This window comes from Palaemon carinicauda, chromosome 7 (assembly GCF_036898095.1).
Source record: "Palaemon carinicauda isolate YSFRI2023 chromosome 7, ASM3689809v2, whole genome shotgun sequence".
Lineage (NCBI taxonomy): Eukaryota > Metazoa > Arthropoda > Malacostraca > Decapoda > Palaemonidae > Palaemon > Palaemon carinicauda.
Genome location: NC_090731.1, coordinates 37,266,924 through 37,411,102, shown reverse-complemented (window position 1 = coordinate 37,411,102; position 144,179 = coordinate 37,266,924). Strand labels below are relative to the sequence as shown.

The following is a 144,179-nucleotide window of genomic DNA, read 5'->3' as shown; positions in this document are numbered from 1 at the left end:
TTCATTTTATTAAAAGTGTTAGGATTAGACTTTCTCATATATTCTTACTTCTTTCTTGGTAAATCCATAACAGTATGTTTCCTGAATACATCTTGTTCATAGCATATTATATGAATACATATTCGCAGTATATATTTTTGTTTGTTCATGCTAACACAAAGGAGTAAGATTTAGAATTTCAACAGCCATACAACGATATTTGCTATTGATGATTCCCTTTGTGTTCAGGAGGATTATTCATTATAGGTTGTAACATCTATAAATATCAAAGTTGTCATATTGAAGTTATAGAATATTAAAGGATCTACATTTAAAAGTAAATTTACTCATAAGATCAAAATTGTCGCATTGAAGTTATAGAATATTCAAGGACCTACATTTCGAAGTAAATTTAGACTCTTGACTGAGGGTGTCAAAGGTTCTGTTCACAATTAGTATTGCTGGAAAAGGTTTTTACGAATATGTGAAAGTCATAGTTTACTATGGAAAATCTACGCTTAATCTTATCTAGTTGCCGTACCTGGACTAATTTAGCCTATGTGGGCATTTAAAGGGGAAACTTGGTTACTGCTTATTTTGGCTATAGTTTAATTTAAACTCATTGTATCATGGCGTTTTTCTTATATATAAGAACAGAGAATTTGCTAGTTTTTTTTTTTTTTTTTTTTTTGGTATCGCCAGGATAAGTGATTTTAGACTCACTTTACTCATTTACAGATAATCTAAATAATACCAATATCACCATGAGAAGTAGCGTCTCGTTATTCTCTTAAAAACAGTTATTTCTATTCATCCTTATAAATGTCATCTCTATTTACTACCTAGATAAGTACATCTGAGTTTTAACCATAGATTTTATTTTACTGAGAATTTAATTTATTTCTTGAACTATATAGATATATTCAACATCAGCCTAGTTTAAACAGCAACCTAGTTGTTGTTTCATATGTATTACCCAGTACGCTGGATATCAGTAGATTTTTTTCTATATTTACCTTTTTGCGCTCAGGCCATGTCGTCCTGATGGAAGTTCCTTCATAGTAGCTTCCTAGGTTACATTTAACTACAGTGATATATCCCAGAGAATTTTACTTATGGTATCCAGAATTCTAACTCCTGGCGCGAATATCCCTGGCTTTCACCTTTAGGGATATCGCCTAATATCAGAGGAGGTATTCTTGACACGCCACATGGCTATCTACACCCCTAATAGCGTTTACGCTTCAAGAGGGGAAAGTGGCAAGAATTGGAGGAGAGCCATTATTAAGGTACGCTTTACTCCTACTGTTGAGTATCTGTATGACGTCACATCTGGGTGCCATCTTGTTATTCCTTCTTTCTTAGCGAACCTTACTCGGTGTTTGACAGTGCTCTCACGCTATTTTTGGGATTATTTTATGCTATGATGCTTTCTCCAGCCTCATCTGCCTTTGGAAAATTGAGTATTATCTTTTATTTTGTATAAATGTAAGCTCTTACCAGTTTTTTTCCTCGATTCAAGGTTTAATTAACGTAACAAGAGCTGTTACCTATATGGAGGCATCATGGACGCTAGCGTTCGCTATGCATGTGTCATTTAGTCAGCCAGAACGACCTTCCCGGTATATTTCGCCTTAATAATTTTAGCTATTTAGCCTTCATTGCTAGGAAATTTTATATCATGCCGATAATATCGTGGTTTCAGCGATTTAGGTAACCGATCCTCACTTACGCTAGGCTTCCTAGCCTGTGGAGAATTTTTATCTAAATGGTTGAGTGGGAACTTAGTCCGGGAAAGTCTCCTTATAACAGTTACATAAAGTTCAACAGGGGAGGATATGAGCACTTACTCTCGGGGCACAAACACCCTGCTAATACTTTACTGTCACAATTCACTAACCAAAAGGGAGAAATTTTACTGTCCAGAGGCCGGAGAACTCCATACGTTAAATTAGAAATAATTTATGGCCTACTCTAGCTTTGTCAGGGCTAGAGTCATCTCACTCTAAGGCTCTGTTTTGACTCCGTCCCAGTGACCCCAGTGAGATGCAGTACAGGTATCTTACGTTAATGCAATTAGAGACAATAAAAAAAAGGGTGAACAGTGGAGTATAAAAGTATAAAGTAAAGTTAAATGGGGATCTTCACCTTCAAAGCACTAAGTTAAAGAGCGTACACTCGCTGATACCAACTTACCTCTGTCTAGTGTAGGTTACTCTCAACACCTTGGGTACTTCTGACCTGTCCCATAGTATAAATTGGTAAACTTCATATAATGCGGTTAAAGATACCAAAATATGTAATCTATTCCAAATGATTTATTACAGTAGAAAGGGATGGAAATAACTTGATGATTTTAACACAACAAAATTAAAAATTGGAAAAAAGATCAGTAACTCAATTATAAGTTTTACATATGATAAAATGAATAAGTGAATTTACAACACAAAAAAATTTGAAAACGCTAAACGGAATTAACTTGTGGATTAACCCTCAAACAGAATAAATAAGAGTCAAAAAATTCTGATCAACAATTTGTGCGGTAGGCTGCTGTGAGGTCCCAACATGTGGTCGTAACCTGAAGCAATTACCAAGATCGAAAAAGTATGAGTACATTAATTTCCATGCACGCAGCCTGAAAGATGTAATGCCAAAATAATACCTAAGCTGAGCTTATGAGAAATAGAAACTTATCTAAAGGGGGAATGGCCATTAGTTGAACTCACAAGATTTTATATATTGTGGGCACCCGTGTTCTAAATGTGGCGGTCTTCAGTTTTCTCACTAGGCCTACAGCACTTAATTTGCAGAGTCAACGGTCCCCTCCAACTAGCCCCCAAGACTGGAACCGACTTGCAGTAGAATTAGCAGGTTTGCACTGACACTGGTTATCTGCTTGACCTCCTCTACGTTATCTTGATTAGTTATGGTGTAAGGGGACAGGCTAGTGATGGAGAGTGGGAGCACGAGGTTGATATTGGAGCCTGACTTGGCAGCTCCGTTCAGTACCGTGGCCTGTATGTTTGTGAGGTCGAGTTCAGGTCAGCTCCGTCCTCCTTCCTTCCCAAAAAAAAGCGTATCTTGGTGCGTAGACCTACGGTCTTGAGGTGCCAACTCTTATTTAGGACAGGCTTGAAATACTTGAGGTGAGTTTTAAGCAATACACTTATTTAGAATACAAGGAGAAATCTTGCAACTCCAGGGGACAAAGATAATCCTAACTCTAAACATCTGGCATACAGAATAAAAAATGAAACTAAAAGGTAATTTAGCAAGTCGGGCTTACATGTGTGGACAACCATACCTCCTAGACTAGCAGACTTGAGTTGTAGTTAAGAGATTTAAAATAGTGTACCTAAATACTTACGGTAGAATAATGTATACAACAACACGAAAGTATTAATCTTGGGACACTCGCTTAAGAAAGACACATTACTGTACTCACATTTTTCCCTGTCGTGACGTCACGAACAATAACAAAGTCTACGTATAAACTATGAAGAAGAAGAGTAGTGAAGAAAATTCTTCACATAGCCTAGGCGTCTAGCCCTTGCTTTCATGCATGATATAGTTTTCCTAGTGTGGTAATTTATTGAAGCTTTAGGCAATATTTTATACATATAAGATATTACTGCAAAAATTTTCCTCTTCCAAAGATAGTGTACGAGAGAGTTTCGATGTTTTAGGTGATCGATTCTTACCACTTCTAGGCTACCAGGCTTTAGTATACTTTCACATATGTCCCCAATTGCTCTTGTATCGCCTAATTTAAGTGGAGACTGATACCTCCTAGTCTTTTATAAAGTGATACTAATCTCTAGGAGATTTAAGAACAATCTCCTCTCCTTCTCTGAGTTAGCCTAGGTTGAACCCTAGTCAGATTTGCCTTGAATTGAATTTGGGTTAATCTAGGCTAGGGTGTGTCTGCCCCTTCCCTGGTTTTGAGTTTGGTCAGAACATCAGAGTATTCCGTCTGTGGTCGGTTGCCAACTGGCAAGGTGAATTGAATTCCCGGGTCAGGTTAGGCTTCCAACGCAGGAGGCTAGACCTCCCTAGGCCTCACCTGAAGGCATTATATGATGATATGCCTCATCCCTGTGGCCTAGCAGACAGTCCTGTGTTGGCAGAACCTAAGCTGAAGAATAGAATTCTTCTATTGCTTGGGGGACTCCGACACTAGACTCTGTTCCTATTGTCTGAGACAGCAGTGAGGGTGCTGCCAATCTCTTTCTGTATTGGGCTAATCCTAGGCTAGGGAATCAAATTCCCTGGCCCGTTGGGATAGTTCTAATACTAAAACGGAGTCTTGTTAGGTGAGGTAGGACTGGCTTTGCTGCTGCCTCCTCCCTCACCCTACAGGACCCTCACCCTTCCACTATCTGTCCTTTAGTGATGGCCTAGCCTTCACATACCTTGGCCATCATCCTATAATCGACCCTAGTGCTAGCAGGTTGTGTGATTAGCTCGGGTTTTCTGTCGGCTGCTCGGCTGTGCCGGCTGCCGGCGGAGACCCTACCCCCCTGTCGAGTATTCTTCAGTCCTCTCATGGTCTGCCTTCCATAACCCTGCCGGCAGAGATCGGTGGGGTTGTGGTTGGATGGAAGCCTGAATGTTGCATTTCCCCTTAACATTTGAACCCTCATTCCGGATGGAGGGCAGTAAGGCTGAGCCTTTACATACCCCCTCATCCATGCTTTCTCTCTCTCTTACCACTAGTACTGTATCCTGGGTCCCAACAGCCGGCAGCCGGCTGGACTGCAGACCGCTGACAGATTGTACTGTTGCCGGCTGGTATGGGTTGCCGACGGTCGGCAACCCACTGGCAGGCGGCGACCCATTGGCTACCTGCCAGCAGCCCATCGAACGACTGTCTGACAACATATCTCTCGCCGCCGGCTGACGAAGACCGGCGAATGTCAGCGGCCGGCGACCTACAACAGCCAGCGGTCTGCCGCCCATTACCACAAGAAGGCAGTACACCTAACTTAAACCCAGGAACTAACATGCCAGCGTATGTCAGCAGGTACTACAGTATATGACTACAGTGGTCAGTATAATTGCGATATAGATCATACTGCAATCAGAAACCACGGTATTGTTTGTACGGTAGCCCATACATTTTCTAAGTTACACTTGATATAAAGAAAGTGAGTTCTTTCTTTAATTTACAGTGATCACTACATTCAATCCCCAATATTGAATTCCAGAAGACGGTGTTAAGTTACACCTCTATTTATCCTGAAGGATAAAGATCTTCTAATAATAATCTCTATCTTTAGAAATACCCCGGAATTCAATTTTGAGGGAGGTCATAGCAATTGGCTGAACAGGAAACACACGTAGGTGTCTTTCCTTCTTCCTTTATAGCTTACCTATCCTAAGCTAAATATATACATAACATTTTATAATGAATTTTGTGAGATAATTCACCGAATACTCATCTGCCTTTCCTTTCTTTACAGGAGGACCATCCCAAGTGCGGGAACCACTTCTGTAATGTCCACAGCAAGAACTTCTGCGGCCATGGTCTGTGCAGGACGCACACTCGCTGTGCAGCGACATTGGGTTCTCTGAAGTATTGGGACCCCCAGGTATGTGACGTTTGTTCCAATCTGGTTACTGAGGCTTTTGATGACCAAAAGTCTACTGAGTCAAGGGATGCAGCAAGAGAGAAGCTGCGTAAATGGGGCAGGGGTTTTCATAAGAATACCACCGGGCCATACCTTCCCAATGAAAAGATGAGGGCCTGTCTTTTCCGTAGGACATCTTCGGATGCAGTAATCCCGCAACCTCATACAGAGATCCCCATTGTCCAGATTCCAATAGAATCTGATGTATCAGATGTCATGAAGGACATCCAGTTAGAAGACAACATGTCAGTTTCAGAAAACACTGAAAGTAGTCTTCTTGTCGAAGATCAGGAGCAAGAGTCTGCATTGGCTCCTGAGACTGACGACGAAGGAACCGAAATAGTTTCGGTTTCATCAGCTCCGGTGGCAGAGCCTGTCCCTTCGACCTCCACTGCCCCTCAATTAGCTCACATAAGTCAAACGTTGACTTCTATCCTCTGTTTCAGGATTTAAAGAAGCAGTCGACCGAGAAAGAAGCTGCGCTACAGTCGGAGATGAACCAACTCGTAACTTCTCGTGTAGCTCCAAAGAAGCTAAACGTTAAGGACCTTCCCCCTTTCTCGGACGTCAACCCCTGGAGGCATGTTGAGCACATGCCCATGCCAGGAGGTAAAATCTTCCTCTCCGACAAGCTGGGCATAGTCCTAGTGGAAGACGTGGAATTCTGGCCCAGTAAAGGGGCCTACCCAGACTGTTACATTCGTCAGAGGAAGGAACCAACTTCGAAAGAGGAGACAGAGCCGACAGAGGTCATAATCCTTGACCTCCCCAAAGCTCAGGCCTTGTTTACCAGCACGTTGAAGGAGATGGCCTTCACTAGCTCCAAAGTGCCGGCTCTGAGTAAGAAGCACCCATCCTTCATTGCTTCTTCTTCCTGTGCCTTCCCCTTTATGGAAAAAGGGTTTAAGGCAGCCTTAAAGGCATTCAAGGCGGGGAAAACCTTGCCCCACACTCGAAGAGTGTAGGCCGTTCTCCCTTACTCCACAATCGAAGAGTGTAGGCCGTTCTCCCTTGCCCTACCATCAGACGATGCTGACTGGAACGACTTTTTTAGGAAGTTGGAGGCCGACATTGCCGGACGTCAGTTCGGTGAAGACCTCCCTAAGTTGTCAGACATTTACCTGCCTCGGGAGCAGGAAACGAAAGAAAGACTTGCCACCTCAATGTCTCTTCAAACCAGACTGGAGACGGTGGTAAGCGTCTCCCCATCCCCAGATATGTACATGGTCTTTGCCAAGGCTCACTTGACAACAGTGACGAAGGACCTGTACAACTTCATTAAAGCCAGACAGGCTTGTAGAGAGTTCGTGTTCGCCTTGGCTGCAGTGAGACATGAACCAAGGAAGCTAATATCCTCCAACATCTGAGGTAAAGACCTCTTTCCAAGTGAAGTGGTCAAAGAGGTCGTCGACAAAGCTGCCACGGAGAATAGAAATCTTCTCCAAAAGTGCAGCTTGTCGACGAAGAGAAAGTCTTCGACAGATGAGGGTCCCCAACCTAAAAGAAAGACTAAGAGGCCAAGAGCACCCTCTCGCCCACCTAGACAACAACAACTTCCCGTGGCCACGGTGTCCCAGACGGTGGCACAACCACCCACCACGTACCAATTGGTACCCTAGCAACTAGCGACACAGTCGCCTGTCTTTACCCCGGCCTTTGAAAGGCAATCCACGACCTTTCGGCCAAAATCTAGAGGTTCCTTTCGAGGCTCCTCTAGATGTCCCTCAAGAGGCAGGGGCAACAGAAGTGGACGTGGCCAAGGAGGCAAGTCCTCCAACCAGCACTCCAAGTGAGATGCTTCCAGTAGAAGGGAGACTTCTCTTTCCGGGATCATTGGACCTTCGATCCCTGGGCCCACAGCCTGATCAAACACGGACTAGGTTGGAGCTGGAACACAACTCCACTGACTTTCCCTCAATTCTTCCAACTCTCAACCCCCATTCTGGAAGAATATGTCCAAGAACTCTTAGACAAGAGAGTCATAAGGAGAGCAAAGTCCATCAAGTTCCAGGGAAGGCTGTTTTGTGTTCCGAAGAAAGACTCGGAAAAACTCAGTCATTCTGGACTTGTCACCACTCAACAAGTTCGTAGTGAACCACAAGTTTAGAATGCTTACTCTTTAACACATAAGGACCCTACTGCCCAAGCAGGCATACACAGTCTCCATAGACATGGCGGACGCATATTGGCATGTCCCAATCAATCGACAAGTTTCCTCCTACCTAAGATTCAAGCTGCAAAAGAGACAATACGTCTTCAGAGCCATGCCCTTCGGACTAACCATAGCCCCAAAGGTATTCACAAAGCTTGCAAATGCAGTCATTCATCAACTACGCCTAAAGGGAGTTCAGGTGATAGCCTACCTGGACGACTGGCTGGTGTGGGAAGCATCCGAAGCACAATGCACGCAAGCCTCCAAGGAAGTGATCCAGTTCCTGGAACATCTAGGATTCAAGATCAACTTAGAAAAGTCTCGACTATCTCCACCTCAAAAGTTCCAATGGCTTGGCGTCCATTGGAACTTAGTCACACCGCCTCTCCCTTCCGTCAAAGAAGAGGAGAGAGATAGCGGGATCTGTCAAGAGACTTCTACGATCCAACCAGATATCAAGACAGCAACAAGAAGAGAGTACTGAGCTCCCTCCAGTTTGCGTCAGTGACAGGCCCAGTACTGAGAACACAATTAAAAGATGCATCGGGAGTCTGGAGAAGATACGCATCAAAAGCTTGAAGAGACCTAACAAGACCAATACCAACTCTATTGCGATCACTTCTCAAGCCATGGTCAGAGGCCAAGCACCTAAAGAAGAAGGTACCCTTGCAACCCCCTCCACCCTTGGTCACTGTTCACATGGATGCCTCAAAGGAAGGACTGGGAGGCCACTCACCAACAGAAAGTCCAAGGACCCTGGTCCTCCCTCTTTAAGACCTTCCACATCAACATTCTGGAAGCCATGGCAGTTTTTCTATCGTTGAAGAAACTGAAGCTTCGCTGATCGATCCACATCCATCTGATCCTGGACAGCGAAGTAATAATGAGATGTCTAAACCGGCAAGGTTCGAGATCACCCCCACATCAACCAAGTGATGTTGGCCATCTTCCGCCTGGCGGAAAAGAAGAGATGGCACTTATCAGCAGTTCACCTTCAAAGGTTCCGCAACGTGACGGCGGACGCTCTATCCAGGCTCACCCCGATAGTCAGAATGGTCCCTAGACGCAAGATCATTCTCCTTCATCTTACACAAAGTCCCAGGACTGCAGATAGACCTCTTCCCAACGAGCGATAACAAGAAGCTACCCCGGTACGTAGCCCCGTACGAGGATCCTCTAGCAGAAGCAGTAGACACAATGTCCCTAGATTGGAAAAGATGGTCCAGGATTTACCTGTTCCCTCCAACCAACCTCCTGCTAAAGGTCCTCAACAAACTGGGATCCTTTCAGGGAACAGCAGCGATAGTGGCTCACAAGTGGCCCAACAGCATCTGGTTCCCTCTGATCACGGAACTGCGACTGAAGCTGGTCCCGTTGCCGGATCCAGTTCTGACTCAACAAGTGCAGAAGTCGACTGTCTCTGCTTCATCACAGAAAACTCGAAACCTTCATCTCATGGTTTTCTTGCCTTAACAGTCAAGAAAAGGTTCGGGATTTCGAAGGACAGTATAACCTTTTTAGAAGAATATAGGTCGAAATCTACTAGAAGACAATACGAGTCTTCCTGGAAGAAATGGTGCCTTTGTCAAGGCAAGGAAACCAAAAGAAATCTCGACAGATTTCTGTTTATCATTCCTTATTCATCTCCATGAACAAGGTTTAGCAGCCAACACGATCTCTACGTGTAAATCTGCCTTGACTAGACCCTTGCTATATGCCTTCCAGGTGGACTTCTCTAACAAAATCTTCAATAAGATCCCTTAGGCCTGCGCTCGGCTTAGGCTCGCAGCACCTCCAAGGCCCATTTCTTGGTCCTTGGATAAGGTTCTTCATTTAGCCTCAACCCTAAACAATGAAGACTGCTCTTTAAAGGATTTGACCCAAAAAGTTATATTCTTATTTGCACTAGCCTCAGGAGCCTGAGTTAGCGAAATCGTGGCCCTTTCGAGGGATGAGGGCCACATTCAGTTCAGAGTATGGAGAACTGAATCTCTTTCCTGACCCAACATTTCGCGCTAAGAATGAGCTGCCGACCAAAAGGTGAGGTCCCTGGAAAATCTTCCCTCTGAAGGAAGATGCGTATCTATGTCCAGTAGAGTGCCTAAAGGTCCATCTTTGTAGAACTTCAGACTTTAGGGGAGGACAGCTTTTTAGGGGAGAAACCTCAGGTTCGACATTGTCTTTGAAACAATTAAGGGCAAAGATCACCTATTTCATTCACAGAGCGGATCCAGACAGCACACCCGCAGGTCATGATCCGAGAAAAATTGCTTCGTCTCTGAACTTCTTTCAAAATATGAATTTTGAAAGTCTTCGCTCGTATACTGGATGGAAGTAATCCGGGGTTTTCTTCAAACACTATGCGAAGCAAGTGCAAGAGATCAAGCACTTTGTGGTGGCAGCAGGTAGTGTACTAAAACCTACCGCTTGAATACTGCGAGGAACAGTGCACTAACCGGGACTTTTAGTAAAGGGTGTACATGATCCCTCCCTACGGAGTGACATGTTTAGTGAAGTATCACTGTAGTGACACTATGGACTGTGCTAAGTATAAAGGTGAAAGAAGCATAAAAGACTTACACATGTGCCATGCGTATAACTATGCAAGTGTTTATAAACTGTAACGACAGAAATAAGGAAACTTGAAATATTACAATATTTCCTTTTAAAGTGGCTTCACGTTTCTTTTCAGGTGAAACAAATATTTCTGTTATTACCATTTTAATTATGCTTTCCACTATATTTCCAGTTTTTGTTTTATATTATATTATAAAATGCACTTTAACCTTATCTATTGTTTATCAATAAATACATATCTGAATTTTGCATTTCTTTTCGCCCCAAAAATTCTAAATAAATAAAGGTGCCAGAGCAATTCATTTTATCCTCTTATATTGAAAATATATCCTGAACAGATACAATATCTGTTCTAGAGCTAGCAAACATAATTGTGTTGTTATCAGGTATCAGTCCCTGGTTACGACTGATTTCATTTACCTGATTGTATTACTGACTTATACAATTTTCCTACTTAGATGAAAACCTTGCTTACAACACACCAAGTAGACTGGGGGAGGTGTCAGTTGTCAATACATACATTTGCTCCTTTCAGAATACAAACTCTGTTTTACAAAGTATATGATGAGACCAATATACCTGTTTGTTGGCTAGATTGTTCATATGAACTTACAATCCTCAAGTTTTTTCCTAGAGTCTACCATGACTCTTCCCTGTAGGGGACAGGAAGCACCGACATAGTCCGTGATCAGCTGAAGTGGTTTATGATGGTAACACCATGTGTGTCTAGGTCTAGATGACCAAGGAAAATTTATCTCCCGGTTTTTGGCAGTAATGGGAAATTCACAAATACATTAATGCTCTAGTAAACTTCCATCAGGACGACATGGCCTAAGCCCAAAAAATGAATTTTGAGCGAAGCGAAAAATCTATTTTTGGGTGAGGTAGCCATGTCGTCCTGATGGACCGACCCTACATTTATAAAGGCTGAATGAATCCCTCCCAAAAGTGCTGTATCTGTAGCACCTCATCGTAGCACCTCGCTAACACTACAAGGAATAACAAGATGGCACCCAGACGTGACGTCATACAGATACTCAACAGTAGGAGTAAAGCGTACCTTAATAATGGCTCTCCTCCAATTCTTGCCACTTTCCCCTCTTGAAGCGTAAACGCTATTAGGGGTGTAGATAGCAATGTGGCGTGTCAAGAATACCTCCTCTGATATTAGGCGATATCCCTAAAGGCGAAAGCCAGGGATATTCACGCCAGGAATTAGAATTCAGGATACCTTAAGTAAAATTCTCTGGGATATATCACTGTAGTTAAATATAACCTAGGAAGCTACTATAAAGGAACTTCCATCAAGACGACATGGCTACTTCACCCGACCTTATTAGAGATTCTGTGAAGATTAATTAAGTCAAAAGTAAGTCATTCATTCGCGAGATTGTATGTTCTGTTGATTAGACGTTGTAGCTTCTTCAGTGACGTAGTAGACAGTTTGCAATGGTTTTGTTAATACCTATACAATGATATTCAAAAACTCAATTTGTCTCATTTATGTCATTGGGTGATATTACATAGACTATGAAACTGGAACATATGGATTTTTCAAATCAAATCAGATGAAACAACACCGTAAACCCGGTGTAGCAGGAAATTTTTCCCCCTTGACTGAAATTATCTCCCCCCCCCCTCCGGGAAAATTAGCCTTGGATCGATTTCCCTTCGGAAAAAGCAATCCAGGCTGTTATTCCCCCAGGTGGAATTTCAGCCCTAAGATATCTCGCCCCCACCCTCCCTTACAGCGAAACTATTTTGATGAATTGTATAATCAATGGTAAGTTTGACAAAATATTAGGTATATATATATATATATATATATATATATATATATATATATATATATATATATATATATATGTATGTATATGTATATGTATATGTATATGTATATGTATATGTATATGTATATGTATATAAATATATATATATAAATATATATATATATATATATATATATATATATATATATATATATATATATATATATATATATATATATATATGTATATGTATATGTATATGTATATGTATATGTATATATATATATATATATATATATATATATATATATATATATATATATATATATACACACACACAATGTTACACAACGTTACCAATGTTACGATGCCATTGCTAACATAAGCAATGCTAGGATAATATTAACGTGTATTTTAAAGCATTTTTCAATATACCCTTTACACAAAATATAAAAAGATAAAAAAGGGTACAGAACCTAACAAACCCATCTAACCTAACCTAGAGGTTCCCAGGTCACAACCCATAGCGGGGGACAAGCCCCCGGACCCCCTTCCCAGGTCACAACCCCTAGCCGGGGGCAAGCCCCTGTACCCCCTTCCCAGGTCACAACCCCTAGCTGGGGGCAATCCCCCGGACCCCCTTCCCAGGTCACAACCCCTAGCCAGGGGCAAGCCTCCCAACTCCCTTCCCAGGTTACAGCCCCTAGCTGGGGGCAAGCGCCCAGACCCCCTTCCCAGGTCACAAACTTGCGGGTGAATGTAGTTTATCGGGACAGGGCGATATCTTTCTTATTACTAGCCCAATCTCTTTTCCTTATGGGGAAGATGTGCTTTACTATGATCCGATATACCATAATATGAAGTTAATTTATATTTTCTAATTTCAGTCCAAGAAGGGGGTCTGGGGGCTTTCCCCTGGCTGGGGGTTGTGACCTGGGAACTACTAGGTTTGGTTAGGTTGGGTTTGTGGGGTTTGTATGATAGCAACAGTGGTTGGGGGGGCGCAGAGGGGTATTAGCCCCCCCCCCCCCGTTAGGTCATTAGGAAGGTAAAGACACGGCTTGTAGGTCAGGTTGGGGAGGGGGGAAGTTTGAGTTAGTTGTCCATTTTTCTTGGTGTGTCCCCATAAATTACAAAGGCTCCCAAACTTGTACTGGCAAGAGGTAATGTTGAACTGCGCACTCTAAAAACATTAGAATTAGAGAAATTAATTACTTGCTTTCATGACCCGATGTAATGGTCTGTGTTTTTCTCCCGTCCGAAATAATGGTTACCGCCACCAAGCTAAAGGGGAATCTTGGCCCAGAGGGGGGAATATTATCCTGGGACAAAGTTCCCCCGGGGGGATATGTATCCTGGGCCATATTTCCCCCGGGGGGAATTTCGGACGGGGAGAAAATTACCGTATCCTGGGCCATATTTCCCCCGGGGGGAATTTCGGACGGGGAGAAAAACAGACCATTACACCGGACTTGTGACATAGTAGCCTACTTGAATGTTTCACTGCAACCATGTTAGTTAGTTAGTTTCCCAGGAATAAAGATATTAAAACTTCAAAATATTAATATAAAAAGATTGAGTATTTATTTTACCCCATATTTCCCCCGGGGGGAATTTCGGACGGGGAGAAGGTAATCAATAACGGCAACAATTTCACGGAAAAGCTCGTAAATTGTTTTGTATAGTCACCCATAAAAGTACACTTTCTTCTCTTTTATTTACTTTATAGAAAACCTATTATTGGGTACCTAATATATTTTGTTCTTCGAGGCACCACTTTCCATTAATAGTTTGCAGTAAATTAAACTTATAATGAGATATATAATCAGTTCAAGGGAAACTTTTCCTAATCTTAAAATTTGTATGGTAACCTAATGATATTGTGTTGGCTGTAGCAAACGGACACCTATACTCACACAGAGACGGACAGACAGACATACAAACCTTCATAGATAACTAAACATATACAGGCTGGCACCCACAGGTAGACATGTGCAGACCCACATACAGGCTGACATGCACAGGTAGACATGTGCAGACCCACATACAGGCTGACATGCACAGACAGACACATCAGGCAGACAATGCACAGACACTCACACAAACACGCATAGACAGGCAGACATCACAAACACGCATAGACAGGCAGACATCACAAACACGCACAGACAGGCACACACACAAACGTGCACAGACAGGCACATACACAAACATGCACACACACGCAGACAGGCACACACATACATGCACAGACAGGCACACACACACGAACACTTGCAGACAGGCACACACACACGAACACTTGCAGACAGGCAGACACACACAGACAGGCAGGCATACATACACAAACACACACAGAGACAGACAGGCAGGACGTATAGCCTACATACAAATACACACGAAGACAGACAGGCAGGGCATACACACACAAATACACATGAAGACAGCCAGGCAGATGCACATGAATGCGCACAGACGCAGAAAGGCACACACAAAAACACCACAGACAGACAGGTAGACACACAAACACAGACATGCAGAGAAACAAACACGCACACACATAAAAATATGCACAGACACAGGCACACACAAACACAGGCCGGCAGAGACACAAACATGCAGACAGACAGAAACACAAACACGCACATAGGCAGACTGGCAGGCACACACAAACACGCACATAGACAGACACAGGCACACATATACATGCACAGACACAGGCACATACTCACAAGCATACACACAGATGGGCAAATGCACAAACACACACATAGACAGACAGGCAGACATGTAGAGACAGACAGACAGACATACACAAAGAAATACAGTTACACACACAAACATGTGTAGACAGATGGAGACAGACCGACACACACACAGAGGCAGACACATGCACAGCGAGGTAGACACATATACACACACATAGTAAGAAGCACACATGCACAGACAGGCGGACACACACATATAGTAAGAAACACAAGGTGGACACACATACACACATAGCAAGAAACACACATGAACAGAGACAGGCAGACACACACATGCACAGACCGTCAGACACATATGTGCACAGAGATATGCAAACACGCACAAATTTACACACACACAGAGGTAGATACACACGCAGGCAGATGCAGGCAGGCAGCCACAAATCTACATACATACAGGTAGACATAGCCTATATACAGGCAGACATAGCCTATATATAGGCAGATACACACACAGTCAAACAGACTGAGTTACTGGTGTTCCTATAATCACTAAATTTACATATCTAGCCAAAAAACTTTGACTTATAATTTTTTTTCATATTCTTGAGCTAATGGGTGATGCATGGTCTTCTCATGCAGGATTGGAATCCTTTCACGTTTGGTTAGTAAGGCAGATGTAAACTGCAGCACAATGATGAATGCTATTTAAAAGAGGCAAATAACAAATTTGAAGAAAAAAATTTATTGGTCTGGTATGTACAAAGGTTTAGGATAAATGGGAAATATAACCTTATCACATTTTAGCTTGGGTATAAGTATTCTCTTAGGAGTCTTTTTAATATAGAAAAAAAAAAGTCTTTTAACAAACTGTTGAAATACAAGAGCACTATAATTGAACGTTTAATGATCAAGTATTTTGTATAGAGTCCTTTCAATGACGTCACTGGGAATCGCTGGCGGCCATGCTGGAGGACATACAAAGCAAAAACATGGCAGCTGCTACAGCGAATATGGACAATGAGAGCGTCTTTGTCAAACAATTGTCGGGTGATGATAAACGTTTTTACAAGCAGAAACTCGATCTAATTGATGGCCTAGATCCATACCAGATGCAGAATTCATTCAGTCAAAATATTGAGGATTTTCCCAGTATTTCATACATTGATATGGTGAACTACTTAGTACTGTCGGCCAACCCAAAACATGAGTGGGCATACATTTCCATTGAATAATCTGCTTCCAGAATTCGTTTTTTTTTTCCCTTTAATGCTTTTAAGTCCAAAAAGTAGATAAACACTGGGCCAATGAAGAGAGTGTTTATAATTATAAAGCTAATATTGATCATTTAGCCTAACCTTGTGTATTATAATTTTTGATTGTCAAAATGTATGTAAAAGTTTTGCATTATAATGTCAAATCTTTATCAGTTCATGCCTAACCATTGTTTGTGTTTGGTTACAAATGCTATAATTTCTTATATACATATAAACACATGATGGACAAACTCTATTGTAATGCTCTTGGATGATCGTTTTGCCTCCTTGCAATTAAATGCGCAAGTTTAATTATTTTTTCAATGTTTCATATATAAGCTGAAGACCCCTTCGGGTTAAACCAGCTTTCAGATATTATTATTATTTGTAATCAATGTTTATTCATCACATAGGCCTGTATGTCTGCACAATTTAATACACAAATTAAAATAAATATAAATATACACTTAATTATATATAGGCATGAGCACCTTGACGAAATAGAGACCTAGGTAAATAGCCTTTGTTAATATAGCCAATATGGGCGCTTTTAATTTTTGTTTTGAAAATCTGAGATGCCCCTTTGATGTTTAAAAATTGAGATGCCCCCTCCCCCACACACACACTACACACTGAACTGACGATGATACTTGTGAAGTCACCTATGCGATCGGATATAGCATGTTTACACAGGAATAATGATACTTTTAGGGCCTAGCCGAGACTGACCTGATATGAAATGATCAGAACAAATACCTGCGTAGGGTAGTGAGGATTCACGTAGATTAGCCCTTGATATTCTGGTCAACCACGAGTCACGTCTGCGCTTAGATAATTCTTCTGTATCTTTGTCCTGATTCTGAATAACTGCCTGTATGCAGTAGAAACTCTTGTCATCTCTTCGTCCTCGATTCCCACAGCCAGCAATAGCACAAAATCTGGGCATTGTGTGAAAGTGAATGTGATGAAATGGCCAAATATTCAACAGTTCAACCATAGCTATTCACTGAACGTGTCTTTGTATGTCCTCCAATATGGCGGACCAGAAGTTTGATGACGTGTATTGAAAGGACTCTATACAAAAGTCTTAAAAGATTCAGGGTTATCCTTACTTATTTTACTTTTACTCAAAACAAATACCATAGTGTCAATTAAAATTTACTGTATTTTAAACATAAAGTACGTAATCGGTATCTTTAAGTAAATGCATTTGCTTGTCTATGTAAAAAGTCCATATGAAAGTAGAAATACCAGTGGTACAATTTTCAATTCAATTTCTTGCATATCTAGATGCATTGAATCAATAAATTATGCCTTGGTGAATTAACAGCATATAAAAATAAATTTCTTTAGTAGTTTAACGTAAAAGGCTAAGATTTGTATAACTAGCAAAATATTAACTTCTTGGGAATAGGTTCATGTTGTGGCCAGGATGTATGTTTGAATGAACATCTGAAGAGCATTATGCAAGTTAAAAGCACACTGGTAAACTATTCTAGTGATAGTGATACGGAAGTAGGCTACTCTTGAGAGGATTTATGGCTGTATATCTGGAAATATGAATCCAGGTTCAATGAAAGCATGAATCCTCCATTGTGATGGATTACAGTACTGGTAGGACAAATCCCATCTTAAATATGGTCAGAGGAACAAACCGGTTAAGCAGAAGTGAATAACGGACCCTCGGCCAACAAATGACTTCTCCAATACGATAATTTTTCTATAAAAGCCTCAAGAATGATAGTCAGTGACTGAGCCATTTACCCCAATCTGAACCAAAATTATTTTGCATTCGTGAAAGAAATGGTCTGGCACATGATTGATTGGCATAGCAGGCTTCTAACTACTTATGGCTGTTGAGGAGGTCCACGCTCACGCTCCACTCAACCGCTCCTGCAACAGTACTGTTCGCCATGTAAGCTCAGCCCTACACATCTGGGAGGGAGAAGTAGTTGTTGAAAATTAATGGGATCTCTACTTGACCACCTACCTTCGAGACTTCGTCCATTTCCTTTTCTTGTGAGGAGGAGGAGGAGGGAGCTTGCCTCTTCTTCCCAGTACCAATCATCCTAGCAGACCGATGTCCAGCAATATTGGTGGTGAAGACCATTATCACAGGTGGCATGCACATGGTGGGGTATCTAAGTGCTCTTAAAAGGACAAAAGGCAGTACTAAGTAGTCCCTTTTACTTACCTGCCGCATTAGCACTAGGGAACTAACCTGTACGTGCGCTTGCTAAGCGGGAAGAGAATAGGTGATATTTGATTTTGTTCCTTGACTCATGAGCTAGTGGGAGCAAGGCAATTGGGCTGGGGGCCAAAAGGAGAATTATCATACTATGTATGGTCATGCAGTAACCAATCTCGCAATGATCAATCCTGAGGTGGCTGGTCGCTCTAAGAAAGAAAGATCACAAAAAAGTCAATCCGAGAAAAAAAAATACTGCATTCCCGATCACCCTCATTTGAGGGAATGTGTCTTCTCTTGCAAAGGAGAGAAGAGCAATCAGTGGTTCCTCTCATCCCACCACAAACCAGTTACTGCCCTCTTTGGAATCAAAATGGACATTGGTAACTAAAAGAAAAAAACAGCTGGAACAGCAGTTGAATCTCCAGTAGGATAGTTGGTTTGGTTAGTTTGTAAGAATGGCAAGTCCCGGAAATTTACCTGTCACAGAATCTTAACCACACAAGGGATTAAAACAGTGTCCCAGATTTGTCAGGTTTTCATGTACAGCATAATGTTTAGCATACTCTAATTATGTTTATCTACATAACAAAGATGAGCCTTTATATGCAGGTTTTTTATTAATTTGATCCAGAATCTTCTATTGCAAAACCTTTCTTTCTGTAATCCACAACTGCACTAAGACAATCGAACTCAGAGATGGAACAGAGAAATAGTGTGGATCCTTATATCTATACTTTAGCTAGATCAATTGCAGATGGGCATCATTTATAAAGTGGCATGTTGTATTAAGTCTATAATGTCGTGTGCATGGTTTTCCAATGCACCTTTAGTAATACTGTATATGCAGTGTCTTACAAATGGTTGCATTATATGGGTGGTAATTGCCATACCCCTCCTAATGCAGGCTTGTCCACTAACAGTCTTTGGCTACATAGTAGTGGTAGTACTGTATTGATGTGTAATGTAGGTGTTAATACTGTACCTCTAAAGAGATAAGCTTGGAAACTAGTTATCAGTCTCTTATATATCTTACAAAGGCACTGTAGGTGTATCAACCAGTAAACAAATGACAGTTTTCAAGATCATCTAGATTACCCATTTCATCATTGAAATAAATTATAATAACTTATATTGAAGATAGTGGCGTGTACATTTCTAGTTATTCAATTCAAGGAGTATTTTCAGTAACTTAATCCATTATAGAGGATAGTTAACTACCTGTTCTGTTCTTATAAGAAACTGCATTTTAAGTATTAAAGGGTGCAAGTAATAGAGGCATAAAAAATTTTGAAACCTTAAGGGCACATTCACTTTTTTTACATTTAGCATCCAAGCTAGAAGAAAGGGTCAGATCATAAAATGTTATTTTCCTTAGTAAAATAAATTTTTGAATATACTTACCCGATGATCATGTAGCTGCAACTCTGTTGCCCGACAGAAAAAACCTAAGGTCGGGATACGCCAGCGATCGCTATACAGGTGGGGGTGTACAACAACAGCGCCATCTGTCGAGTAGGTACTCAGGTACTTCTTGTCAACAAGAACCAATTTTCTCCTCGGTCCACTGGGTCTCTATGGGGAGGAAGGGAGGGTCCTTAAATTCATGATCATCGGGTAAGTATATTCAAAAATTTATTTTACTAAGGAAAATAACATTTTTCAATATTAATCTTACCCGATGATCATGTAGCTGATTCACACCCAGGGGGGTGGGTGGAGACCAGCATACATGTTAACATTAGAAGCTAAGTATCCCGTATTTCATTTTAGCAGTTATTCAAAATAACAAACATGAAATAAATAAGTACCTGGTAAGGAAGTCGACTTGAACCATTACTCTGCCTTTTTAAGTACGTCTTCCTTACTGAGCCTAGCGATCCTCTTAGGATGCTGAGCGACTCCTAGGTGCTGAAGTATGAAGGGCTGCAACCCATACTAAAGGACCTCATCACAACCTCTAATCTAGGCGCTTCTCAAGAAACAATTTGACCACCCGCCAAATCAACCAGGATGCGAAAGGCTTCTTAGCCTTCCGTACAACCCAAAAACAACAATAAAAAGCATTTCAAGAGAAAGATTAAAAAAGGTTATGGGATTATGGGAATGTAGTGGTTGAGCCCTCACTTACTACTGCACTCGCTGCTACGAATGGTCCCAGGGTGTAGCAGTTCTCGTAAAGAGACTGGACATCTTTAAGGTAAAATGATGCGAACACTGACTTGCTTCTCCAATAGGTTGCATCCATTACACTCTGCAGAGAACGGTTCTGTTTGAAGGCCACTGAAGTAGCGACAGCTCTAACTTCATGTGTCCTTACCTTCAGCAAAGCATGGTCTTCCTCCTTCAGATGAGAATGGGCCTCTCTAATCAAAAGCCTGATGTAATAAGAAACTGCGTTCTTAGACATCGGTAAAGCAGGTTTCTTAATAGAACACCATAAAGCTTCTGATTGTCCTCGTAATGGCTTTGTACGTCTTAAATAGTACTTAAGAGCTCTTACTGGGCATAGTACTCTCTCTTGTTCGTTTCCAACCAAGTTGGACAGGCTTGGGATCTCGAACGACTTGGGCCAAGGACGAGAAGGAAGCTCGTTTTTAGCTAAAAAACCAAGCTGTAAGGAACATGTAGCCGTTTCAGATGTAAAACCTATGTTCCTGCTGAAGGCGTGAATCTCACTGACTCTTTTAGCTGTTGCTAAGCAAACGAGGAAAAGAGTCTTCAAAGTGAGATCTTTAAAAGAGGCTGATTGAAGCGGTTCGAACCTTGCTGACATCAGGAACCTTAAAACCACGTCTAGGTTCCAACCTGGTGTGGCTAACCGACGCTCCTTTGAGGTCTCAAAAGACTTAAGGAGGTCCTGTAGATCTTTGTTGGTGGAAAGATCTAAGCCTCTGTGGCGGAAGACTGCTGCCAACATGCTTCTGTAACCTTTGATCGTAGGAGCTGATAGGGATCTTACATTCCTTAGATGTAAAAGGAAGTCAGCTATCTGCATTACAGAGGTACTGGTTGAGGAAACTGAATTCGCCTTGCACCAGCTTCGGAAGACTTCCCATTTTGACTGGAAGACCTTGAGAGTGGATGTCCTCCTTGCTCTGGCAATCGCTCTGGCTGCCTCCTTCGAAAAGCCTCTAGCTCTTGAGAGTCTTTCGATAGTCTGAAGGCAGTCAGACGAAGAGCGTGGAGGCTTGGGTGGACCTTCTTTACGTGCGGCTGACGCAGAAGGTCCACTCTTAGAGGAAGAGTCCTGGGAACGTCCACTAGCCATTGCAGTACCTCGGTGAACCATTCTCTCGCGGGCCAGAGGGGAGCAACCAACGTCAACCGTGTCCCTTCGTGAGAGGCGAACTTCTGCAGTACCTTGTTGACAATCTTGAACGGAGGGAACGCATACAGGTCTAGATGGGACCAATCCAGAAGAAAGGCATCTACGTGAACTGCTGCTGGGTCCGGAATCGGTGAGCAATAATTTGGGAGCCTCTTGGTCATCGAGGTAGCGAACAGATCTATGGTGGGCTGACCCCACAGGGCCCATAGTCTGCTGCAAACATTCTTGTGAAGGGTCCACTCTGTGGAGATGACCTGACCCTTCCGGCTGAGGCGGTCTGCCATGACATTCATGTCGCCTTGAATGAACCTCGTTACCAGCGATATCCTTCGATCTCTTGACCAGGTGAGGAGGTCCCTTGCGATCTCGAACAATTTCCTCGAATGAGTCCCTCCTTGCTTGGAGATGTACGCCAATGCTGTAGTGTTGTCGGAGTTCACCTCCACCACCTTGCCTAGAAGGAGGGACTTGAAGCTTCTCAAGGCCAGATGAACTGCCAATAGCTCCTTGCAGTTGATGTGAAGTGTTCTTTGATCCGGATTCCACGTGCCCGAGCATTCCCGTCCATCCAGTGTCGCACCCCAGCCCGTGTCCGATGCGTCCGAGAAGAGAAGGTGGTCGGGGGTCTGAACAGCCAATGGTAGACCTTCCTTGAGAAGAATGCTGTTCTTCCACCACGTCAGCGCAGACTTCATCTCTTCAGATATAGGAACTGCGACCGCTTCTAGCGTCATGTCCTTTCTCCAGTGAGCAGCTAGATGATACTGAAGGGGGCGGAGGTGGAGTCTCCCTAACGCGATGAACTGGGCCAGCGATGAAAGCGTCCCTGTTAGACTCATCCACTGCCTGACTGAACATCGGTTCCTTCTCAGCATGCTCTGGATGCATTCTTGGGCTTGACTGATTCTGGGGGCCGACGGAAAAGCCCGAAAAGCTCGACTCTGAATCTCCAAACCTAGATAGACAATAGTTTGGGATGGGACGAGTTGGGACTTCTCTATATTGACCAGGAGACCCAATTCCTTGGTCAGATCCATAGTCCATTTGAGATTCTCCAGACAGCGACGACTTGACGGAGCTCTTAAAAGCCAGTCGTCCAAATAGAGGGAGGCTCTGATGTCTGCCAAATGCAGGAATTTGGCAATATTCCTCATCAGTTTGGTAAACACTAGAGGTGCCGTGCTTAGGCCAAAGCACAGGGCTTGGAACTGGTAAACGACCTTTCCAAAGACGAACCTTAGGAAAGGTTGGGAGTCTGGATGGACGGGGACGTGAAAGTACGCGTCTTTTAGGTCCAACGAGACCATCCAGTCTTCCTTCCTGACCGATGCTAGCACCGACTTCGTCGTCTCCATGGTGAACGTCTGCTTGGTGACAAAAGCATTGAGAGCACTGACGTCCAGCACCGGTCTCCACCCTCCTGTCTTCTTCGCTACCAAGAAGAGACGGTTGTAGAAGCCCGGGGATTGATGGTCCCGGACTATGACTACCGCTCCCTTTTGTAGCAAGAGAGACACCTCTTGCTGTAAAGCTAGCCTCTTGTCCTCCTCTTTGTAGTTGGGAGAGAGGTTGATGGGAGTAGTTGCTAGAGGGGGATTGCGCAAGAACGGAATCCTGTACCCCTCTCTTAGCAACTTCACAGACTGAGCGTCTGCACCTCTGTTCTCCCAAGCCTGCCAGTAGTTCTTGAGCCTGGCTCCCACTGCTGTCTGGAGAGGTAGGCAGTCAGATTCTGCCTTTTGAGGACTTGGAACCCTTCTTCTTTTTGCCACGTTGACTGTCGGCACGGGTACCTCCTCTGCTGGAGGTTCTGCCACGAAAGGGCGGGATGAACCTAGACGCTGGTGTGTCCATCCTAGGTCTAGGCACGGAAGGTAAAGCTGTGACTTTACGTGCGGAAGACGCCACCAGGTCATGGGTATCCTTCTGGATCAACGAGGCAGCAATCCCCTTGATCAGCTCTTCCGGAAAGAGACACTTGGAAAGCGGAGCAAGCATCAACTCCGACTTCTGGCATGGTGTGATCCCCGCAGACAAGAAGGAGCAAAGGTGATCTCGCTTCTTAAGCACTCCGGACACGTACGAAGCCGCAAGCTCGCCAGACCCATCCCGAATGGCTTTGTCCATGCATGACATGATAAGCATGGCAGAGTCCTTATCCGAAGGGGAGGTCTTTCTGCTTAACGCTCCCAAACACCAGTCCAGGAAGTTAAAGATCTCAAAAGCACGAAAAACTCCCTTCAACAGATGGTCCATGTCCGAAAAGGTCCAGCAAATCTTGGAGCGTCTCATAGCCAGCCTGCGGGGAGAGTCAACCAGACTTGAGAAGTCGCCCTGGGCAGAGGCAGGAACTCCCAAGCCGGGTTCCTCTCCCGTGGCATACCAGACGCTAGATTTGGAAGCAAGCTTGGTAGGTGGAAAGATGAAGGCTGTCTTCCCCAGTTGCTTCTTGGACTGCAACCACTCTCCCAGTACCCTTAAAGCTCTCTTGGATGAGCGCGCGAGTACAAGTTTCATAAAGGCAGGAGCGGCTGACTGCATGCCTAAAGCGAACTCAGAGGGAGGTGAGCGCGGGGTTGCAGACACAAACTGGTCCGGATACAACTCCCTAAACAGGGCAAGGACTTTCCTAAAGTCTAAGGAGGGAGGCGTAGACTTGGGTTCTTCTATGTCGAAGTGCGGATCGTCCAAATGCGCAGCTTCGTCGTCATCAGATACTCCTTCATCCGAATGCTGAGGAGGAAGCGGCAAAGGTGGAGAAGAAAGCTGAACGGCTGAATCCGGCAGCACGGGTGCATGCGTAGCTGCACTGGATCCAACATCATGCCGCTGCTGGTCAGTCTGAGAGCTGGCAACAACCAAAGCGGGGTGCTGGTGCGTGGGAGGGACTGCCGTGGGTTGCGGAGACTGCCGCATTGCGTCAAAACACGGCAGCTTGACAGCACCTTCCCACTGCTGATGCGGTAGCTCACGCATGTCAACGGAGGGTGCCGCATGTCAGCTAACGTCAACATGCGTCTGGCAGGGTCGACTGCGCATCGGTGGTGGAGCTCTCACAGGCGGAGTGTGGGAGCAGGCAGCCGCAGTATCTGCTGAGCGCACAACCGTGGCAGGTTGTAGGTTAACAGGTGCAGTGTCAACCTTCTCAGCACGATACTCCTGCATGAAGGAAGCAAGCCGAGACTGCATAGTCTGCAGCATAGACCACTTAGGGTCTACCGTGGTTGGTGCGGCAACAGACGGAGTGATTGCCTGCTGCGGAACCACTCTACCTCTCTTGGGAGGTGTGCAGTCTTCGGAAGACTGCGGCGAGTCCGAACTGACCCAGTGGCTACACCTGGGCCGTTGGACTCGCTCGGAAGGGACCTTGCGCTTGAGAGGTCGTGAGACCTTGGTCCAACGTTTCTTCCTAGAAACTTCTTCCACAGACGAGGAATGAATGGGCTCACTCGTCTGTTTGTGGATGGGACGATCTCTGCAAGATACGTCCGCAACCACTGAGGGTACATCCGTACGCTGATCAAGGCCTGTCGAACCCTTTGGTCCTTCGACATTGCTTCTCCCCTGGGCTTGGGAGCTTGCAAGAGGTCCCGGACTGGGAGGACGACTGGCACGAACAGATGCACCCTCATGCGTAACACTGACACTGACACTTTTCACCGCACTTGCACTCACTACACTTCCCACTGCACTTTTCTCTTTCAACTCTTTGACATCGGCCAAAAGTTGATTCCGGTCATTAGCTAATGACTCCACTCTGTCACCAAGAGCCTGAATGGCACGCATCATGTCCGCCATCGAGGGTTGAGCACTAGTAGCAGGGTCGGGAGTCACCACTACAGGGGAAGGAATAGGTTGAGGGGCATGGGGAGAGGAAAAATCAAAAGAGCGAGACGAACTCCTCCTGATCCTATCCTTCTCTAGCCTACGTGCATTCTTAAGGAATTCATTAAAATCGAATTCCGAAAGCCCAGCGCATTCCTCACATCGATCTTCCAATTGACAGGATTTACCCCTACAATTGGAACAAACGGTGTGAGGATCTATAGAGGCCTTCGGAAGACGCCTAGAACAGTCCCTAGCGCTACACTGCCTGTACTTAGGGACTTGAGAATGGTCAGACATCTTGAATTAGCCAAGGGGGAATCCAAAATCTATCAAAGTCGTCAACAATTAATCCAAAACTAATCAAAAAAGCTTGATAAGTTAATGATAATAACTCCTGTACAGCGAAAGCTAATATCTAGAGAGAATACATCACCAAAAAGCGTGAAATCAACTCCAGAAACAACAGCGTATCCAAGTAGGTCTTGCCGGTGGCACGACAGAGGAAAAATTGGTTCTTGTTGACAAGAAGTACCTGAGTACCTACTCGACAGATGGCGCTGTTGTTGTACACCCCCACCTGTATAGCGATCGCTGGCGTATCCCGACCTTAGGTTTTTTCTGTCGGGCAACAGAGTTGCAGCTACATGATCATCGGGTAAGATTAATATTGAAAATTTACATTTACGTATGTAAAACAACTCTCTCTCTCTCTCTCTCTCTCTCTCTCTCTCTCTCTCTCTCTCTCTCTCTCTCTCTCTCTCTCGTAGATTGTTTTCCTGCTTTGCTACGTATGTATGATTTTATATAGATACGGTAAATAATATTTGTAATAACATATTTTATTAAAGCTTTTACTGTAATATCAATATTTATCACTTTCATCGTGATCGTTAAATTCCTTAGTTTGTTTACTGAGCGTACTTTATGACGCCGTCGTTTCAGGCGGCGTCATAAAGAAAAACATTTCATTTGGAAGTCCTAAGAAAAATTAAGTAAAACATTAGTAATAACCAAATCAACATACTGTACTGAATAATCAATATAATCGATGCAGAAACTAACCTATACACAGATGTGTAAATGCGTTTGATTCTTCATTATAATCAGAGATAAACTTAAACAAAACATTGGTTGCCATTTTTTATCGTGCTTTTTGGCGTGTTTAGGAAACGCATGATATAAAGTCGCCCTAAATATTTGTGCCTGTTTTAGTTTAGGGTACGTTAGTACATGCATTAAGTGTTCTGTACATTAAAGGGTAGTTTGTTAACAGTACTACGTACAAGGGAAGGTTTTAAAAGTCTGAATATACATGTTAAATAAATAGGTAAATATGTTGTCACTACTTCGCGGATTTTCACCTATCGCGGCCGGGTCTGGAACCTATCTACCGCGATAAACGAGGGTTCACTGTATTCATAAAACTTTGTTTTATCATAAAAACTTCATTTTTATGAATATAACTTACCTGGCAGTTATATATACTGTATAGCTGATTCACACATTTGGAGGTGGGTGAAAGACAGCCAACATTGTTGGGAAACAACTATAAGTCATAGGTAATCACCTTGATTCCTTACCTGCTAAGGTAGCTGACTTTGAAGGTTCCTGCCTCTGCCTCTTGAGCCGCTTTCCCTTAGGAGTGCCAGTCAGGTGGAAACCTGTTTCGCTGAAACAACTCAATCGAGTCTGTCAAACTGGGCGAGACCAACAATGTGACTAGCCTTCTGCCTTACCTATCCCCCTTTTATTATCTGCAACCTTACTCAATTGGACTTGCTAGCAAATAAATACCATAGTAAAAACTAATAATAAATAATGATAATAAAATTGGTCATAAAACGTAAGTGATATAACCTAGATGATAGAGTACCAGATGGGCAATAATAACTTGAAAATTTACCGAAGCGAACACAACCCAAAATGGCTGCCGATACCGAGGCAGGCCAATCGCTTCCAAAACCAAAATCCACAATACTGGAAACAGAACAAATGCCCGGTACTGTAATAAACTGTCAAAACAAACTATGGTACTTAACATTGGTAAAGGTGAAGTAGCAACGTCAGTCATGTTGAATTAACGACAAACACTTCGAAAAACAAGTCCAAAACAGAAGGATGTCCTAGAGAGCGCGCGTGGTAGGTGTCGGTGGGGTAGTCCAACTGTGTTCTCTAGGGCCTGTCACGGCCCTCCCCATTGATGAAGGGATTATCTAAATGGAAGACAGCCTGTGAATAGTGGTTTTCGCACGCCTTTGTTAAATACACGACACCTACAAGGTGTTCGCGCGAGGGTTGTAACCTCTGCATTCCATGCTTTTATCTTTCTGTAGTATATTTGGAAGATTTATATTAGAAAAGGTACAAAGAAGGACTTTTCACCGGGCGTCACAGGCCTCTTCCCAGAAATAAATTTTTCCTTCGTCAAAATCCCTTATTTAGCTAGACTGAGGGTGCTGTTCCCACAAGTCCGTACCCTTAGACAACCTTAAAAACACAAACCCAATTACAGGCATACCGTACAATAGTTAAGGTTGAGGGGAGGTAGTAACTCCTTTACCCAATACAGAAGCAGTAGCTACATGGGCCCAAAGTGTAACACTTTTCATAGTCAAGTCTTACCTCTCTGAGGTAATGAGAAGCAAACACAGAGTTGCCTCTCCAAAATGTTGCGTCCATTATTTGCCTAACTGACATATTCTTCTGATATGTCAGTGATGTTGCAATGGCTCTCACCTTGTGAGCCTTTACTTTTAACAGACCGAAGTTCTCCTCCTCACATAAGAGGTGAACTTCTCTTATCGTCTCCCTCAGGAAGAATGATAACGCATTCTTCGTGAGGGGCTTTTGTGGATTCTTAACCGAACACCATAAATAACTGGATGCACCTCTTAAATTCTTTATCCGTGATAAATATGCCCTAAGGGCTCTAACTGGGCAAAGGAGTCTCTCCTCCTCTTGGCCCACTAAATTTGTGAGGTTAGGAACCTCAAACGTCCCCGGCCAGGGTTTGGATGGGTTTTCAATCTTAGCGAGGAAGTCGGGCCTTAACGCATATACTGCTCCATCCTGGTTGAAGCACGCTTGCTTCTCTATTGCATGAATCTCACTGACCCTTTTTGCTGTGGCAAGAGCCATCAGGAACAGAGTTTTCTTACTTATGTCTCTAAGGGTTGCTTGCGAGATGGGCTCAAATTTCCTGCTGCATAAGAACTCCAAAACCACCTCCAAATTCCAAGCCGGGGGTCTCAATTGAGTCTGTTTAGTCGTTTCAAACGACTTTCAGAGATCCTTCAAGACTATATCTTGCATCAAATCTATGCCTCTGTGCCTAAAGACAGCCGAAAGCATACCTCTGTATCCTTTCATGGAGGATACGGCCAGCTTAGAGTCTTGCCTGAGGAACAATAGAAAATCAGCTATCTGGCTCACAGAGGTAGTGATTGAAGACACTTTGCCTTGTTTACACCACGATCTAAAGGTCTCCCACTTCTATTGGTAGACTCTCTGTGAAGAGACTCTCCTCACTCTGGCGATTGCTCTTGCAGCTTGTGTTGAAAAGCCTCTCGCTCTGACAAGCTTCTTGATAGTCTGAAGGCAGTCAGAGAGAGAAGGGGTTTTGATGATACCTCTCGAAGTGGGGCTGTTTGAGAAGCTTTGGACTTGGAGGAAGGCTTCTCGGAAAGTCCACTAACATCTCCACCACCTCTGTGAACCACTCTCTTGCTGGCCAGAATGGAGCTATCAAGACCATTCTCCCTGCCTCGAGGAGAGCAAATTTCTTGATGACTAGGTTGATAATCTTGAACAGGGGGAACGCATAAGTGTCTATCCCTGTCCAGTCCATCAAGAAGGCGTCTACTGCTATTGCTTCCTTGTCCAGGACTAGGGAGCAGTAGTTGGGGATTCTCTTGTTCTGGTTGGAGATGAAGAGGTCTTTTGAAGGCCTCCCCCATAACTTCCACAGCCACTGGCAAACTTGATGGTTGAGGGTCCATTCTGTGGGCAGAACTTGCCCTTTCCTGCTGAGCATATCTGCTCTTACATTCTCCTATCCCTGTACGAATCTCGTTAAAAGCTCTACGCCATTCTCCTTCACCTACAGAAGGAGCTCTTTTGCTGTTTCGTACAGGGACAGAGAATGAGTCCCTCGCTTCTTAATGTAAGCCAGGGCAGTGGTGTTGTCTGACTTGACTTCTACTACTCTCCCTGAGACAGAGTCTTTGAAGGGTTTCAATCCTAACAGAATGGCCATCAACTCTTTCCTGTTGATGTGCCATTCGTTCTGTTCCACTTCCCAAGAGCCCGAGACCTCCCTGCTCCCCAGTGTTGCTCCCCATCCTGACTTCAAAGCGTCTGAGAACAAAACTAGGTCTGGGTTCTTCCTGAACAGGGACATTCCTTCCCCTAATATCGATGGATCCAACCACCAACTCAGATGTCTCTTGATCTCTGCTGGAATGGGGAAGGAAAAGGAGTCCTCCTGATTCTTCCTGTCCCATACTCTTGAAAGGAAGTGTTGTAGAGGTCTGAGATGCAACCTTCCCAGGGAGACAAACTGCTCGAGCGAGGAGAGGGTGCCCAGCAAACTTATCCAATCCCTCGCCGAGCACTTCTGCCTCACCAGAAATTCCTGCACCTTCTCAAGGCACCTGTTTTGCCTTTCTTGGGAGTCCAGAACTACCCCAAATAAAGAATAGTCTGACTCGGTTTGGTCTGGGACTTCTCTTTGTTGATGATGAGACCCAGTTCCTGGGTCATCATAAATGTTTTTGTAAGTCCTCCAGACACCTGTTTTTCGACCGGGACCTTATCAGCTAGTCGTCCAGGTATAGGGATACTCTTATCCCCTCTTGATGAAGCCATCCCGCCACGTTCGCCATTACTGCGGTGAAAACTTGAGGGGCCGTGTTGAGGCCGAAACAAAGGGTCTTGAATTGGAAGCACCTGCCCTGGACTGCAAATCTTAGGAACTTCCTTGAAGTCTGGTGAATGGGGATATGAAAGTAAGCATCTTGTAAGTCCAGAGACACCATCTAGTCCCCTGGACAGACCGCTACCAGCACAGACTGAGTCGTCTCCATGGTAAACTTGGTCTTTTCTACAAAGACGTTCAGTACGCTGACATCTAGAACGGTCTCCATCCACCCAAGTTCTTGGGCACCAGAAACAGGCAATTGTAGAACCCTGGGGATTCTAGTTCCAGGACCGGTTCTATCACTCCCTTTTCCAGGATCTGGTTTACCAGATCCAGTAGTGCCCCTTGTTTCACAGCGTTAGAGTATTGAGCCACTAAAGCTAGTGGTGTTCTTGAAAATGGAGGCGTCTTCAAGAGGTGGATCTTGTACCCCTCTCTGATGACCGAGAGGGACCAGGCGTCCGCCCCTCTTTCCTTCCAGGCGTGCCAAAAGTGTGACAGCCTTGCCCCTACTGCTGTCTGGAGGACTAGGGACTCATTTCCTAGCGCGGGCCCTAAACGTCCTTCTGTTCGCTCTACTACCCGTCTCCTGCCTTCTTCCTCTGAACTCCGTTCTAGTTGGGGTTCGACCCCGAAAGGGCTGCTGAACTTTTTTCTACTCCTTCTTCAAAGATGACGGATTTCCCGGTAGCACCTTCCTTGCGGAATGCGCCAGGAGGTCTTGCATAACCTTTGGTGTCAGCGAAAGGGTAATGTCCCTGACTAAGGATTCAGGAAAAAGATGTTCCAATAGAGGGGCGTATAGGAACTCTACCTTCTGTGCGACTGTAACCTCTTTGGTCGTGAAGGAGCATAATAGAGCCCTCTTCTTCAGAACTCCCGCAGAAAACAGCGAAGCCAACTAGTTTGCCACATCTCTTGGAGCCTTATCCATACAGGGCATAATACTGGTTAGGTCTTCTATCCCTGTGGCTTGTATGCGTTCTGCTTTCCTGGCCAGTGTTCCAAGTGCCCAGTCTAAGAAGCTGAACACTTCGAAGGATCTGAAGATTCCTTTGATGAGGTAGTCTAGCTCTGACAAAGAACACATCACCTTAGCAGAATTAAGGGCATGTCTCCTAGACGAATCTACTATGCCGGAGAAGTCCCCCGGGGAGGAGGCAGGTGCTCCCAGGCCAAGAGCTTCTCCAGTCTCATACCACATGCCCGCCTTAGAGGCAAGTCTAGCTGGTGGAAACGAGAAGGTGGTCTTCACTTTTTGTCTACGTTCTTTCAGCCAGTCATTGATCCTTCTTTGCCGAAATCGACAGTTTCATCTTGATAGAAGCTGACTGCTTCTTCGACTTCTTCCTGATGAACTGTGACTGAAGAGAATGAGGAGCAGCAGGTTTAAACTCCTCTCCATACAGCTCAAGGAGGGAGCGTGAGAGGACCTTATAGTCAGCAGCCGCATTAGCAGGTTTATCTTCATCCTCAAAAATATCCTCCAAGTCCTGGATTCCTTCCAACTCTGTTTCCCTTTGAGCTGAAGGAACTAAGTCGGAGGTTTCTTTAACATCCAAATTAATTTCAGTCCGGCGTGCAAAGTATCACTCCTTTCTAGCTGCTCACCTGCATCAGAGGAGTAAAGCCGATCGCCGAATGCATCCTGTTGGCGAGAACTGGATGCGTCCTGACGTCTGGAGATGCATGCGTCCTGAAGCTGAGTGCTGGTTACGTCTTGGTGTCGAGCACTTGATGCGTCCTTGCGTCGAGCGGTGGATGCATCCTGACGTAGAGAGCTGGATGTGTCCTTGCGTTGAGAGCTGAATGCGTCCTGACGTCGAGAGTTGGAAGCGTTCTGGAGAGGCAGGCTGGATGCGTCCTGATGTCGAGAGTTGGTTGCGTCCTGACATAGAGAGTCGGAAGCGTCCTGACGACGAGTTGTATGCGTCCTGTCATCGAGAGCTGGAAGAAGAACCCTGATTGGCGCCAGGAACTTCACGGTGCCGAGAGAGGGGCGTTTCCCTAGGCGAAGTGTGACGTATCCTCCCCTCACCTCGAGAACGGTGCTGTCTGTAGTCCCGAAAGGGAGAGGAATTCCATTCCCCCTTACTAGCTGAAGAAAACTTTGTGAGTGTTTCTTTGCTTGACCTCTTCACTGGCAACTTGTCGTCCTTACGTCTGCCCGACTGGGGGGGAGGGTGGCTAAAAGCTTGAACTAGTGACACCAGCTGGTCTTGCATAACGGTCATGAAGGATTTCGCAACAGCTGCTAGGGTTTCGCAATTCCAAAGGAGAAGGCTGGTAGCAGGAGAAGGTTCTCCAGAGAGTCCTTCGTAACCTGAAGGAAGAGGAGAGCTCTCCTTCCTCCAAGCGTCCTGCGGAGAATTGTCCGTTCTAGGTTTAGACCTTTCCGCTGGAGAGACGTTCCAGTCAACATCGGAAGGAAAAGGTTCCGGGCTACTCCATCTACTCGAAAGGGGAGTGCGAGTACGGGTCTGGTCAGCTTGCTGCATCCACCTTCTCTTGGTCGGCCTCGACGCCTCATACTGCCATCTTTGTCTAGGAGAGGGGCTCGGAGAAGACACTACCACGTCCGACATGCCTTTTCCGTGGCGGTCATAAGCAGCCTGGCAAATAGCAACAGGACTGCTTGAGGCGACAGCTGACCAAGGATACCTACCTCTCACGCCCTTGCGGTCATCGACGTACCTTCTCCCTTGGTACTGGGAGCTTGGTAGACCTATGGGCGTGACAGGTTCGATCAGTCACCACCTCCACAGCACTTTCACAAGCACTATCACTAATTTCACTTGCACTCTTACCTTCCTTCAAGGCTGCAAGTTGGTCCTAAGATCCTTCATCTCAGCCGCCATCCTGGCGTACTGAGGGTCATCCACAATAGTCACAATTCCTGTAGAAGGAGCAGGTGCTACTACCTCAGGAGAAGGTTCAACTTCTACAGAGGATCTAGGAGTTGAGGGATTATAAGAAATGTCTAGGCTAACATCACTAACAGACATAGATTTAGATTTAGAAGCCCTCCTAACTTCATCCAATTCTAATTTACGCACATAGCGTTTCATTTCCATCCATTTCTTTTCATCTAAAACCTCACATTCTTTACACCTTTTATCCAGGGCACACTCAAAGCCCTTGCACCCCAAACAAACAGAGTGAGGGTCCACCGAAGTTTTTGGCAACCTCACCTTGCATTCCTCATTCACACACACTCGAAAATGCTTATCAGACATCGTATCCAAAGAACAATCAAAAGAACAAATAAAAAAAACGAGCCACAAAAGCGATTGCCAATTCACAGGTCAGTATACGTCACCAATAATTGGACCAATACAGCGACACGGAAGCGAGTGAAAAACCCGACGGTGGACCAGCAACAATGTTGTCAGTCCAACCGGCAGAGATGATCTAAGGAACAGAAAATGGGAATGATTCAAAGTACAGTACCACCTTGTAAGGGTTGTTAACCACCTGACCGAACAGCTACCACTCGGCGGTTGCTGCGAGTTTTGAAAAATCTGCCAGACCAACAGAGACTATAGCTATATATATATATAAAACTGCCAGGAAAGTTCTATTCGTAAAATTGGTTTGTATTCCCGTAAAAACTAATGCAAGATATAAATATAATTAATTTTTACCAGAAAAGAATTTTAGATTCACAATCATTAAGATATGTATTGCTTCCTCCCTCATGATGAAGTTCACTTTAAAAAAAAAAACCCACAAAATTAAACTCCTACCAGGAGACGCTTAGGTTATCCAGGGGAATAAAAACTGAAAGAGTTGATACAACAATATACTTGTCACCAAATTATAAAAATACAATATTCATGGTGATACTGATAATATATGACCATCAATACCACCAAAATCTTGATTTAGTGAGAAAAATTAAGTTTCCCATAAAGATGGGCATAAAATATAGTACCTACACTTTGCAACAGTATTAAAATTAACTATGCCTTTGATTTGCAAGCCAAACTATGCATGCAGATAGCCTATAAGTAGACTAAAAAAAAATCTTAATTCTTTCAAATACCGATACATTCAGATACACTACCAATAACGATAAGAAGCTTGAGTTCGATCTGAATTTTGTAAAATGTAAGGATAAATCACACAAGCAATTTCTATGCTTTTGAGGGATTTTAAGAGCTCAAACTGACTACATAAAAATTTGTGAATGGATAAATATTTCAAGACATTAGAAAAGTACTAAAATTCATAATACAGTACTATGCAATTATACTTGAAGCCTAATTTGATGTCTTAAAATATTTTAGCATCACTTTAAAATGCATACTTTTTTTTATCATTTCTGAACTTAGAGTTCATCAGGTTGTTTTTTGCCTACATTAAACGAGAGCTTACCACTTTTTAATGCTACATCTTTCATCTTTTATCTTTATCTTTTTAATTTATTTAGTATGAACTTTCACATGCTCATTGTGAGCTCCTCTCTGGCTAAACGTCTTTCCGCATACCTTGCACACATAAGGTCTCTCTCCTGTGTGCATTCTTAGATGGTCCTTGAGGATTCCTGCTTGATTAAACGTCTTCCCGCATTCGTCACATTTATAGGGTCTTTCTCCAGTATGAATTCGCAAGTGCTTCTTGAGAATAAAGTTGTCAAAAAATGTCTTGCCACATTCGCTACACAAGTACGGTTTCTCCCCAGTGTGGATTCTCATGTGGCGCGTAAGTTTCGCAGGTTCAAAATATGACTTGTCACATTCTGTACACGAATAAGGTCTTTCCCGCTCATCTGAATGAGTTTTCTGGTGAAGTTTAAGACTTCTGTTTATACTAAAGGCTTTTCCACATACTTCACATTGGTATGGTCTATCCTTTAAGTGAGATTCCTTGTGATTTACAAGACTAGCTTTTTCACTAAAAGATTCTCCACATTTCTTGCAGGTAAATATTTTTGCCTTATCATGCAATCTCTTGGTATGTCTCTTAAGAGTAACTTTCAATTTAAAGGCTTTACCGCATTTATCACACGTAAATGGAGCTTCTTTAGAGTGAGTTCTCAAATGATCCTTAAGTCGTCTTTTATGGTTGAATATTTTCCCACAATCAGCACATTCAAAACTTTTAGTAGGAGCCAACGACTTTGTTGGAGAATCAAACGGATTTTTCTTTTTCTTGGCGGATTTACTTGCAGGTTGTGGTAAATCTTCCTCATCTTGATTCACCACTATATTTGCTGGATTTATCTCGTAAATAAAATGACCTTCTGGCTCTATTTCTCTTTTCTCTACTACTGGAACATTACATGAATCAAACTTGGCTTCAGACTGATGAAAGTCAGTCTCCTCTGATTGATGGTGGTCACTCTCATCAAGATTTTCAAGCTTGACATGATAAAATAAGTTCTCTTCACTTTCCTGTTTTATGTTTATTTCACTGCCGGTATTTGAACTCATTCTCAGGACTTTAGACACTTAGAATAGTTAACTGTATCATAAGCTCTCTAGCATCTAGTACAACTTTCTATGCGTATAAACATTGACTATCATTATTCATGATTGAACACATCATTTATCAAACTAAAACTGGAAAATTCCTAGTCTAATTGTCTCTCTGTAGTATTACTCTTCCATACATAAATGAGATATGTCTATTCCTACCAGGTTTTAGCTTCAAACATACTGGACCTTCCAACTTTAAGAATACAATTATTTACTTGAGACACCAACTTTTAACTTTCTGCTAGCAGATCTCATACTGTTTCGATTTGAGAGAATAATTTTCCTTAATTTACTTCCTTAATTTACATAGTAATGTAGTCTGACATTAAACTCATGAAATATTTCAAAGTTCATCAATAACCAGTTCCACAGATTTGAATATTTTAGCTATAAACTTTCAACTATGCTAATAATGATTCAACTGTGCCAAATCAAAATAATCACTAATCTCTATATTCACTAGTGAACATTATAAAATTGTAAAAATGTGCCACAACAAAGAAAATAAATATTATTTTTCCATCATGGGATTCATGCACAGAAACTGTTCTTTAATAAAACAGCTGGCTCTGGAGTACAGATGCTATCCTCCTTTTTCTTTACAGCAACCCTGAAACTAATAATAAATGGTAAAGCATTAGTTTCATATCTAGCTTGAAAACTATAAAGAAAATTATTAATTTTAAAATATCACATGTTTCATGCAATTTTAATTTTCCCCAACTATACAAACAAGAGTCCTTTAATAGAAGTATGATTTCAGCTTTGCCAGAAAGGATGTTAAACTTTTAATAATGTAGTAGTAGTTATTTGGGGGTTGAGGCAATAACTGGTAATGTAAAATGATTCATGTTTATTGTTAGAAATATGAATTAGTTTAAAAATTTGATTTAATCCTATACAAATACCAACCATCATCCTTTAAAAGCTAAATGGTTTATATTAGTGCAGGAAAAATCTCATGAATAATTTCTATTTTTCCTAACAATATGAACTTAATAGTCCTTTACATTGGACTTCCTGCCTCAATTACCCTGGAAATATCGGAAATATCAGATTTAACATCAAAAGTGACTGCAGAGCTGAGTCCAACTGGCTCGTTGTAGGTAGAGGTGAACTGTACCAATATTAGGCATTAAAAATTGAGAAATAATAATTCTTAATCAAAGCTTTTTATTCATACCTGCATTAGTGATACAAGCTATTACTCCATGGTCCAAATCTTGTAAGTACTGTACTTTCAGATTTAATCCACTTATAACGCAGATAACTGATGCTGTAACAGAGTATTAGGTGTCCTGCACTGTAAGAGCTTAAGGTAAATAATTTGCTGAGCTGCAACAATAGAACATCAGGAGAATGTGTCCCAGGGCCTATTAGTGCAATTTTTAAAGTAGTGGCTTATGAAGGTGATCTGTCCCCTTCAGACCCCTACAATAAGAAACTGGCCTACTGAATTTTTTTTACAGAACGCTAGGGTTGCAGCCAGTCAACTGACATCATGTGCTTCCTGGCGACACCTCCCTAGGGGGTTTATACGCTCTCATAACATTCTCACGCAACCAAAAGGAAATGGTATTCTTAGATTTTTTTTTTTAAAGCAGCCAGCACTTTCAAACAAGTTAGAAATTATAGGCCAGGGAGAGGCTGTTCTCTTCAGATATTTTCTAACTTCTCTTATGGGACAGAGTAAGATTATCCTGATCATCAGTTATCTCTCTTGAGTCAACATCGTGAAAGAGTCAAATCTAGAGTAGAGTATAGCCAGATACATGTCTTGGCCACATACTCGGGAACAAAGCAGGAGGATAGGTCTCTCCACTCATTTGAATGCGACATAAGATAGGATAGACCATGTATGTCGCTTACTCTCTTGGCTGAGGCTAAGGTAAGGAGCGCTTTATGCAAGGTTTCATATGGGGTCATTTTCAGGGACCTAAGAATCTTAGTCATATTCCAAGAGGGAGGCTTAAGTTCCAGAGGAAAGCAAGTCTGTTCAAAACTTCTAATGAGAGCAGATAGTTCCCATGAAGAAGAGAAATGAAGCCCCCTCAGTTTAAAAAACGGGCTCAAGGCCGAGCAGTAGCCTTTGACCGCAGTGACTGAAAGGGATTTCTCATTCCTTAGGAACACTAAAAAGTCAGCACAAACGGGAATAGTGACTTAGAGTAGAGCTATATTCTCCCTATGACACCAACCACAGAAGATTGTCCACTTGGCTTTGTAAACTGCTGTTGACAACTTTCGGAGGTATCTGGAAAGCTGTTTCACACTTGGTCCTGAAAAGCCTCTCCTTCAGAGGGGATGCTAGATAATCTCCACCCATGAAGAGATAGGCAGTGAACAGCCTCGTGGAACTTTCTTACGTGTGGTTAGCATAGAAGGTTTAGCCATTTGGGAAGTTCGCTTGGACTTAGCGTGAGATCTAGCAGATCTGGATACCACTCGGCCTGCTGCCACTTTGGGCTACAGTGTTACGCTGACCTCTCAGCGCCCCGTCATAAAAACCCAGTCCGTTCCATGTGGGGCTCCGACTGTCATCCCTGGTCGACTCGGATGATCACCAATGACGACATTCCTCTTCTCGAGAATGAATCTCACAAAGATAGCAAAATCAATTTCCATACTTAGGTATCTGATGATCTGTTGAGGGATGAGGCTGGTTTCTCCAGGTCCAGCTGGATCCCAAACTTCTTGTAGAAGTCATGGAGAAGGTCTCTTTACTTTGCAAGCAAACCCCAAGACTTTGTAGGAAGAAGCCAGTCCTCCAAATGCCTCAGGAGCCTGATGCCCATGGCATGAGCCTAGGCTGAGACAAGGGCAAGGATCCTGGTAAAGATCTGAGTGGCTGTGGTGGTGGCGAAGCACAGTACCTTAAGTGTGAGATCCAGTCTCTGAAAGGGAACCTAGGGGCATTTCATTGATCCTGGATGAAGGGGAACCTGGAAGCATGCATCTTTCAGGTCTATGATCAGCATGAAGTCATTCTCCCTGATCGCTTGAAGAACGGTGGCTGGAGTGTCTATTTTGAACCTTACTTGTAGGACAAATAGGTTCAAATGGGGCAAGTCTTATGCGTCTCCAGACATCTTTCAGGTTCTCTGCTAATAAGAGACTGCCGAGGAAGCCTGAGGGGTCTTCTAAGACTTCCTCTAAGGTGCCTTTGGCCAACATTTTGGACACTTCCTCTTGTAGGTGGAGGTCCTTTGCAGATTATCTCACATAAAAAGGTCATACCATCATCAGAGGGGATAGGCATGTAGGTGGAGGTCCTTTGCAGATTATCTCACATAAAAAGGTCATACCATCATCAGAGGGGATGGGCAGTCTATGAATGTGACTCGATACCCTGAATGCAGAACTTTCACAGTCCAGTGATAGGTACCGAAGAACTGCCATCTGCGCCAACAGCTTTGTTAGTTGAGCTCAGACAGCCACAACTCCATCGACCGGAGGAGTGTCCTCTATGGCAAAAGGTGGGCTGAGGGTCTTGCCCCCTAGGCTACTGGAAGTCTGTACTAGGGAGTAAGTGTCTCTATTGGTTATACCGCAATTCCATGCATGGTAGAGGTCAGGAGAGTACCTAATTGGAACACAAATGGACGTTAAGTGGAGCGGCTGGTAAGCCAATATACAGGGGTATAGGAAGAGAAACTCAATCCTGGAAAAAATTTAAGGAGCTTCATATGCCAATGGACAAAGCATATAAGAAATATTTCATATAAAATTCCCCTTACTTTCATAATTATAAGATAATTAATAAGACTAACTCAATAAGCCCAAAAATGTTGATCCATACAAATAAATTCAGTATTTCTTTTATCGTTAATTTTCATAATTATTACATTTCAATATCAAACATATTGTGAGCACTGGCATCTGTAGACATTGCTCGAGTTACAACTCTTCACACAAAACAGCCTTGAAGCCTTCATTGATAGCCGAAACCTCAGAGAGAATAGATGTTTGAGTTCGCTTCTGCTTCCATTGCTTTAAAGTTTTTTTTTTCATTTTTTGCAAGAATTTCATCATGCCAAAGAGGAAAAGACCATCTAAACATCTTGCTAACATAAAGATGATGATTCACTACCCATCTCATACTTACCCTTTCTTGAGTCATTTTATTATGCTCATTCCAAGACATACAGTCTTTCACTATGTACATTGGTCATTTATTGTCAAATTCATACTATCTAAGCACTTGGAGAACAAGAAAGTCTTCAGTTTCCTCTTGAAGGAAAGAGAGAGAAAATAGGAAAAGGCAGAGGAGGGCCTCAAGCATAAAGAAGCATGATATTGGTCAAAGTGATCTTCATTTATAATTGATTATAATAAACATACAGTAATAGTTTCTGTAAATACCCAAAAAGGAATATAGAATTCATTATCATGATTTAATAACTTTGTCTTTGTAAAAATACTAAGCCTTTGTAAAAATACTAAGCATTTGAGTTTGACCTTTGACTTTCATTTGCTTTTGCATCTGTTTTTCTTTGTTTCAGCAACAATTTAATTATGCCAAAGAGGAAAAGACAATGCATGTATCTCATTACATACAGACGGAAATTTGCTCTAATGTTCTCATAATATCGGCAATATTTGCGGGTTTAGTAAAGGAGAGAGAGGGGATAGTCACAGGGGTCATGAAGCCTAAGGAAGCAAGATATTGGGCAAAGAATCTTCATTTAGAATTAAATTACAATAAAAATCATACTTAGTTTATCAAGACCCAGAAAGGAATATAAAATTCACAATAATCATAATTTACCAATATTTTCTTTGTAAAAAAAAAAGTAAAAAGGAAAAATTTTGAACAGCCATATCTCAAAGCTATACTTATTGACCTTAATATTGTATCTTCCTTAGTTTGAAAGCTATAGCATTGAAATTAGTATATACTGTAACTTAGAAAGATATAGAACAATGAAATAATGCCCTTTTTTTCCAATTTTTTTCCCCTTTTTTTTATTTTTTCCTTGATTTATAGGGTTGGTTTATTTACCATAATGAAAAATTTCATATACCCTGTACTGTATAGCAAATAAATTACTTTCAGAAAAAAAATCTCAACATTTGATTGGAGGTCTACATCAGGACTCTGTATGGCAGTAATCAAAGGTCTTAATATCAAGTGTCAAGGGAGAAAATAGAATTTGAAAGGCTTATTTTAGCAATAGATTGCACTGGTGTTGCAAAACTAATGGTCAGAGCCAAAAATCAAATGTTTGAGATGCTCCAAGCCACCTTATTAAGTGGTATGAATGTCGAAGGTCTGTCCTTTAAAAACTGCATTGGCCGGCCAGTCCACTTAAAGGAACTCCTTTGAATGGTGAGAATGGTTGGGACGCCTGAGTATAGGCGGTTTGTTAACAAATTTAGCCGCTCCCCTCCCATTCCTTGCGAATGGTAATGGAACCTTAGCACATCGGTGACAGAACTGATGGAACATTAGTGGAAATTAAGAATTGATAATGCAGCGCTAATGGATTGGAAATGAACGGCCACTAAAACTGTAGTACTCTCATACCGTCGCTACCCATCTCATACTGATACTGCAATGTCATCAGCCATTCTAATTTCTTTCTGCCAATTTAAGTAGATTTTCTAATGATTTGGTAGTGTTTCGTTACCTTTCCCATAGTATCCTGATATAGTCTCAAACGAACCACTACCTTTAGAACTGCACCATTACCTTTCCATTAATGTTTCGACTGTGTCAACTGTAAGTGCACCAAGTTCCATTATCGCTTACAGTTTACTCCCAACGTTGCTAGCGATCACATCCTCTTGCCAGAATTTTCAGCAAGTTTTTGTTACATTTGCAGATTTGCTAATACACAGCCGTTCACATAACGACTGTTGGCAGTGGCACCCGTCCTTGAGGACGGCTAGGAACGGGAGCAAGAACGGATGAGTAGAATGGGGGTATTGGCCTATTTTAAAAGGAGAGTTTCTCTGAGGTTGTTGAGGGGCAGACATTTTTGAGGTTGTAGCTCTCCTAATGAAAGATGATTTTCACTTAGCAACCAGAAATCTGGATGAGGGAACAGAGTGGGGAAGTCAAGAAGGCTGGAGTTCCTCAGAAAGAGCGTATCCCTAGAAGACAACTGTTTTGTGCATTTAGTCAAGACTTTATCGTGTCTTTTAAAGATGCAGTTGTCCCATAAGGAAACTGTCTGATGGAGAAGAAACTGCAACACCTTGGCTCCCGATCTCGATAGATCTTCAAACTGCTTCACGATGTCTTCCCTACACAAGTCCTCAGTGACTGCGAAACAAGACACTAGCCCCCACCAGTGATAGAGCCAGAAGCAAGCATGGATATTGGTCATAACTGCTACCTCCATATTCTACTCCTCGGATCCAGAAAAGATGGAGTGGAGTTTAGCTAACTTATCGCTTGGCACACTGGGTACCAGGCTGGTAACGTTGAGATCAATAGGCAATGGACTAAGATGAGCACCTGAATAGATGTAAAATTTTCTTTGGCGCGATACAGTAGTCCCAAAGGAGGTAACTTTGAGGATAGACTCGATTAGGGAGCATTCTCAGGTGCTGAGACGTGTGTTAAACATGTCCAGCGTATCATAAGTCTGGTTTGAAAGTGCCACATCAAACCTGTACTGTATTTCACACACTGTGCATAAGGAAGAGTGTGTCAATGAAAAAAGTCTATTACATATTTACGCACAATAAGGCTCACCAAGACCATCCAAGCAACAGATCAGGCTCATGATCCCAAGGAAGTGTGTTGCTTTTGTCCCAGACGTGTGAAACTTGAGGAGGCTAAATAAGTTGAGCTGGTGCCTGCGCGTGCAGTGGGCTGAAGATTCGTCAATAGAAAGTAAAACCTGAGCCTCCTGAATAGGTTCTTCTTTTGTGGTAATTAGCAGTTACACTTGGAGGATCGCCCGAAAGCTTAAATTTTCCACTAACATCCTTTCTCTCTCTAGCAACATTTTGTGAATGGAGAAGAGGAGACAGAAAAGGACTGGGAGAAGTCGTACTTAGTCTTAGAATAAATATCTCTACCTTTCTACCTCTACCATGCTGCGAGGGAGTAACGGGGAGGTCTTTCTCAAAGCTCGACCTATGACGAATATGATCTTTACAAGGTACGCCACTAAGTGCGCCTATTAAGGAGAACCATGGCTACGACATTTAACAACTGAAACTTCATCAGTGTTGGACAGGGGAACACTACGAAAAAAGGTGGTAAAGGCTCCAGCCTCCTTTTCCTATCCTGATCCTGAAAAGAAGAATTTTCTGAAACAGGTCTTTGACATTCAGTAGAAACTGTAAATTCTGAGGTATTATAAACAGTACACAATGTACTACAGTAGTTTGTTTACGTTGCAGTAAAATCAAAAGTTTAGTTACTGAATTTAAATGAAGTAGTTGAGGTCCAGAGGTAGAAGGTGCCTGATAGTTTGTATTATTTGACAAAGGAACTTATACACAAGGAGGTTCCAATGGTTTCTGCGTCATGGCAATGATAGCATGCTTGGAGAGCGAGCCTTTGTGTGACATGGCATGCTAGCTATTACAAGGAGCAATAAACTCACATGCTGTAACGGTGGCACATTCAATGTCATCAGCACGAGCAAGGCATGTACATATATGTTAGCCTGAGGATACGACTGGGCTGTGGAACATGTTGCTAACAAGCAAGGAATTAAAGTACGAGTTGTGGCTACAGTCGCTTTTGTGCAGATTGCTTGGAAGGAAAAAACTACAATACTAGCACAATTCAGTTAAACCAAAGTCATGGTTGTGGACACTGACGAAGCAGTCTGAACAACGTCGGTATAAGTGGTTGGAGAACATTGGGCTGAGAATTTGTAGGAGGAGAGCAATGCCAAAGACCCCTGGGTGTATGAGACAAGCCAGAGCCAGTAGGTTTGAGGGGTTGAAAAATATGGATCTTCCAACAGGGCTACCTCAGTAGAGGGGGGATTGCAATCTCAACTCTTGTGTGTCGTTTTGAGTATATAAACAAGTTGAGATTTTAAAACGGATTTTGAGCAAAGTGAAAAATCAGTTAAACCAAAGTCATGGTTGTGGACACTAATGAAGCAGTCTGAACAACGTCGGTATAAGTGGTTGGAGAACATTGGGCTGAGAATTTGTAGGAGGAGAGCAATGCCAAAGACTCCTGGGTGTATGAGACAAGCCAGAGCCAGTAGGTTTGAGGGGTTGAAAAATATGGATCTTCCAACAGGGCTACCTCAGTACAAGGGGGATTGCAATCTCAACTCTTGTGTGTCTTTTGAGTATATGAACAAGTTGAGATTTTAAAACAGATTTTGAGCAAAGTGAAAAATCTATTTGTTCCGGCGTAGATACAAACCCTCCGCTATTTATAGGGTATACTTTCGGCGCAGCTGAAAGAATGCCGTATAAATAGCTCCAGGTTTGTATACTAGGAAAAATACAAATTACTTACAAATTTGTTATATTTGGGTGGGATGGCAATGTCGTCCTAATGGAAGGTTCCTTTAGGCAGCTTTCTAAGGGATATTTAGCTACAGTGATACTCCCAGAGAATTGACGATAGGTCTCTAGAATTCTAACTCCTGGCGCGAGTGTCCTTAAGAAAATTCTTAAGGATATCGCATAATATCAGGAGACGTATTTCTTGATATGACACATGACAATCTTCACCCCGAATAGTTTTCGCTCTGAGGGGGAAGTGGCGAAATTGAAGGGGAGCCGTCATCAAGGTTACCCGGTGGATCCCCTTTCCCGTACTACTGCGGTGCAACTCATTCCTTGTTGCAATTAAGCATGGATGGCTACAGATAGAGTAGTTTCGGGTGGGGATTTGTTACATATATGTATATTGTACTCCTTTTCTAGAAAGGAGGGCAGGTCCATCAGGAATATGTGGCCATCTCTCCCAAAAATAGATATTTCGCTTTGCTCAAAATCCATTTTTTGGGCTCAGCCATGTTGTCCTGATGTTAGTTTACCAAAGAATTACTTGATAGTACTATATTTGTGGGTTTGTATAAGTGCCTTCACCTTCATTCAGCTTCTATATGGTCACCAAGACCACATTGCTATATGACGCTACCGTTACTCGTCATATCCGCTAAGTTTAGGAGTAACTTAAGGCTTCCTGCCCCCTGCAGGGAATCTGTCAACACTGACTATAGAAGCGACAAGGGTTTGAATTTGTGAGAATAAAGTGGAATTAATTTACCATAAGCATGTTCACATTTAGAAGCAACTTCAAGCATTTTATATTAGGAAAATAATTAAAAGACTCTGGCTAGTTTTATTCGGCTACGCGTGGGGCGAATAAGACACAAATACATTTTTAGTATTTATTTGTATAGACAAAAATGAATACAACAACGAATGTATTAGAACAGAAAACTTTACAACATAAACAACATTCTTAAATTACATATATATTTATCACTTGTAAGGGAAGAAATATATGTTAATATGGCCACTCACAGATTATGCAAAATTATTAAGATAATTTCACTTAAATGTTGGATATGTTCAAACACTGCGTACAAATGTACACACGGCACTGGTGTTATTGGTTAGATTATACACTCATAAAGAACAGTCCAAGGATGGCCCTTAATAAAAGGTATTACACTTTTCACCCATTCACTGTAAAGTCCCAAACAGTTCACTGTTCATCGCAGCACTAGACGACAGGTTTTATAACATTACCTGCTGCCACCACAAAATGTTTTATTTCATGCACTTGCTTCGCATAATGTTTATAAAAGACTCTAGAGGATTTCCAACCTGTATGTGAGTGGAGTCTATCAAAGTCCATGTGCTGAAAGAAGTTCAGCGAGGAAGCAACTTTTCTCGGATCATGACCGGCGGGTGTACTGTCAGGATCCGCTCTGCGAATAAAGTAGGCGAGCTTCGCCCTCAGTTGTTTCAGGGATAAATTTGATCCTGAGGTTTCGCCTATGAAGAGCTGTCCTCCCTTGAAGTCTTTAGTTCTTTCAAGATAGACCTTTAGACACTACTGGACATAGAGAGACATCTTCCTTCAGAGGGCAGATTCTCCAAGGACCCCACCTTTAGGTGGGTAGCTTGTTTTTGGCGAGAAATGTAGGATTGGGAAAAAGATTCAGTCATCCCTCTTCTGTGAACTGAATATGGCCCTCGTCTCTTGATAGGGCTACTATTTCCCTAACTCTAGCCCCTGAGGCTATAGCGAACAAGAATATCACTTTCTTTGTTAGATCCTCTAGGGAGCAATCTTCATTGTTCACATTCGAAGTATAGTGCAAGACTTTGTCCAAAGACCATGAAATGGGCTTCAGAGGGGCTGCTGGTTTAAGTCTAGCCCATGCCTTCGGAATCTTATTGAAGATTTCGTTCGACAGGTCCACCTGAAAGGCGTATAGAAGAGGTCTAGTCAAAGCTGACTTACACATAGTTTTCGTGGTGGAAACCAAGCCTTGTTCGTAAAGATGGATGAAGAAGGACAGGCAGAAGTCTATTGAGATTTCTGTCAGCTATTTTGCTTTAACAAAAGAGGCCCACTTCTTCCAAGACAATTATTATTGTCTTCTGGTTGATTTTGACTTGTATTCTTCTATAAAGTTGATGCTGTCTTTTGAGATCCCAAAGCTTTTCTTGACTGCTAAGGTGAGAAAATCATGATGAAGGTTTTGGGTTCTCAGTGATCAAGCGTAGACATTCGACTTCTGAACCAGTTGGGAGAGAACTGGGTTCGGTAGAGGAAACAGCCTCAGCCTCAGCTCTTATCACTAGAGGGAACCAATTGCTCTTGGGCCATTTGGGGGCCACCACTGCTGCTGTCCCCTTGAAGGATCTCTGCTTGTTGAGGGCCTTCAGCAGGAGATTTGTTGGCGGGAACAGATAGATATGAGTCCATCTGTTCCAATCGAGGGACATGGCGGCCATCGCTTCTGCCCGAGGGTCCTCGTATGGGGCTATGTATCGAGGTAGTTTCTTGTTGTCGCTCGTTGCGAAGAGGTCGATCTGCAGTTCTGGGACTTTTTCCAAGATGAAGGAGAATGAGTCTGCATCTAGGGGCCATTCTGACTCTATTGGCTTTCACCTGGATAGAGCGTCCGCCTTCACATTGCAGAACCCTTGTAGGTGAACTGCTGATAAATGCCATCTTTTCTATCTTGCCAAACGGAAGATGGCCAACATCACGTGGTTGATGTAGGGTGATCTCGAGCCCTGTCAGTTTAGACATCTCGCTATCACTTCGCTGTCCAAGACCAACTAGATGTGGGCTGATCTGTGAGGGGATAGCTTCTTCAACATCAGGAGGACTTCCATGGCCTCCAGAATGTTGATGTGAAAGGTCTTGAACAGGGATGACCAGGTCCCTTGAACTTTCCTTTAATGGGAATGACCTCCCCATTCTTCCGTTGAGGCATCCATGGGGATGACTACCAACAGTTGAGGTGGTTGTAGGGGAATAGTCCTTGCTCGGCTCTTGACCTTCGACCACGGCCTCAGAAGCGATCGCAGTAAGACCGGTGTCGGTCTCTGTTGATCCCTTTGAGCGTTTGATGCATATCATCTCCAGACTCCTGACGCATCCTTTAGCTGTGCTTTTAGCACTGGGTCTGTTACTGCTGCAAACTGGATATAGCCCAGAACTCTTTACTGTTGACGTCTTGATATCATGTTGGATTTCAGCAGTCTCTTGACAGAACCCACGATCTCTCTCCTCTTCTTTGGTGGAATGGAGAGGCGGTGTGACGACTGCAAGTTCTAATGGATTCCCAACCATTGAAACTTGAGCTGGAGAGAGGCGAGACTTCTTGTAGTTGATCTTAAAGCCCAGATTTTCCAGGAACTGGATCACCTTTGTGGCTGCCTGCAGACAAGCAGTCTGGGATGCTGCCATCACCAGCCAATCGTCCAGGTATGCTGCTACCTGAATGCCTTCTAAGCGTAGCTGTTGTACGACTGTGTCCACAAGTTTCGCGAAGATCCTTGGAGCTATGTTTAGCCCAAAGGGCATGGCTCTGAAGACATACTTTGTCTTCCATAGCTTGAATCCTAGGTAGGAGGAGAGGGGGCGGCTGATTGGAAGGTGCCAGTAAGGTCTGCCAGATCTATTGAGACTGTGTACACCCCTTTCGGTAACAGGGTCCTTATGTGTTGCAAGGTTAACATTCGGAACTTGTTGTTCTCGATGAACTTGTTGAGTGGAGACAAGTCTAGAATGAATGAGTTTGTCTGAGTCCTTCTTGGAACACAAAACAGCATCCCCTGGAATCTGATGGACTTTGCTTTCCTTATAACCTTTTTGTTCACGATTTCCAAGGCATATTCTTCCAATAAGGGGTTGGAGTGTTGGAAGAATTGAGGAAATGAAGGTGGAGATCTGTTCCATCCTAGTCCATTCTTGACAAGGCTGTGGCCCCAGGGATCGAAGGTCCAACGACCCCGAAAGTGGAGAAGTCTTCCTCCTACCTGGAACATCTCATTATTTGGATGATCCGGAGGGTTTGCCACCCTGACCACATCCTCCTCTTCCTCTTGGGGGGTTTCTTAACGAGCCTCATCTAGACCCCCTACCTTTCAGGTGAAAGGTAGTGGTGTGCCTCTCAAAACCGGGGTTAAAGGCTAGTGACTGGGCTACCAGCTGTTGAGGCACCATCTGGAAGGTGGTCTGCGGCTGAGCAACCATTTTGGGCACCATGGTCATGGTGACCGTAGGATGTTGCACAGGTCGAGAAGGCAGTCTTGGCTTCTTTGTCTTCCTCTTAGGTTGGGGACCAGCTTCAGGGGAAGAGTTTCTCTTAGCAGAGATGCCCCACTTTTCGAGAAGGTTCCTATTCTCCGTGGCGGCTTTGGCGACAACCTCTTGGACTGCTTCCTTTGGGAAGAGGTCATTGCCCCAGATACAGGAAGTGATCAACTTCCTTGACTCGTGTTTGACTGTTGCATTGACAAACACAAACTCCCTGCAAGCTCTCCTGGCCTTCACAAAAGCGTACAAGTCCTTGACCAATGTAGCCATGTGCATCTTGGCTAGGACTGTATATATGTCTGGGGTGCTTGCAATGCCTGCACACATCTCCATGCAGTTCTGGAGGGACAGAGAGGCGGCTAGTCTCTCTTTTGTCTCCTGTTCTCTTCTCAGTCCAACAGCTTCAGGAGGTTCTCATTGAACTGCTGTCCTGCAATGTCTGCGTCGAGCTTTGCAACCGAGAAGGTTAGATGGACTTCGTTCCAATCCTTCTCGCCCGTGGGCAAGGCCAGAGACAATGGCCTACACTCCTCTAGCGTAGGACATGGTTTGCCTGCATCAACCGCCTTAAGCACACAGTGGAGAGCTTTCGACATGAAGGGGATAGCTCTGGATGAAGGAGCAAGGAAAGTAGGGTGCTTCTTACTCAGCGCAGAAACTTTAGAGTTCGTATAGCCTGCCTTCTTCAGGGTACTCGTCAAGAGAGCCTGTGCCTTGTCCTGGTCAAAGACCAAGACCTCCTTAGGTTCCGTCTCTTCCTTAGACGCCGGCTCACTCTTCAGCCGGATGAAACATTCCGGGTAAGCCGAAAGGTTTAACCAGAATTGAATATCATCGAGGGGGATGGCCCACATCTCATCCGAGATGCAGTTTCCCATTCTTTATGGGCATGAACTCTGCATACCTCCAGGGATTGGTTTTGGAGTCTGGTGGCAGGTCAGAAACTTTGGGCCGCTTGTAGGATCCACGAGAAGCAGCTTGCTTCCCTGAATTCCCTCCTCATATCAACATTCTCCTTACAGAGAGTATCGACCAACTGCTGGATCTGGGCCATAAGCGCTTGGCCCGTGGGGAACAGTGGGTCTGGTTGAGGGGTTGGAGCCGAAGAAGTTGATGGCAAAGGCTGAAATGCCGACACAGACATAAGAGGGTCCTCCGCTTCTGTCGACTCGAGATCTTCTTCCTCCTCAGGTGGTTAGGCCACCTCTTCTTCAGGATCTTCTTGAAGGAGACCCTTTTCGGTGTCCGAGGACACTTCTGACATCCTCTCCTGATGGATGTCTATGCCTTGTAGAGCCTCGTTGATGTCGGCCTCTATTGCTAGTTGTACGCAGGGAGGCCCGGGTCGTGCCTGAGGCACAACTGCATCAGCTGTCGCCTTAAGGAACAGCAGGCTTCTAAACGTGTCACTTGGTAGGTACGGTCCCGGAGAGTTCTTTTGGAACCCTGTACCCATTTCCGAAGCTTTTCCCTCGCAGTATCCCTCGACTCCGTCATCTTGGGATCACCGAAACCCTCGGTCATCAAGGCCGAGCAGACGTTGCAATCCTTGGGATCCCAGTATCTCAGGGTTTCAGTTGCGATGGAGCAGGGGGAATGAGACCTGCACATGTTGTGGCCACAAAATTTCTTACTCTTGTGGTTGCAGTACATAACTGCACACTTCACCTTGGACTCCTCCTGTAAGGAAAGAAAAAGGTGAAATAAGTATGGGGTAGGGTAATTTATCACACTGATAAATTAATTTCATGCATTACAAATAGCACTTGCTATTATCATTATAGCTTAGGATAGTAAGCTAGGAAAAATAGGAAAGACCCATATCTGTGTTTCCTGTCCAGGAAATTGCTGTGACCTCCCTCAATATTAATATTAGAAATTTCCTTATTAGGAAAATTTCGGGTGGAAGAGCTCTAGAATATATAGCTGAAGTTAGTGTATACTAGCACTAACCCTCCCACAAAAGGAATAATAATGTTGAAGGGGAAGATATTATTTTCTGATGACCTAGAAGTTAACAAGATATTGAAGGAATACTTCACTTCAACATTATTAGCGGTCTCAACAATGGACTGTGAAATTATACATAGAATATGTTGAGAAAAACATACTACTGTATAGTATATACTATAGTTTTCTAACTGCTGTATTCACTATACTGCAGAAATACTGGCTACTGTATAATCTTATACTGTAGTTCTGCCGCAGTACCTGACGGCACTAGCCGACAGAGAGAGAGAAAGCATGGAGAGAAGGGCTACCATATTATCATAGTTTAGTACAATAATTATGGTTGTAGGGACTACTGTCTCTACTGCCTTCTTCCAGAATGAGGATTCAAATGGAAGGGGGAGAATGTAATAATTCTAGCTTCCATCCAACCACAGTATCTATTGGCGGCTGCTCTGCCGGTTCCAGGGTTGTGGATGGCAGTCCAAGAGAGGACTGAAGAATACTCTAAGTACAAGGGTCTCCCACCGGCAACTGTCATGGCTGGCACAACCTTTCCCAGAGCCTTGCTTCCATTAAAGGTAAGGTCTAAGAGGCAATCAAGCCGCCTTGTAGGAGCCCGGCCGGCATCGCAATCCACCCGGCATGCGGGGAGATTGTAGAATACTGGCCATAGATGTTGTGACAGCTAGGCCATCACTAAAGGACAGAAGGGGAAGGGAAAGGGTCTTATATTTTGCGTCGAAAGAAGGCGGCACATCTGCCTCCTAATGTCGGCAGCAAACGCAGAAACATAGTTTCTTATGCCAGCAATGTCTTGGGGCGGCAGAGGAATAACGATTCCTCAGCCTGAGACCTTGACGGATATAAGACGTGTCTTCTAGACCACAAGGGAGAAGGTGGCGGCAACTGTACTACCACTATCGGTTGTAGACTAGGGAAGCCGGGCTTCCTATGCCTGCAACTGTGAAACCGGCAGGGGAATGACTTAATCCCCCGTCAGTAGAGTTGTCGACACAAGACTGAATACTCTGAGTTACTGTCGTAATTCAAAGCTGGGATACTCACCGGCAAAGAGGGAAGACAGAAAACACTATCCCAGTCAAGCCGGAGTACATTACTCTATGGCAAGACCAAGATAGGGTTGTCTCCTAATGGCGGCACTCAGAGGGAAGGAAGGGTTTATCCTTAAATCTCTTAAAAGAGACGAGTATCGAATTATGCTAGAAATTCTAGGAGATATGCTATCTCCAACTGAATTGATAAAATGATACAAGAGGATATACGGGGATAACGTTACTAAAGTATACTAAAATGCATCAGGATAGCCTAACGCGAGTTGGGATCTCGGCTACGCTACGTCACCGAGACCCTATCGTATACGATCGAAACGTTTCACAGAAGAGGAAATATCACATATATAATTTGATCTTCACTAGTATAATTTGCTTAAATAGCTATAATTCATTGAAACTAAAGACCGGGGACGTCGTACTACTAACTAAATAAAACATTTATGGCATACGACAGCGGTCCAAACTGGCCGCCTCCGGTTATGGCTCTGCTCCGCGAAACACATAAAAATTATGCAAATTTAACTGTGAGAAGGGAGCTAAAAATTATACACAGGAAAGATTAAATACTCAACTTTCCAGAGGATCAAAATGCTGGAGAATGCATGGTAATAATCCTTGAATACTAACAAAACCGAGAACAAGAGGGAGATACATCGTGCTTAATTCGCTACTAATAAAGGATTGAGTTGCACCATAATAGTATGGGAAAGGGGATTCACCGGGTAACCTTGATGACGGCTCCCCTTCAATTTCGCCACTCTTCACCTTCAGAGCATCGTCCCCTGATATTATGCAATATCCTTAAGAATTTTCTTAAGGATACTCACACCAGGAGTTATAATTCTGGAGACCTATGGTCCATTCCCTGGGAGTATCACTGTAGCTAAATATCCCTTAGAAAGCTGCCTAAAGGAACCTTCCATCAGGACGACATGGCTGAGCCCAAAATGACAAATTCAAAGATAATTTGTATTTTTCCTAACTATACAAACCTTAACTATTTACATTGGGTTTACCTTTTAGCGCAGCTGAAATGGCGACCCATTAGAATTTAACGAGGGTGTATTACCCCCGCGCTAGTTAGCGGAGGGGTAGGGGAGTGGTAGCTAGCTACCCCTCCCCCCCTCACACACAGATGAATGCTCACTATCACTTAGAGGTAGGACTTGTCTTGGGGGACAGGGCTGGCGGGCAAATATGCGTAAATAGCTAAGGTTTGTATGGTTAGGAAAAATACAAATCATCTTCGAATTGTCATTTGTTCCGTAACTGAAATACAAACCACGCTATTTACATTGGGTGACTTGCCCCTTAGGTAGGGTGGAAAGTCCCTAGCCATACTGGCTTTGGCTTTACCCGGGGACTCAGAATCCGAGTGAGTCGCACTCGAGAAAAGGAGTCCCTGCACCTCACAAGTTCCTTGCTCTTCAAGGAACCGTGTGGCCTACATAAGCTTGTGTGTGAAGGAAGAAGTGTGACCCGTCCTAGGCAGTTGACCTGGAGTTCCAGAAGGAACTCTGGGTTAGGACGTTCCCAATACCACCTCGTCAGGGTATGGGGGACACGACAGTATTGACTCAATACTCGGAACACAAGGAAGCATGGTTTACCTGCAGAGGTTCGAGGTCAGCTATGCAGAGACCAGGATGCTGCTTCCCCGTAGAGGGGATGATGAAGAAAGAAATGTTAAGGGCAAGACATACTTCTTTCGTTCATGCAGACTAAAACCTGATAACAATGCCCTCAACCTTCTGCTACCTGTCCAAAAAGGAGCCTGAGGTTAGACCAGCTGTTATGTAACCACCACAGAGCGATAGAAAACGTATCGAGACTCCTGTGGGTCACGCCCTGCAGGAAGCGGGCTGCGAAGGTCATTACACGCTTCCAGACTCCAGCTTGTAGCACCTGCGTCACAGAGTAGTATTACTCGAAGGCGAGGGACGTTGCGATGTATCCAATATCGGGCTGTAGGGCGACGTGACGGGGAAGGGTCTGGAGACAGGTAGAGATGAATGTCCTTGAGTCCGGGCTGAAGAGGTATACTGGTGACTCTCCCCCGTGTCCTCCTTGTGCTCCCAAATCGGCTGCAACTGAGGACAAACTGCAGCTGTTCCCAAAGCTAACCTCTCGATTCCTTTACTGGCAAGAAAGAGAAGGTCTTGGGACATCAGATACAGAATGGAGACTCGAAATCTTGAAGGAATTGGACCGAAGGGCCTGGATCCCCCGATTCTGAGTCTAGCCAACAACTCAGGAGCGAACCTGAATGTTGCCTTCCCCTCTTCCTTAGAAAGGGCGGAGTCGTACGAGACCAAGAAGATTGCTTACACACTGGCCGTGGCCAGAGTGAGCAGGACACCCGAGGCGGAATACAATCCGAGGCCTGTCGTAAAGGGTCTTGAGAAGATCTCTTAAGGGACTAAAAAGTACGAGCCATGCTCCAAGTTGGAGGTCTTCCTCCGACTAGGGCAGGGACGATCGTAGCTTCGCATGAGCGAGGAAAGATCCAGCAGGCAGGAAAAAGTTATTCCTTTAAGCCTGAAGGTCTGGGAAAGGCTGAGCGACAGGCTTCATTGCCGAGAGCGGAAAGGAGTTTCCTCCCGCTGAAAGGCAATAAGACCGTTATTGCTGGAGAAGAGGCCTCAAGGGAAGAGGTATATCTCCCACGGCACCAACCACCGAAGACTCTTCACTTTGCCTGGAAGACCCCTGCGGATGACTATCGCAGATGATGCGACCTCCGTACCACGACTGTAGCGGGTTGTCTCTTCTTGAGGAGGAAGCGTAGTGCCTCCAGGCATGAAGCCGAAGCAACGCCCCGGTTCGGGAGAGATGTTCAAGTGTGGTTGTTTGAGTAGTCTGCGCCGTGGGAGAAGCTCTCCCGGGAGTTCCGACAGGGGATGCAGAGGGTCAAGAAACCGTTCTGCGCATAGTCCCAGTGGAGTTCTCCCATTGAAAGGTTGACAGACAACCTGGTCTTGTTGAGACCCATTGTCCACAGACAAAAAGGAGGGAAGACGCCGGCGTCAAAGTTGTCCCACCATCACCGGAATGCATCTTGCCAGAGTCTCGGGGTCTGAGACTGGGGGGAAGAACAGCGAAAGCTTGAGGTTCCAAGCTGTTGCGATCAGGTCCCCCAGACCAGGACTTGCTGGTTACTCAAGGCCAAAGACCCCCAGGTATACTCTCTCTACGAGGCTCTGCTCGAATAGTCGGAGAGAACATTCCTCTGCCTGGAATGAGAGAACCGATGGTGGTATTGAGAGTATCTCAATCATCCCGGCCCTCTTAATGAGAGAATGCCTTGATGAAGTCATTGAGCTTCAGCACGGCATTTCATTCCCGTGCTGAATCTTGGTGACGGGCAAGAGGGCTCTCGAACTTCGGGAAATTGCTCCCCCAGTTCGAATCTAAATTTCTCTTTCATCTTTTTCTTCTGCTTAATATTACTTCGACCTTCTCCTAATTTTATCAACTTTCTTTCATCTTGCTGTCCTATCTCTATGATTATTATTTTTCTTAGTTATATATATATGTAGATATATATATATATATATATATATATATATATATATATATATATATATATATATATATATATATATATATATATATATATATATATATATATATATATATATATATATATTTATTTTATTTGTTCATTTATATATTTATCTATTTTTTTCTATTTTATTTAAATGGCGTGGATATTTCCACATTCGTTATCATTGCCTGCTTAGATGAATGGGAGAAGGGATCACGGTTGGGAGGTATTCGCATTCAAAGCTATATATGAGAGTATTGGATGATCTCAGCCATCCCAAAGATGGTTTGGACCTTTTTGGCGGAACTACTCTCAAGGGTTGGGTCATCGGAATCTAGGGGGATCCAATCCTTGAGGTGGGACTCTTGGCTTTTGGCCGGAAGCCCATCATTACAGATATGGGGAGGATGATTCCATATTACTTTGGTCTCAGTCCTAACAGGCGGGTTTAGCTTACACCTGTGCCTCTATATCTGTTTTGATGCTATCCTTCGGGTAGGGTATGGAGTGGACCATCGGGGAAGTATACTCTCATTGTGCCGATAGTGGAGAATACAAATTTCCTTTCCAACGTATGATACTTTCTTATAATTCTCAAGCAGGTACCCCAACAAAACAACAACAAAAAACCTGAAAATCCCACCCTTAAATATGGACCCTTCAAATACTGACTCCCCATCCCCTGGATTTGCTGACTCCCCCCCCCGGCACTGTTGACGACTTCTGCTACTGTAATTAAGGAAAACTCTGTTGACGACCTTCGAACTAAAAAGGACCACTCTACTGATGTTAAAAAATCAAGCAATTTGGGTAACACAGGGAAACTACGATTCCTTCATGTTTCCCAAATCCCATTAGAGACAAATTATGATATATATAGAGCATTTGAGTGCTATGGATTGATAAAGGAAATAAGGATGAGACTTGGAGATGAAAAATGGGACTCTTGGATATCTTTTGAAAGTCATGATGAAGCGTTTAATGCCATAAGTAATATTAGTAGTATCAAAATTAACGAATTGAACATCATGGGAGCTCTTTGTGATAAGGTCCAAAAGGAATTGGACGTGTACAAACCTGCTGATTGGTTTGAAAAAGATAGAAATGTACCCTTGCCTTCACAGAGAAAACCCAAACCACCAATGTGGCTCTTAGCTGAACCTAAAGGGATAATAGGAAATTATTTTAAGATATGTAAGTTTATCCAAAAAAAAGTAGGAACCATAGCACCTGGAGATATATTTCGTTTTGGGAAGAACAGTTATCTCATCCATGCCAAATCTTCGACTCAGTCTGCAATACTGTCTAACTTACAGACAGGCAGTGATGAAATTACATTGGAAATGAAACCTCATCTAAATTTTAGTTATGGAAGGGGAGTGGTCTTTAATAAGGACCTATACGAATTTACAGAGGAGGAGATACTTTCTATGTGTCCATTAAATGTATGGAAAGTGCATAAGGTTCCTGGAACTTCAATGATTATACTTACTTTCCAGGATGCTGATGTACCTTTCCATATTTTTATTGAAAATGAAAGGATTTAAGTTCGGCCTTACGAACAAAAGCCCCTGCAATGTTTTAATTGTTTTAAATTTGGACACCCATCCAAAGTTTGCAAAAATGGAAAAATGTGTGGTATTTGCTCCAAAACTTATCATGGAGAATGTACACTTGAGGCCAGGTGTTCAAATTGCAATTTGAATCATAAATCAACTGATAGGAGATGCGAACTGTATAAGTTGGAGGAAGCTGCCCTAAACAAATCAAGTTTAGAACACATAAGTGTGGGACATGCAAAAAGAATGTTGAATAAATCAACCAGCTATGCAAAGGCCTTAAAATCAAAGGTAAATTTACCACAGGAGACAGCAACCCCACTTAGCACTGCCAGTAATCCTAAGAAAAGAAATACAACCTCTGATAATAAAGTACTGCATGACAAGGTAATCATATTGCCTTCTGAGGCTTCGCCACAGCGTATTAAAAATGGGTCATTGCCCATTTCTGTACAGCCTTCGTCCCCCATTACCAACAATAGTACTAACCTCTCCCAGGCCATGTCCTTGCCTGATTTAATGGAGATGCCACCTGACACCAAGTTACCAGGTGCACCTGTATTGGGGAAAGTGCAAAAACCTGGTAACTCAAAACCTACTAATCGGAAAAGAGAGAGACCTCCATCTCTCTCGCCCCTTTCCTTAAGAAATATCAAAATTACGACGTCAAATAAATATGATGATTTGTCTGTTGATATTTCTGATCTGGAAGTCAATTTAAATAAATCGGAAATTCAAGTGGAGGTCCACCAACCTCCTCAACAATCAGATCAAAAAGACAAAAAGAAAATCATAAATTCTAAACCCAATCTATCAAGACCCTCTTTAATAAAACCACCTAAAAATAGTGTTAGATCAAAAACTACTAATGGGAAGACTCCATCCAAGGGGTCTACCAAATTATAAACCATAGTTTTTTCCTCCATTTTGCAATGGAATTGTCAGGGTTTAAGGGCCAAATATGAAGAACTTAAGCTCCTTATTCATGAGCATTCCCCCATAATTATTTGTCTACAGGAGAGCAAACTTGATCATAATACCCCTTGTCCTCGCGAATACATTAGTTATAGGACACCATATGATCACCAAGTGGGGAGCCATGGCGGAAGTCTCATATACATTCGTCGAGATGTTCCCCAAGTTTCTCTGTCTATTCGTACACCTCTGCAGGCAGTGGTTGTACAGATCGACATAGGGCGAAAATATACAATTTGTTCTCTGTACTTGCCTCCAAATGATAACATTTTGTATGACAACTTAGTGGAGGTGATTCAACAACTCCCTCAACCTTTTCTTTTACTTGGAGATTTGAATGGTAGACATCCTTTGTGGGGTGATGTTTTAGCAAACACGAGGGGAAATATCATATCATCAATTGTGGAAAATGAAGATGTGGGACTCCTTAACACAGGAGAGCCCACACACTTTCATGTCCAGACAGGTACCTTGTCATGTATTGACCTATCAATCGTAAGCTCTAATTGCCTTCTCGACTTCGATTGGAGAACATTAGATGATTGGCATACTAGTGATCACGCACCAATCATCATAAACACCAACAATGGTCCACCTTTACAGGGATCGCCACGATGGAATCTTGACAAGGCGGACTGGGATAAATTTCGTGAGCTAAGCGAAATTGAGGGGGATGCAGGACAAGTTGATAATATCGATGATGCCATAGACTTACTGAATGGAACTCTCCATACAGCAGGAGTCAATTCAATTCCAAAAACAACAGGGTTATTCAAACGACGACCAGTCCCGTGGTGGTCTTCAGAACTAACTGCCCTGCACAGAGCCAAAAGAAGATCTTTAACACGATTGCGTAGACGCAGAACTGATGAAAATTTAATTATGTACAAGAAATGTAGAGCACAGTTCCGTCGTGCCATGAAAGAAGCAAGGCGCCAGTCATGGATGTCTTTTGTTTCCTCCATTAACAGTAGAACACCACCATCTTCTGTGTGGAGGAAAGTAAAAAAGATAGCTGGCAAATTCACCCCCAACCCACCACCAGTGTTGAGGGTGAATGGCCAGTATGTAACTGAAGCAAATGATGTTAGCAATGCCCTGGCTAATCATTTTTCAAAAGTATCCAGCAAGTGTGAAGGAGCCCCTGGTCACCAGTATAGGAGCACTGAAGAAAAGAAAATTTTAAATTTTGCAACAAGAAGGGAAGAGTCTTATAATTCTCCTTTCACTGAAAGAGAATTTGATTCCACACTTGCTCATTGCAATGATACAGCCCCTGGACCCGATGGAATTCCATATGCAATGATTAAACATGTACATTTTAATACAAAGCTATTTATTTTAAGTATTATTAATAGAATATGGCATGATCATAGTTACCTAAGTGTTTGGGAACTAGCCATTATTTTAGCCTTTTTAAAACCCGGTAAAGACAAAGTTTTTAGCAGCAAACTATCGTCCTATTGCATTGACGTCTTGTTTATGTAAAATCATGGAGAAGATGGTCAATGCAAGGCTGATGTGGTACCTTGAAAAGAAAGGTATTTTATCACCGATTCAATGTGGATTCCGAAAAATGCACTCAACGACTGATGTGTTGATACGACTAGAGTCTTCTATTTGTGAAGCCTTTGCTTCCAAACAGCACCATGATACAGTATTTTTTGACCTTGAAAAGGCATATGATACCACATGGAGATATGGTATACTTAAAACCATTCATGAATAGGGATTGAGAGGAGAGCTGCCACTATTTATTCAGGCATTTCTTTCACGTAGAGTTTTTCAAGTGAGAGTGGGGGAAACTCTATCTGAGAGTAAGTGCCAGGAAGAAGGAGTTCCTCAGGGTAGTGTGCTGAGTGTAACCCTTTTTGCACTAGCAATTAATGGGATATCCTCAGCCATTTCCCAGGATGTTCTCTCAACATTATTTGTGGATGATCTCTCAATATCATTTGCTGGCACCAGAATGGCAATGGTTGAGAGAAAAATCCAACTCTCTATTGATAAAATTATCCAGTGGGCTGACATGAATGGATTTAAGTTCTCGACAAGTAAAACTACCGTTGTCCATTTTTGTCGTATGCGGGGAGTACATCCAGACCCGGATATATACATTAAAGGTCAACGGATACCATGTGCAAGAGAAGCTAAATTTTTAGGTTTGATATTTGATTGTAGGCTGACATGGGTTTCTCACTTAAAAGCATTAAAAGCTAAATGTGTTGAAGCTCTGAATATCTTAAAAGTATTGTCCCATACATCGTGGGGGGCAGACCGCAATACTATTTTAAAATTATACAAGGCCTTGATTTTTTCCAAAATTAGTTATGGTTGTGAGGTATATTCTTCAGCTACCCCAAGCCGGTTAAAAATATTAGACTCGATACATCATGCAGGTATTAGATTGTCTACTGGAGCTTTTAAAACCTCGCCTATCCCAAGTCTCCTTGTTGATGCTGGAGAGTTACCTCTAGACCTTTACCGAATGTAATGGTTTAGATTGCAAAGACTCCCTAACTCTCTAGCTTTTCAGACTGCAAGCCTTGTAAGACACACATCATACTTTGAGTTGCACCCAAAATCTCCTCAACCTTATGGCTTTCGGGTGAAACGATTATTAAATAGTCTGGATATAATTAGAAATAAGGTACTTCCATTCAAGGTATCATCAACGCCTCCATGGAAGTTACCGGAGATATCTTTTTGTAAATATTTTATTGGAGATAAGAAGAATATGTCAGACCTAGAAGCCAGGTGTCTTTTTAATGAACATGTTAAAGAACATAGAGGATCAACTTTTATCTATACTGATGGCTCCATATCTGATGCTGGCGTTGGATTTGGAGTACATAGTAATGGTTTTAATTGTAGAGGTGCACTTCCTCTGACCGCTTCCATATTTACTGCCGAACTGTATGGCATATTAACCGCTATTGAGAAAATAGCGTTGGAGGAGGGTAATTTTACAATTTTTAGTGATGCAAGGAGTGTCCTTCAAGCTATGGAAGTTTTTAATTCTAATAACCCTTTAGTTTTAAAGATTTTAGAATGGCTTTTCATTATTGGACGGAGAGGTATAACAGTTCAATTTTGTTGGGTTCCAGCACATGTAGGTGTGTCTGGGAATGAGAAGGCAGATTCACTGGCTAAGGAGGCTGCATCCGAGTTGCTGCCAAGAAGGTGTCCCATTCCCTGTAATGATTTCTTACCTGACATCAAGAAATCGGTTTGCAATAAATGGCAACAGCAATGGGATAGTCAAGATGGCAATAAAATGCGAGAGATAACAAATGACATATCTCCTTGGAGGTATAATATGATCCCCCGAAAATGGGAGACGTCTCTTTGTCGTCTCCGTATTGGTCACACTCGGTTGACACACGAGTTTCTGCTGAAGGGCCAATACCAGCCGTATTGTGATGACTGTTTAGTACCTCTAACAGTAAGGCATTTGTTGACCGAATGCCCCAATTATAACAACTTGCGGAATAGATATTTGTTTGAGGCTCGAGGTGAGGGTGGCAGGTTCATCCTTGCCAAGATTCTTGGAAATGATGTGTCCTACCATGCAAGTGGCATTTTTAGATTTATTTCAGAAGCAGGTCTTCTGAAAAATATTTAACTTTTATGACATTCAATTTTTATGATTTTAATTGCATACTATTTAATTTTTTATTTTATTTTATTTTTTATTTTTGTATACATAAATTAAATGTTACCGGCGTCAATGACCTTAGATGTCAGGATGCCTGAAAACTTTAAATCATTCATTCAATCATCCCGGTATCTCTACTGCAAGATGTGAAGGTGTGAAAATGCGTCCCCTGCTGGTTAGAACACGCCAGAATCATGAAGTCGACGCGCACGGAGCGACTCGGCAGGATCTGTAGGATCTGTAGAGGAGCCAGACTACAGCCCCTAAGCCTGCCTTCAGGTCTTGACCATAGGCCTGGACCGGAACATCCACTACCATCAAGAGGTTCCATAGGTCTACACCCATTGCAGGTCTAATAGTTCCGCTGGTCCCATAGGGGCCAGGAAGTCCGGTTAATCGTTGCCTGAAACCACCGGAACTTGGACCGCCCCACATGGATCTTATCCTGAGGCGACCGTTCGGACTATAGACAGGTCAATGAGGAAAGGAGAACTAGGAAACGTTCCAAGGTAGGGCTGAAAGCTCTGCTTGACTGAGAACAGGTACTGCGACTCTCCTCAGTCTTGCCACAGTCAACTGAAAGGAAGGCTCGGAGGATGGGGCAACAGAATCTGGCATCCCCAGGTGGTCACCCATCCAAGTACCGACCAGAACCGACGTTGCTTAACCTCGCTGGACGGACGAGAAGCGGGGTTTCCAACGTGGTAAGGCCGTTGACTCAATATCATGGCCAGATACTCCAGATGTTGAGGCAGAAGAAGAGAAGGCTCCAAGCAAAATACCATGAACCCACACTCATGGTAAGCATCTGGAAGCTTGTCCCGGCGCTGAAGAAGGTCGAACCCGAGCCTACCGGAGTTGACCAGCCCTCCAAAAAGCGAAGGAGGCGGAAGCCTGCACCTGAGCGGCCATGAGGAAAGCAGGGAGAGTTCTCTGGGGAAAAAACCTGCTATGCCACGGCGGGATCGCCACACTGCATCATAAGCAGGAATACTTGCAGTCTAGGCTGAATTCCACGAGCTCCCTGGAAGATGGATGGAATGGAAACTGAAAGTACCCGTCCTTCGGATCCAGGGTTTAAGGAGTCCTGTCGCCTCATTACCAGCCTGATCGATTCTTCTGTTCTACGCTGGCCGAAGTTTGTTCGACAAACTTGATCAGGGCTGAGAGGTGGACTACGGAACTCCCCTCTCAGATCCTTCCTTACAAGAAAGGATCGACTGAAGCCGTCGATGATCCTATGGAGGACCTTCGCCTAAGGTATGGATCATTCTGCCCAACCGGGCAACTCTTGCCGACGCTATGGCATAGAGGTTCAGAGACACTGAATTCGCTGACAGAGACGGCAGGCGCGATATCCTTGGCTGATCACAGAGATCGTGCGGGAATGGGCATCGGGAAGCTGTCATCCGGATGAGTAACCTTAAGCATCCTCCCAGCGTGAAACCTGCAATCCTAGAGTTCGTGAACTCTGCCGCTCCCTTTAGGACTATGGCCCCCCCGGGGGAGCCTCCCGTGCCATCTGTTCCTGACAGGAGGAAACTGCAATTGGACACCTTGTCGCAGTTGTCGTAGCCGATAACTTAGGCCGATGTGGTTGAAAGATAAAGGCGCTGGAGCCCTGCAGAGTCTGGAAGAAAGCGCCTTGGAGGAGTGAAAACGGAAGTCGATTTCCTCCGCACAGCCGCTGTCTAAGTCTCTGTCCTTGGGCACAAACAAACTCTTCTCAAGGATGGAAGGGTGTCTGAGGTTGTCGACATCCACAGATGAGACACCCGAAGGAAACCCTCAGTCAGCGCGTCCAGATGGTATAACATCGAGCTTGTCCGTAAGTTAGATACTTAACGACGAAACGCCAAGGTGCCTGAGCCCGAGAGGAGGAAAGTACCCATGATCTTCCTGTAGCTTCCTTGAACCAAACCTCGGGCCGTAACCGAGGAGGGAAAGGACCTGGTAAGCCCCCAGAGGAAGGGGTAAGCAGTCACCCCTTGGCCGATGGAGAAATCTTGAACGGAAAGCCCCCGCCAAAAATCCTTCCAGGGAATGACGGGGAAGGGCTAACCCAGGTTCTGGGAAGAGGAGTGTTGCTCAGACCTCCCTGAAGTTTCTTCCTATTCTTGCAAGTGCCATGCTCTGCGTTTACAGGGTGAGGCCGTGTTCTGGATGTACGCTCCAGAAGAACTTGCCAGGTTGGCCACGCTGCGAAAACCTCAATGGGAATCGTGGTCGCAATCGCCCTGGAGCTCGCGCGATGGTAATTCAAAGATTTGCGCGTGGGCGAACGTGGAAGCGCCCATGCGCAAACGAAGGTGAGCGAAGGAACACAGAAGGAGGGCGAGCGTGGTAGGAAGGGCGAGAGCTGGTGGTCGGCGAGCGATAACCCATAGACAAGCAATGGATACTACAAGAATTAAGCCGACGTTCGTACGAAGAAACACCGTTGGCGCGACGGAACACCGTCGGTTGGCGCGACGGAACACCGTCGGTTGGCGCGACGGAACACCGTCGGTTGGCGCGACGGAACACCGTCGGTTGGCGCGACGGAACACCGTCGGTTGGCGCGACGGAACACCGTCGGTTGGCGCGACGGAACACCGTCGGTTGGCGCGACGGAACACCGTCGGTTGGCGCGACGGAACACCGTCGGTTGGCGCGACGGAACACCGTCGGTTGGCGCGACGGAACACCGTCGGTTGGCGCGACGGAACACCGTCGGTTGGCGCGACGGAACACCGTCGGTTGGCGCGACGGAACACCGTCGGTTGGCGCGACGGAACACCGTCGGTTGGCGCGACGGAACACCGTCGGTTGGCGCGACGGAACACCGTCGGTTGGCGCGACGGAACACCGTCGGTTGGCGCGACGGAACACCGTCTGTAACTGGAGCTCCTTAGTGCCCAAGAAATGAAGTAGCAGAATGGGACATATCAGTCAGTGAAGAAAAGAGCTTATGTTTCTTACTGTTGCCAGAAGTAGACAAGGAAGAATGATCCCTTTTGGTTTGTTTCTTTCAACGGGAATGTTATCTCTCCCACTGGGTGGATGGCTACTCTTTACAATATACACTACATCGTTTGCAATGGCATGAAGGGCAAAGAGGAAAGGATCAACCTCAACTTGACTCATAAAAGTACAGTACCACAAGGGCAACCATCATGGCCAGAGCAGGTCCGCATGACACTAATGACCCTAGACATAATACGCACAAGTTGTGATTGTAGATAATAGGAAAGACCTCTCAATGGTACAGCTCCCAAAAGAATGGAGCTTGTATCACAGCATTACCTAATGCTGCCCAGCAGTGGAGTTGATAATTAATCTACTATAGTTACAAATTGAACCCCATTTTCAATTTTGTTGTCTGTTGTAGAAAATCGACTTAGGAGTAACCCACTTAAATGATTCGAAAGTTTGTATCCACATAGGAATAACTAGGTTCCCCCAGTTATTTGCATCAAAGTCAGTTCCAAAAAAATATACCAGGAACACTTCACATTCTATTCATTGGGAAATATTTATTGTAACACGAAGGTATAAAAGGTAAACTTTTAATTAAAATCCGAAATTACATTATAGCAGCTACCAACTATAGGATAAATGAAAGTGTATGCAGTTGGTTGGGAGAGGCATAAGCTTCATTATTATTTATCTGTCAAATAGATTTTCTTTATGGGAAAATTTTTTTATTTTTGTCTGAACATAGTTCTACGTTTTACAAAATCTTATAATTTAGTGTTACCTTAACAGGAGTGAATATGACAAATTCGTAGATAATTTGTATTTTTCCTAACTATACAAACCTTAGCTATTTATTAGGGGTTATATTTTCGGCTGACCTGAAATGACGAGCCATTAAAATTTAGCGAGGGTTAACTAACCACACCGCTAATTAGCAGGAGGGGGGTAGCTTGCTACCACTCCCGTTCACACACCTGTGATTTAGTCACTTTGCTTGGAGGTAGGACTTCAAGGGGGATAGGGATGGCGGGCAAGTTTGTATAAATAGCTAAGGTTTGTATAGTTAGGAAAAATACAAATTATCTACGAATTTGTCATTTGTTCCATAACTGGAATACAAACCACACTATTTATTAGGGGTGACTTACCCATTAGGAAGGATGGACGTACCTGCCAATCTGGCTTTTAGCTTTGCCCGGGGACTCCTTATCCGAGTATGTTAGTACTCAAAAATAGCGAGTCCCTGCCCTCGCTAAACCTTGCTACGCAAGGTCCGCGGCCTACGCAAGCTGTGTTTTGAGACGTGCAGAAGTGTGACTGTCTAGGTAAAGTTATTCCAAGACTATGTAGGAAAAACCTGACGTAACCAAGACTTCCCAATACCACCTCGCCAGGGTATGCGGACGCAACAGTATTAGCTTAATACTAGGTACACAAGGGAGCATGGTTTGCCTGCAGTAGTTTGAGGTCAGCTTATGCAGAGAACCCAGGATGCTGCTTTCCCCATGAGAAGGTAGGATGAAGAAAAGAATAAGAGCCAGTCAAATCTTTTCATTCACGCAGACTAAAACCGGGTAACAGTGCCCTCAACCTTCTGCTACTTGTCCAATAAGGAGCTTGAGGTATACAACCAGCTGTTGTGCAGCTACCACCGGACCGATAGAGATCGTATCGCAGTTCTTGTGGGTTATGTCTTGCAGGAGAAAGGTTGTGAAAGTCACCTGGAGCATTCACATCCTATATTGTAAAACCTGCGTCACAGAGTAAGCTGCTAAGAAGGACCAGGGGCATAGTTATGTCCCTAACACTGAGTCGTCATGTTGAGAAGATCCTCCTCTAGTCTCTCCCAGTGCTGACAAGAGGAGGGACCCGGGCAGGCTGTTGCCGTTTTCTTTAGGTAAAGTCTCATACCTGACCCTGGGTACAGTAACGGATGATCTGGATCGTCCGTTACCTAGTTGAGACTTGTGTAGGATCCGTCACCTCTGGAGACTGTGTCTGGCGACATACTCAGGGACGAAACTGAACATTGCCTTTCGCCCTTCTCAATAATGGGCGATGTCGAAAGAGAGATCATGAAGTTCCTTGACTCGTAAGGTTGCTGTCCGAGTGTGTAGGAACATTGTGTTTCTAAATCAGGAGAAAATTTGTTGCCTGGTGAAGTGGAACATAAAGAGGTCCCTTTAGCAATCGGAGATTTGAACCATGTTCTGAGAGGAAGGTCTCAATTCCGACTGGGGAAAGGCAAGTTGTAAGTCCGTATGAATTAGGCAAAGTCTATCGATGAGAGGGTGTCCCTTTCTTTCAGTTTGAAGGTGAAGGATCAAGGTTGAGTGATCATCTTTACCTGTTGAAACTGAATAGGGGGTCTTTTCCTCTTGTATATACTCGAGGATTCCGCTATTGCTGGAATCGAGGTATCGAGTGGAGAAACACTTTCACATGACACCAATCACACAACACGCGATACTACCTGGTAGACTGATGCTGTGGAATTCCTCAGATATCTAGACAACCTTTTCGCAAAGAGGTATTGGGTAGTCTTCAGGCATACAATCATAGCAAAGCTATAGCTTGTGGTAAGTGTCGAAGTGGGTTCTCTTGGAGACTCTTATCAGGATCTGCAAAAGGTTTGGAGATCGTTCTGCATAATGCCATGGCGGAGCTAGGAGAGTCCTTGAGAGGTTGACCGATGTTCTAGCCTTGTTGAGTGCCCTTCTCCAGATAAAACAGGGACGAGACGTGAACGTCATTGTTGTACCCACTGTTGTTGCCAGAGAGCCTTGGGGTCTAGGGCTGGTGAGCAACGATAGCCTGAGATTCAAGAGCGTTGTGAACAGACCCCCTAGTTGGAGGACCTCGTAAAGTCAGGACTTTGTTGGCTACATGGCGATCCAAAGTCCACTCAGTATACGTTATCTGAGATGCTGTGCACAGATTGTCGGCGAGCACGTTCTTCCAGTCTGGAATGAAGCGGGCTGATAGTGGTACCGAACGGACTTTGGCCCATCTTAGTGTTTATACTATTAGATGGGAAGAGGCTACAAGCAAGTTCCTTCTTGCTTGTCGATGTGAGTCTCTGTGGTATGAGGTATGTCGTCCATCACATCACTGAGTGGTCTGTTAGGAACTGATGAGGCTGCTGAAGGACCGGAAAGTTGGCCTTCATCTCTTAAGAGATTTAAGTGAAGGTACCTTCGGGCTCTGTCCAGAGGGCTGAGGTCATGTGGTGCAGCACTATGGTCCCTCCTTTCTTCTTTTTTTCCGACTCAAGTCTCTTGGAATGGAAGTCTTTCTCGTTTCGGGAAGGTTTTGTGGAGATTGGTGTCTAGAATCATTCCCAGATACACCAGTCTCCTGGGAGGGAAGTTGGGAAGACTTCCGTAGGTTTACCCTGATCACTGGATCTTGGTAAAAAGACTTCAGAAGTTCCAGTGTTAATGCAAGGTTGCCACTGAGTCTGCTAAGGTCAGTCAGTCGTCCCGAGAGAGAGGAGACAGAAGCCGATCCAGTGAGACCAGGATAAGTGTAGTGGAAAGACCGAAGCACAGTGCCTTGAACTGGTGTTTCTTGTTTGTCTAGACTGAATCTTCCAACCTTCCTAGATGGATGGTTTGGACCTGGGAGTAAGTGTCCTTTAGGTCCAGAGTGCAAAAGAAGACCTGAGGTCTTAGCCCTAGTTCGAACTCCAACATGGTGTCGACATCAACCCAAAGGGACAGCTCTTTGCTGATCCTTTTGCATGGAAGATTGTCGAGGCTGGAGTCTTGACTCGTGTCGTAAAGGATCAGGCGCAATACTCAGTGTAAGAATTCTTCTCTGAGAGAGAATTTCCTTAACTAACAGAAGTAAGGCAACGATCAGCCTTACCATGCGCCCTGATGGGATTGATCCTATTCCTTAAAATAGAATCAATCTGGCAAATGTTAATCAATCGTTAACCATTGGGCATCGTGGTTATTGTGCAGTTGGAGAGTGCTCGCAAGTAGTTCCCTGTCGGCAAGCCATTGATGAGGGTTGTCAACCATTTGCCGGTCACTTTAGTGTGATGGCGAACGTCCAGTACCGAGAAGTATGTTGTATACCTTCTGATCTAGGGACTACAGGAAGCGGTTGACTAGTAAGTTCGAGTCACGAACTGCTGGCAAATTGCCGATGACCGATGAATCTGTGGTCTGTGAGCCGATGGTGAGTTCGAGATCAGCAAGCTGATTATGGTGCCTCCTGGTTGGTCTGAGATGAGCAAGCTGAAGATGGGCTGGTCAGAGATCAGCGAGCTGAGTTCAATGATCGAAGAAAGATGAGCTGCCCATCGGTGATCTAGTAATCAGCAAGCTGATGACTGGTTATTGACAAGCAATCGGTGATTGAAAACGCTAGCAATTGGAGATCGTTAGTCATTGGAGGGACTAGAGGTCAAAGATCAGCATTGAGCTAGCAATTAGCGATCTGGTGATCGGCGACCTAGCGATCAGTAAACTGTGAACTAGCCATCAGCCAACAGTGATCTAGAGATCTGTCTGTTGATGCTTTCCTGTTTGCTGACGGTGGTCTGTCAAGGAAAAAGAAACTTCCGAAGAGACAGGGACCAAGGATTCCCCATTTTGATTCCCATTGTAGGATGGAATCTTCGGGATCTTGAATCCGTCTGTGAAGCCTTAATCCTCTTTTCCCAGTGGCAATGTTTATGTGTTTGCAGGGAGGAATGGGGCAATGATGACCTGTCCAAAAAGTTTTATTCCTTTTAACTGACAATTGTGCGAGTGTGTAGGAGAGTACTGGAGCGATGGCACACAGGATGATGCTGGTGCTTAATATCTGCCTGGAGGGCAGGCAAGTGCTGATTCATAGGCAAGAGCTGCTGCATTGGATCTGCAAGCCTTGAATCTTTGGCAAGAGCTGGCGCATTGGATCCGGGATCGTAACTGTGCAGGAGGGCGCAGGAAAGTGAGGAAAAACGCTGGCGCGCAATAAGGCACTGTGCAGTTTTGTGCTTTCTCCCTAGAATGCACCAAAGCGTGTGACTGTTTGCACAAAGGTGGGTGCATTGGCGCGTGCGTGAGAGTACTACGTGGAGATTGTTGGCCCGTGCGTGCAGAAGACCATCGGCACGCGCGAAAGGCTGCGAGCGCGCACTCAAGATTATTTGAGCGCGCACGCACGTAAGGCCGTCAGCTCGCATGTGCGGTAGACTGTTGGTGAGCTCACGCACCCGCAAGACTGTTGGCGCGCGTGCAAGAGACTATCGGTGTCCGCGCACAGAAGAAAGTCAGAGCACACACGTGCAATACTGTTGGTGCGCGCACAGAAGCCCCTAGGCGCCAGCCGGCTCACGCGGAACTGTTGCCACGCGAGCGCGCCAGACTATTGGCGCTTGCGCGCATGTAAAATCATCGGCGCGGGAGACCGTCGTCGCCCGCGCGCGGATGACCATCGGCGCCCGCGCGCGTTAGACCGTCGGTGCCCGCGCGTGGAAGACCGTCGGCGCCCGCGCGCGGGATACCATCGGCCCCCGCGCGCGGAAGATCGTCGGCGCTTGCGTGTGTAAGACTGTCGGAGAGCGCGCGCGAAGGTAGCGCTAGTAGGTTGGCAAGGCAGCTGCTAGGATGGCCAGTGGCAGGACGATCAGGAACAAAGATGTGCCCTTTTTAAAAAGAGGGTGAGCATCCACCGATGGGGACCGTAAGCAGGTCTGCGTTGAGTCCAGGACAGAAGTCCAAAGGACTTTGTTGCAGCACAACGTTGCGCTGTTAGATCGGTAGGTCAGCTGGCAGGACGATCAGGAACTGGAATGTGCCCTTTGGAAGGGCGAGCATCCACCGATGGGGACCGTAAAAAAGGTCCGTGTTAGAGTTCAGGACCGAAGTCCAAAGGACTACGTTGCAGCACAAGGTTGCGCTGGTAGATCAGTAGGTCAGCTGGCAGGACGATCAGGAACTGGGATGTGCCCTTTGGAAGGACGAGCATCCAACGATGGGGACCTTAAAAAAGGTCCGTGTTAGAGTCCAGGACCGAAGTCTAAAGGACTACGTCGCAGCACAAGGTTGAGGTCCTGGTAGGTCTGCTTGATTCTCCGAAGAGGTGTCTCTATGAGTGGCCTCTCTCGTGAACAAGAGAGGTGAATACTTCGTAGAAGAGACTTGAAGACACTCGTGATGACGCCCATGAGGGCCGGTGGATCAGCAAACTGACCTTTAACAGTAGCGATCCTCCGAAGAGGAGTCTCTTTGAGTGGCCTCTCTCACGAACGAGAGAGGTGAACACTTCGTAAAAAAGACTAGAAGACGCCAATGATGATGCCCCGTGAGGGCCGGTGGATCAGCAAGCTGACCTTAACAGTAGCGATCCTCCGAAGAGGAGTCTCTATGAGTGGCCTCTCGCGAACGAGAGAGGTGAATACTTCGTAGAAGAGACTTGCCAAGACCGTGCTCCGCCCCTGAAGGAAGAGAAACTCAGCAAGGGGGGAGAGAAGTCTGGGCGAAGGCAGCAACAACAGTTGGAGATGATGAATTTATTAAGATGTGGGAAGTTCTCCCTCTGAAGGTATTAACAATCTCACACCTGGGGAGGAAACTTCCCTCGGAAGGGAAGTTGTCCAACCCCTGGAGGCGAACCTCCTTTAGCGTTCTAAGATGATCTGAAGTGCTGGTCATGTTATCACGGGAGTACTTCTATGAGAAGGGATGACGCCCATGAAGATGGCCTCTGAGGGACGGCAGTGACAGCAGATTCCCCATGTATGAAAAAAACAGCTTTGCTTCGTTGGCACTCTTAGTCGAACGAAGAAAAACTGCATAGTTAACTGGGAAAAAATAAAATTAATTAATTGTTTAACAGAAATTCCCTAGGGAGGAACTCCGAAGAGGAACCCCGAGGGAACAGCATAAGTATTGCGCCGACAAAAATTAATTATTTAACAAATTCCCCAGGAGGAACTCCGAAGAGGGGAAAGCATAAAATTAAGTATTGCGCCTTTCCTTCCCCAGTCGACATCCACGGGAGAAGGGAGGAGCAGAGTAACTGTAATAAAAACAGAATTAAAATTATTTAAATCAGCTAAGAATATTCACTAATAGTAAGAACCACTGACCCTCCGAAGGGAAGTTTTCCCCACGGAGAAAGCTGAAAAGTTAACATACAATTATATTTTCACTAAAAATAATTGAGACAAACAATCGGAAGAGCAACCTAACCCGCGCACGGGAAAGGAGCTTCCCCAATAGTACGCTGTTGTAGTAATGGTGAACGACCTCGAGAAGAGAGAGACCGTAGTCAATCTTTGAAAGGCCACATTTCCTTCGCTCAGAATCTATGTTTCCCGTAGGAAAAAAGGAAAAGGCGAAGACAATAGTTGAATGAAGAGGGTCCAGGCGATGACGATTCCCCTGCGGCGGCCGAGTTAATGGTTATATGCCGACGGGAAGACCGATGGACCAGAGAGGGAGAGGTCGTTCCCCACGAAGTGGAACTGTGCTGGCCTTGCTACTACGCAAGTGTCGTTGTCGTGTATGTATCACACACACAGCACAAACACTGAAAAGGAAACTTACCACATTTCTATACACATATATATACATAAACATTAAGAATGTTTTTATATATATACAAGTATAAGAAAAAGTAAGTTAAAAGACAAAAGTCAATGGCAGTCCAGAATAGGCGAGGAGGGAGAGAGGAAACAACCGCTCTCGATCCAAGCCAAAAGTAAAGTGACTAAATCACAGGTGTGTGAATGGGAGTGGTAGCAAGCTATCCCCCCCACTACCCCCGCTAACTAGCGGTGTGGGTAGTTAACCCTCGCTAAATTTTAATGGCTCATCGTTTCAGCTCCGCCAAAAGTATAACCACTAACAAATAGCGTGGTTTGTATTCCAGTTACGGAACAACTGGTTGGAAAGTAAACTCTACATTAAGAATTAGTCTTAGGGGAACCTAGGGATACAGCAGTCTAAAGGGGGCAGCAAGTGGGGTGAGTGCTGGTGCCAACTCCCACCCCAGTAGTTAAATAGATAAGGATGCAGCTCGTAGGTTAAGTTAGGTGAACAACTTTGGGTGATATGATGTCCATGTGTTTGCTTCCCTTCAAAAAAAAAAATGTTACAGTCATAACTTTAACAATCATTTGCATCAGAACAGTTCAAAGTATGGGGTGTACCCTATGTACAGTATGAAGTTAATTGGGACCGGTATAAACTTCCTTATTAATTGTGAGATATATTTTCTTCAAGGGGAAAATGTTGTTTATCTTGGTGGGAAATGAGATATTATTAAGATAGTTTTAGGATTTAAGAGTTATGATTTACAGTGTTACCTTGCCAAGACAGAAGCCAGCTGGGAAGCAAATCTCAAGGTTAAAACTCAGTCTTACGGTCAGCTAATGAAACGGCAGTCTGGGGGGGGGGGGGGGGCTATAGGGGTGGCCCTGGTAGGAAAGGATACAGCTTCACTTCATTTTAATGCGAGTATGTAGTGGGGAACAAAGTAGCCAAACTAAATTAGTTGTTCTGTTTGTTTGCCATTGAAATGAAGGTCAAGTTTGGTTAAAGAACATTTTTATTTACTACAGGAAAACATACTGTTAAAAAGTTGTCCCGTCTGTAACTATAATTTTGCGGCAGCTCCTAGGCTAGGTTAGGTGATGTTCTTGTGTTAGCTTTCCTTACGAGATGTGGTTTTTCAGTAATAACTTTTGGAATTTTAAAATGTCTAAAATTGGAAAAACATGGTTTTCCCCCAATTATTTTCATCAGAACAGTTCAAAGTACCTATACTATATATATATTTCTTTTATAGGAATATTACTTTCCCCAATAGGAGTCTTGTGGTATAATAAATATTACCCATATTTTTATTCTAAACCTGGTTTGTCCCAACCAACTACAAAGGGTCCCAAAATACGGTATTTGTTTACAAGAGCACGCTCTCCATTTAATCCAAAATTATGCATTCCGGCAGCTCTCCTCTTTTTGTACAGTAAAGAGGAGGTTCTTTAAATGGGGGAAAGCAAAAAATAGAAAGATTTGTTGCGCTACAGTGGGGAGGGGGAGGGGTTGGTGGAAGAGTTTCTAAACGACCTGGAAGTGACATCGTCAACCAAAGAGAAGTTTGTGATGTCAGCATACCTTTGTTATGTATTCAAAATATATACTAAAATAGAAATGGAGTAATTACTCAAAAGTGTCACTATTTGTGAAAAGAAATTTTTTAATTGGTTAATATTTGATAATAAATCTTATTCATTTTTTATCTTAAGAAACTATTTTGGGAATTACTAATTTTCCCAGACAACGTTTTGTTACACAATGCCATATATCGACCACTGCCTAAGAAGGCCTGCCAATTTCCCGCCAATAAAAACACGCTGCAAAAATAGTCATTCTCTTTTTTTTTTTTTTTTTTTTTTTTTTATTGTCAAGTATTTACCAAATTAAATATACAATTCACAAATAGTGATACTTTCGAGTAATTATTCCATTTTAAATTTAGTATATATTATGAATATATACCAAATATACACTGATGTCCACGAACTTCTCTTTGATTGACTATGTTGACGATGTCAGTTCCAGGTCGTTTAGAGCCTCCTCCACCAATCCCTCCCCCTCCCCCTCCCCCCATTGTGCAACATATCTTGCTATTTTTTGCTTTCCCCCCATTTAAAGAACCTACTAAATACTGTAAAAGAAAAGAGCTGCAGGAATGCAAAATTTTGGAGTAAATGGAGAGCATGCTCTTGTAAAAAAAAAAAAAATATTACCCAAAATACCAACAAATACACCGAGAGCACTTATTTTCTTCATTAGGAATATTGTGACAGTAGATATTTGACGAAAATAGTCCAAGCTCAAGAAAAATTCTTAATTAAAACCTGGGGCTGTACGTATGATAGCGGCCACTGGTATGGTAGATGATTGCTGACTAAAAATATGGCAATACAAGGGGGGACATCAGCCCACCCCTTAGGTAAGTTGGTAAGGATATGGCTTGTAGGTTAGGTTAGGGGGGGGGGTTAGTTTACGTTAGTTGGTGTCCATTTTTTATGCATGCTGAAGGAACTGGCCGCTGATATACAAAGGCTCCAAAACCTGTAACTACGTGAATAGTAGCTTTCGATAATGGGATAAGTTATTCAAATAAATGAACTCGAAGAGACCTTTCGCAGCCTTTGAATATCAGCGGCCAGTTCCAGCCGTGTGGATTAAAAATGGACATTGATTAAACTAAACTTCCCCCCCCCCCTACCCTAAATACAAGCTGTGTCCTTACCTACTTTCCTAACGGGAGGGATAACGCCTCCCTGCGAGCCCCCTTACAATGACATATTCTAAGTTAGCCGTAATCAAACATACATATGGCCCCTATCACACATACACCCAGACCTTTGATTATAAGTAAATACCCTACCTAATATTACACTATACCATACTATAATAAAACAGAAACCTACAGTAGGGCTTAAAGAAACGCAGCCTGTGGTAATAGGTTCTTTGTGGTAATAAATACTTTATTTACCACTACCATTAATCTAAAAATTGAAACGCAAGTTAAGCTATCAAAAACATATATATAACGTTAAAAGGGGAATCAATTCCCAATATAATTACCTGAATTTCTATTCACTCAAAATAAATTCTGGCTTTTGTTTACAATAATTTCGTTCAAGTTGAATTGTTTATTATTGTCTCTGTAACAGCACCTCCACATCTCCTCCGCTCTTGCTTCCGAGCTCTTGAAGTTTCGTTCATTTTCGGTCTAATAATAATAATAATAATAATAATAATAATAATAATAATAATAATAATAATAATAATAATAATAATAATAATAATAATAATAATAATAATAATAATTCATTAGTTATTTAATCAAAAATAATTTTTCTATTACATTTTCTACTGTTGAAAGTTGTGATTTTATATCTTCTATGCCTGCTGTATCGCATTCCCTTATGAATTATCCTTACTCCTATTTTTACAAAATAATTCATGTTGGTAAATTATCACAATATGCTCTCATTTAGTATTGCTACTATCATTATTATCCACTTCCATTTTTCCTCAGTATTCCTTTTATATTGGACACGGTCCTCTTTCCTCTAAACCTTAACTCTCCTATGTAGACTTGGGATACTATATCCTATTACCACTCGTATCTCTTTCAACTCCTCTTATAATTTTTCAAACTTTTTTTTCCTTCTACACTCGCATAATAAATTCTATTGCATGTGTGTTTTTATTTATTTATTAGACATACCTTGAGCGCAAGGTATCCTGACACACCTCTCTCTCTGAGGAAGTGCATCCTGTCACACCCTTGCTGCGCTGCGACTTGCGAGTTCTTGCGTTTAGCCCCACCCACCACATCTGCCATATGTCTCTAAATTATCTGTTTGGTTGTAGATTTGTTTAATTCACTGTAGAATTGATGCTGCACGTATGAGTGCTATACCTATGAATATGAAATTGCTATTATACATATGTAATATGATAATAGTTTTAAGTGTAAGGTAAAATTCGCCAACACTGTTAGTGAACTCAACTGCATACGCAGTGTCACTAATATGTTATAACAATATTTATGTGATATTATTAAACCATGTGTCTTTATTGCATGCCATAATAATTGCGTTTTCTTACTATTGTACATCAGGCATGTTTTCTGCACGAAGATTTCTTACATTATCTCAAGAATTCATGGTTATAATGAAGACTTGGAAATTGGCTTATTGATTAGGGAAAAAATCATTAGTACCATTAACCAGTAGAAAGTACAAAATAAAATAACTTAATATTTGTATCCTAATACCAAAAAAAATACATATTACGCTAACCTTGAACACCCTCCTTAGCTATTACTTAATTACCTCAGCCTTTCTCCGCCTACACATTTCTTAACATTGTTTCAATTTCCAATTATTGTTCTTCAATTCGTCATTGGGCTCACACATCCTCTATTACATTCATGGCAGTTGTATTCCTCAGTCATTATAAAGGTGAGGCTTATACTGACCGTCCATACACGAGCAGTGTTAATGAGACACCATATGTCGTGCATGAACAGGATATGTGTCTCGCTGGGAAGAGAAAATAAGTGAACTTTAGCAGCAAAGACAAGAAGGATGAGGTTTGTAACATCTGCTGTAAATCGTCCCTCGACAAGGAGGACCAGATGTCACTCATACCATGCACATTCTTGAGTAGAGAGATTTATTTTAGGTATTAAATTCTGGAGTAAAAATAATTATTTTAGGTATTAAATTCTTGACTAAATATTTATTTTGAGTATTAAATTCTTGAGTAAGTAAATTTATTCTAGGGTAAAGAAATTTCTTTAGGTAATTAAATTCTTGAATAGATAGATTTATTTTAGGCATTTAATTCTTGAATCAAGATTTATTTTAGGAATTCTAAAGAATTAAATTCTTGAATAAAGAGATTTCAGGAATCAAATTATCGAGTAAAGAGATTTCAGGAATCAAATTATCGAGTAAAGAGATTTCAGGAATCAAATTCTTGAAAATTTATTTTAGGAATTAAATTCTCATTCAATTTAGGAATTAAATCCTCAGATTTAGTTTAGAAATTAAATTCTTGAGTAAAGATATCTATTTTAGGAATTAAATTCTTGAGTAAAGATATCTATTTTAGGAATTAAATTCTTTAATAAAGATATTTGTTTTAGGAATTTAATTTTTCAATAAGGAGAATTAGTCGAGATTTATTTTAGGAATTAGATTCTTGTAGAGATTTACTTTACGAATTAAATTCTTGTAGAAATTTATTTTAGGAATTAAATTCTTGAATAGAGAGATTTGTTTTAGGAATTAAATTCTTGAATAAAGAAATTTATTTTAGGAATTAATTTCTTGAATAGAGATTTATTATAGGAATTAAATTCTTGAATAAAGATATTTATTTTAGAAATTTAATTCTTGAATAGAGATTTATTTTGGAAATTTCATTCTTGAGTAAAGAAATTTATTTTAGGAATTAAAATCTTGAGGAAAGATGTTTATTTCAGGATTTAAATTCTTGAGTAAAAAATTGTTTTAAGGAATTAAATTCTTGAGCAAGAAGATTTCTTTGAGAAATTAAATTTTTGAGTGAAGATATTTCTTCAAGGATTTGTATTTTTGAGTAATGAGATTCTTTTAGTAATCAAATTCTCCAATAGAGAGATTTCTTTGAGGAATTATATTTTTGAGTTGTGTAAAGAACAATGAATATATTCTACTAAATAAACATTTGAAAATCTGAGTAAAATTAGCAGTAGATGCCACCATATAGGCATATCCAGCTAGAATTATCATTTATTAGAAATAGAAAATTACAATTACCTTAGATGTGTAATCAATTACCTTTCAATCAAATAACAATTTCTATAAGCTTGTCTAAAAGTGTTGGCACAATCTTTACGGATTTCCGGGTCCTATTGCTCCGGATAGCATGGTTGGTAGCGTCACGGATCTCGGCACAGTGTAAAATCCGGACGTCGGACGTCGGACGTCGGATGCCGTCTGGGAAAATAGAAAATCGCTTGTATCACCAGAAAAGACGCAAAAATACACCTCTTTTTTGTGATACTTTCTGTTATTTTCTGAATAGTTTATTTTAAAAGTTACATGAGACTACAAGTTGAAATATACAAAAGCAGTTTTACATATAAGCATGTTAGTGTAATGTAAGTGTGAGACGATGCACACACAAACCATCCAGGCCCCTCTTTGTTTTTTTTAATGTGCTGTTAATATATCACTTAGTACATCTTTCACAAATCCAAGTTTCATTTAATAATGTTTTGGCACCTTTATTACCACACACTGGATGATATCATATTCTGGGCATCCGACGTCCGACGTCCGACGTCCGGATTTTACACTGTGCCACGGATCTCTATTATAGAGGTCCTGAGTTCGGTCCCCGCCAGGGACGCGAATACCGTGAGACCTTCTACCGGGGGTTACTCCCACGTGGCGCCTGGGGGGGAGGTTAGAGGGGACTAGTGATAGTCCCAGCTGGCTAATGGTCGCCCGAGGAGGATTTAGTCTCTGTGGAGACCTAAAACCCGCAACTTTAACTTTTTTAACACAAACCCTACATACAGGACCAACAAGATCTTTGTCGTATACTGTACATTATTAGGTATTTAGAGTATAAAGCTGCGTATTCCATGTCAATTGTCAAATTCTTACTATCAAAGCATTTAGAAAACAAGAAAGTCTTTGGTTTCTTTTTGAAAACCTGAATATCTTTTCTTTTGGATGTCTAGTGGGAGCTTGATGTATAGACTTGGGGCTGCATATTTGAAAGCCAGAGTACCTACAGTAGTCATAAATCTTGTCTCCAATAAATTGAAGCCACCTGCAAATACAGTATTCTCATGTTGACACAATTCATTGACTCCACTGTATAACAATTCTCTTAAATATTTTGGATGTCTGCATCTATTATATCGATTTATTAAACATACTGTATCTTAAACTCCATTTTGGCTTTAATTGGCAGCCAGTGTAATTCAATTAGTATAGGAGTAATCTTGGAATGCATTTAAATAAGCTTTACAAATAATGAATAAACAGTTATCTTATATATTTGACAGGGGCTATGCTACTTCATATTCGTAGGTATAAGACTTCTATTCCCAACAGCAATTTAACATTGAATCAAACAAACTTGTAACCATACAAATAGTGTAGGGACAGAGGGCAAAGATGGTGTGCAAGTCTAAACGCAGTATCTCCAAGAGCAGTAAAGATTTGACAAGGTGTATTTCCTCAGTGAAGTGTGTCAAGGAAACCTGTGTTGAACTGTACATACTACAGGATACTAAAAGCTCATAGCATTCTCCTAAACTGTCTTTTTTTTTTTAATTTGGGGAGTGTTTTTGTATATATTAAATAGTTTGTCTTTTCTGTACAGTAGTATACGAGTAAATAGGTTTATGGACACAAATCTAAATCTGTACTATATACTACTGTGTACAAGAATTTTGTAGGTCTGCAAGCAAAGACTTCCCTCGTTAGCATTTTTTGTGGACAAGTACCAATGACAACAATACAAAATCTGTCATGCAGTGCCCATACACAACACGCAGTGTTCCTGTGACTTTTACCCCATTTTAAAGAAAAGACAAAAGTAGTCTTCTCCATATAGGCGCCTAGTAGAAATTTAATTGTAAGTGTATAAAAAAATTACTTAAGTGTCCAGTAAGCATAAATTAAGTCATTCAGTTAGTGAAAGTGAACATCTTTACAGAGAGAACTTCCCATATTCATGCTCATGGATTGAGAATCTTCTTCCAAGCAGTAACCCTGTTCAGCATCAATGACCTTTGATGTCAGGATGTTAGAAAACTTAAAATAAATCAATCAGTCATACTTCTCTGCATCTCCCCAAGCTAGCAATGACTCTCTTTTAAGGTAAAGAGGAAGTTAATTTGTCAGTAATTTCTATTCTTTATTATGAGTTATCAATTTGTATTCATTTCTGATACTAGAGTTTAATTTTTTTCTTTAAAATTATAAACCTATAAAAATGTATATACTGTGCTGTATATGTATTTATGATTGTGTACATTGCATCAAGTGAATTAAATCTATTCCTTTATGGGAAAAAGTGTCTTGATTTACGAGCGTTTTGGGTTACAAGCTCACTCTAGTATATTGTAGTAAAGTATTTCAAGAAGTGCTCTACCTCAGTTCATCTCATGTAGGCTACTCCAATAATACAAGACAGGTAAAGTATTAAAACATCCATGACAATATATAATATGTAAATAACTATAAGAAAAATACAAGGCCAGATAAAACCAACAATTTCAGTTGTTCATTAAAGAAAAGTTAAAACTCTCTCCCAACACGATGCAGTTTGACAGTGCAGGCAGCGATACTAATTTACAAAACCCTTATTTCAATGAGACCCTTCAGACAGAAGGGGGTGGGTGTTGAGAGAGCTAAAAGCACTGTCAAAATAGTTCCATTATAACCAATGTAGAGTACAGTACTCTAAAAGTATTTCAAATTCAACCTACTCCTACCAACTGCCAAATTGCCACATTTGAGAAGCAGCATAAGGCATAAAATGAGCTCCGAAAAGGGAGGCACAGTAGTTAGTCTGCTGAGGATGTTACTACACACTTAAAACAATAAGCCTTTATATCTTTGACCAAGTGAACTGGAACCAAGTTGACCTAGTTTACTTATAAGAGAATGGATGGCTCTAGCAAAGATAACAATCAGGGTACTGTGTGTACTTATATGAACATACACATTATGACCCAGAATCAAATCACAAAGTATCTTATTCTTTATTCAATAGTATTTCAGCTTTACATTATAATTTTGTCTATCTAGACTGATAAAGTACCAAACTTTCTAAAAACAAGACACTTTATATTCAAAGCAAAATAAGTAGTGAGGCTAATGTCCATAAATGAATCTTATATCTCATAATATTATACCACAGCAACTAAAATGATATAAAGCAACTAAGCAAATTGAATATCATAATATATAAGGATCCCATAAATATAAAATCTTGATCAGCAAACTGCATCAAATTACATTAAATACAGCCCAAACAGATTTGTGCGACACATCTTCCACCTTTACTGGGTTCAATCATTTTCATAAGTAGTCATAAGTTCCATTGTAATATAGTGTATAAAATACTCTTTAGAAATAAAGTACTGAGTAGTATTTCAAAAGAATTAAAGTAAATATTAATTGAGCCAAGTATCAGTGGAAGGTCGAATCTTTCAAATAAGATTTGTAATGTATATAATCTATTGAATTATTGTATTCTTTAAGTGTTTAGAATTATTAGAATATTCATTTGCTAATTAGTGAATGAAATTTCTTCCATAATTGCAGTTACAGTAATTGGATATTGCAGTCTTATAACTTTCAATGTGTACCCTAAGAAAAATCAGCATATGTACACGATGAAGAAAAATCTAAATGTCAAAACAATTTCCTAATACTATAAAAAAATATAATAACTCTTCCCAAATCTTGCTTTAATTTCTCAGTAATGTAGTATGTTATAAAGGAATGTTCTTTCAAGTGCTTTTGTGATGAAATTTAGGTCATAAATTTTCATATGCTGTACTTTACAGTGCATCAGAAGACACTATATAATAAATTATGGTCTGTACAATGTGAGACATCAAAATCTAAAACCAAATCTGTGTTTAACAAGTACAAAATTGATAACATCTGCTGTGAGTAAAATTGTAAAAGACACAATCAGACATTTGCCGAGATATTCCATGCTGTACTGAGGGAACCCCCTACTCTCTGACTGGTGAAATCCCTTGGGTTAAATTAGGTTTTGAGTTTTAAGGTTATGAAGATTAAAGTTTCTGACACGAAACATTGGCATCAATATTAATCCACTTGTGGTACCACAGTGCCAATAAAACTCACAGGGGTAAAAAGAAACATAATGAAAAGAAAGAATTAAATATCCATCTTGGAAGTTCTTAAAAGGAGAAAGGGCAAAGTGAACTACAATGATTAGGCTACATAAAAATCCTCCTGACTATACTTACTTAGATTTACTACAAATCGTAATACATGTAGTTGATGAATCATTCTAATGTAGAACTTACCACCGTTTGACGAGAGCATCTGAAACTAGACAATATAAACCTTGGAATAGCCAATGTATTTCTTGTCCTGATAGTTTAACTATTATTTCTTTTGTGAGATCTTTAACCTTTTGCTCCCAGACTTATGAAGTGGCTATAATGGAGGGGTCAAACAATGGAATCCTTCCTTTCATATTGCCTTTGAAGGTATTAATGAAAAAAAAAAAACACTAGATTTGATGTGCCTCAAGAAATATTTAGCAGTCTACATTAAAATGCCGGTCTATCTCTTAAAATCCCAAATATTTATACAGTAGTGATGATATTTTTAATACATTGTGCAAACCTAGTTTACTTGGAAGAGCTTATAATGAGTTAAACAGTTACCAGTTGGCAGTTCTTTTCCTGATTCTTTGCTAATTTCCCTTTATGAAATGGGCATTGAAAAATTCTAAATGACTAAAATAACATTATATCGTGCAAAATGAAAAAACATTTATATGGAACAAAAAACTCCAGATGAAAATGCATAAATTATTATCAATATTTTGAGAGACATTGTAGAATGATAGGTTCTGGGACTATGAAAAATATCTATGCAATGCAATATACCAATGTACTGTACTGTACTGTGTATGCTGTAACTTCTGTGGAAAAACAGTATTGAACACTCCTTTATCTGAACTTGTACATAAATTTCATTCAGAATACAGGTGTGATTCTGTAATACTAAGACTATTCCATATAATAATTACAGTGCACATTCCCCACTGGTGGAAGACTTAATATCTACTTAACAAAGCCCATATAAAAGTCATACAACAGAATATCACAATACCCAATCCTTCACTACAGAATTCCTCTTAAAGCAACTTATTTTACTAGGCAAACTTGGGGTATACCAAAACACCTAATTTGCCCTGGAAGTTCATATCTGTGACAGGCATCTTTGTTGATAATTCACATCCTGTTGTTTGCATCCCGTTACAGCATAGGACAACTTTACTCTGCAACTTTGTGAAAACTCTACTGTAAAAATCTGCAATTCTTGTGATATGCTTGAGAATCCTTTAGACTGACAAAGTTCTTAATTGTAGTTAGTTTTTCACTAACAAAGATTAGTATTTTTTTTATGATAATGTCGAGCCGTCGGAGACGTCAGCTATTATATATTCACCGGCTAAGTTTAATATTTAAAATTTTCAAATCCATTTAACTTAGGCTTTTATGAAAGTTTGACATTAACATTTGGTACCTGAAAACGTTCATCCCTGATTATGACTTAAAACTATCATATAATAAGCAATGTATTATACATTAAGAGGTATATTCCTGCATGAGGCATATATTGGAAAATTTAAAAATTCAACAGATTCAGCCCTCATTTACATGAAAGAAAATATCCTTTACTTTCTGGAAATAAGGAGAGTAATAGTATATAGTGTATCACATTTTGAACAACATTTTCCTTTTTGCTTTGATAAATTGCCCAATTACTTATGGGAAACACCATCTTCATTTAACAAATACAAACATTGAAAAAGTAGCCCATTTTCACACAAGGAATACTCTATCGTTTCTAATCATTTAGTAATAACAATTACCCAATTTATTCACAGCAATTACACATGACTCATTTTCTTGAGTGAGACCTTTAATATATTGACTTGCAAATGAAGGAAATTGCAATCAATAGAATCCTGAGAATGGTGTATATACTTCTTACTGCCATATAAGTAAAGTATAATTATAATAGTCACTCATTGATCACAGGCCAAGAAACAATGATTTTCTATCATTTTTCATCATAGATTGAAAAACTAAAATCCAAACTACTACTTATTTGAGAAATGAATGATGATTTTTACTCATTGCAGTCTAAGATGACAAAATTCACTCTTGCTTAGTTTCATGGGTATACCCATGTCTCCATTCTGGATTATCTCTCCAGATACAATAAGTCAAGGCTGTTGCCAGTGATAACCAGACAACATAAGGGATGATCAACAATCCAGCCACGTCATCAACTTTCCAAAAGGAAAAGCCTGTAGCTACAACTGCTGCATCAAGAATGAGAATCTCTACCAAAGCCTGAAATTAAAAGAAATCTTATGAAAATTTATGGGAAATTCAAAACCTTGTAAAGCTATATCAATAGAAATATAATTCTTAAAATAACTGTCCATGTATGGGAGTATCACTTAAAAGTATTTATGCAGCAAAATAAAAAAAATCTTTACTGTATCCCTTTGGTGTCCTGTCCCTTAGCTTTATGCCTTATATATTTTATCAATCTCCTTTGGTGATCCTCTTCCAAGCCGTCCCAGCTTTTATAACATTACCCAGTTCATATTTTTAACCCTCATTTAAGGAAAAACTCCAAGTGAGCCCTATGGAGGTTTAGAATTATGACTAAAGAAGTCTTGTTTAAGTAGATTAAAATAGATATATGATTAACAGTCCCCTCCAATGGTTTCAAGAAATAAAAAGAAAGGAAAGTAAAATAATGGGACATTACTAAGATGTAATATACTCCTAAAATGGAAAGATGGTTGTTGGGTGAGAAATGAACGCCCAGGTAAGCAAGGTCTCCAGTGTTAGTAAAGTTTCTTGGTGGTTAACATGTCATCATTTAGCAGACTTAATCAGCATTGGGGGTGCTGTGCATTCAATAGAGCCTAAACCTGTGTCTCCCTTATAAACTATGATTCCGTGCTTTGCATGTTGATACACAAGCCCTAAGGCAGGGATGACAATATCTCATTTTGTGTATTATGTCTTATTTGGCAGGGTGCCAAATAAGACATAGGCTTAACAGCAGAGGACTTTCCCAATCATAGGTTTATACATTGTCAAAACTCCTATTAAGACCTGTATATTTTTTCAGTCCTTGTTATGTTTTAATGTTAAAAATGTTTTATTTCCTAGATTATGAATTTACTATACTGCATTAAAATAGGGAGTGACTTCAGTACTATCCCTGCATTTTGGTGTATTCCAACTTGCCAAAATTCTACTTGCACCATATCATAGGAACAGATCTCAGTCCTGACCTAGGGACCACCTTTATAGTACTTTATATGTAAATTAAACTCTACATTCAAGAACAGGCAATAAAAAAAAAACTTTAAATACCTGCATCTGTCAAACTAACTGCAAAATTTCACAGCATGAACTTGCTGTCCCTTACAAGAAGGCAGCTACTAATTAAGTCCCTTAACTTCCCTTAACTTTCATATATGAAATTATTTCAATAATATATATAATCTCAACTGGACACACAATGACATTTAATTAAAAGAAAACAGGCCCTAACCATGTTAAATGCATAAAATGATTACCAGAAATTCAACACCATACGAAACTGTTAAACAAGACAACCAACAAAACACTTACATTCTAAAAGTAATAATCTAGACCTTTACAACCACTTTTCAAATCAAATTGATATACAGTATCAAGAAAACATTGTCTATAACGCCAAAAACAGAGGAATGAGAGTTACTCCAGTACAGAGACTCATTGGATTTGTTAAGCAGTTTACCAAATAATAACTGGTTTAAAAATTCATAATGTTGATGATCTCATTGTGAACGCAATAGTCCGAGACTCAACCAAAGCGTTTGTCCCATAGGTTCATAATTGTATATAAGGTGGATTGGTAGGAGAGAGATATAGAAAGTACAAACTCCATTTACTAACTCCTTGCCAATTGTTCTTTTGCCTTCCCCAAAGAAGTCAGGGTTTGACTGATTGCACTCTCCTGGAGGAGGGAAGCTGCAATGCAAACCACTACAATGGGGATTTTGTCACACTGGGGAGCACTGGGAAGACACTTAAACAACTGCACTAGCATCACACTACACTGCACATACAAATAAAGAAGAATTTCCAATATATATTTCGTTCAGCACTACAACAGTCGCCAGACTCACTTAAAAAACTAATTGTGTAAAAGGTAATTTAAACTGCAGTACTGTATTATCATTCCATAGTTTTGTCATCTATTTTTTATGCCAATGTTAACTTTCTTGAAAAAAGCCGTTGATTGTGAACATACAATTGTCACCCTTATGTGATGACCCCTTGGGCCTAGATATACCCATGTTGTCTGTTAAGTTAGTTGTTGTGGAACTATTTTTACATTAACTCTTCCTTCGCTGCTGTCACATTGGTGACCTATGAAGTGGTGCCTCAGACACCTAGCATGCCTCACTGCCCACTGCTTCGTCTGTCGTATCCTTCGATGATGCCATCACCAACGCCGCATCATCTGTCCAAACTGCCACAGTAAGGCTCCCACCTTTTGCATTTGCCTCATTTCAAAGTGCCGAGATTTGCTTACATATCAAGTCCATGACCCGCTTAAGCACCAAAAACATGTCCTCTCTCTGATCCAAGACAACACCTTCCCAGAAATCTCCAAATGGATTTGCGAGAAAAGCGACGCCAACATAAAGTATGATGCCCTTAAATCATTCCTCTTAGAGTAGTACTCACCATAGCCGTAGTCTGCTGTACGCAGTTCTTATCGTGAGGTGAACTTATTTCATACCCTTTGGGCAAAATGCCTGATGGAATTGGTGAGAGCTGCCCTTCCCAATGTTGATACCTTGTCCATTAAATACTTGATGTCAAGAGTCGACACCCTTGTGAAGAGCCACTTCCTCACTATCAAGAACTCCATTAGCAGCTCCGCTCCTGATGAAGGGGACAAACATACATCATCAACTGAAGCAAAGGTGAATGTTGTATGACATTGACGCTCAACGCATGACAAGTCTGGTCAGCAATACAGCAATCCACCGCCCAAACCCCATTCCCTCAAAAATCAATGGATGATGTCCCTCACCTTAGTTGTGCTGCTACTACTACAAATTTGGCGCTGCTGCTAAAAGATGTGATACCAGATGTCAATGGTAAAAAACCTGTAAGTATGCCATTACATGTGGCAGTAGCCTCCCTATTAACTAATCTCTTCTTTTTGTATGATTCTGGATCAAATTTGCCATTTCCGATATACTAGTGTCTGTTGTTCTATTACATTCATTCCAACATTGCTGATGTTCAGCTGACAGATACCAACAGACCTGCTATCCCTACCCACAATTACGAAACTTAACACTGTCATGTGGGGGCCCCAAGTACCAGTGAAATCTTATCGTTGCCCATGTTACACTGTCTCTCATCGATGTGGATTTCATCGATGTGGATTTCCTTCCTCATTTTCACCTCCTGGTTGTCTCACATCGCTACTTAGTCTACCCAAGCTCTTACTCATCCACACCTTTATCACCTGCTCACTCTAACCTCGCTCTCTACATAAGAACACACACAAGTCTACGCCCACCTCCTCACTTTATATCCAGACATCCTTTGGCAAGAACTATTGCCAGACATGCACGGTTCCTGCAAAGCACAGTATCTATCACCATATTAAGACGACAGGGCCCTCCATATTTGCATGATTCATGTGTTTAGCAGCTGCTAAACACACATTTGCCTAAATGAAAGAATGAGACTTTGTCAAAAGGCCTCGGCTCATTGTCGTTGCCCCTGAAAAAGGATGGTTCTCTACGTTGTTGTAGGGATTACAGGAGTCTTAACATGTAGATATAACCAGATCACTGCCCCCTCCTCAAATTGCCAAATTTGCCACCTACCTTCATGGTGGTATAAGATTCTCGATCCTCTACCTTCTGAAGGGGTATGATCAGGTGCCAAAGAACCCAGAAGGCAACCCAAAGACAGCCATCACCACTTCCTTCGGTACATACACTTTCAATTACAGTACTTCTGCTTTGGCCATTCGTAATGAATGGGCCAGGTATCAGCAACTCATGGACAATATTTTAGGGGACTTCCCCTTCTGCGTGTGTTATATATACATTAAATCTATGTATATTGTATGGTAAAACTTGTGAAAAGGGCTTATATTTTCCATATATGTCTGTAAGATCTAAAATAAAGCAAATAATATGTTCATGTGTGTTGATGTAAAAAAGGGATTTTGACAAAGGAAAAATCTATTTCTGGGGAGATACCTGTGACGCCCGGTGAAAAGAGTCCTTCTTTACACTTTTCTGATATAAATACTTCCAAATATACCAGAGAAATTTAAAGTATGGAATGCATAGGTTACTACCCTCGCGCGAACACCCAGTGGGCGTCGTTTATAAAGCAGGGGCGTGTGAAAACCACTATTCACAGGCTGTCTTCCATTTAGATCATTCCTTCATCAAAGAGAAGGGGCGTAACAGAGGCCCTATCTACCTTACCTGCGCCACTCTACCGACGCCCGATGCTAGCGCCCTCTGAACTACATCCTTCATCCTTCTGTTGGACTTCGTAAGCGCCGTTTTGTTTATTGTGTGCCGCTTGGTTTTTTAGCTATTTTCGTGTAATTTCATCATGACCAAGGCTCTTCTTACTCCTGCAACAAGGTTAAGTACCATAGATTGTTTTGACAGGTTTGTCAATACCGGGCTAGTGTTATATTTATTTATTTGAGTATTTTTTAGTGCGTACAGTTTTGGCCTTCCAGGATGATGGCGGCCATTGTTCTTGTACGGTTTGGTGTTTAACTTGTTTTGCCTGTTGGTACTATTGTCATCTTAGGTTCATTATCCTTTTATTTTCAGGCCTTATGCCATTTATATTATTATATTTTGAACTGTTTATATTTCCAGTCTTGGTACTTTTTAGCGCTTAAGTCCATATTCTGGCGAACCAAGAATAGCGTTTGGGGCTTTGTTATAGTTGAGTTGTTCTGATTGGCGGTATCATATTTCATCAAATTTCACTCTTTTTTTCGTTCTCGTTTCGCTATTCTTCGTTCGTCTCTTTTTATTGTTTTATTTGTTGGTCATGAACCTTTATTTGTAATGTGATTTAAGGTTCGTTTTATTGTTTTGTTATTGTAACCACGAGAGAGAGAGGGGGAGTTCCCGTTTTCTGTGCATACAGTCACATGTCTCCCTCTCTCTCTCTCTCTCTCTCTTTTATGTTAGTTTTACCTAGTACGAGAGATGGAGAGCCCGTTTTCTGTTCATACAACCACGGGTTCTCTCTCTCTCTCTTCCCCTTGCGAGAATTACGATTTGTTTTTATTTACATGTTTATCTTGTGGTTACTTTTAGTGTATATTGGGGCTAGTGTTTTTATAGGTCCTGCCGTGTGTGAGTTATTTGGATGGCCCTGAGTCGTCATTAGTTACCCTAGTTCCATCCTCTCCCCGCTACGGCCTTGGGAGTTGGTCTGAACCCCTATACAACTCCGCCATTCCATGAGATGGGAACACGGTCCCTCCGCTTGCTATTGACTCCGGCTCCGGCCCTCCCCACACGACTTATTCTCCCCCCTCCTCCGGGAGGTCTCCTTCAGAGTTCTTACGTAGATCATTCAACTTGTTTATATAATGTAATGGGGGTATTTATTTTGTCAAGGACCTACCATCGGATCTCCGGCATCCCCGAAGACCTCTCAATCACTAGTTACGGTTCTTATGTAATTACTACGAGCTCCGGCTCACATTCTATAGTTTTCTCCGCCGCACTACGGAGTGGATCACTCGTTTATTTATTGTAGTATTACACGGAACTTCGGCCCCCTTTCAGTAGTTTACTCCGCCGCACTACGGAGTGAGTTCTCCTTCAGAGCTCTTACGTAGATCATTCTACTTGTTTATATAATGTAATGGGGGTATTTATTATTTCAAGGACCTACCATCGGATCTCCGGCATCCCCGGAGATCTTCCAATCACTAGTCACGGTTCTTATGTAATTACTAAGAGCTCCAGCTCACTTACTATAAATTACCCCATCACACTACGGAGTGGGCCCACTCGTTTATTCATTGTAATATTTACAACGGAGCTTCGGCCCGTTTTCATACGAACCTTGAATATCATAATTATTCTCAGACTCTTTATAACCTCTTTTGTTATATTAGAGTTCCCGAGTCATGTGTGTGGATGTAAAAATAAAACAATTTACGACTCTGAAATATCATTGTGTTCTGGAACAAGTTATAGATACCCCTTCAGTGCCAGCAAGAAGATTTGAGAGCAAGTCCCTGGTGCTTCTTTATGTTGCATAATGCTAGTCCTGGGTACTTCTCATCTGTTAATAACATTCAGGAGTATTGGGCTCTCGTATATAAAGGACAGGTGACGAGTGGGAGGCAGCACACCTGACCAAACACTACTCATAAGTAGACATTTCAGCTAAATCCACTGTGACCTGGAATTTGTTATTGAAAATACGATTTATCTTGAAGATAAAGAAGAGGATCTCCAGCGCCTACGTCACATTGTGTAGCAATTTACCCCCTGCTGTCAGACTTATAAGCCCCCATCAAAGCAGCACATACCGATCAAAAAACATATACATTGTACCACGTGTCTTTATACACACAGACACTTTCAATCCACTGCTTACAGGCCAACTCCTTGTCATTCATAGTACTCTGAAAGCTTTCCTTCTCAATGTTCATAGTAAAGAGAATTGAGTCACCACTACCTGCCGTAAACAAGCATATCTTCTGCAAGATGACTCACCAACAGTAACACTCTCTGGGGCAGGTCGCCATCTTTCAATTACATGTTTACTTCACAGGGGAGCCATATAATGCATGTGTAACAAGCAACACATACAAATGAAGAGGGATGCCCTACGTATATACATTTTCTTCAGTATGCCGCCCCTGTGGCCGCGGGGGCATAAAAACAATTAGAATAGCGCCAAAGTTATCCCTGAGTGTCGAAAGAGGCGACTAAAAGGGACAGGATGAGGGGGCTGGGAGCTCCCTCTCCTGTATTTACAATCCTGTGAGACATCAGCAAAGAGGTGGAGCTGGGGGGAGAGTGACTGCTCCCCGCACTCTAGTTTTGGGGTGTTTGAATGTGCGTGGATGTAGTACGATAGAGAGTAAAAGATGTGAGATTGGAAGTATGTTTAGGAATAGAAGGATGGATATATTGGCCTTGTGTGAGACAAAGATAAAAGGGAAGGGTGGTGATGTTTGGTGAAATATCTGGTAGAGTGTCTGGGATTGAAAGGGGAAGAGCAAGAGAGGGTGAGGCTTTATTGCTGAGTGAATGGATGACAGGTAAAGTAGTGGAATGGAAGGAGATATCATCTAGGATAATGTGGGTAAGGGTTAGGTTGAGTAGGGAATGTTGGGCGATTGTCAGTGCGTATGGGCCAGGTTGTGAGAAAAGTGAAGAAGAGTGGGATGAGTTCTGGAATGAATTAACCAGGTGTGTAGAAGGGCTAGGTAGAAGGAATTATGTAGTTGTCATGGGTGACTTAAATGCTGGAGTGGGTGCTGGAGAGGTAGAAGGGGTCATTGGGAAGTATGGTGTACCAGGTGAAAATGAGAGTGGTGAAAGACTGGTAGATGTGTGTGTTGAGCAAGAGATGGTGATAAGTTCTAGCTTTTTCAAAAAGAAAGATAAAACAAGTATACATGGGTAAGAGTGCCAAATGGAAGAGTAGTAGAAAGGGCATTAATGGATTATGTGTTGATAACTAAAAGAATGTTTGGAAGACTGAAAGACTTGCACGTGTTAAGGGGTATGGCTAACGGTATGTCTGATCATTTTTTGGTGGAAGATAAATTAGTTGTAGCAAAAGAGTGGGAGAATTGAGTAGGTGGATGCAAAAGAGAGCTAGTGAGGATTGAAGAGCTAATAAAACCGGGGGTAAAAAAGTAAATATCAAGAAAGGTTGAAAATGGCATATGATGAAGTGAAAGTAAGAGAAACTGGTAATTTAGAGGAGTGGAAGTTAGTAAAAGAAAATTTTGTAGGAGGCAGCATGAGGAAGGGCAGTGAATGGTGGAATGAAGGAATGAAGGTAAAAGTGGAAGAGGAAAAAGAGAGCTTTTGAAGAATGGCTGCAGAGTAATAGTGTAGAGGAGTATGAAAAATAGAGAGAAAAATGTGGAAGTAAAGTGCAAGGTAAGTGAGGCAAAGAGGGCTGCTGACCTGAGGTGGGGTCAGGGATTGGGTCATTCATATGAAAAGCATAAGAAGTTTTGGAAAGAAGTGAAGAGAGTAAGGAAGGCTGGCTCAAGAATTGAAGAGACAGTGAAAGATGAAAATGGAAGATTGTTAAAAGGAAAGGCGGCAAGGAAAAGGTGGGCAGAATATTTTGAAAGTTTACTGAATGTTGAGGATAATAGGGAGGCAGATATAATTGCTGTTGCAGGTGTTAAGGCGCCGGTGATGGGAGATGAGAATGTTAGACTGATTACAAGAGAGAAAGTGAGGACGGCACTAGATGAAACGAGAGTAGGAAAAGCATCTGGTATGGATGGTGTGAGAGCTGAGATGTTGAAGGAAGGAGGTGTGACTGTACTTGAATGGTTGGTGAGATTGTTTAATGTATTTTGTGTTGTTAATGGTACCAGTAGATTAGGTTTGTGCATGTATTGTACCACTATATAAGGGTAAGGGAGATGTTCAAGGGGTATTAGTTTGTTGAGTGTAGTTGGAAAAGTGTATGGTAGAGTACTGATTAATAGGATTAAGGATAAAAAGAGAATGCAATCTTAGAAGTACAGGTGGTTTTAGAAGAGGGAGGGGTTGTATGAATCAGGTTTTTACAGTTAGGCAGATATGCGAGAAATATTTAGCAAAAGGTAAGGAGGTGTATGTTGCGTTTAAGGATCTGAAGAAAGCGTATGATAAGAGTTGATAGAGAAGCAATGTGGAATGTGATGAGGTTACTGTATATGGAGTTAGTGGAAGGTAGTTGCAAGCAGTGAAAAGTTTCTACAAAGGTAGTATAGCATGTGTTAGGATAGGAAATGAAGTGAGCGATTGGTTTCCAGTCAGAGTAGGGCTGAGACAGGGATGTGTGATGTCGCCGTGGTTGTTTAACTTGTATGTTGATGGAGTGGTGAGAGAGTTGAATGCTCGAGTACTTGGACGAGGATTGAAACTGGTAGACGAGAATGACCATGAATGGAAGGTAAATCAGTTGTTGTTTGCAGATGATACTGTACTGGTTGCAGATGTGGAAGAGAAGCTTGGCCAATTAGTGACAGAATTTGGAAGGGTGTGTGAGAGAAGGAAGTTGGGAGTTAATGTGGGTAAGAGTAAGGTTATGAGATGTACAAGAAGTGAGATGTACAAGAAGGGAAGGTGGTGCAAGGTTGAATGTCATGTTGAATGGAGAGTTACTTGAGGAGGTGGATCAGTTCAAGTACTTGGGGTCTGTTGTTGCAGCAAATGGTGGAGTGGAAGCAAATGTACGTCAGTGAGTGAATGAAGGGTGCAAAGTGTTTGGGGGCAGTTATGGGAGTAGTAAAAAATAGAGGATCGGGCATGAATGTAAAGAGAGTTCTATATGAGAAAGTGATTGTACCAACTGTGATGTATGGATCGGAGTTGTGGGGAATGAAAGTGACGGAGAGACAGAAATATGTTATTTTCATTAGTAAAATAAATTTTTGAATATACTTACCCGATAATCATGTAGCTGTCAACTCCGTTGCCCGACAGAATTCTACGGGAGGGATACGCCAGCTATCACTATACTAGAAGGGGGTGTACTCACAAGCGCCACCTGTGGCCAGGTACTACAGTACTTGTTGTTGACGCCACCTCACTTTTTCCTCGGTCCACTGGTTCTCTATGGGGAGGAAGGGTGGGTCAATTAAATCATGATTATCGGGTAAGTATATTCAAAAATTTATTTTACTAATGAAAATAACATTTTTCAATATTAAACTTACCCGATAATCATGTAGCTGATTCACACCCAGGGGGGTGGGTGAAAAACCAGTGTACAAGACTAAAGGATAGCTAAGTATCCCGTATTTCATATAATCAGTTATCCACAATAACAATGAAATAATAACCAACCTGGTAAGGAAGTCGACTTGAACCGTTACTCTGCCTTTAATAAGATCGTCTTCCTTACTGAGCGCAGCGTTCCTCTTGGAAGGCTGAATCAACTCAAAGGTGCTAAAGTATACAGGGCTGCAACCCATACTAAAGGACCTCATCACAACCTTTAACCTCGGCGCTTCTCAAGAAAGAATTGAACACCCGCCAAATCAACAAGGATGTGGAAGGCTTCTTAGCCGACCGTACAACCCATAAAAAGTATTCAAGAGAAAGGTTAAAAGGTTATGGGATTATGGGAATGTAGTGGCTGAGCCCTCGCCTACTACTGCATTCGTTGCTACGAATGGTCCCAGGGTGTAGCAGTACTCGTAAAGAGACTGGACATCTTTGAGATAGAATGATGCGAACACTGACTTGCTTCTCCAATAGGTTGCATCCATAACACTCTGCAGAGAATGGCTCTGTTTGAAGGCCACTGAAGTAGCCACAGCTCCCACTTCATGTGTCCTTACCTTCAGCAAAGCAAGGTCCTCTTCCTTCAGATGAGAATGTGTTTCTCTAATCAGAAGCCTGAATAGTAAGAAACTGAGTTCTTAGAACTTGGAAAAGAAGGTTTCTTGATAGCACACTATAAGGCTTCTGATTGTCCTTGTAAAGGTTAAGACCTTTTTAGATAGTACTTAAGAGCTCTAACTGGGCAAAGTACTCTCTCCAGTTCATTCCCCACCAAGTTGGACAGGCTTGGGATCTCGAACGACTTAGGCCAAGGACGTGAAGGAAGCTCGTTTAGCAAAAACCGAGCTGCAAGGAACATGTAGCCGTTTCAGATGTGAAAACAATGATCCTGCTGAAGGCGTGGATCTCACTTACTCTTTTAGCTGTTGTCAAGCACACGAGGAAAAGAGTTTTTAATGTGAGGTCCTAAAAAGAGGCTGATTGGAGAGGTTCAAATCTTGATGACATAAGGAACCTTAGGACCACGTCTAGATTCCAGCCTGGAGTGGACAACCGACGTTCCTTTGAGGTCTCAAAAGACCTAGGGAGGTCCTGTAGATCTTTGTTGGTGGAAAGATCCAAGCCTCTGTGGCGGAAAACCGCTGCCAACATACTTCTGTAACCCTTGATCGTAGGAGCTGAAAGGGATCTTACTTTCCTTAGATATAACAGGAAGTCAGCAATCTGGGTTACAGTGGTACTGGTTGAGGAAACTGCATTGGTCTTGTACCAGCTACGGAAGACTTCCCCTTGAGACTGATAGATTCTGAGAGTGGATGTTCTCCTTGCTTTGGCAATCGTTCTGGCTGCCTCCTTCGAAAAGCCCCTAGCTCTTGAGAGTCTTTCGAAAGTCTGAAGGCAGTCAGACGAAGAGCGTGGAGGATTGGGTGTACCTTCTTTACGTGAGGTAGACTTAGAAGGTTCACTCCTAGAGGAAGAGTCCTGGGAATGTCGACCAGCCATTGCAGTACCTCTAAGAACCATTCTCTCGCGGGCCAGAGCGGAGCCAACCAACGTCAGCCGTGTCCCTTTGCGAGAGGAGAACTTCTGAAGTACCCTGTTGACAATCTTGAACGGTGGGAATGCATACAGGTCGAGATGGAACCAATCCAGCAGAAAAGCATCCACGTGAACTGCTGCTGGGTCTGGAATCGGAGAACAATACAACAGGAGTCTCTAGGTTATCGAGGTAGCGAACAGATCTATGGTTGGCTGACCCCACAGGGCCCAAAGTCTGCTGCAAACATTCTTGAGAAGGGTCCACTCTGTGGGGATGACCTGACCCTTCCGGCTGAGGTGATCTGCCATGACATTCATACCGCCCTGAATGAACCTCGTTACCAGCGTGAGCTTTCGATCTTTAGACCAGATGAGGAGGTCCCTTGCGATCTAGAACAACTTCCACAAAAGAGTCCCTCCCTGCTTGAAGATGTAAGCCAGGGCTATGGTGTTGTCAGAGTCCACCTCCACCACTTTGTTAAGCTGGAGGGACTTGAAGTTTATCAAGGCCAGAATAACCGCCAACAACTCCTTGCAATTGATGTGAAGTGTCCTTTGCTCCTGATTCCATGTTCCCGAGCATTCTTGTCCGTCCAAAGTCGCACCCCAGCCCGTGTCTGATGCGTCCGAGAGGAGACGGCGGTCGTGTTTCTGAACAGCCAAAGGTAGACTTCCTTGAGAAGAAAGCTCCTCTCTTCGGAAACAGGAACTGAGACCGTCTCTAGCGTCATGTCCTTTATCCAGTGAGCAGCTAGATGATACTGAAGGGGGGGGAGGTGGAGTCTCCCTAACACGATGAACAGGGCCAGCGATGAAAGTGTCCCTGTTAGACTCATCCACTATCTGACTGAGCATCGGTTCCTTCTCAGCATGCTCTGGATGCATTCTAGGGCTTGGAAGATCCTTGGGGCCGACGGAAAAGCCCGAAAAGCTCGACTCTGAAGATCCATACCCAAGGAGACAATGGTCTGGGATGGGACGAGCTGAGACTCCTCAAAATTGACCAGGAGGCCCAGTTCCTTGGTCAGATCCATAGTCCATTTGAGAATCTCCAGACAGCGACGACTTGTGGGAGCTCTTAAAAGCCAGTCGTCTGACGGAGCCGGACACAAGATCATGGTACTGCTGCACAGTCTGTGAACTGTCAACCATGGGGAAGCGAGGAAGTACAGTGACAACCCGAAGCTGTCTAGACTGTCTGGGTCGTACAGACAACTCCTTATCGGGTTGCTGAGGTTGCCGCACTGCGTCACAACAAGTCACTTCTGCTGGTTGTTGAACGTCTTCCCAGTGACACATTGACTCCGTAAACAAAAAATCCTCTAACAAGGACTAAGCTTGGACTGCATGTCTTGCAACACAGCTCAAGGTCTATGGGAGCAGGTGTGGAAACAGACGGGATTAGCGACTGAAGTGGAACCATTACCTTCCCTGGAAGCATGTTATGCTTAAATAAAAGTCCATAGGAGGCTACGCAGCTAAAGGCTCCTCTCCAAATGACAGAGTCCTCAAGGGAATATCAGAAGGAGGGAGAAAAGCACTTTCTCATCTACAGGGACCATATCCGAGAAAAGCTAAGTTCTCTCAGTGAGGGTTTCACTGGTGCAAAAGCAGCAGACTAGAAGGCAACGTTATGAAACTGCTTGACAGTCTAGTGAGTTGGCAACAACCAAAGATGTGTGACTGAGAAGCATGAGGTAAGGTATGCAGAGCATGTTGTATGCAGAGCATGCTGTATGCAGAGCATGCTGTATGCAGAGCATGCTGTATGTAGAGCATGCTGTAAGGTAAGCAGAGCGTGTTGCATGGCGTGTAACATTTCTCAGAAATTCCATGACCAGTGCTAGAGCGAGTAATATCGCATTACCGTTCATTGAAAGTGCACGTGCCGAGGGAATTGATTTAGACTGTTTTGTTGATGAATTTGATAGCCGGCATGATAATCGTAGAATTAAGCTACACTAAATGTACTATAATCTACTTCACCTCAGGAAAGGGAAACTCGCCCTGTTGGCAACACTGCATTACTTCATGCATGCTTGCATGGGGTTTAATATCAACATAATATTACCTTACATTCATAACTCATGATTCATTTTTGTTTAGAAGATATTTTTGCCATATTTTGCGATTTGTTAAAAATATATTGCAAGGAATACATATATATTTTTATATAAGTAATACAAATAACCTCCATTATCATAATGTTTGTGTAGGCATACATGTATATGATTACAAATGCAAGTTATGAAAGTAATGAGGTGTTATTATTGTCATTTGTTATTCCCAAGTTGAATGGGAAGAAGCTCAAGTTGAGGAAAAAATGGCAGATGCATGCGTTGAGGTGGCTGACTCATAGCATGAGGTTGCTGCCTTAAGAGTTGCGCTTGCTGTAAGGGTTGCGGATGCGCAGTAGCAGGTTCCTGAGGAACGAGTTAAGGTTCCTGAGGTGTGAGCTGCGAGAGTTGAGGTAGCGGCTGCGCAGAACGCAGTTCTTGTCTCGCGAGTTGAGGTTCCTGAGGTGCTAGCCTAAGGTGGTCGCTGCAGCGAGTGCTGAGGTGGCTGCCTCATTGATGGAAGAGGATGTCGTACCTCAAGAGATTGTTGCCTCGCTGGTGGAACCGCAAGCGGAAGCGGAGGAAGTAAGGCATAAGACTCCTGCTCCCATTGCTGAGGTTGCCTTAAGGAAGGTTAAGGTTGCTGCACAACGCTGGTAACTGGCAACTCAGAACGCGGTAAGGTAGCCTGAGGAACCTCAACTTCGTACGCCTGGCAGACTGGACTGCGGAGGCGGAGCTCTCGCAGGAGGAGGCGGAGGTTGCTGCACACTGCTGGTAACCTCAGCCTGAAACTCACGCATTAAGACCGCAAGCTGCGACTGCATGGACTGCAGCAAAGTCGTCTTGGGATCAACAGACGATAAGGTCTGTTAAGGCAAAGCCTTAATAGAAGATGAGGTCTGTAGAGGCATCGCCTTACCTCTCTTAGGAGGTGTGCAGTCACCTGATGACTGAGGAGAGTCAGAGCTAACCCAATGACTGCATCCGGGTTGTTGAACTCTAACTTCGTACGTCTGGCATAGGTCTGGACTTTACGTTTAAGAGGTCTTGAGACCTGAGACCAGCGTTTTCTCCCCGAAATTTCTTCTGCAGACGAGCAAAATAAGGGCTCAATCGTCTGCGGGTGGGAGTGACTGTCTCTGTAAGACACGCCCGCAACCACCGAGGATACTTCTGTGCGCCGATCAAGGCCTGCCGAACCCTTTTGCCCTTCGACATTGCTTCTCCCCTGGGCTTGGGAGCTTGCAAGAGGTCCCGGACTGGGAGGACGACTGGCACGCACAGAAGTACCCTCACGCACAACACTGACACACTTTGCGCTAATCACTTATCACTTTTGATTTTCTGTTTGCACTTATTTCACTGAACACGAAACTTTAAGTGGTTTGTACCTGAAACACGCAATTCTATCCTTTCTCAAAAGTTAGTAATTGCGAAAACAGAATTACAATGTAACAGAAAAATCTAATGAAAGATAAATAATTCAGTGGCTGGAAAGAGACTAAACACTAGATCAAATAAACTACGTTTAAAATCTCTCACCTCATAAAGCTTGAGAACAAGAAAAAACTCTAGAAACGTTTACCTTCTTCCCCTAAAGAGACTAGGGAGAAGAGCAAAAACGATAACAACGTTACTCGCTTGAACGAAACGTTTATCCTCCTCTTTCTCCCTCCGTCTCTATCTCTCTCTCTCTCTCTCTCTCTCTCTCTCTCTCTCTCTCTCTCTCTCTCTCTCTCTCTTGACTTAGAACCTGAGAGAAGAGCCCAATCATATATATCGTTAAAACATATTATTGTTAAAGGAAAAAACTGAAATATTTCCCAATTTATTAGAATTAAAACCATTAAGTTAAGAAAGAATGAACAAAACGCTAGACACGGTTACTCTTACTGCAACGTGACACCGTGAAAATTCTCTCTCTATCGTGACGATAGAGCGCAAGTTGAACGTTCTGAACGTCAACAACTGCAGAGACAAAACAAAACGTTAGTTCAACTTTGAAAACAGTACGAGACTATCAAAGAAATTCTTTCAAAAACATTAAAATAGCAAAATAAGTTAACAGGTAAAACCGAAATGACGGGCTCAATGTTAATTAACTTCAGTACCAAGAAAAGACCGCCTACTATTAGGAAAGGTCGAATATAAACAAATATAAAAATTAATTTTAATAAGTTTATAATAAAAGGAAGTTAATCGAAGAGGCCTATAAAAGGCGGAGAGATATAAAATAAATCTATAACTTTTGTTAAGCAAAATTAAGAAAGAGAGTCTATACTCTCTTAGACACCAACACTTCCGTCTAAGGGAAGGGTCGGCCATTTAAAGGTGAAAGAGAGTTCATACTCTCTTCGTCACCATAATTAATCAAATTAATTCCAAAAGCTAACTAAGCTAATATAGAAGTTTCCAGTATAGCGAATAGCTGCAAATTTTAGAGAAATACTTCACCAAACCGTGAACAATACTCCAAAATCATAAGCGTATCCAAGAACGTCTTGCCGGAAGCACGACAGAGGAAAAAGTGAGGTGGCGTCAACAACAAGTACTGTAGTACCTGGCCACAGGTGGCGCTTGTGAGTACACCCCCTTCTAGTACAGTATAGTGATAGCTGGCGTATCCCTCCCGTAGAATTCTGTCGGGCAACGGAGTTGACAGCTACATGATTATCGGGTAAGTTTAATATTGAAAATGAATGTGTTTGAGATGAAGTGTCTAAGGAGTATGGCTGATGTATCTTGAGTAGATAGGGTTAGGAACGAAGTGGTGAGGGTGAGAACGGGCATAAAATGAGTTAGCAGCTAGACTGGATATGAATGTGTTGAGGTGGTTTGGCCATGTTGAGAGAATGGAAAATGGCTGTCTGCTGAAAAAGGTGATGAATGCAAGAGTCTATGGGAGAAGTACAAGAGGAAGGCGCTGTCTGCTAAAAAAGGTGATGAATGCAAGAGTTGATGGGAGAAGTACAGGAGGAAGGCCAAGGTTTGGGTGGATGGATGGAGTAAAGAAAGCTCTGGGTGAAAGGAGGATAGATGCGAGAGAAGCAAGAGAGCGTGCTAGAAATAGGAATGAATGGCGAGCGATTGTGATGCAGTTCCGGTAGGCCCTGCTGCTTCCTCTGGTGCCTTAGATGACCGCGGAGGTAGCAGCAGTAGGGGATTCAGCATTATGAAGCTTCGTCTGTGGTGGATAACGGGGGAGGGGAGGGTAGGCTGTGGCACCCTAGCAGTACCAGCCGAACTCGGTCGAGTCCCTTGTCAGGCTGGGAGGAACGTAGAGAGGAGAGGTCCCCTTTTTTTGTTTCATTTGTTTGATGTCGGCTACCCTCAAAATTGGGGAAGTGCCTTGGTATATGTATGAATTACAACCGTCGCCGGAATTCACGTAAAAAAAGTTGAATGTAACAAGCTAATTCAAAATATTATCGTTCCATAGTTATGTCACCTATTTTTCATGGCAATGTCAACCTTATCGACAAAAACCGTTGATTACAAACATTCAATTGTCACCCTTATGTGATGACCCCATGGGGGCCTATAAATATCTGTGTTGTCTGTAAATAAAGTTAGTTGGTTATGAACTGCCTTTACATTAACGCTTCCAAAACTACATGGGAGCACACTGGTGGCATCAGGTGTGCCCATCAACATTCAAAGATGTTTGCTAACTGAGCACCAATGTATGGGAAATTCTGCCCAAATTGAGACACTCCCTCCTAAGAAAAGGATGCTACCAAGGCGTGAGCTGAGTACGGTCTGAAAGGAGTTCATCGTCTATATAATTGGATTACACACAGTCTGTCCCTCACAAAAGATACACAAGACTGGAGGATTCACAACAAACTATCACCACATGCTATCTCTGTGTCCTTCCGCTGTCAAGTGAGAATAATACTCACTGAAATTAAAACAACAAAGTAAAGGAAGAAAAAATACAATAGTGAGAAAGTGCAGCAACAGTAAGTTGGGTGAGTGGAGTTCCCCCTTGCACCACATTAATCAGTTACCACGTTTACGAATCAACGGGCATTTTAGCTCGCAATATAGTCATCTCCTGTTTTAAAGAATGAAAGGTTTGTTTACATGTAGGAACAAATTCATTTTGGCATTCATTTCTCTATCCTATCCTATCTATTATGTAGTGATATGCTGGGACCGTATATTAAAGACATAATCTTACCCATGTTAGGTTCTTTATTTCAAAGAAAATTGGTGTCCAAATCCAGTTGAGAGATATCTGGAGGAGGAATAACATCAAAGGAGTTGGTAGAGCTAATATGGAGAATACATTTGGAGACTCGAGCTCTAGCCAAACTCTGTATGACGCATAACCCATTGAACAGTAAAGGTATGTCCATGCAGGACCAAAAGCCCAGTTAGGCGGACGCCACTCTGGTTTCTTTATTTTCTGAAATTAAAGAAAAAGTAAATTACACCAGTGATATACAAAGTAATTTTCTACTTTGAACATGTTCCATGTGGAAATAAGTTTTAAAACCTGCAACCCTTTATGATATAAAAAAAAAAAAAACTGTCTTTTCATGCATGGAATACTTCAAGCTTACACAATAGTCTCTAGCCTAAAATATCTCCCATCAAAAAACTTGATGACATATACAGTATATTAATCAAGCTATATGTAGCTCCATGTGTATCTGATTACTATGTACTGTGCATTAAAAACTCTATAGCAATAAATTTTGAGATAATTTATTAACTCTAATTTAGTTAAAAAAAAGTTCTACAAATTTAATCTTTTTACATTAACAAAAGGGGCTTAAGATTATGCATAGGTCTGAAATGTTAATGAATAATATTTTACAATGCAGTGCTTTACTTACATACTGACATATATTTCAAGACAGAAAAATCCAACACCTAGTAAGGACAGATGCATTTCTTGATAGGGCCAACCTCTTTCTCCTAAGAATAAGAAGTATTGTTCCATGATGAGGTTACCCATCGCCAATTAGGATAGATGAGAAGAAAGAGAGATTTTAATGTAGAGTTATAGTTTATAAAATTTTCAAAAATTTCCAACTGTTTGTATCAAACAATTCATAAGAACCTCAGATATACAAATCTGCAAGGGTAAAGAGGCAAATGAAGCAGATAAAAATTAATACGGATGATATCACGTAGGAAATTACTGTGCCAAAATCAGTGAAGTTGTATATCATTTCAAGGTATCACACCAATTTGACGTTGAGTCATGAAAGATGACCAGTGGGGTGTTCATACTTGAGCAAAGAATTACAGAAATTCCAGAGATATGGAATCGATTACCTTCTAGGAGAAATGTCCATCAAGAAGAATAGATCCAACAAGACAGTAAAAGCTGAGATGTAGGTTGAATGGTACAGAGCTCCATATGTGTAGCAGAAAACAGGTAGCAGAAAGTATTTAAGACGTTATAAGAAGTGCTATCATAGTAAGGTTATCCTTTCCATTTGCAGCTCAATATCTGGGTCATTTGATAACGTAAGCTTGAGGATAATAACACCAGCTTTGATCAAACTTTGTTTATAGAGTTATGGCCTATGCTTGAAGTGAAGGAAATGACCATGAGAGATCCTCTAAAGATTAAATAGGTCTATAAGGTGACATGCTGAGAATTGGAGAGTTGGATGGATAATTGTCCCTTAACTTTTGTACGGTGAGATACCTGGGAATGTATAAAATGGATAAAAGTGTGTTGCTGCCCTTAATAACAAGTCTAGGCTGCCTTTTGCCTAATGCAATTACAAAAATAATGTCTCTTTAGAAAGGTTGCCATTGGCACAAAAGTTGTAAAGAAATAAAGGGTCAAAACTAGAGCTTAATCTTCTTTACTTAACAATACAAACCTGTTTCTTTAGAAATAGGAATGTCTTCAGCAGTACAGGAATAGCGATAGAATAGTTAACAAAGTGCTTTGTTATGACAAATGGTGTGGGAGGGAGGCCCTGCCAATCAGCCTGTCACATAATAGCCACTTTTGTCCTTAGGACTAAGGCCAAAAGAGGTGATTGAGGTGGGATATTTAATTCAAAGGACTCAAATTGTATAGCTAGGGAATATACAAATGACTTTTAGGATTTACGGGACAGTGTTTGTTCCTATGCGCATAAACCGTGTGTTCTTTAAAATAGGGAGATTCACTCATTGGTAGGAGGATGTCCTCTTGAACTGAACTGGAAGGTTCTTTCCTAGACAAGTCATCTTTTCTAGTTTTGTATGGTAGCGAGGAAGGCAACTCCCAACAGTTAATCATATGACTCCCCTCATAAAGAGCATCTCTCTCCAGATTTATCTCAATATTAGAACAGAACATCACAGAAGGGACCATAAAAGTGGACAAACATGTTCCACTATACATGGATAGTGTGGGTACTCGACCTCTACTGCCGTATGTCATAAGTATTTGCCAAAACGGGCTCATGGTTCAGTTGACCAAGTTCTGGGAAAACAGTCAATGAATGAGCTTCCAGAAGAGGAGGACTCCATATATCCTACTCTTTCCAGACCAGCGCCACTAAAGGCAAATCCTTATTTCAATGGATGAAAGGGTTGTAAGTAATGTAATCCGATCTGCAAATGGTAAAGGAATACTTTTAACTAAAGTAATGGGGTTAAATGGAGCTAGTGGCAGAGATGTATCTCTTCTAAATTAAGGCAGAGTGCATTCTAGCTATAAAACTCCTGTACTGAGACACCATCCCAGTATGGCCTGGTTCTTGCTACAGCATCCTCTCTTGCATGCCTAAGGAGAGGGGAGAGATCGGTTGGAGTCTTAAGCGACTCCTGTCTTCTTGGACTTCCTCGATATCTTCTTAGAGCAGAGATAACACTTGAAACCCTTTTTAGAGCAGAGATAACACTTGAAGGTTTCACATCCCTCAGTGCCTCAAGAGGAAAAGCATGCATTAGAAAAATATTATAGGGGCAGCCTCAGAGGTGGCAAAACTTCCTCCTGTCGATGGAGCACCAGCGATGCCCAGGGAAGACCAACTTCGTCGTTATGCAGCCATACATAGTAGGGGACCCTTACAAAAGGAAAAGAATGATTAAATTAGTGACAGATGGACTGAGTATACATGTCACGCATAAATGGCTTTACCTGGAAACAACAGCATATCTTGGCACTTATCATTCAATTTATCCAGGTTTACCCAAACACAATTAGCCTGTTTACACAATTATCCCTCTATTCTGATAGGGAAAGCAAAAAATGAAGAGTCAAAATTTGAAAGGCAGTTAGAGTAGGTGTGTACTGCTTTTAGCCAAAGCAAAAAATGCTAGTCTTATTCACTGACCGGTGGGCGAGGCTTCTCCATCACCTACCGGTAGTTACAACTGCTTTATTAAATTTTAATGGCTCTTCTAGCTTCACTAAAGTCATACTCATACTTCATGGACAATAGCTTGTATTCTTGAAAGAACAAGTAAAATGTCTTCTGGTAGCTGGAAACTAGCATAAAAATTACAAACTTATAACAGAGTTTGTATTTTTCCTAACATACAAACCCGAATTCTTTACTATAGGAGATATTCTAGCGTGAGCTGGAAAATACGGCAGAAAACCTTAACAAGGTCGTTAACGACCGGGCCAGTAGTTATCCACCTGTTAGGGGTGGGGGACCGCCAGTCAGCCACCGAACACCTTCAATCGGATTCTAGCTAGGACTATTTTTAGGGGGCGGTGACGGAGGGAAGATTTGTGTAAAGAATTTGGGTTTGTATGTTAGGAAAAATACAAACTCTGTTATAAGTTTGTTATTTGTTCCTACACTAAATACAAACCCTCATTCTTTACTGTAGGAGACTTAGTCTTGAGGTCAGGGTGGACTAGTTCCCTATTCCTAGGGAAGATAGTCCTCAGACTAGACTCTTTTGATGAAAAAATCTCCCATTAACTCTTCTTTGTAGATCCCCATAATCTTAGCACGACTGAAAGTTTGTAATTACGTGGAAACAAATGTTTCAGGATGAAGAGGGTCGGGAACATACGACTTGGACCCTATCATACTTAGGATTCCCCTGACCTTGAAAAGGGGAACCCTCGTGACTACGAGCATAACTTATACCCTGTGAGAGGAGTCAGATGAGTTTCATACCTTATTTCCATTGGCGAGTCCAGCTGAAACTGGTTACAGACTAGGAAAACCCAGATGGGAGGAAGAAAGAAGGTGCAGAAGATAGATGGATGTCTTTCTAAAACCTAGTGTAACACAGAATCCTCAACCAATGGCTACTGTCCCCTGAAAGGGCGTAAGGTAGCTACAGCACCTATTGACCTGCCACAATAAGCCCTATAGAAAAGGTGTTTAGAGACTCATGTGTCACATCGGTTAAATAGTGAGTGGTGAATGTAGATTGGCGTTTCCAGACTCCAGCTCTTAAGACTTGGGAGACTGAAAAATTCTTCTTAAACGCCAGTGAGGCAGCCACGCCTATAACTTGATGGGCTTTGGGTTGAGCTGCCTCTGGGTCTTGCAATAACTTTCTTGAGCCAGAAAGAGATGGTGTTGCGAGAGATTCTCTTCTTTACCTTGTTGGTACCAAGGAGGAGATGATGGAGGCGTGGTCTGAAAGGTCTGGTGCGCTTCAGGTATTTCCTTAGCACCCTGACTGGGCAGAGTAGCAATTGGTCAGTATCCTGTGTTACCCTATTGAGGCTTGAAAATTTAAATTCTCTAAACCTCTCATTGGCCGATGAAGGATTCTGATTTTTGGCCACAAAGTCTGGCATGAAGTTGAGCGAGACTTTCCCCCCATCCTCTAGAATGGGTGACTTTGTAGGATAGACCATGAAGTTCACGAACCCTTTTTGCCGAGGCCAGAGCTACTAGGAAGACGGTCTTAAGGGTTAGGAAGTAGTCAGAGGTCCTATTTAAGGGCTCATAGGGTGGTCCCTTCAAGGAACGTAAGACCAGGGACACGTCCCAAGGTGGTGGTCTAATTTCAACTGGGGGGCAAGATCTCTCAAAACCTCGAATCAACAAGGTGATATCTTCTGAGGTGGAAAGGTCAACCCCTCTCAGTCTACAGATGAGGCTTAAGGCTGAACAATAGCCTTTAATTGCCGAGACTAAGAGGAGTTTCTCCTCCCTGAGGTACACCAGGAAGTCTGCCACTCATGGAAGAGAGGGATCGAGTGGAGATACGCCTCGCCCTCTACACGAAGTTGCAAACATACTCCATCTTGCTTGGTAGAGGTTTGTGGAAGATTGGCGCAGGTGCCTGGACATGTGCTCAGCCACCTTTCCTGAAAAGCCTCTGCTTCTGAGGAGAGACTGGACAGCCTCCAGGCTTGAAGCTTCAGGAAGTGGATTCTCCCGTGGGGGATACCACTGTGTGGCTGCGTCAACAGAAGGGGTTCTGGAGGCAGAAACTTTGGAACTTGAACCAGCAGGGAAAGAAGGTCTGCGTACCACTCTCTGCTTGGCCATGCCGGAGCTATTAGAGCTAGCTTGCAGTTCCGGGAGGTCCTGAGTTTGTTGATCAACCTTCTGAGCAGGCAAAAGGATGGAAACGCATATGTGTCCAGGTTGTCCCAGGAATGTTGTAGGGCGTCCTGGATCGCTGCCTGATGGTCTGGAACTGGGGACCCGTAGCGGGGAAGTTTCGCATTCAGAGAAGTGGCAAACAGGTCTATTGTGGGAAACCCCACAAAGCAATTACTGTCTTCGCTACTCGAGGATCCAAAGACCATTCGCCAATCAACACTTGGTGATGCCTGCTTAGTTGATCCGCCACGATGTTTCTCAGGCCCGGAATAAACCTGGCCGTGAGAGAAATGTTGTGACATTGCGCTCACTGGCAAATCTGGACCGCTAGCAGACAGAGGTCTCTTGCCAGAGTACCCCCTTGTTTGTTGATGTACGAGACGGCTGTGGAGTTGTCGCTCATCAGCACCACCTCTCGTCCTTGTAGATCTTTTACAAAGAATTTTCGGCCTTTCCAGGCTGCTAATAATTCCAGGTGATTTATGTGGAGAGTTTGCTCTATCGCAGACCAAACTCCTGATGCTAATTTCGGGCCTAGGTGGGAACCCCAGCCCCGTAGCGATGCGTCCGAAAAGAGTTTTACCTTCGGACTGGGGCTTAAGAGGGGAATACCCTTTAGGGTATTCTCTCTGGTTGACCACCAATGAATATCTTGTAACACCTGAGCTGGAACCTCCACTGACAAGAATGGGGAATCGATCTTTTGAGACCAATCGGTCTTCAGATGCCACTGGAGACTTCTCATTCTTGATCTTCCGCCTGGAACTAGTTTTTACAGGGAGGAAAGATGGCCCAGAAGACTCTGCCCCGACTTGGCTGTAGGCGGTAGTGGAGACAAGAGATGGGCGATGGATTGATCCAGTCTCCGTACTCTGTCTTCCGAAGGGAACACCCTCCCTACCTGGGTGTTGATGGACATACCCAGATAGTTTAAGACTTGGGTTGGAGTCAAGCAAGACTTCTCTGTGTTTACAAGGATCCCCAGGTCCTTGCAAAGGTCTAGAAGTCTTCTCAGGTGATCCAGAGCTAGCTCCCTGGACAAGGCCAGGAGTAGCCAATCGTCCAGGTATCTTTGCAGACGTATTCCATGCTTGTGAGCCCACGAAGGTATGAGATCAAAAACCTTCGTAAAGACCTGTGGGGCGGTCGAGAGGCCGAAGCATAGGACTTTGAACTCGAAGATTCGACCCTGAACCAGATAGCGTAGGAATTTCCGAGATGTGCGATGGATCGGCACTTGGAAATATGCATCTTTTAAGTCCACCGATGCCATAAAGTCTCCTGGACGCACCGCTTGGGTCACGGAGGCTGCTGTCTCCATTTTGAATGAAGTTTGCTTCACAAACTGGTTCAAGGTCGAGAGATCGATTACGGGTCTCCAACCTCCCGAGGCTTTCTCTACCAGAAAGAAGCGACTGAAAAACCCCAGGGAGGCGTTGGAGACTTCTTGAATGGCGCCTTTTAGAAGCATGCTCTGGATCTCCCGAGCTAGGGCTTGCTGTTTCCCTGGATCCCAAGGGATCTGGGAGGACGAGATCGGGGGAGGAATTGTAGGAGGAGGAGAGTCTATGAAGGGGATGCGGTACCCCTAACGAAGCACCTTGATGGTCCATTGCATGGCCCCCAATGCCTTCCACCTCCTCCAACTCCCCTGCAGGCAACCCCCTACGCACTGTGAGGGGGAAGCCGTGACCCTATTTCTGTTTAGGGTTTCTCCCACTGCCTTTAGCCTTAGGAGGATCCGACTTTCCTCTGCCCATGGGTTTGGCTATAAAAGAGGGGCGGCTGAGTCTCTTGGCTGGGAGTGGAGTTGCGGTTGTGGTTTTGGGTTGTGGAGTTGGCTGCTGTTGCATTGTGCGAAGGGAAGCAACCTTTTACATCGTGGTGTCCTGCGTCTATTTCCTCCAAGTATCTAAGGCAGAGGAAACTGCCTGTTTAGAAAAGAGGAGAGGTTGCAAAAGATCAGAGTTCCTCAAATCTGACTTCTCGATCTTACCGATGCTCCTATGAAGTCTGGAAACTACTGATTCCCTCCTTTTTAGAATCCAGTTGCTCCACATGGTTGCAGTCGTAGCAGTGTTAGGAAGTCCATTGTTTTGGCCCCAGCCGCAAGGACTTCCTGCAGGGACTGCATGGAGTTTTGGTTTGATAGGTCTTCGTGACTCGCTAGGTAGCCGACTGTGCCTGACCACGTGTCAAACCAGGATAATGCCTCCAGAAGGGACATTGACGCTGCTTCCATTGCCGAGGCTTCTATGGCGGTGAAGGAGACTGGGAGAGAAGAGTCTCTCTCTGCAGAGCAGCCAGGTGTAAGCCTTGCTGTGAGGGGATCCAGGGTAAGAGGAGAAGGGTTGCCGTCTCTGACCTTGTAAAAACACTTTTGCCTCGAAAATGGAAATTGCAGAAGTTTATGGGATCCTTGAGACTTCAAGGAACTCGTTTCCCCCGAGACCGCCTGCGAGACCTTCAACAGACGGCCTGCAGTGTGAATAGACCAGGGAAGTTCGATTCTGGTTTTAGGGTTAGGTGGAGGACGACATAGTCTGTCTAAAGCTGGAGCGTCGGTATGTCGCGGTGACAGATGTAAATCCCCGAGGCCTGAGATATTACACATCGTTCTTAGAGCCCTCAGATAGGAGGACTCTAAATCCTTTGCTGGTTGTTCTTCCGAGGAATCTTCCGGTCGCGCTAATTCCTCGCGAGGAAGGGCGATAGAAGCCCGAGTGTCTCGAGGTAACGGCGACGTAGAATACTCCATTGCCGTTATTCCAAGAGAAGGCTGAGCGCTGGCTAAGGGCGCCGCGCGTGCCTGATCTTGCCTGGAAGTCGATGGTCTAGGCATGGTGACCAAATTAACGGTACTGTCTCAGTAAGAAGTTGCATTGATCGGCGGTCTGGCCTTTTTCCTCTGTTTTCAACTGAGGAGAAGAAGGGTTGAACCCCTACGTCTTCTTCCGAAGTTCTCGTGAGGCTCATATTCCGTAACTCGTTAGGAAGTACGGGAACCGAAGCTGTTCTGTCTGAAACACGATGGTGAGGTGAAATCGCGCGGATATGTCCGGAGACTTGCACGATTGGGAGGTTGAAGGACGGGAGCGCTTTCTCTCTGTTGATACGAAGCGAAGGCGAGAAGAAGTGCTCTTTCTCCCTTCCCTAGAGTGATCTGAGCTCCTTAAGTTAATATGTGAAGGAGAGGGATCGCTCTCAGAGTGCTCTTTTTCCTTGGTCGCGCTCTGGGCGCGATTAGATGAAAAATCGCTCTAACGTGAGCACTTATTACGGTTAGGAGAACTCTCTCGTGACGAAGAGCGAGAACGTATCATAGTGCTCAGCTCTTCTTTTTACAGCGCCTAGATGATCCCTCGGGAGAGGAAGACGATCGCGAGGCAGAACGATGACGCGAGGATGCACTCTTCTTATGTTTATGACGAGAGCGCTTATCGTCTCTCGGCGAGAAATTTCGTGAAGAGATAGAAGGTGAGGAAGAGCGAGAACGATGACGTCTCTTCCTATGTCGCCTCTCTCTCCGACGAGAACGTCTGGGTGAAGGAGAGCGAGCTCTCTTTTTCCTCTTCTCTCTCTCCCTCTTAGCCTCCGAGGAGGAGGAGGAGGAGGAGGAGGAGGAGGAGGAGGGGGAGGGGGAGGGGGAGGTATAGCGATGAATGCGCTTGCGACGTTGTGGTTTCGTAGAAGCGCAAGCGAGAAGCGAAGTAGGCGCCGCGGGAGCTGAAGTTACTACATCTGCCGACACTTCAGCGGCTGCCGACTGGGTTAACGGGATGTAGACGAGGTCCGGAACTCCCGAAGGTTCAAAAACAGAAGGGACCTAAGGTAAGACTGTGCCTGCGAGGAACTGATTCCACACTTCCACCGAAGGAGAACCAGGAAGTCCAAGGGCAGGCCATACCACTCGTAAGTGATCTGGAATAGAAGCGGTAATAGTTATTCCCAATGGTGGAAGAAGTTGTCCCACTGGGAGGAGCAACGTGATCCGCCTGACCAGGGGGAATGGGAGTTAAGTCAATGGTGCCGCTCTTCCTTGACCCCCCCCCCCCCCCTAAAGGAAGGAGGCAAGGAAGAGTCTGAAGGGAGAGATCGAAGAAGAGGCCCGAGACTCCTTACCTTTCGACAGCAAACCTGGAGGTAACGAATCCTTCTTGGATTTCTTCTTCCTCCTCACGAACTTATCCCATTCTCTACATACTTGGCAGGGGGAGCCTTCAGAACACCTATGACCTCTGCACGAAGGGCATAGGGAATGAGGATCCACCTCCGGTGGTGACATGAATATGCCACAAGATTTTGGGGGAATCCCGGGACACTTCCTCATAATAGAGGACATCACATCTAATAAAGAAAAGAAAAAGAAAAAGTTGATAAACATACTAAAGAAAGGCTAATCTGCCAGTCAAACAAAAGCAGGAGCAGCGGTGCTACCACTGCAACGGCTAGAATTCGATTGAAGGTGTTCCGTGGCTACTGACCGGCGGTCCCCCACCCCTAACAGGTGGATAACTACCGGCCCGGTCGTTAACGATCTTATTAAGGTTTTCTGCCGTATTTTCAAGCTCGCGCTAGAATATCTCCTATAGTAAATATTGGATGTCAAGGTGGGACCAGAGATACACGGTGGTGGAGGGTTTGTATTTAGTGCAGGAACAATAATCACTTATATCAGTAACACAGTACTGTAAATAAAAACAAAAATACTGTTTACACAGTATACATAAAAAGTGAAACTCAACATACCGCATACCACGTAGGGATATTCTTAGATGTTATAAAACCTCCCATAATCCCACCAATGTTTGGAAAGACTACAGCAAATAGGAGTGACATTGGAAACCAGGCCATCTTTTATAGAAGCTGCTCTGAAAAATAAAATAAGTGTCCTTTATGACATCAAGAAGACAAGTTCTTAAAGACATAATAAATTACACAATGACTTCCACTTTCAATAGAATAGATGGGTTTTCTTTTACATATTACTTGCATTGAAAAGTATTGGAACATGCTTAACCCACCCAAACCCAATCGTAAGAAAGGATATAGTGATCTAGGTTAGGTTAGGTGGGATAATTTAGGATATGAAATATATATGGCCTAAATTTACTTGAAATTCATGCACATCAGCAAACACCGTTGCCATTGAAATTCCAATTCTTACCAGTAGATATGTTGCTAATGCCAACCTGTTTGCAGATATACAATTATTTTATTCTATTCATTTGTACATCTGGGGAACAGTTTTGATGGCATTAATTTATGAAAACAACTTACTTTTCAAGTTTTAAGAAGGATGGGTTAAACTAGGAAATAAAGTATGATGCTAATAAAGTTTCAAAGGGCACCAGGTCAGGAAGTAAACACAGGGCTCTGTACTTCTTTAGAACAAGCTAAGGACATGGAGGTCTAAGAGCGAGTGACAGAGAGGAATATCCCATCCAGATAGGTAAGGATACCAGTCCTAGGTTAGGTTATATTGTAACCTAATGTTTGATTCCTTTATAAAATATGGTTTTTGAGTCATAACTTCTAGGGTTTGAAAAAAAATCTATAACTTAAAAATACAGGTTTCCGCATAAAATTTTCATCAGAATTGATCAAATTTCTCAACAAAAAGTGGTACCTCTACATACGAATTTAATCCGTTCCACAACCGACTTCGGATGTAGAAAATGTTCGGATGTAGAATCGAATTTTCCCAAAAGAATACATTGAAATAGGATTAATCCATGGTTGAGCCCAAAAACCTATGATAACTCCTTAATAAATTACTACACATAATTACACATGACAATATGCACTCTAAATTAGATAATAGACATGTAAAAAAGAATAATTATCAAGAAATAATAAATAAGAAACAGGTTTTTAGCGTCACTTTACCTAAGAAAATCCAGCGCAGGTGTTGGTCTTGCTACGCAGAGAGGTGACGGACAGGCGGCGAGGAGGTAGAGAGGTTGACTACGATAAACGTACACTACCGTAACTTATTCTAACTTACACTAAGTGAACTTTAACCTAACTTAGCTTATTTATTATTTTTATTTTTATATTTTATATTTTTTTTTACATTTTCTTTTTTTCTTTTTGATGATTAATTTTAATCACTTTCACTCTAAACTTAAAATTGATTGAATTTTTTTCTCTTCAATCTTTGCCGTTTTCTTTGTTTCACTTTCTTTCGCTTCACTCTTTGCCGTTTTCTTTGAACCACTTCCTTCCTCTTCATCAAGAGTTCGCTTCGTATTTTTTTAAAAGAAGCTATCGATAGAAAGTTGCTTGGTACAGCTTTTCAGAATGTTTCGAAAATAAGTTAGGGAAACATCATCAAACTGCGCAACTACACGACAAACCTGCAATTTCTTTGGATGGTATTTGTCAATGAAGTCGACCACGTCTTGATATTTTTCTAACACCTCTTTTATTTGCGCTTAACCTAACACATGTTCTACCTCCTTGTCATCACTCATGTGCTCAGACATAGCATGGAGTTCCTTGAGCTCCTCTGTAGTAAGTTCGTCGTTATGTTCTTTTGCAAGTTCACTCACACTCAAAACGTGATTTATGTTTTTAGAGTCTCTCTCTCTCTCTCTCTCTCTCTCTCTCTCTCTCTCTCTCTCTCTCCTTGATGCTTAATCACCATCAAACGTTCTGTAGTAACGTTCTCTCTCTCTCTCTCTCTCTCTCTCTCTCTCTCTCTCTCTCTCTCTCTCTCTCTCTCTCTCTCTCTCTCATGCTTTTCAATAATTCCTTGCTTTACTTCTAAAGAAAGCATTTCCTTATTCCTTTTCTCACCACTACCACTACCACTTGTGAAACTAAGCCTTTTAGGACCCATGATTTACGTAAAATACCGTAAAAGGATGAACGTAAAAAATCACGATAAAAACACAGTTAATAGCAGAACGCACGGGGCACAACCACACGAAGCCGTCGAGAACAGAGGAATGTCCCAAGCCACGCTAATTGAGGGTCCCTCCGAGGTAGAAATGCTGCCTTCTATCGGCGGAAATGAAAAAATACATCCGGCGCTATGAGTACCATCTACCTGCACGGGTATTGTTTACTTCGGGTGTCGAAAAAAAATTCGGGTGTAGAGTAGGAACGTGTTCGAATTGTACTTCGCGTGTCGAAAAATTCGGATACAACCGGTACGACGAAAATTGCTTACTTCGTGTGTCGAAATAAAATTCTGGTGTAGAGTCGAAAAATTGCTCGAATTTTACTTCGGATGTTGGAAAATTCGGATGGAGATACGTTCGTGTGTAGAGGTTCCACTGTACATCAGAAGTACCCATAAGTTTTGGTAAAATGTTATTTTCATTAGTAAAATAAATTTTTGAATATACTTACCCGATAATCATGTAGCTGTCAACTCTGTTGCCGACAGAAATCTACGGTCGGGATACGCCAGCGATCGCTATACAGGTGGGGGTGAACACCACAGCGCCATCTGTGGTCAGGTACTCCAGTACTTCTTGTCAACACCACCTCAATTTTTTCCTCGGTCCACTGGTTCTCTATGGGGAGGAAGGGTGGGTCAATTAAATCATGATTATCGGGTAAGTATATTCAAAAATTTATTTTACTAATGAAAATAACATTTTTCAATATTAATCTTACCCGATAATCATGTAGCTGATTCACACCCAGGGTGGTGGGTGGAGACCAGCATACATGTTAACAAAGAAGCTAAGTATCCCGTATTTTATTTTATTAGTTATTCAAAAATAACATAAAATAAATAAGTACCTGGTAAGGAAGACGACTTGAACCATTACTCTGCCTTTATTAAGTACGTCTTCCTTACTGAGCGTAGCGGTCCTCTTAGGATGCTGAACGACTCTTAGGTGCTGAAGTATAAAGGGCTGCAACCCATACTAAAGGACCTCATCACAACCTTTAACCTCGGCGCTTCTCAAGAAAGAATTGACCACCCGCCAAATCAACAAGGATGTGGAAGGCTTCTTAGCCGACCGTACAACCCATAAAAAGTATTCAAGAGAAAGGTTAAAAAGGTTATGGGATTATGGGAATGTAGTGGCTGAGCCCCCGCCTACTACTGCATTCGTTGCTACGAATGGTCCCAGGGTGTAGCAGTTCTCGTAAAGAGACTGGACGTCTTTGAGATAGAATGATGCGAACACTGACTTGCTTCTCCAATAGGTTGCATCCATAACATTCTGCAGAGAACGGTTCTGTTTGAGGGCCACTGAAGTAGCCACAGCTCTCACTTCATGTGTCCTTACCTTCAGCAAAGAAAGGTCTTCTTCCTTCAGATGAGAATGTGCTTCCCTAATCAGGAGCCTGAATAGGTAAGAAACTGAGTTCTTAGACCTTGGAAGAGAAGGCTTCTTGATAGCACACCATAAGGCTTCTGATTGTCCTCGTAAAGGTTATGACCTTTTTAGATAGTACCTAAGAGCTCTAACTGGGCAAAGTACTCTCTCCAGTTCGTCCCCCACCAAGTTGGACAGGCTTGGGATCTCGAACGACTTAGGCCAAGGACGTGAAGGAAGCTCGTTTTAGCAAAAAACCGAGCTGCAAGGAACATGTAGCCGTTTCAGATGTGAAAACTATGTTCCTGCTGAAGGCGTGGATCTCACTTACTCTTTTAGCTGTTGTCAAGCACATGAGGAAAAGAGTTTTTAATGTGAGGTCCTTAAAAGAGGCTGATTGGAGAGGTTCAAATCTTGATGACATAAGGAACCTTAGGACCACGTCTAGATTCCAGCCTGGAGTGGACAACCGACGTTCCTTTAAGGTCTCAAAAGACCTAAGGAGGTCCTGTAGATCTTTGTTGGTGGAAAGATCCAAGCCTCTGTGGCGGAAAACCGCTGCCAACATACTTCTGTAACCCTTAATCGTAGGAGCTGAAAGGGATCTTACGTTCCTTAGATGTAACAGGAAGTCAGCAATCTGGGTTACAGTGGTACTGGATGAGGAAAACTGCATTGGCCTTGTACCAGGTTCGGAAGACTTCCCCTTTAGACTGATAGACTCTGAGAGTGGATGTCCTCCTTGCTTTGGCAATCGCTCTGGCTGCCTCCTTCGAAAAGCCCCTAGCTCTTGAGAGTCTTTCGAAAGTCTGAAGGCAGTCAGACGAAGAGCGTGGAGGTTTGGATGTACCTTCTTTACGTGAGGTAGACGTAGAAGGTCCACTCCTAGAGGAAGAGTCCTGGGAATGTCGACCAGCCATTGCAGTACCTCTATGAACCATTCTCTCGCGGGCCAGAGCGGAGCCAACCAACGTCAGCCGTGTCCCTTTGCGAGAGGCGAACTTCTGAAGTACCCTGTTGACAATCTTGAACGGCGGGAATGCATACAGGTCGAGATGGGACCAATCCAGCAGAAAAGCATCCACGTGAACTGCTGCTGGGTCTGGAATCGGAGAACAATACAACGGGAGCCTCTAGGTTATTGAGGTAGCAAACAGATCTATGGTTGGCTGACCCCACAGGGCCCAAAGTCTGCTGCAAACATTCTTGTGAAGGGTCCACTCTGTGGGGATGACCTGACCCTTCCGGCTAAGGCGATCTGCCATGACATTCATATCGCCCTGAATGAACCTCGTTACCAGCGGGAGCTTTCGATCTTTTAACCAGATGAGGAGGTCCCTTGCGATCTAGAACAACTTCCACGAATGAGTCCCTCCCTGCTTGGAGATGTAAGCCAAGGCTGTGGTGTTGTCAGAGTCCACCTCCACCACCTTGTTAAGCTGGAGGGACTTGAAGTTTATCAAGGCCAGATGAACCGCCAACAGCTCCTTGCAATATATGTGAAGTGTCCTTAGCTCCTGATTCCATGTTCCCGAGCATTCCTGTCCGTCCAAAGTCGCACCCCAGCCCGTGTCTGATGCGTCAGAGAAGAGACGGCGGTCGGGTTTCTGAACAGCCAAAGGTAGACTTCCTTGAGAAGAAAGCTGTTCTTTCACCACGTGAGAGTAGACCTCCTCTCTTCGGAAACAGGAACTGAGATCGTCTCTAGCGTCATGTCCTTTATCCAGTGAGCCGCTAGATGATACTGAAGGGGGCGGAGGTGGCGTCTCCCTAACTCGATGAACAGGGCCAGCGATGAAAGTGTCCCTGTTAGACTCATCCACTACCTGACTGAGCATCGGTTCCTTCTCAGCATGCTCTGGATGCAATCTAGGGCTTAGTAGATCCTTGGGGCCGACGGAAAAGCCCGAAAAGCTCGACTCTGAAGATCCATACCCAGGTAGACAATGGTCTGGGATGGGACGAGCTGGGACTCCTCAAAATTGACCAGGAGGCCCAGTTCCTTGGTCAGATCCATAGTCCATCTGAGAATCTCCAGACAGCGACGACTTGTGGGAGCTCTTAAAAGCTAGTCGTCTGACGGAGCTGGACACAAGATCATGGTACTGCTGCACAGTCTGTGAACTGTCAACCATGGGGAAGCGAGGAAGTACAGCGACAACCCGAAGCTGTCTAGACTGTCTGGGTCGTACAGACAACTCCTTATCGGGTTGCTGAGGTTGCCGCACTGCGTCACAACAAGTCACTTCTGCTGGTTGTTGAACGTCTTCCCAGTGACACACTGACTCCGTAAACAAAAAATCCTCTAACAAGGACTAAGCTTGGACTGCATGTCTTGCAACAAAGCTCAAGGTCTATGGGAGCAGGTGTGGTAACAGACGGGGTTAGCGACTGAAGTGGAACCATTACCCTCCCTGGAAGCATGTTATGCTTAAATAAAAGTCCATAGGAGGCTAAGCAGCTAAAGGCTCCTCTCCAAATGACAGAGTCCTCAAGGGAATATCAGAAGGAGGGAGAATAGCACTTTCTCATCTACAGGAACCATATCCGAGAAAAGCTAAGTTCTCTCAGTGAGGATTTCACTGGTGCAAAAGCAGCAGACTAGAAGGCAACGTTATGAAACTGCTTCACAGTCTAGTGAGTTGGCAACAACCAAAGATGTGTGACTGAGGAGCATGCGGTAAGGTATGCAGAGCATGCTGTATGCAGAGCATGCTGTATGTAGAGCATGCTGTAAGGTAAGCAGAGCATGTTGCATGGCGTGCGGCTTATGCTGCATGGGATGAGGCTCATGCTGCATGGGATGAGGCTCATGCTGCATGGTATGAGGCTCTTGCTGCATGGGATGAGGCTCATGCTGCGTTGAGGAGGATGCCGCATAGTATGAGGCTCCTGCCTCATGGGTTGAGGCGGTTGCCGCATAGCATGAGGCTCCTGCCTCATGGTTTGAGGAGGATGCCGCATAGCATGAGGCTCCTCATAGCATGAGACTCCTGCCTCATGGGTTGAGGAGGATGCCGCATAGCATGAGGCTCCTGCCTCATGGGTTGAGGAGGATGCCGCATAGCATGAGGCTGCCTCATGGGTAGAGGAGGTTGCCGCATAGCATGAGGCTCCTGCCTCATGGGTTGAGGAGGATGCCGCATAGCATGAGGCTCGTGCCTCATGGTTTGAGGAGGATGCCGCATAGCATGAGGCTCCTGTGAGGTTCCTGCCTCAAGAGTTGCGTCTGCCTCAAGGGTTGAGGAGGTAGCTGCGCAGAGAGAGGCTCATGCTGTGAAGAATGCGGTTGCTGCATGCGTTGAGGCGGCTGCCTCATAGCATGAGGTTCCTGCCTCAAGAGTTGCGTCTGCCTCAAGGGTTGAGGAGGTGGCTGCGCAGAGAGAGGCTCTTGCCTCAAGAGTTGAGGCTCTTGCCTCAAGAGTTGAGGCTCTTGCCGCATAGCATGAGGCTCCTGCCTCAAGGAAAGTGGAGGTTGCTGCATAGCGCTGGTACCTGGCAACTCCCAATGCGGCAGCCCACGCATGGAGGCAGGAGGAGCCTCAACATCATACGTCTGGCAGGGTGGACTGCGCAGAGGTGGAGGAGCGCTCGCAGGAGGAGGTGTGCTAACCTTCTCTGCCTGAAACTCCTGCATCAACACCGCAAGCTGAGACTGCATTGTCTGCAGCATAGACCACTAGAGTTTAAGAAAGACAACAACAAACGGAGCTACTGTCCGTTGAGACTGAGGGTCTAAAACAGCTGGTGCGGCAACAGACGGAGTTACTGCCTGTTGCGATACCACCTTGCCTCTCTGGGAGGTGTGCAGTTGTCGTACTGCAGCAAGTCCGAACTGACCCAGTGCTAATGGCACCACCTAGGAGTTGGACTTGCGCGGAAGGGACCGACTTGCACTTAAAAGCTGCAAGATTTGGTCCATGGTTTCTGCGAGAAACCTCTTCCGCAGACGAGGAATAAAAGGGCTCTCTCGTCTTTGTGTGGGTGGGGTGATCACGTCGGCAACGTGTGTAGATACACCCGAAACCACGGAGGGAAACGTCTGTTCGTCGATCAAGGCCTGATGAACCCATAAGTCCTTCGACGTTACTTCTCCCCTGGGCTTGGGAGCTTGTAAGAGGTCCCAGACTAGGCGAACAACTGGCACGAACAGACGAACCCTCGAACGCAACACTGTAACACTTTGCGCATATCACTTTATCACTTTTGATTTTCTGTTTGCACTTATTTCACTGAACTCGAAACTTTAAGTGGTTTGTACCTGAAACACGCAATTCTATCCTTCATTAAAAGTTAGTAATTGCGAAAACAGTATTACAATGTAACAGAAAAACATAATGAAAGATAAATAATTCAGTGGCTGGAAAAGAGACTAAACACTAGATCAAATAAACTACGTTTAAAATCTCTCACCGCATAAAGCCTGAGAACAAGAATAAAACTCTAGAAACGTTTACCTTCTTCCCCTAAAGAGACTAGGGAGAAGAGCAAAAACGATAACAACGTTACCCGCTTGAACGAAACGTTTATCCTCCTCTCTCTCCCTCCGTCTCTATCTCTCTCTCTCTCTCTCTCCTGACTTAGAACCTGAGAGATGAGCCCAATTATATATATCGTTAAAACATATTATTGTTAAAGGAAAAAAACTGAAAGATTTCCCAAATAAAAAGTTCCTTATTAGAATTAAAACCATTTAAGCTAAAAAAGAATGAACAAAACGCTAGAATCGGTTTACTCTTACTGCAACGTGACACCGTGAATACTCTCTCTCTCTATCGTAACGATAGAGCGCAAGTTGAACGTTCTGAACGTCAACAACTGCAGAGACAAAACAAAACGTTAGTTCAACTTTGAAAACAGTACGAGACTATCAAAGAAATTCTTTCAAAAACATTAAAATAGCATAATATGTTAACAGGTAAAAACAAAATGACGGGCTCAATGTTAATTAACTTCGGTTCCAAGAAAAGACCGCCTACTATTAGGAAAGGTCGAATATAAACAAATATAAAAATTAATTTTAATAAGTTTATAATAAAAGGAAGTTAATCGAAGAGGCCTATAAAAGGCGGAGAGATATAAAATAAATCTATAACTTTTGTTAAGTAAAATTAAGAAAGAGAGTCTATACTCTCTTCGACACCAACACTTCCGTCTAAGGGAAGGGTCGGCCATTAAAAGTGAAAGAGAGTTCATACTCTCTTCGTCACCAAAATTAAATCAAAAATTAAATCAAATTAATTCCAAAAACTTGCTAAGCTAATGATAAAGCTTCCTGAATAGCGAAGGCTAAACTCTAGAGCAAATACATCACCAAATCGTGAACAATAACTCCAGAATCAACAGCGTATCCATGTAGGTCTAGCCGGAGGCACGACAGAGGAAAAATTGAGGTGGTGTTGACAAGAAGTACTGGAGTACCTGACCACAGATGGCGCTGTGGTGTTCACCCCCACCTGTATAGCGATCGCTGGCGTATCCCGACCGTAGATTTCTGTCGGCAACAGAGTTGACAGCTACATGATTATCGGGTAAGATTAATATTGAAAAATCATAATTTAGTACAATATTCCTCATAAACAAGTGTGACAATTTTCTTAATAAATATGTTATTTTCATTAGTAAAATAAATTTTTGAATATACTTACCCGATAATCATGTAGCTGTCAACTCCGTTGCCCGACAGAATTCTACGGACGGGATACGCCAGCGATCGCTATACAAGAGGGGGGTGTACTCACCAGCGCCACCTGTGGCCAGGTACTGCAGTACTTCTTGTTGACACCACCTCAATTTTTCCTCGGTCCACTGGTTCTCTATGGGGAGGAAGGGTGGGTCAATTAAATCATGATTATCGGGTAAGTATATTCAAAAATTTATTTTACTAATGAAAATAACATTTTTTAATATTAATCTTACCCGATAATCATGTAGCTGATTCACACCCAGGGAGGTGGGTGAAAACCAGTGTACATGTATATCAAGAAGCTAAGTATCCCGTATTTCATATTATCAGTTATTCAAAATAACAATGAAATTATAAGTACCTGGTAAGGAAGTCGACTTGAACCATTACTCTGCCTTTAATAAGTTCGTCTTCCTTACTGAGCGCAGTGTTCCTCTTAGGAGGCTGAACAACTCTAAGGTGCTGAAGTATAAAGGGCTGCAACCCATACTAAAGGACCTCTACACAACCTCTAACCTAGGCGCTTCTCAAGAACGAATTGACCACCCGCCAAATCAACTAGGATGCGGAAGGCTTCTTAGCCTACCGTAACAACCCAAAAACAATAATAAAAGCATTCAAGAGAAAGGTTAAAAAAGGTTATGGGATTAAAGGAATGTGGTGGCTGAGCCCTCACCTACTACTGCACTCGCTGCTACGAATGGTCCCAGGGTGTAGCAGTTCTCGTAAAGAGACTGGACATCTTTGAGATAAAATGATGCAAACACTGACTTGCTCCTCCAATAGGTTGCATCCATAATACTCTGCAGAGAACGGTTCTGTTTGAAGGCCATCGAAGTAGCTACAGCTCTCACTTCGTGGGTCCTTACCTTCAGCAAAGCAAGATCTTCATCCTTCATGTGAGAATGAGCTTCTCTAATTAGAAGCCTTATGTAATACGAAACTGCGTTTTTGGACATAGGCATCGAAGGTTTCTTGATGGCACACCATAAGGCCTCTGATTGTCCTCGTATAGGTTTTGACCTTTTAAGATAGTACTTTAGAGCTCTGACAGGGCAAAGAACTCTCTCTAGCTCGTTACCCACCATGTTGGAAAGGCTAGGAATTTCGAACGATCTAGGCCAAGGACGTGAAGGAAGTTCATTTTTTGCCAGAAACCCGAGCTGTAAGGAACATGTTGCTGTTTCGGATGTGAATCCTATGTTCCTGCTGAAGGCATGAACCTCACTAACTCTTTTGGCTGTTGCAAGGCAGACGAGGAAAAGAGTTTTGAGAGTAAGGTCTTTGAAAGAGGCTGACTGGAGAGGTTCAAATCTAGGAGACATAAGGAACCTTAAGACTACGTCTAGATTCCAGCCTGGAGTGGACAAGCGACGTTCTTTAGAGGTCTCGAAAGACTTAAGGATGTCCTGTAGATCCTTGTTGGAGGAAAGATCCAAGCCTCTGTGGCGGAAAACTGATGCCAACATACTTCTGTACCCTTTGATCGTAGGAGCCGAAAGAGATCTAACATTCCTAAGATGTAACAGGAAGTCAGCAACTTGGGTTACAGAGGTATTGGTAGAGGAAACTGCATTGGCTCTGCACCAGCTTCGGAAGACTTCCCACTTGGATTGATAGACTCTACGAGTGGATATCCTCCTTGCTCTGGCAATCGCTCTGGCTGCCTCCTTCGAAAAGCCTCTAGCTCTAGAGAGTCTTTCGATAGTCTGAAGGCAGTCAGACGAAGAGCGTGGAGGCTTGGGTGTACCTTCTTTACGTGAGGTTGACGTAGAAGGTCCACTCTTAGAGGGAGAGTCCTGGGAACGTCGACCAGCCATTGCAGTACCTCTGAGAACCATTCTCTTGCAGGCCAAAGGGGAGCAACCAACGTCAGCCGTGTCCCTTCGTGAGAGACGAACTTCTAAATAACTCTGTTGATGATCTTGAACGGCGGGAATGCATATAGATCGAGATGGGACCAATCCAGCAGAAAAGCATCCACGTGAACTGCTGCCGGGTCTGGAATTGGGGAACAGTACAATGGGAGCCTCTTGGTCATGGAGGTGGCGAACAGATCTATCGTTGGCTGACCCCACAAGGTCCAAAGTCTGTTGCACACGTTCTTGTGAAGGGTCCATTCTGTGGGGATAACTTGACCCTTCCTGCTGAGGCGATCTGCCGAGACATTCATATTGCCCTGAATGAATCTCGTTACCAGCGTGAGGTTTAGACTTCTTGACCAAATGAGGAGGTCCCTTGCTATCTCGTACAGCTTCCTCGAATGAGTCCCTCCCTGCTTGGAGATGTATGCCAAGGCTGTGGTGTTGTCGGAGTTCACCTCCACCACCTTGTTTAGCAGGAGGGACTTGAAGTTCATTAAGGCCAGATGTACTGCCAACAACTCCTTGCAATTGATGTGAAGCGTTTCCTGTTCCTTGTTCCATGTTCCCGAGCATTCCTGTCCGTCCAAGGTCGCGCCCCAGCCCGAGTCTGATGCGTCCGAATAGAGATGAAGATTGGGGGTCTGAACAGCTAACGAGAGACCCTCCTTGAGAAGGATGTTGCTCTTCCACCACATGAGAGTAGTCTTCATCTCTTTGGTAACAGGAATAGAGACCACTTCGAGCGTCATATTCTTGTCCCAGTGAGCTGCTAGATGGTATTGAAGGGGGCGGAGGTGGAGTCTCCCTAACTCGGTGAACAGGGCTAACGATGACAGGGTCCCTGTTAGACTCATCCACTGTCTCACCGAGCATCTGTTCCTCTTCAGCATGCTCAGTATGCACTCTAGGGCTTGGTTGATTCTTGGGGCCGACGGAAAAGCCCGAAAAGCTTGACTCCGAATCTCCATTCCCAGGTAAACGATGGTTTGGGAAGGAATAAGCTGGGACTTCTCTAAGTTGACCAAAAGACCCAGTTCCTTGGTCAAGTCCAAAGTCCAACTGAGACTCTCCAGACAGCGACGACTCGTGGGGGCTCTTAACAGCCAGTCGTCTAAATAAAGGGAGGCTCTGATGTCCGCCAAGTGGAGGAATTTCGCAATATTCCTCATCAGTCGCGTAAACACCATAGGTGCCGTGCTTAGGCCAAAACACAGGGCTTGGAATTGGTACACAACCTTTCCAAAAACGAATCTCAGAAAAGGTTGGGAGTCTGGATGAATGGGGACGTGAAAGTAGGCGTCTTTCAGATCCAACGAGACCATCCAGTCCTCCTGCCTGACCGCTGCTAGGACCGACTTCGTCGTCTCCATAGTGAACGTCTGCTTGGTGACATAAGCATTGAGCGCACTGACGTCCAGCACCGGTCTCCAACCTCCTGTCTTCTTGGCCACCAGAAAGAGACGGTTGTAGAAGCCCGGGGATTGATGATCCCGGACTATCACCACTGCCTCCTTCTATAACAGGAGCGACACCTCTTGATGTAACGCTAGCCTCTTGTCCTTTTCCTTGTAGTTGGGAGAGAGGTTGATGGGAGAAGTGGTCAGAGGGGGATTGCGGCAGAATGGTATCCTGTAACCCTCCCTTAGCCACTTGACAGACTGGGCGTCTGCACCTCTTCTTTCCCAAGCTTGCCAGAAGATCTTGAGTCTGGCTCCTACAGCTGTCTGGAGAGGAGGAGAGTCAATGTTTGCTTTTCGAAGACTTGGTACCTTTCTTGGACCTGCCCCTGTGACCGTCTGGGCGGGTACCTCCTCGGCTGGGGGCTCTGCCACGAAAGGGCGGAATAAATCTGGTAGCAAGAGTATCAGCCACTGGGGTGCGGTAAGTTCTAGGAACTGAAGGAGCAACCTTAGCCTTCCGTGCTGAAGAGGCCACAAGGTCATGCGTGTCCTTCTGAATAAGAGCCGCAGACAATTCCTTGATAAGATCCTCAGGAAACAGGAACTTAGAAAGAGGAGCAAAAAGTAACTGTGACCTTTGGCAAGAGGTGATACCAGTGGAAAGGAAGGAGCAAAGTTGTTCCCTTTTCTTGAGGACTCCCGATACAAACATAGAGGCAAGTTCGCCGGAACCATCGCGAATTGCTTTGTCCATACAGGACATGATCAGCATGGCCGAGTCTTTGTCAGATGGGGCAGCAGTCTTCTTGCTCAAGGCCCCCAGGCACCAGTCGAGAAAATTAAAAATTTCAAAGGCGCAAAAGACTCCCTTTAAGAAGTGGTCCAGGTCAGAAAAGGTCCAGCAGACCTTAGAGCGTCTCATAGCTGACCTTCGTGGAGAGTCAACCAAACTTGAGAAGTCAGCCTGGGCAGAGGCAGGGACCCCCAAGCCTGGTTCCTCTCCTGTGGCATACCAGACGCCCGCCTTAGAAGTCAGCTTAGGAGGAGGAAACATAAAAGATGTCTTTCCCAGTTGTTGCTTGGACTGCAACCAATCCCCTAACATTCTCAAAGCTCTCTTTGAAGATCTAGTGAAGACGAGCTTAGTGTAGGCAGACTTAACAGGTTGCATGCCTAAAGAGAACTCGGATGGAGGAGAGCGAGGGGTAGCAGAAACAAAGTGATCCGGGTATAACTCTCTGAACAGAGCCAGGACCTTGCGAAAGTCAATGGAGGGTGGCAATGACTTGGGTTCCTCCACATCAGATGAAGGATCATCCAGGTGAGCCGCTTCATCCTCAGAAACCTCATCACCTGAGGGTTGAGAAGCGAGAGGTAAAGTTAAAGCAGTATGCTGAATGGCTGAATCCTGAAGAGCGGGTGCATGCGCACTTGCGGATTCATCCTCAAGTCTCTGTTGAAGAGGATGAGGGCTGGTAATGACAAAGTCATGAGGCTGGGATGAAGGAGGTTCTGCGGAGGTCTGAGGAGCAAGCGTGGTGAGAGGTGACTGTTGTAAAACATGAGGCTCATGCTGCATAGACTGCGGTTCAAGTTGAATGGGAAGAGGCTCAAGCTGAGGCGAAAGTGGTAGATGCATGCGTTGAGGTGGCTTACTCATAGCATGAGGTTCCTGCCTCAAGAGTTGCGCTTGCTTCAAGGGTTGAGGTGGCTGCGCAGAAAGAGGCTCTTGTCTCACGAGTTGAGGTTCTTGAGGTGCTTGCCTCGAGAGTTGAGGTTCTCGCCTCGAGGAAAGTGGAGGTGGCTGCAGCGAGAGTTGAGGTGGCTGCCTCAAGGATGGTAGAGGTTGTCGTACCTCAAGAGGTTGCTGCCTCGAGGATGGTTGTAATGCAAGAGACTCCTGCCTCAAGGGAAGAGGAGGTTGTTGTAAAGCATAAGGTTCCTGCCCCCAGTGTTGAGGAGGTTGCTGCGTGGTAAGAGGCTCCTGCCTCAAGGAAAGTGGAGATTGCTGCACAGCGCTGGTATCTGGCAACTCCCAACGCGGCAGCTCACGCATGGAGGTAGCTTGAGGAACCTCAACATCATACGTCTGGCAGATTGGACTGCGCAGAGGAGGAGGAGCGCTCGCAGGAGGTGTATTAACCTTCTCTGCCTGAAACTCCCGCATCAACACCGCAAGCTGCGACTGCATAGTCTGCAGCATAGCCATCTTAGGATCAACAGAAGTTGAGGTCTGTTGAGGCATAGCTTTAACAGAAGTTGAGGTCTGTTGAGGCATCGCCTTACCTCTCTTAGGAGGCGTGCAGTCATCTGATGACTGCGGCGAGTCCGAGCTAGCCCAATGGCTACACCCGGGCTGTTGGACTCGCGAGGTCTGGACTTTACGCTTAAGAGGTCTTGAGACCTGAGTCCAGCGTTTTCTCCTAGAAAATTCTTCTGCAGACGAGGAAATTAAGGGCTCAATCGTCTGAGAGTGGAAGTGACGATCTCTATAAGATACGCCCGCAACCACTGAGGATACTACTGTGCGCCGATCAAGGCCTGCCGAACCCTTTTGCCCTTCGACATTGCTTCTCCCCTGGGCTTGGGAGCTTGCAAGAGGTCCCGGACTGGGAGGACGACTGGCACGCACAGAAGTATCCTCACGCGCAACACTGACACTGACACTAGCACTAGGCACAGCACTGGCACTACCACTTCCCACTGCACTTTTCACTTTAAGTTCCTTGACGTCTGCCAAGAGGAACTTGTGGTCACTCACTACCGACTCCACCTTATCACCTAAAGCCTGAATGGCACGTAAAACATCCGACATATCAGGCTGAGCACTAATAGTAGGTTCGGGGGTAGCCACTACAGGGGGAGGAAAAGGATGAGGATCATGGGGGGATGAATAAAACAAAGAGCGAGCCGAACTCCTCCTAACTCTCTCCCTCTCTAACTTAGTCGTATATTTAAGGAATTGAATAAAATCAAATTCCGAAAGACCGGCACATTCCTCACATCGATCATCCAACTGGCAGGATTTTCCCCGACAGTCGGAACAAACGGTGTGAGGATCAACCGAGGCCTTCGGAAGACGCCTAACACAAGTGCTAACTCTACATCGTCTTTGGGTAGGAGCTTGTGAATGGTCGGACATCTTGAATCAGAGAACAGTCAAAGGGGGTTTCCAAATTAAAGCAAAGATCGTTATACCATTAATCAAAATTAATCCAAAGCTATCTAAGCTAAGGGAAAAGCTTCCTGTATAGCGAAAGCTGAAATCTCAGAGCAATACTTCACCAAAACCGTGAACAAAGACTCCAAAATTATAAGCGTATCCATGTAGGTCTTGCCGGAAGCACGACAGAGGAAAAATTGAGGTGGTGTCAACAAGAAGTACTGCAGTACCTGGCCACAGGTGGCGCTGGTGAGTACACCCCCCTCTTGTATAGCGATCGCTGGCGTATCCCGTCCGTAGAATTCTGTCGGACAACGGAGTTGACAGCTACATGATTATCGGGTAAGATTAATATTAAAAAAAATAAAATGTGTATGGTGTATTCATAGGTGCTTTTAATTATTCTGATTAAGATACTAGGTGGATATCTATATTTTTCAAACTATAGACATTTTAAAATTCTAGTAGTTATGTCAAAAAAAAATATTTCAAAAGGGAATCAAACAAGAGGAAACCACTTAACTTAACCTAAGAGCCGTATTCTTCCCTACTTAGCTATGCGACCCTCTAGGACGCGGTATCCTTAGTTTACCCTAGCTTAAGTTGAAACCCTAAACTGTACTGTATTTACTTTCAGACTGGCTTACTTTGAGAAACTGGGGTTTTTACTTATTTTCTTGTTTAATTTGTCCTTAAAACTTGAAAACACAGTATTTCCGACTGCAAATGTAATCAACTCCATTAAAACTACATTAAGACCACATCAGTAACAATTTATTTCCCCCAAAAGGGAAAAGGCTACTTGTTTGGTATGGTATTAATAAGCAGATCTTCTCTTGCTTAACGGAGTAATTAAAGTAGAACTATTTTGAGCGTGTCTCGGATTGGAGATGACAAATAGCTACCAATAAGCAGATCTTCTCTTGCTTAACGGAGTAATTAAAGTAGAACTATTTTGAGCGTGTCTCGGATTGGAGATGACAAATAGCTACCAATATATTTCATAAAAAAAATGGAAATCCAAGTCAGAACAGGAGCACCAGTTTTTTCAAGAATTTACGAACTGTTCACAGTAGCTTCTCATGTCATGGGAGAAGATTAAAACAAAACTGTTACAAAACTTAGTCCAATATTGAACTGTAGAATTTCAACGGATATTTTCATGGAAAATAAGTATCTATGTAATTAAAAGTCGTCCACTTGAGGTTATGGGGGGTTCAAAATTGTGGGTTTTATGAAATCTATCCGGGTATGTCATTTCTAAAGTCCTAACTAATATTGTACTATGCTGTAAAACCTTATTTTCTTCATTAGGGATATTGGGGGTGTATGTATGATAGCGGCCATCTGCATGAATGACTAACTTAGAATACGGCTGGTGCAGTGTAAGGGGGGTCGCATGGGGAAATTAGCCCCGCCCCCCATTAGGAAAGTAGGTAAGGACACAGCTTGTAGGTTAGGTTAGGAGGAAAAGTTTAGGTTAGTTGATGTCCAATTTTAATGAACATGGAAAGATCTTGCCGCTGACATACAAAGGATACGGATATTGTTTTGACATTGTTACTGATTTTAGAATAATTTATTGTTAATTTGTTCTCATCATTCGTTATTTCCTTATTTTCTTTCCTCACTGGGCTATTTTTCCCTATTGGAGCCGTTGGGCTTATAGCATCTTGATTTCCCAACTAGAGTTGTAGCTTGACTAGTAATAATAAAAATACAATCATTGAACGATATCCTTACTCCTTAACCTAATTTAAAAATTATCTAATTGACATTCAATGAGCAAAACATAAATAACATTTCCTTAATAAAATCAATAAAACTTACTTAACAGTTTACAAAACCACAAGGTCAAGATAACGTGACATAATCTTATCGGAATCGGAAGATGGTTGTGCAATTGAATTAGTGAAAGTAGTCGTAAAGAGTGAGAAGGGCTTTATAACGGATCACCCTTCTTGAATGTACCCAAGGTTATCCTTTTAGATCAGTGGTTCCCAAACTTAGGGAAATTCCCCCCCCCCGGGGGGGGGGGGAGTTTAAAGCTTCCAGGGGGGAAATAATTACACTACCTACCTACTAACCTAGAAGAGCAAACTAAAGTCCTTGTATTTATTATTAACCGGCTCTATGGCTATGCTTGGTTGTTACTAACTGCTCTCATTCCAGTTTACTCTGTAATCATATGTTTATCAATATATTTGCACATTTGAAAAATGAATTAGTAAATAGTCTCAAGTGTGTATTAACTACTCTTTCCCTTGTGCACATGATAGGGGAAATCTGGATGGTTGAACTCGGTGCAGGGGGGGGGGGGTTGACAGAAAAAAAAAGTTTGGGAACTACTGTTTAGTTAGTTACAGTTAATAATTTTCCTAAATAATGACACTTCTCTTATGTTGTTCAGATATTCTCAAGATGATAATGCAATGTTTGCCCACGTTTAAAATAAAAATAACATTATTGATTGGTTATGTGCAAAGAAAATTGGTTCATTCAAATAACTTATCGGAAAAAAAAACATAGACTCCAGTTTCATAAAAGAAACCTTTGATAACAACTTGAATATTGGTCATGGAATGTACAAAATCGATGCATGTACAAGCAAAGAGATTTGCAAGCTATATATATATATATATATATATATATATATATATATATATATATATATATATATATATATATATATATATATATATATATATATATATATATATATATATATATATATATAAAATCTAACCACTTAATGTATAACTAAATGTAAGTACCTCAGATAATGAATTATTCTGTGGAATTACCGTAATATTTAGATCTAAGCTAGCATTCATTTGTAGGTAGGCCTACAACTATAACAATTTATACCTATTTTTTTTTTTGCCACTGTATTTTAGTTATATATAGGCATTGATATGTATGCAATTATATGTTCATGTTGATCGGGTTATGCTTGCAGAAGTGTAGGCTATATGGATGTTAATTATGTGTGCAAACATTTATATGTAAGTCTGTGTATCTATGTAATATATATTGGCATACGTGTAGGTATGTATGCATGTATGTATGCATATGTTTATGTATATATATATATATATATATATATATATATATATATATATATATATATATATATATATATATATGTGTGTGTGTGTGTGTGTGTGTGTGTGTGTGTGTGTGTGTGTGTGTGTGTGTGTTCCCAGGTTAAAACCCATAGCAGGGAGCCAAACCCCCTTGACCCCCCTTCCCAGGTAACAACATGCTGGTTAGACAGCAAGATTGAGATTTTGAAGAAAAAGCGAGGAGTTCCACAGCATCTACTCCAGGGGCACTTGGATGAACACTGCTAGCGTGTTTTGAAAGGAGATCAAGACCACTTTGTAGAAATCTTAAGCGACGTTAAACAAGTTTTTGTTAGCGATTTTTTTTTTACTAAATTAGCGCTTCAATTTTGCAATATTGATGCCCAAAGTTAATTTTGATTGTTTAAAGTGCCTTTTATGTTTTTTTTCAGCATGTTTTATAGAATAGAATAGATTACAATAGTGTCAACAAGTATGTTTTATCTACCCTCCTTTGGTAGAAATCACCTCATACCCGAAAAATAGGGTAGGAATCACACTATAGAAGAATACTAATGGTAGGAACCATACTATAGTAGCACCACAATTTCTTTATATTGATGGGGGTTAGCCTTATACTTAGAAATACATAAACAAAATCATATGTATATATATATATATATATATATATATATATATATATATATATATATATATATATATATATATATATATATATATGATTTTGTTTATGTATTTCTAAGTATAAGGCTAACCCCCATCAATATAAAGAAATTGTGGTGCTACTATAGTATGGTTCCTACCATTAGTATTCTTCTATAGTGTGATTCCTACCCTATTTTTCGGGTATGAGGTGATTTCTACCAAAGGAGGGTAGATAAAACATACTTGTTGACACTATTGTAATCTATTCTATTCTATAAAACATGCTGAAAAAAAACATAAAAGGCACTTTAAACAATCAAAATTAACTTTGGGCATCAATATTGCAAAATTGAAGCGCTAATTTAGTAAAAAAAAAATCGCTAACAAAAACTTGTTTAACGTCGCTTAAGATTTCTACAAAGTGGTCTTGATCTCCTTTCAAAACACGCTAGCAGTGTTCATCCAAGTGCCCCTGGAGTAGATGCTGTGGAACTCCTCGCTTTTTCTTCAAAATCTCAATCTTGCTGTCTAACCAGCATGTTGTTACCTGGGAAGGGGGGTCAAGGGGGTTTGGCTCCCTGCTATGGGTTTTAACCTGGGAACTACTAGGTTAGGTTAGGTTTGTTTGTTAGGTTCTGCACCCTGGGTAGGAATCACCCTATAGTAGAATTGAGTCCCCATATTGAGGTAAGAGCAGAAAATGAAGGTAGGAATCACGCTATAGTAGCATGAAATTGTATTGGGAGCCTTAACGAATTTACCTGCCTTTTGAAATTGCCCTTCCTGGCACGTGGCTAATGAGGGTTGGACTCCTCCCAGAAACACCTGAGAATACAAGCCAGGTAGTTGGTCTAGGAGTTCCTTATTGTTCTATCAATATCTCTCTATATATGTTTGTACAGTTACTGTACCATATAAAATGTAAGTAATCCTTGTTCAATAAATCAGTCCTCTGAAGAAGTAACAGGAAACTGGCCAGGACTTGATCATATATTTCATATTTTCATTTTCCCTGTGGTTCTTTTGCATGCACACATACACCTATATATATATATATATATATATATATATATATATATATATATATATATATATATATATATATATATATATATATATATATATATATAATCATCATCATCATCATTCCCTCCTCCTACACCTATTGACGCAAAGGGCCTCGGTTAGATTTCGCCAGTCGTCTCTGTCTTGAGCTTTTAATTCAATACTTCTCCATTCATCATCTCCTACTTCGTGCTTTATAGTCCTAATCCATGTAGGCCTGGGTCTTCCAATTCTTCTAGTGCCTAGTGGAGCACGGTTAAACATTTGGTGAACCAATTTCTCTCGGAGTGCGAAGAGCATGCCCAATCCATCTCCATCCATCCCTCATCATGATCTGTCCTGCCATTTAACTTCCAATATCCTTCTGAGGGGTTTATTCTCAAATCTACTAAATCTATCGGAGATTGTTTCATTGTCATACCATTACCCATGTCCATAGAGTAACGCCGATCTCACAAAACTGATATTTAGTCTGATTTTTATATGAAATTTTAGGCGATTTGATTTCCAAATTTTATTCAACCTAGCCATTGTCTGATTTGCATTTTTTCAATCTTTCACTAAACTCTAATTCTAAAGACCCTCTATTGGAGATCATTGTTCCTAAATACTCAAAGGATTCTACCTCATTAATCCTTTCTCCTTCCAAAGATATTTCATCTTCCATTGCATACTCAGTTCTCATCATCTCTGTCTTTCTTCTATTCATCTTCAGCCCCACTCGTGTGATATTTCATGCATTCTGGTAAGCAAGCATTGCAAATCCTCTGGTGTTCTGCTAAGAAGGACATCATCATCAGCATACTCTAGGTCTGCTAAATTCCCTAGGAGTACTAAGAAGTTCACTGGAAATTCACTTGATAAGACTCCATTAACATTAACTTTGCACTTGCTATGCTCATTAACAGACTTAATCAAATTTACACAAAAATTGGCCAGTGCACACTATCAAAGGCTTTTTCATAGTCCACAAATATCATCACAAGGTGATTTCTATATTCTACACATTGCTGTACAACATGTCCCAAAATGAAAATTTGGTCAGTGCAACTTCTACCTTTTCTATATCCTGCGTGTTCATCTCTCAGCTTTTCATCAGTGTTTCTCTTCAGTTTCTTAAAAATAAGCATATTATATATTTTCATAACTGACCTAAGTGTTATGCCTCTGTAATTATTGCAACCAGTCTGGTCTCCCATTTCAGCTATTTTTGCTAACATTCCTAACTCCCATTCATCAGGTTTTGCCTTTTCATGCCACATTCTACAAAATAATCTTTTGAGTAGTCTTGGAGTCACTTCATTTTCGGCCAGCATCATCTCAGCAGTTATTCCATCGTATCCAGGGGCTTTCCTTCTCTTTAATTCTTTTAGGATAGCTTTGACTTCAATCACACTGAATTCATTCATGGGCACATCAAGGTCTTCACCAGAATCAGGTATATAAATAAAACTATTCCCTTCAAATGTCCTAATCATAACTTTATTAAAACTGTTCCATCCAGCGTGTCACTCTTCATCTTCTGTTGCTATAACAGAGCACAGCCCTCTTTTTGATGGGTATATGCTTCTTCTTCTTTGTCCCAGTCGAGATTTCAATAATAATTCTATGAGCAATTCTGACACCATAGCCACTTCCTGAATTCATAGTTTTGTTGGCCTTACCTGCTTTGCTGTCTAAATAGTCTCTCCAGTCATTCCTGGCTTTTCTTTTGACCTCGCTGTCAATACTGGAATACTTAGCATGCTCTACCTTGAAATTTTCATTACTGCCTCGAAAACTTTCAACAATCAATTTCTGTCTTTGTCTCCTTTTCATAGTATCCCAAGTACCATTCGATATCCGTGACTTTCTCCTTGTAACTGTTTGTCCCAAGACTTCACTACCAACTGACTGGTATATGTTCTTAATATCACACCATTCTTCATTAATTGTCTGTTTTTCGTCTCTTAAAGTCTCTAAGACTGCAAATCGATTCCTACATTCAATTGTAAATGTTTCTCTGTGCTCTTCCTCTAGAAGCTTAGTTGTATCAACCCTAGGGATTCTATTAATCTTTCTGTTGGGTGCTTTCAGTTTTAATTTCAGTGTGGCAATGAGGAGCTGGTGATCACTACCAATATCTGCACCTCTATAGCTTCATACATTTCTCAGTCCTCCTTCATTCTTTATTAATGGCAATGTGATCTATCTGTTTTTTGTCATTACCACATGGTGTAGTCCATGTATACTTGGGAATGTTTTTATGCTAGATCAGAGTACTTCCAATGACAAGATTGTTTGCTGAACAAAAACTTATGAAATGTGCTCCATTTTCATTTGCAACTTCACCAAGACCCTCGATACCCATCACATTCTCTATCTCTTGCTTATTTTTTCCAACTTTAGCATTGAAGTCACCAATCACAATTTTTATATCTCTCTCAGGGATCTCATCTATTATCCTCTGCAGTTCTTTATAGTATTAATTTTTCCTTTCTTCAGGGGAATCATTTGTTGGGGCATAGCAAACTATAATACTCATATTGCACTGCTTTGATTTGAACTTTGCTAGTAACAATCTACTATTTACAACTCTCCACTCGGTAAATGCCCTTTCTGCACTTGGTGTCATCATCATTCCTACCCCTTCTCTTCCAGCTCCATCTGATCTTCCTGAGTAAATATATATATTCCCTTGGTCTAAAGTTTGCTTACCAATCCCTTACAACGTGTCTCACTTAGGGCCAAGATATCCAAATTATATTCCATAAGTTCACTCTTCACTTGCTGTAACTTCCCAATCTGATTCATGGTTCTAACATTCCAATTACCTATTTTCAATTTTTCTTTAGTATTTATAAACAGAGAGAGAGTCTTAGCACCCCACTACTCTTGGGACTGGGGCACATTCTTTCATCTTCTCTATCCATGACTGACTAAATCTATAGAGGATTCATTCGCTAGATACTTCAAAGGATAGCCAGTTCCTTGTTATGCCCAGTGCCTATCTAACTAATGCAAGTGACCCCTGCTGGTCCATACTAATTCTAGTAAGATCAACCGCCAGGCATCAGTAGAAGCCGAGGAGACCATTTGTCCATCGCCTTAAACCCATCCATCACCTTGCTGCCAGTGACTTCATCGAGATTTAGGGGTGCATTTCCTCCACACCCAAAGCTCTCACTACTCCACTAAGTTGCTCATCTGCTTATACATTATGAGTATAACCTTGGTAAACATAGATTGCCAAGATTTACCGCCTAGCATGGTATATATATTATATAGATATATGTAAATATATATATATATATATATATATATATATATATATATATATATATATAATATATATAATATACATATATATATATATACAGATATATATATATATATATATATATATATATATATATATATATATATATATATATATATATATATATATATATATATATATATATATATATATATATATATTATTTATATATATATATATATATATATATATATATATATATATATATATGTAATGATTAGAATAGTTAATATTACATGTTTAAAACAAATGACGTAATATGTCATGTTGGTTGGAAGAACTAACCCTGGGATTTGCTGAAGTCATTCAAAATTGTAAACAGGACGTATAATGCAAACCTCGGCAAATTGACATTCTTTCTTAACGTCAACACATTGTCTCCTCGTGTGAAAGTTTGTGACGTCACCGGATGCAGGTGTCTTCCGATTCCGTCACGTGGCTAAATTAAAGCAAGCATACGATATCTGTGATATCGATAATTTATTCAGTTCATATCTAAACTTCACCAGAATTGGTCATCTGGACCAACACAGCTTCCTCCAGTGATGGAGATGTTTAACTCTGTTGTTTTATAGAATAAAACTTAAAAACTATTAAGATGTATTCAGTTAATCCATTTAAATACATCTGAAAACAACTCATACTCAAATGTGTGCTTAAGACAGTAGCACGCCAATAAATGGTGGCAGCGATTAAACTCTAAGACAGCGATTAAACTCTAAGACAGCGATTAAACTCTAAGACAGCGGTTAAACTCTAAGACAGCGGTTAAACTCTAAGAATTAGAGAAATATCTTCAAGACTTCAAAATAATAGCTGTAAAACCAGAGAAATATCTTCAAGACTTCAACATAAAAGCTGTAAAACCAGAGAAAGATCTTCAAGACTTCAAAATAAAAGCTGTAAAACCTGAGAAAGATCTTCAAGAACTCAACATTATCTACAAGAATCTACAATTTTGACTAAGTCCAACGGAAAAGCTAACATCAACATATGTTAGTATACAACCTGAATCTTCAATCAACATCCTAGGAAACCCAAGGACTGGCGTTCAACAATTACAAGACATATCCAGGAAGAACTACATTCAACAAGAAACTAGAACGAGACATCGCTAACAAAACATCAAGAGAGAGAGAGAGAGAGAGAGAGAGAGAGAGAGAGAGAGAGAGAGGACGTGTCGACTTCATATATAAGCTAAGTACAGATATTTTGTATTCATTTCAGTTTGGGCAGTGAAGTGTAGTTATCACAAGTCATTAGTCAATTATTACTGGGGTGAGTGAATTCCTAAACTTTGTTATAAGAAACTCCGAATTCTCATTTAGAATTTTTCTTTCTTTGTGCTAATTCCTTTTTCTTTCAGAAACTCTTGGGGGGAAATGTTTTGGGATTAGTAACATTGTTGGGGGAATTTTATTATACATATGCGTTTACGCAGTGGGCGTCTGTACTCATATAGGTATTTTGATAGAATTGAAAGGGGTCAAAGAGATAGAAAAAAAAAAATACAGCAGTCATGGCTCCTCCTGTCAGCCCTACCCCTGGACCTAGTGGTGTAGGCCAGGCTAATCCTCCTCCAATTGTGACGCTTGTAAATACCAGGTCAGCAATCCTTCCTTTTCAAGGTCGGGTCAACGGGTTCTTGCCACAAAATGTGGAGTCATGGATTTCATCCGTTGATGCCCATTTAAATGCCAAACAAATCGTAGATCCTTTTGTACAATTACAAGAAGCTAAAAGTTTTATAGATTTTTCTAAGGGGGATGCGAGTGCGTATTTAAGAGGTGTTTCATTTCAGGAAGCAGTTACTTGGGATGATTTCAAAGTTAGGTTACGCGCGATCTATGGGGGTGAGGAAGCCTTGGATGTAGTGTTAACGTTACGAAATACACTTAATCAAGCCACTATGAATCGGCTTAATGTTATTGAGAGAGCAGCTCTCATAGCTGATAGGCTTAACGAATATCAGGACATTTTAGGTCATTCCACTTGGGTTACTAACGATAACATCTCCGTGAAAGATTTTTTACGATTAATGTATTTAACTTGCATGACACTTATGTTGCCTGAAGCTTTAGTGCGGTGCTTTGATAAGAAGTTAATGCCTGCAAGTACGGAATTGGATGTCTATAAACAGATAAAGAAACACATGTCCAAGTGTCCAGATCTCGATCCCGTGTTAACTCAAGTTTTTGCAAAGAATGAAACAAAACCACAAACAGTGAACGTAATTAACAGTCCAGTAGCGGGAGTGACGTGTTACAACTGCAAACGTCAAGGTCACATAAGCGCAGACTGTAGAACAAAATTTTGCTCAGTTCACAACACAGCATCACATTCTTATAGTCAATGTTACGCGCGTAAGACACAACAATATCCTAGAAATACACAGTCAATTCCACAGTCAGTTCCATATGGAAATAAAAAGAAAAATCCTCATTTTAACAATAAGAAGAAACAACAAAATGTCAATGCAGTTCAGAGTCCGAAACAAACAAACACTTCTTCAAATATCGCTGAGCCTGGGCCGTCAAACCAGACTTCGCAAAGTCAGTCTAATTTTCAGAATGTGCAGAGCAAAGCAAATACCACATAGTTAACTCTAGAGGGGAAGAGAGTGATGTTGGGTCAAGGTCATTCATGTCAACATCAATAGTATTGAATAATCAATTTAATGTTTTATCAGATAATTGTGAGACAATAGATTTTCCTATGAAACACATGGCCAAATTAAGTAAAACAGTGCATGCTCCCGTAGATTTGCAACAAATTAATACAATAATAAGCCAAAATGAGTTACGGCCAACCTTATATGCTGTAAATTTAGAACACAAATCCTTTACGTTATTTTTTGACTCTGGTAGTCCACGTAATATTATGGATTTGAAGACGCATCATTTGTTGTTTTCGAACTTTCCGATTGAAAAATCAGGAATTAGACTTTCAGGTATAGGAAATAATGAATTAAACGTCATAGGCATAACTCATATTCAGTTCAGAGTCGGTAATCGCACGTTTGCCGATACATTTGTTGTTGTAAAAAACATTAATATGTATCCAGCTGTAATTATAGGATACCCATCTATGGGAAATCAAAACATTATCTTAGCTCCTGCCAAGCACGGCGTGTATATCAAAGGGAAATTCTATAAGTCTTCTAATACCTTAAAGTCAGTTTTGGATAAAAAGGAGACGACAAATGTAACCGTAACGTACGTTGAAGAACCAATAACTTGTCTCACTAATAAAGAAATAATATACGCGACCCAGCAGAATTCTCGTTTACCCGTCATATCATCTTGCACGCAATATATCGAACCAAACATACCTTCGAATTACTAGTGCAAATAAAGAAAACACTACCGGGATCTGAAATATTAATCCTTTCCGATACTTTGAAAACCAACGGATTGTCTGTCACACAAGCTATTTATGCAGTAGGCTCACATCAGCAATGTAATATCGAAGTCTGTAATCATTTAAATAACACTTTAGTAATTCACAAAAATCAACATATCTTGGATGTAGAAGTTTATAAACATCGTATTCTTACCGTTGCTGAAATCAATCACTCTCAATCAGTTGCGGATGAATCCCTTTTGCGATCTATTAAAAATAAAATCAGTAAGGACATTCAAGACGAAGAAATTCAGCAGAAAATTTTTGAACTTTTAACTAAATATACAGATGTCTTTTCCACTACGGATGGATCCTTAGGAAAAACAGATGTGATCGAGCATCAAATAAGGTTAAAAGACAAGCAGAAAATTATATATGTACCCTCGTACAGACTCCCTATGAAATTCCAGAATGAAATAAATGATGAAGTAGGTAAAATGTTAGAGGAAGGAGTCATTAGAAAATCAAATAGCCCTTATAATTTTCCTTTAATAGTTGTACCGAAAAAAGATCGAACATGGCGTATCTGCGTCGACTTTCGTCGTCTAAACGAGGAAACGATCCCTGATCGATTCCCAGTGCCATGTACTGACGATATTTTGTCTTTGTTAGGTCAGAATAAATATTTTACCAGTTTGGACTTACTTAAAGGCTTTCACCAGATATCATTAGAAGAAGATAGTATCCCATACACAGCCTTCAGCACAGCCAGGGGACATTATGAATTTTTGCGGATGCCTTTTGGTTTACGTTGTGCTCCCATAACATTTACTAGAATGATAAACATAGTGTTTGGAGACTTGTTAGGGGATATATTGCATGCCTATATGGATGATCTTGTAATCTTTTCCAACACCTTAGAAGAACATCTACGTAAGTTAGAACTAGTACTACAGAGATTAAGACAACATAACTTAAGGGTAAAGATTAGTAAGTGTGAATTTTTCAAAACAGAATTGATATATTTGGGTTTCATGGTGTCAAGCCAAGGTCTTAAAGTAGTCCATGATAAGGTGTCGGCTATACGTAATTTTCCCATACCTACTAATGTCAAGGGAATACAGCAATTTCTGGGTTGTAGTGGATATTACAGGCGTTTTATACGCAACTATTCAATAATAGCCGCTCCTTTAATTCTTACGAAGAAGGGCGTAGATTTCATATGGTCTGAGCAACATCAACAGGCGTTTAATACTTTGAAAGATGAACTGTGTAGTTCTCCTATCTTAAAATTTCCTGACTTCGGTAAGGAATTCTTCATTGCAACAGACGCCTCAGACTTAGGAGTAGGAGGGGTATTGCTTCAGCAATATGATAAACAGTTTTTCCCGATAGCTTTCTATTCTCGAAAATTGAGAACTTCCGAAAGTAAGTATGCAGTAATAGACAAGGAAGGACTAGCTATTGTTAATTCGCTAGTGCATTTTAAGTTCATAATTTACGGTTATCCCGTTAAGGTTCTTACTGACCATAAACCACTAACAGAGTTCTTTAAAGGCTTCAACCACAGCCCTAAACGAACTCGGTGGCATTTGATCATTCAAGATTTTGGCGCAAGAATCGGGTATTTACCTGGGAAAGCAAATATCATTGCGGATGCATTATCACGCAACCCCGTGTCATCTTGTATGGAGCCTTTAGCTGAATTAATAGATATATCAACATCCATGCCTATTGTAAAAACAATATCTGAACAAGAAGATTCAGGCTGGAGCGCTGAATTGTTACAGACTGAGCAAAGAAAAGATCAGAAAATAGACACAATTATAAATGCTTTGAAAGGCAATCATAAAGAAAAGGAATATATAAAGTATAAGCAGCAGAATTATATAATCAAAGATAATATTCTGTGTAGGACTGTGACAAGGAAAACCCGCAATACACCACATGTAACTAACGACCAGGTAGTAGTACCAAACTCACTTATTTCCACTGTCCTGAATTGGTTGCATTCAAATCCATTACATGGACACCCTGGGTTCTCATTAATGTCACAGAAAGCCAAATCATTATTTTATTGGCATACAATGCTTACAGATATAAAAAGACACATAGCTAATTGTCGCACATGTCAGGAAAACAAAGGGCATACGAAAACACCTGTCAGCCTAGGAGCTTATCCTGTGCCCAATCAACCCTTTGAAAGAATACATTTAGATTTGTTAACAGGATTTTACGAGTCAGACAGAGGAAATAAGCACCTCTTAGTAATTATAGATGCTTTAACACGATATACAGAACTAATAGCGCTTAAAACTAAAACTGCGATTGAATGCGCTAGGAAGTTTTACGAGTGTTACATTTGTAAACATGGAATTCCACACATGATAATCTCAGACTCGGGTGGTGAATTTAATAATCACTTTCTTACCTCATTGTGTGAATTCCTCAACATAAAGAAGATTAATACCATGATATATCACCCAGAATCGAATGGGCTAGTGGAAAGAGCAAATAGGAAGATATTAAATATATTGAGGGTAACACTAGGGGGATCAGACCCCAACTGGGATATTGCAATACCGGCGGCACTGAGTACTCTGAATCATTCATATCATATATCAATTAAAATGTCACCGCATGAAGCATTGTATGGTACCCCAGTTAGAACACCTTTCCATGTATTAACGCCTACAACTAATCTATCAAATCCTTTAAAAGAATGTATAAATGCAAGTATAAGTCGATATGATATCCTTCGAAAGAATTTAGAAGAATCACAAATCATAATGAAAAGGAATCATGATAAAATAGCGAAACCAACTAAAACATATACTGTGGGTGATAACATCTATATTCAAATCAATGTCAGAAAAGGGCTCAACTATAAACTAACACCTAAGTTTGAAGGCCCATTTAACATTTTGGAAACATTAACGGCCAATAGGTTTAGAATTCAAAACGTAGCCCAACCCACGGATGAGAGAATAGTACCATTGGCTCACATAAGAAATTAAAAAGAAAAGAGAGGAAAAGAAGTGAGGGAAAATTCTGTTCTGTTTTATGTGATTAAAAGTTTTCTTTTTAATACAGGAGTAATTACATATATTTTTTCTCGTTACAGGTTTCCAAGATGAATTTTTTGTTGTTGGGAGTGATATTGTTCGCTCAGACATTTTTCTCGTATGGGATGAGTTCTAAGACTAAAAATATATATTTTAAATATGGCAATATAGTTGAAAGACAAGAAGACCTTTTTATTACATCAACCAACGTAATTGTCGAAGTGCATATGCAAGCAATTTTTCTTCAAGAGAATGATGTCACTAGCTTAAGAACCGCCATTTCAAGGTTTTCTGCATCATTGGATGAGTTGCATAGAAGACATTTTCATTTGACTACTAAGAGTTTGCTTGGATCAACATTAAAAGTTGCAGAGATGCTATCTGATGACTTGAAAAATAAGACTGGCGAGACAGGATCTTTGGCTTATGACCTTTTGATGTGGACTGTAGGACACGAACATAAAGAAAGACGGAATCCGTTCATTTATGCTGCATTAAGCATCTTTGGGTCTGTTGCAAGTTTAGGTTTAGGAATTTCCAATCGTCTTAAAATTAGTAATCAAAATAAGAAAATTGAGTTCTTGACTCATAAAGATGAATTGATTATGTCAGAACTAAGGGATCAGTTAGCTTCAATCAATAAAATTATGGATTTGTTAAATGAACATTCAGATAATATCGTTTAAATTATGGAAGTACAGGATTTGTTGGCAACATTAACGTATTATGATTCAAAGATAGATCACATACATAACAGAATTGCACATTTCATTGAGAAATCCAAGGATTATGTAGAAGCTATCACGTTAGCAACTAAAGGTGTATTGTCACCCCATTTGTTGCCTATACGTTACTTAAAATTAGTTCTGGAGAACGGAAGGGATAAACTAAGCTATGTTCCTTTGTTAGACGAACATAGGTTAGAATTTTATTACAGCCTAATTACAGTAAACGTAGATAATAACAAGATTAGGATTACAATTCCCTTTGATTCTTCTGATGCCTGGCAATCTTACAGGATATCACCATTTCCAACTTTCATGACGAATCACTCAAATCCAGTAATATCCAGTTTGACAGGACACGTATTGATTTCCCCAGACAAGGAAACATATACGGTCATTAAAGACTTAAATTAATTAACTCACTGTTCAGACGCAATGGATAGAAAAATATGTACAGCTGACTCATTTGAATTCCGTAAAAACTTAATGGATTCATGCGAGTTAGGTATAGTGCTAGACGGTGCTCTCTCCCATACAAGTGAAAATTGTCTGGATAAGCTTTATCCCTTTGACAATAAAGAATTCAATTGCAGACTGAATAATGGCTCGTGGATACGATACGACAAGGACGGCTTCAATGTATCATGCCCTGACGGATCCACATCCTTCACCCACATCTTCGTCGCAGCAGATGGTTGTATCGGGACTTCCCCGAATTCCATGGTGACTGGTCTACGGACAATCATCAGAGAACGAGCCTACTTCGCGAACTTCACGTGGACCTCTACAATGCCAGCACTTCCTCTCCCATACAACGGAAATGTGGCAAAGCGGTTGATGAAACTTACCGAAAAGGACCACCTGTCGCCGACTTACAAAGAGATTCTTCACCCCATAATACTGGCTGGTTTGTGTTTCACGGTGGTGATATTTATCGCCGTGAACATCCTTGTTTGGCGTAGGTTATGGCACAGCAAGCAGCTAAAAAGGAATGAGTTGCATAGCCCTGACAATACCCCCTATTTAATCCAGTTCAAAGCTGTTTGAGTGGCCACCTCATTCGCTAAGGGAGTAATTTGTCGGGAAGATGTTTGCATGAAAAGCTGATTAGTACGCTAGTAATATGTAATTAAAGAAATTCTCTACATTTGCATTGTTAAAAATACATTTAAAACAACATTTAAAAAATAAATAAAATAAAAAAGGATATAAATCATTTTTTCTCTCGGCATCTAATGAAAATATATAAGCCGGAATGTTAAAAAAGAAAAGAGAAAAAAAAAATATAATAAAATATATAACAGAATCTATGGGCATCTAATAAAATATATCAGCCCTATATATAAATATATATATATATATATATATATATATATATATATATATATATATATATATATATATATATATATATATATATATATATATATATATATATATATATATATATGTACGAAACCGTGGTACGTGTACGTACCAGGAATTCGTGTTTGTGCACTAAAAATTGAGTATCTTGTTTCTAACAAAGGTAACAATTATTCTTTATCAAGTTACCGAATCATATGTAAGTCAGAATTTATTTTGTTTTTTGGTACCATGTAATCATTTGCTAGCAATGTACCATATATATGATCTTGGTTTTATCATGCATTTTTCTTTTTGCTTTGGTAATATCTTTTTTGTATGCATTATTGTTATTATTTTATAATGTGCCTATTTGGACATTCGTCCTCAGTTGATTATGGCTAAAGTTAAACAAAGAATAATACGTATGTCCAGTCACACCTAATAACCAT

General features: G+C 42.3%; 2 protein-coding genes and 1 pseudogene across 4 annotated transcripts; all 3 read right to left on the bottom strand.

Moving 5' to 3' along the window:
- Positions 1 to 34,122: 34,122 nt before the first annotated feature.
- LOC137643913 (zinc finger protein OZF-like) lies at positions 34,123 to 75,538 on the bottom strand. 2 transcript variants are annotated; one of them, XM_068376672.1, is made up of 2 exons: positions 75,520 to 75,538; positions 34,123 to 36,432 (listed from the first exon to the last, which is right to left on the bottom strand). In XM_068376672.1, the coding sequence occupies exon 2, from the start codon at positions 35,769 to 35,771 to the stop codon at positions 34,761 to 34,763; it is 1,011 nt and encodes a 336-aa protein (XP_068232773.1). In that variant the 5' UTR covers positions 35,772 to 36,432; positions 75,520 to 75,538; the 3' UTR covers positions 34,123 to 34,760. The 2 variants fall into 2 exon arrangements, with proteins under 2 accessions (XP_068232773.1, XP_068232772.1); XM_068376671.1 differs by lacking the exon at positions 75,520 to 75,538 and adding an exon at positions 74,871 to 75,001.
- LOC137644702 (5S ribosomal RNA) lies at positions 61,908 to 62,026 on the bottom strand (annotated as a pseudogene).
- A 5,024-nt stretch (positions 75,539 to 80,562) lies between the features above and the next one.
- Positions 80,563 to 129,124, bottom strand: Tspo (Translocator protein). Of its 2 annotated transcripts, none has more exons than XM_068376669.1 (4): positions 128,988 to 129,124; positions 111,508 to 111,629; positions 101,451 to 101,678; positions 80,563 to 83,946 (listed from the first exon to the last, which is right to left on the bottom strand). In XM_068376669.1, exons 2-4 carry the CDS (start codon positions 111,610 to 111,612, stop codon positions 83,749 to 83,751), a joined length of 531 nt encoding a protein of 176 aa, XP_068232770.1. In that variant the 5' UTR covers positions 111,613 to 111,629; positions 128,988 to 129,124; the 3' UTR covers positions 80,563 to 83,748. The 2 variants fall into 2 exon arrangements, with proteins under 2 accessions (XP_068232770.1, XP_068232771.1); XM_068376670.1 differs by having other exon boundaries at positions 111,508 to 111,624; positions 128,988 to 129,115.
- Between the last annotated feature and the right edge of the window lie 15,055 nt (positions 129,125 to 144,179).

What these genes read in the sequence shown, in the direction of transcription:
- Tspo (XM_068376669.1), bottom strand. Translation starts at nt 111,612, where the DNA reads ATGGCCTGGTTTCCAATGTCACTCCTATTTGCTGTAGTCTTTCCAAAC. An exon ending in ATATCCCTACGTGGTATGCG is followed by an intron (nt 101,679 to 111,507) that starts GTATGTTGAGTT and finishes CTTTAATTTCAG; the next exon opens with AAAATAAAGAAACCAGAGTG. An exon ending in AAATAAAGAACCTAACATGG is followed by an intron (nt 83,947 to 101,450) that starts GTAAGATTATGT and finishes TTTTAATTTCAG; the next exon opens with GCTTTGGTAGAGATTCTCAT.
- LOC137643913 (XM_068376672.1), bottom strand. Translation starts at nt 35,771, where the DNA reads ATGAGTTCAAATACCGGCAGTGAAATAAACATAAAACAGGAAAGTGAA.